At 43.2% G+C, this 133,136-nt stretch overlaps 2 protein-coding genes across 6 annotated transcripts; one reads left to right on the plus strand and one right to left on the minus strand.

Annotated features, from left to right (window-relative positions):
• Window positions 1–13,178: 13,178 nt before the first annotated feature.
• Window positions 13,179–37,507, plus strand: PCMT1 (protein-L-isoaspartate (D-aspartate) O-methyltransferase). 3 transcript variants are annotated; one of them, XM_060240794.1, is made up of 8 exons: window positions 13,179–13,496; window positions 18,493–18,597; window positions 20,354–20,385; window positions 21,959–22,063; window positions 23,307–23,427; window positions 27,132–27,217; window positions 28,936–29,158; window positions 36,712–37,507. In XM_060240794.1, exons 1-7 carry the CDS (start codon window positions 13,241–13,243, stop codon window positions 29,113–29,115), a joined length of 885 nt encoding a protein of 294 aa, XP_060096777.1. In that variant the 5' UTR covers window positions 13,179–13,240; the 3' UTR covers window positions 29,116–29,158; window positions 36,712–37,507. The 3 variants fall into 3 exon arrangements, with proteins under 3 accessions (XP_060096777.1, XP_060096771.1, XP_060096785.1); XM_060240788.1 differs by having other exon boundaries at window positions 28,936–29,105; XM_060240802.1 differs by lacking the exon at window positions 36,712–37,507 and adding an exon at window positions 33,662–33,702 and having other exon boundaries at window positions 28,936–29,105.
• Window positions 37,508–41,813: 4,306 nt separating this feature from the next.
• LRP11 (LDL receptor related protein 11) lies at window positions 41,814–79,094 on the minus strand. Of its 3 annotated transcripts, XM_060240761.1 has the most exons (8): window positions 78,362–79,093; window positions 76,543–76,700; window positions 59,891–60,032; window positions 59,259–59,384; window positions 56,576–56,782; window positions 46,047–46,073; window positions 44,625–44,720; window positions 43,815–43,984 (listed from the first exon to the last, which is right to left on the minus strand). In XM_060240761.1, exons 1-8 carry the CDS (start codon window positions 78,894–78,896, stop codon window positions 43,830–43,832), a joined length of 1,446 nt encoding a protein of 481 aa, XP_060096744.1. In that variant the 5' UTR covers window positions 78,897–79,093; the 3' UTR covers window positions 43,815–43,829. The 3 variants fall into 3 exon arrangements, with proteins under 3 accessions (XP_060096745.1, XP_060096744.1, XP_060096750.1); XM_060240762.1 differs by lacking the exon at window positions 46,047–46,073 and having other exon boundaries at window positions 41,814–43,984; XM_060240767.1 differs by lacking the exons at window positions 46,047–46,073; window positions 56,576–56,782 and having other exon boundaries at window positions 78,362–79,094.
• Window positions 79,095–133,136: the final 54,042 nt, after the last annotated feature.

The raw sequence follows: 133,136 nt of genomic DNA on the forward strand, positions 1-133,136 counted from the left end.
TGAAAGAAGGGAGTCAGTGGTGTAATTATCTTCCAAGCACACCTTCTTACAAACACTAATTGAGCTAGCAGACCAGACAATGGATAGATAGATGGATAGATAAATACCCCCCTTCTCTCCCCTCCCTTCTCTGAGCAGGAAACATATATGTGAAAGTATCAAATAGGAATACTATCTCTAGAGACAGGAAAAGCTGTTTTGACCTAAACATACCTGGGTCAAGTGGGTCTGGAAGAAGCTTTGATAATGTTTCTGAGCCATAGGAAGAGAAACTCTCTTCCTGCTGGATCCTTCAGGGAGGACAGATCTCTCACCTGAGATCTAGAAAAGGTGGCTATTTTGTCCATACATCCGGTCTGCCTAGAGGGCTGAAGGACACTTGATATTGTAAAAGGTAATTGTGATTGTGATCTGCAAAAGTTTTTGGCTGTATCTTTGGACTCTCTAGATTAATCACTAAGGTTTTGCTATCCAGAACATATTGATACAAATATGTTTTGTTGTCTGTTGGAAAAGAAAGTATTGTCCTTAACCCTGGCTAGCTGCATCCACTTTCAGTGTGGCAGCAGTCAGACTGCAAGGCCTTTGCTGGGCTCAACATATTTGCTTTGCTCTAATTTACATTTGGGGAAAGTGAGATTGGATGGAGGGGACAAGAAGATCAGAAGCCTTTTAAAATTGACTTTTCTCCTGTGTGCATTCCAGAGACAACATTGCCAAGGAATGTGCACTCTGTACATGGTTCATGCTTTTTTTTTTTTTTTTGGTGTTACCTAAAATGCTGTGGTACAGGTTCAAAGGGGCAACCAACTTGCTAATAAATTCAGGTGGGGTAGCCATGTTGGTCTGAAGCAGAACAAAGTTGGAGTCCAGTGGCACCTTTAAGACCAACAAAGTTTTATTCTGGGTATAAGCTTTTGTGTGCATGCACACTTCATCAGATACAGGTGAAACAGAATTTAGAGTCAAGATGAATAAGTACTAGGTGATTATAGATGAGATTGGATGTGTGAGAGATCTGTGAATGGCAGTAAATTAGCAAGCAAATACAAGAGTTAACAAGTAGGTGTGGGAATAAGGTTTGAGTCCAGTGGTAACTATGAGTCAAATAAAGTTCCATTGGGTATAAGCAAGAACTGAGAGACTTAGTATGTTCATTCGCTAAGATTAATTGAAACAGATTTCTTCAGTTATTACATATAGGTAAGGGGGTTAAATTGCCAGGAAGAGCTAATTGGAGTAAAAATATCTAAGTAACTGAGCAATGCATACAGCTAAGATTGGAATAATACATTAGGTAAAATGTGAAAATTGCAGTAAATTGGTATACAGATAATAAAGCAATTAACAACAGATGTGAGAACTAAGTTTGAGTCCAGTGGCACCATTTAGAACAACATAGTTTGATTTCTGGGTATGAGTGAGAACTGAGTGATTTAGCATGTGTAGTGAGAGAAGAAGCCAATATCTCTGTTCAGTCCTGGGGTTTCCGTTGTTCTGAGTGTTGTAATAGCTTGCAATTCAGCAATCTCCTATTCCCATCTGTTTCCGAAGTTCCTTTGCAATAAAGAAGCTACTTTGAGGTCCCGCATTGAGTGTCCTGGAAGGCTGAAGTGTTCTTCTCTTCTTACATATATTGGAAGTACTCCTTCAAGCACAGATGGCAGAAAAAGTCTTTCAGATCCCCAGACACAATGGACACAAATCTGACATCAAGAATCACAAGACTGAGAAGCCTGTAGGAGAACACTTGAACCTTCCAGGACACTCAGTGTGGGGACCTCAGAGTAGCTGTTTTATTGCACAGTTGCTTTGAATGCACAGCAACCAGTTTCTCTTCTGTCCTAGCTCAGAGACTCCAGCCATACATTTACCAAATGAAGGTATCTGTGATGCCATAATTTTGTAAATTTCAGTACAATGTTACCCTTATGAATAAGGTAGAAACAAGACACCTGTAAATGACCATCCAGGGAAACTTTTTTAAAAGTTCCCCTAAAGCAGGAGTGGCCAACGGTAGCTCTTCAGATGTTTTTTGCCTACAACTCCCATCAGCCCCAGCCAGCATGGCCAATAGCTGGGACTGATGGGAATTGTAGGCAAAAAACATCTGGAGAGCTACCGTTGGCCACCCCTGCCCTAAAGGCTTTTTGCCTTTTAGCGACAAATTTGTGACCATTAGCTCATGATACACAACATAACTTATTTATAAAGCTCTCTTATCCTTCTGCTCTTGCACTCGCTTTCCCTGCTCTAGGTCTCCGGGCAACTTCTGTGGTAGAGGAGAAGAACTTGCAAGCTTGCCTACTGAGGTCAGAAATGTTCAGATGGCAACATGCTTTATTAGCGAGTACATCACAAAGACAACATGGCGGGGCCGGGTCCCCCGTTATATACATTTCCCGGAACAACCTTCTTCCTGGCCAGGTCCAATCTTGGCCAGTTAAACTTCCTGCAACTGATCGCCATAGGCGGGCTGCATTCATCCCTGCCAGGCATCGCCCACAGGTGCGCTGTGCTGTACTTTCCGGGATGAACCCCAGACACAACATTCCTCCTCCCCCTAGTTCAAGATACATAGTATTTCAAATGAGTGGGTGGCTGCTGTTCTCTGTGCGATCGCCGAGGTTCGATCTGGGGAGTTGGGGCTGCTGCCAGGGGTTCTGTAACCGCTGGTTCCTTGCTTTGGGGCACGGTCGGCAGAGCGTTGTCTCGAGCCTGTGGAACTATCTCCCCTGCCCTGTAAGGCTCCTCCACCAGCAAACCCAGCGAGCTCGGCAGGGTTGCTTCTTGCAGCAGCCCCGTGCTCTCTCCATTCCCCACTCCCCTGGTTCCTCCGGCAGGGTGCGGTGACGAAGTTGGTCTATGTGTCTGCGAAGAAGCTACCCCCCTTCCGACGAGACCTCGTAAGAGCGGGACCCGGTGAGCCGCAGCACCCGAGCTGGTATCCACTCTGGCCCACTCAGTCTGGGGCAAGTAGGCTGAGCAGTGGCTTGTGGTCTGTGGCAATCGTGAAGCGCCTACCATACAGGTATTCGTTGAATTTGTATATGCCCGCCACAATTGCCAGTGCCTCCTTATCTATTTGGGTGTAGTTGTGCTCAGCCTGGTTCAAGGTCTGAGAGTAATAAGCCACAGGGACCTCTCTCCTGTCCGGGAGTTGGTGGCCCAGGACGGCGCCCACTCTGTAAAGGGAAGCATCACAAGCTAAAATCACGGGGAGGAACTCTTCAAAATGGTGGAGTACCTCATTTGAAACCAAGATGTCCTTGACCGTCTGGAAGGCCGCGGCCTACTTTCTTCCCCAAACCCATGGGGCACCCTTGTCTAGGAGTCTATGTAGGGGTTCAGCCAGGGCTGCTTTGTGGGGCAAGAATGAGTGGTAAAAGTTCAGGAGCCCCCCAAAACTTTGCATCTGTGCCTTGCAAGTGGGGGCCGGGGCCTGGACTATCGCCCTGATGTTGTCGGCCATTGGGTGAATTCACGTGGCATCCATCGCAAACCCCAGGAACTCCACCCTTGACACTCCAAGCGAGCACTTCTCCCGCTTCACCTTGAGACCCGCATTCTGGAAACGGAGGAGCACCTTTCAAAAGTGGTGGCAGAACTCATCGGCGTCAGGTGCCGCTGTCAGAACGTCATTGAAAAAGGGTTGTACTCCGGGAATCCCTTTAAGGAGAGACTCCATTAAGCTTTGGAAAATTCCCGGAGCCACATTGACCCCAAATTGTAACTATGGTCTGCGCCTCAGCTGTTTGCTCATCCACCGGAAGTTGTTGGTATGCTTGGGCCAAATCCAGCTTCCCAAAAATCTTAAGAGCCGGCCAGAGAGGCGAGGACATGGCTGACCACTGGCACGGGGTATGGGTGGTCCTGTAGTGCTTTATTTATTGTGCATTTGTAGTTTGCACAGATGTGCACGTCCCCATTCGGCTTGACTGGGGTGACTATGGGGGTTTCCCAAGTGGCATGGAAGACGGGCTCTAGCACCCCCTGGGTCACGAGGTGGTCCAGTTCAGCTTCAATTTTCAGCTTAAGCGCAAACAAAACCCGCCAAGCCTTCAGCCTTAAGGGCCTAACCATGGGGTCCAGCTGCAGCGTGATAGGTGGCCCCTTGTAGGTTCCCAGAGCCCCACTGAATATTTCCAGGAACTCTCGGCACACTTGGTCAAAATTGTGGGCCTGCGTGTGGTCCGCCCAAACAATTTTGATGCCCGGGGGCTTAAACCAGGCCAATCCCAAAAGGGTGGTGAGCCAGCACTTCACCACAAGTATGTCCAGGGCCCCTTTAAAAATTTTTGAACTCCACCCTAACTCTGGCCCACTTCATGATCTGCACTGGATTCTTTTGAAAGTCCTGCAATATGAACTCTGTGGGCTGCAGGGCTGGCTGGTTGTGGGGGCAGAGTTTACTGAGGGTCTCCTCCGAAATTATGGAGATGGAGGATCCCGTGTCCAATTCCATCAGGCAGGGACCCGCCTCGGTCAAGACCTGCACTTTGACCTTGTCGGGAGTGTCCAGGGGCAAGTTCATTACCTGGATGCTGTTTGAGGCTGTTGTGTGTGCGTCTGTCGAGTTGTGGTGTGCGGACTGGGGCCCTCTTGTTGGTTCTGGCCCTGCAAGCTCAGGCGATGTGGCCCACTTTTCCGCAGCTTCTGCAGTCTGCGTTGCAGTAGGGGCAGTCTCGGCGCTTGTGTGGGTCCCCACAGCTGGCGCACTTGGTGCTTGCCTGTGGTCTGTTTGGTGTTTTCAGCCCGCTGCATGACTGGCGGCGAAGCTGGTGTACGCCTTCCTTGTCGGAGCCATCCAAGATGGCAACCTGGTTCGTGGAAGGGCTGGTGTGTGTCTGTTCGAAGGCAGTTGCCTGTCAAAGCTCTTTCGCGAGGTTGATGTTTTTGTCCTCTTATGCTAGCAACTTTCGGTGCATTTTCTCTTCCCTGACGCAAATCGCAAAGCGGTCCAACAGGATCTCTTCCAGGTCCCCCGTGAAATCACATCCCAGCGCTAATCCACGGAGCTCTGCAAGATATTCGGTGGCAGACTCAGCTTGTCCCTGCTGTCTCGTGTAGAATGTGTGCCTGCGTGTGAGAGGGGATGGCTGGGGTGCCATGTGGTTTGTCATTGCCTTGACCAGCTGGTCGTAGGTGGCCCTTGCGAGGGTAGTCAGCGCGATGAGTCACTTCATCAGCTGGATGGTCACCCCGCACGAACTCAGGAGAAGCACCTTCTCTGCCGCTGCCTCCATTTTGTGCAGCTTTATGTAGTAGTTGATATGGTCCACCCATGATTCCCATAAGTCGGGGCGGGTAACGTTGAATGCCGGTAGGGTTTGTCTGGGAGCAGTAGCCATGGCCTCGGAAGCACTAGAGCTCAGAGCACAGGACTTGCGGGCGGCTGGAGGCTGCTCTCTGCTCACCAGTATCCCACCTTCGTCGCCAGTGTAATGTACTGAGGTCAGAGACGTTCAGATGGCAACATGCTTTATTAGCGAGTACATCACAAAGACAACATGGCAGGGCCGGGACCCCCGTTATATACATTTCCTGGAACAACCTTCTTCCTGGTCAGGTCCAATCCTGGCCAGTTAAACTTCCTGCCACTGATCGCCATAGGTGAGCTAGATTCGTCCCTTCTAGGCACTGCCCACAGGCATGCTGTGCTGTACTTTCCGGGATGAACGCCAGACAAAACACCTATTTCCCCCTCCTTTCCCACTTCACACACAATGGAAATAGTCACCTACTTATGGCTCAACACTCAGAGGCTGACTGAGGTCCTGATGCTACACATGCTTACTTGAGAGTAAGCCTGCATTAAGTTTCTCCTCAACTTCTGGGAGCTACACAATATGTGTGAAAGAAAGGCATGTGGTTCCTAAGCCACAATTTGGCCACCCCTAGGTAATGTGTGTTTAGCTTTAACTGGTATTTGAACATTTCTGTGCTGTTGTCCAATGCCTTTCTCTATATTTTGTTTTTGCCTTTTCCCCAACACTTTTAAAAATCTATCCACCCTTTCCTTTGTCTCTTATAATAAACCTTTTTATAAAGACAGTTTTTTTCTTTTACCATTTACCTCTCTGGGATATAGGCTAGAGATGATACAGGCATTACATAGTTGATTACTAGGTATTTTCTAGAGTTTCTGCCCTCTTACTTCAGTAGTATTATCTGCTCTAGTATTGTGCTGGAATAACACCTTCTCAGTTTGTCAGTTTGGATTGGAGATGTCAAACTCATTATTATGAGGACTAGATCTGACATAAATGACACTTTGTCAAGCTGGGCTATGTGTGCCATAAAATGTAATGCCAGGTACTGGAGATATTTTACTACTGACCATGAGTCACACCTCTCCTCAGCACCCAACTACCCACCCTTTGCTCAATATGCACAAGACGTTATGCAAAGCACAGAGAGCTATTACCTAACAATAAAGCTACAACAATCAGAGACACTCATGGCTCTTTAAAGACTAACACATTTCAGAAGTTTTGGATGAACTGGAGCATGAAGGACTGCATTCTGCTGCTGCAAGTGCAGAGGTGGTATCAACCAGTGGGAACCCAATAAGCCCTGCCTTAAAGAAACTGCTACCATCAACAGACTTTGGATAGGGGTGAGGCAGCTGCACGATCCCACACCTTCCTTTGTTGAAGTCCCTGTCAAGAAACTGAGTTCCCAGTTCAGTTTCTTGTTTTCTCTTAAACATTGGTTCAGGCATCATTTTATTTTATAGGCCTGTATTTGAGTTTTAAGATGCAAATGGAAAATATCTGAGCTAGTTGCTTGAAGATTCAGCCAACTGATATGGCATTCGATCAGTGTTTCCCATTTGCAGGGTTGCGACCTGGTACCAGGCCATGAAAGCCTCAATACTGGGTCACCAGGGGTGGGCCGACAGCCCCCTTCCCCCCCTATTTATTTTTGGTGCTGCATGGTGGTGCTCCAGCCCCTGCCACCCACACCGCCACCGACTGTAGCACTCTCTGAGCATCCTGCAGGTGGACGACACTAAGCACTACAGAGACTGCGTGCTGGCCAGAAGCCCTCCCCCGTCCTTCTCTGATGTTCGGAAACATCAGAGAGGGTGGGGAAAGCTCCTGGCCAGTGCACACTCTCAATATCGCTCTCTGATCATCCTCCGTCTGGAGGATGATCAGGGAGCAATACTGAGGCCGCGTGCTGGCCAGGAGCCCTCCCCCCGTTCCTCTGATGTTCAGAAACATCAGAGAGGGTGGGGAAAGCTCCTAACCAGTGCACAGTCTCAGTATCGCTCCCTGAGTGTCCTCTGCTCAGACCACGGGGAAAAAAACAAGCCATTTGGGGGGGGGGAAGGTGCTGAGTTTGGGAAACCCTGTATTAGATGACATCCCAGGTACAGGGAGGGAGGGAACCAGCAACTCTCATAGTCTCCCTTATTCTCCAGGCTAGAATTGTAGTGCCTTGGTAACCATAATTAATAGCATTCCATTCAAGCAGTGTTCATGATTTACACCTGTATAAATGGAAGAGTTACACTGCAGATAACTCTACCATTTCACCCAACTCTGACCCCTTCCTGGGTCATATATCTAGTAACATGGTCACACCAGTAATTGACACCATCAGCTGGAGATCTGATTAGTCTTTTGGGTCCCCACCACATATTTGGCCATAAAAGTTTAGCTTTTCAACCTGTTGTTAGTCTGCTAGCTATCTTGCTCACTGGTTTTTGGATGCTTGAATGCTTGCTTGCTGTGGGCTAGGCATCCTGCCTGCCCAGTGATGACTCTGGATAGTGGGTTTAGATTGTTGAATGTCTTCAGCTTGGAATGGGAATATCTGGAAATTTTGAACCAATATTACGTAGTTAGCCTTCTGAATTTAGCTTTGTTATTTTAATTCCTCTCTGCTAATGTTATTTTTGAAATATTCTTGCATAGTTTTAATAAACTTTTAAAAATCTCTTATGGTTTTGTCCTTCAAGTGGGTTCGATCTAATTCCAGTACCTAGAACTAAGTGCATACCTACCAGGTTAATTGTTTGGAGAAATCACTCTGCAGATGGACTGCTATTAAATAGCGAGTTCAGTCATGAGAAAGAACATAACTCTTTATTAAGAAACATCGAACTGGGGAACTAACAGTTAAAGCAGGCAATATATACAGTTGGGGAAGGAAAGACACACCCCTTTTAGTCGGCAGGAAACTGCCCTATTGGTCTCTGCAGGATCCTTTATTAGCATGTAGATTGATACATGCCTTGTGCCCCGATTGGCCGATTCACACAGAACGGCCAATTGGAACGTAGGCATTTGGATCCTGGAGGGTAGAAGCATGCTTCAGTTATTCAAACAGTATGTAAGCACAGAACAGTGTAAGAGCAAGGCCCTATACATAACACCTACCTTCCAGGGCTGACTTTCTTGTTTAATCCCAGAAGGGTTGGAGGCTTGCTCTTGGCTTCAGGTTGTTTGGGTAGTTAAAAGAGCTGGTGGCAGCTACCAGACTGGTGTGTGTGTAGATTTGTAATTTTGTGTTCTGCTTGCCTTACCAAATATCCCTTGGACTTAGAGTTTTTGACAACCCCAAATTCAGCAACAAACTTGAGCCACAAGCAGTCTTCAAGCACTGCTGCTCTCCAGAGATGCCATCTCCACTGTAATTGCCTTTTATTTCCTGCCAACTCTGTGGCATTATCCAACCACTCAAAATGTTACTCTGTATCCAAAATGTTACACATTCGGCGGCTGCCTTTGCTGTGTGCAAACCCAGAATGCTTTTCTGAATGACTGCTCCTGTTCCTGACCTTTGTCCCCCCACCCCCATCCTGCTTCCATTCAGACTGTTACATAAAGCAGCACTTGCATGCAGGGAGCACAGGAGTTTGCATGTGTTTCAGCTTTGCCTCCTATTTAATCCTCCTTGTGCAAAAGACCAACACAACCACTTTTACCTTTAAAGCGTGTAAATTCTCTGAGATGAGGAGGCATGTGAAGAGGAAACTAAAAGTTAAGGTAAATAGAGTCAAAACCCTTGGGGGAGCTTGAAGGCTATTTAAAACTACAATCCTGAAGCTCAGATAAAATATATACCACAAGTCAGGAAAGGCACAAATAGGTATTTTAAAAAGTCTGCATGGTTAACAAACAAAATAATGGAAGCTGTAAAAAGTAAGGATTCCTTTAAGAAGTGGAAAGCTAGTCTGAGTGAGGTTAATAAAAGGGAACACAGACTAGCAAATCAAAGGCAAGACTGTGATCAGGCAGGCAAAAAAGGGCTATAAGGAGCATATTGCAAAAAACATAAAGACCAACAATAACAATTTCTTCAAATACATTCGAAGCAGGAAACCAGCCAGGGAGGCAGTGGGGCCCTTGGATGACCAAAGGGTAAAAGATTACTGAAGGAGGATAGGGAAATGGCTGAGAAGCTGAAAGCATTTTTTTGCCTCCGTCTTCACTGTGGAAGCTTGGAAGTGTTTCCCCACTCCAAAACTGCTGGTTTTGGGAGGGGTGTTGAAAGACCTGAGTCAGATTGAGGTGATGAGAGAGGAGGTCCTACAACTGATAGACAAATTAAAAACTGATAAGTCACCAGGCCCAGATGGTACACATCCAAGAATTCTGAAAGAACTCAAAGGTGAACTTGTGGATCTCCTGACAAAAATATGTAATCTTTCATTAAAATCTGCCTCCGTTCCTGAGGATTGGAAGGTAGTAAATGTGACCCCCATCATTAAAAAGGGTTCTAGAGGAGATCTGGTAAATTACAGGCCAGTCAATCTGACTTCAATGCCAGGAAAGTTGGTGGAAACCGTTATTGAAGACAATTAGTAGGCACATCGATGAACAAAAGTTATTGTGGAAGACTCAGCATGGGTTCTTTAAGGGAAGATCTTGTCTCACTAACCTGTTAGAGTTCTTTGAGGGGGTGAACCAACATGTGGACACAGGGGACCCAATAGATGCTGTTTACCTTGACTTCCAGAAAGCTTTTGATAAAGTTCCTCATCAAAGGCTCCTTAGTAAGCTCGAGAGTCATGGGGTAAAAGGACAAGTCCTCTTGTGGATCAAAAACTGGCTTAATTAGGAAACAGAGAGTGAGTATAAATGGGCAGTCTTCACAGTGGAGGATGGTAAGCAGTGGGGTGCCGCAGGGCTCAGTATTGGGTCCCATGATCTTTAACTTGTTCATTAATGATTTGGAGTTGGGAGTAAGCAGTGAAGTGGCTAAGTTTGCAGATGACTCTAAATTGTTCAGGGTGGTGAGAACCAGAGGATTGTGAGGCACTCCAAAGGGATCTGTCGAGGCTGGGTGAGTGGACATCAACATGGCAGATGAGGTTCAATGTGGCCAAGTGCAAAGTAATGCACATTGGAGCCAAAAATCATAGCTACAAATACAAGTTGATGGGGTGTGAACTGGCAGAGACTGACCAAGAGAGAGATCTTGGAGTTGTGGTAGATAACTAACTGAAAATGTCGAGATAGTGTGTGATTGCAATAAAAAAGGCCAACGTCATGCTGGGAATTATTAGGAAGGGAACTGAAAACAAATCAGTCAGTATCATAATGCCTCTGTATAAATCGATGGTGTGGCCTCATTTGGAGTACTGTGTACAATTCTGGTCACTGCATCTCAAAAAAGATAACATTGGAAATCTCTGGAGATCAGGGGGAAGACCATGGGGAGGGCCTGTGTTTGGGAAAGGAAGGGACCTCCACAAGGAGTATAATACCTTATATAGGCAGCTGTGACGGTAATGAACGGGTTAACATGAAAACTAAGGACGCATAGAGCCTGCGTCAGATGATCTGAGGATGGGGGCCAGTGTGCTCGGAACTCTCAGAGGTGATTGACAGCTAACGGCTGAGAGTAGTTAGTGTCTGACAGAGTCTGAGGGAGACTGCTGAAGAGAGCAGTTGGTCTGAGAAGGAGCTGAGACAGGAGCTGAGGAGAGTCTTCGAGAGAAGCAAAGCTCACTGTTCACTCTATTTAGACAGCCACGGGGCTGTGTGTGACTAGAGAAGAGTCACAGTAAAAGACCTGAGAGGTCACAGACACAGAGACACTTCTCTTAAGAGCTAAAGAGGTGGTTGAGGGAAAGATGTGGGTCTAGAAGTCTGAAGGGCTGGGAGAAGAGACACCAGTCGACTTAAGAGATTTGGCACATTATACCCAAGAGGCCAACCCAGAATTGTGTTGGAGAGTGAAAGTTGTATGATCTGTGGAACCTGAGAGACCTAAGTGAACTTGATATTATAAAGCCTGAACTACGAAGAAACTGTTAACTGCTTGAGATACAATATAGCCCATGTATATATTTCCCATTCCCCAGTTGAAGACGGTGTGTGTACGTTAATAAATTTCTGTGGTTTACTTTAAAGTTCTCTGGTGCCAGTATATTGGGAAAACTATCAAAGCTGCTGTGGTCCCCTACCTACAAACTGAGTTTATATCCATCTGAAAGCAAAACAACCCCTCCGAAGAGACTAGTAGTGAGAAATCCATATTACACCCACCCCTTGAGTTTCATAGTCGTGAGGTAAAAATTCAAAAGGAAGAACTGAGGTGGAAGAGGGGCTGGGGTAGCCATAAGCCGCATATAGAAGCGATCCAGTGAGACCGCGAGGCGCACTGTTATAGCAGCCTATAATAGGCCCTTCCAGTCCACATTCAGACTGATTTCCCCCCAGTTGCTTACAGGATGGGTAAGAGCCCAGGCTGGATCAAATTTGGTCCCCAGGCTGCATGTTTGACCAGGGCTTTTTTTTCTGGAAAAAGAGGTGCTGAAACTACCAAGAGGGAAGTGAAGAAAGACACTCATGAAGAAAGTCCCCTCATGAACTTTTAAACATTTGTAATAATTTTTTTTCCACTAAGAGGTTCCGGAATTCCATTCTGCTGCATTCCCCCAGAAAAAAAACCCTGTGTATGATCTAGCAGCTGCTTCTTTAGACTTCTCTGAAGATGCCTGCTGTTATCATTTCCCCTCAAGCCTTCCTCAGTCCTTTTTAGTTCTTTCACAATTGCTCATCCTGTCATCACTCTTCTGCTCAGACACAGATAAAGGTTAAAAGTTCAGGCCACAATTCAGTTAGAGTGCTTCTTTATGTTATATTGATTGTGTGTTGACCACAGTATTGGCACATATTTGATAGGGACCTATGTAAAAAGTTCAGAATGATTTCTTTTATTGGCATGCTTAAAGAGAAAGGGTCAAGGACCTTTAAATGTGAATTTAAAAAACACTTTCATTTAGTATGGCATTTGTGCTAGTGCCGATTCTGCAGCAATAATACAATAGTCTGTCTCCAACCACTGGAACCAAGAGAGGCTTGTTTATGCTGCCTTCCAAAAACCAGGAACTTGGACACGTTAGCTCTGACAAAAGTTAAGCAAATAGTGAGGCACTGCTGTAGCCCTGGAAGGTCTTTCTTTTTTAGCTTCAGCTACTTTTGGCAAACCACCCTGTAAAAAGTCTGCCATAAAAACATTGTGATGTGACATCACTCCAGAGTTTGGAAATGACTGGTGCTTGCACAGGGGAATACCTTTTTAAAATAAAAAAAAATGATATAAGTATTGGCTGGAGGTTGGGAAATTCTTGGAGATTTTTGTGGTGACCCTGGGAAGATGCGGTTTGAGGAGGGGATGGACCACAGCCAGGAATAATGGAGATCAGTTGTAAAAACGAGAAATCTCCAGGCCCCACCGGGAAGCTGACAACCCTAAACGTTTTGCCAGTCAGAGAGCAATAGGTGCTTATGTGACATCCCACAACACACACATAATAACTGCATACTAGCAGGCAGGCAGGCAGTAAAAGACAAACCGTGTGTGGGGAGGAATAGTTAACATTTCCCACATAAGGGGGGGGGGGCGTACTTTTCATTCCGTGTATCTTAACCCTCTTAGACGCCAGTAAGCTAGTCTGCTTGGCGCTGAACTTTTCAGCGTTTAAAGGAATTGTCCAAGGCGCCTTAAGCACGACCCTCAGGATCCCGCTCCGCTTGAAGCGCCTTTCACGTGGTCCCGTGTCCCGGTTATATATAGACGGGCGCAGGGATGGGTCACGTGGCTCTACTTAAAGGCACCGCAGCAGGCTGCTTTCGCCTCTCCCAGCCCCCCTCCCCCGGCCTCTCAGCCCCCTTCCTTGTATCACCAAGGAGTTACCCCCCCAGCACTGTCCCCTTTATTTCGTGGAGTGCGCCTGCGCACAGCGGCCGCGGTTGCCCAGCGGCGGCGGTTCAGAATGTCGAGCGCGCCAGGGGGTGGCCGAGCAGTTCCTCCCTCCGGCGGACGCGCGTCGGCGGCAGCAGCAGCAGCTGCTGCGGGAGGGGAGGAGGCGGCGCCTGTGTCGGCGCTGGAGGTTGTGTCCTTCCTGGGGAAACTACTGTGCGCAGTCGCGGCGCTGAAGGCGGCTCTTTACCTGCTCCGCAGAGTCTGTCTAGCGATGGCCTGGAAGTCAGGAGGCGCCAGTCACTCCGAGCTCATCCACAATCTCCGCAGTGAGTGTGTGTGTGAGGGAGGGAGCGCCAGGCCGGGCCAAGGGGGGGGGGGAGGAAGGAGGCGGAAGGAGGGACCAGGGCGCGCACAGCCCATTCATGTGCTCCACACGCACACACGAGAGTACCCCGGCCCGCCAGGCGCTGGGGAGGGACCGTTGCTCGCCGACTCTTGGCCGGCGTCGCGCGCTGGGCAGAAGCCAACTGTCACCGGGCAGGGAGGGGACGGGGGTGTGCCTCTGCGCGGGAGCGGGGAAGGAGTCTGCCCGGCGGCGAACAGGGCGGGTCCCTTCGTCGTTGCTGGAGGAGGTGCGGCGGCGGCAGCAGCGGCAGCAGGCCCGCCGATGAGCCCGGCCGCGGCCTGTGTGCGGAGCAGCTGCCGGCCGTGGGCCGCCTCTTGGAGCGCGCGGAAGGGGAGTCGCTGGTCTCCTTCGGCGTTCCTCCGAGACCGGACTCGGAGGTCGGAAGCTTCCTCGCCGCGCCTAGTCCCCGTGGGGCAGGCAGTCGTCCACACGCAGGTGGCCTGGGGAGAGTGCAGCGGCTGCTTGTAGCCCTCTCTCGGGGCGGCGGGGCCCGTGGCCTTTGTTGGCCCGGAGAGGCCCGCGGCCAGACCCTTTGTTTGCGTGAAGAGGCTCCCGATCGCGCCAGGTGTGTTCTAGAGAGGGCGGCGGGAGGCCCGTTGCCGTGTTTGCACTTTTGCGTACGGACGTGGGTGGGTGTGTCCGGGTTCTAAGCAGCTGCTCGAGCATCTTCTGCGGGGCATGAATGGAGCGCGGGGGGCGGAAAGATGCCTTGCGTTTGGATGAATAGTCTGTGAGAGCTACTGGTTGGCTTCCCTTTGCCGGTAAGACAGTGGCTTTAGCACCCTGTTTGGCTTCTTTGCGGAGCTGGTGAAACGGTGATCGAAATACAGAGGTTGTATTTTAAGAGGAGAGGGAGGACGTTGTTGTGACACAGAGCGGGTAGGTTTTGTATTGCATTCTAACCCCCCATCTCGGATCTCCACCCCCCACCCCCAGCTGTGCATCGATCGTGTGTGGCCCATTGGACACACTCTGGTTAGGTGCCCCAACTCCGTTTTGGATTGCAGCTTTAATGTGGTTGTGGTGCAGTTTTAGTACGTAGTGGAGGAGGCTCGCTAGGCTGTTCAGAGGAAATAACCTGGGTTTGAGAGTTGAATGTGTCTCTGGTAGGGGTAATGGTCTGTTGTACCATTATAGGTTAAGTACAGTACTTGCTTATGTGTTGTGGAAGACTGCTGTGTTTGTACAGGCCTTTGGAGATACTTTAAACGTTTCTGTAGCTCAAACTTGGGCTCTTAAATGAGCTTGTAGCGTTTGGGAGCGAAAGGTGGTTTTTGGTGGTATCATAAAGTGTTCTTGAAGGCAGGGAGTTCTGTATGACATAGATATAGTGTATGTCATGTTTCTTGACTTTTTTAAAATTCAGACTTATATGTTGTTTTCTAACTCTTTAAGGATTTGGAGGGAAGAGGAGATGCTGGAAATGTAAACAGGATGGATTTAATGAAATCTTTGCCTATTTCAGGTCTTCTAGTAAGATAGCAGTACCCTGCCCTAAATGGCCTAAGCTAGCACAATCTACTTAGATCTTGGTAGCTAAGCAAGGTTATCTCTGGTTGTTACTTGAATTGGAGACAACGGAAATCCAGGGTTGCTATGCAGTTGCAGAGGCAGGCAATGGCAAAGTACCTCTAAACATCTCTTGCTTTGAGAACCGTACAGGTTTGCCGTAAGTTGGCTATGGCTTGATGGCACTTTTCACCACCAGTCAGATAGCACTGTACAGTGTTTGTGGACTATGGTGTGGTATGTCTTGAATTTTGGTACTTCATATTATTAATTAATGGATATGAATCTTAGTTTAAAAACTAGAAATTGTTACATAACTCCTAGTGATACTTTGCTGGCTTGAGTAAAAGGCTCAACATGTGGAGTATATTTCTCAAGGCCTACCATGTACTAAATGAAGATAAGCATCCAGAAATGGAGATAAACATCCAGAAATGTGAATTCTCTTGATTTATTGATGGCATATATCTTTGAAGTCATTAGAGAAGTCTTGAGATGGCCTGTGGATATGCAGAGGATCATTTTGCAAACTCGTTCAAGGAAATAGGTTTCAAACCATCCCAAATTTTACATCTAAAAAAAATATGGTTGCAGATAATGATTTATATTCTTTAAGTATTCAGGTTGTTAGAAACCTGCTGTACTAACTCTTACAACTACTAGTATGTGCATTTTTTAAAAAAGTGCACAATTACAGTAACATAAAGAATTTTTTAGTGCTTTATGCTCATTCATTCGGTGATACGTTGTTTAGAGGCTCTCATTTTTCACTTTTCTTGGTTTGGCAAATTTTCTAACAATTACGGTAGGTGTTCCATTGTTGTTTAGTTAAGGTTTGCTGAATTCTGTTAATTTGAAATGCCCATAGTCAGCCTTTTCACAACTATGCTGTTAGCCAGGCAGCAAGTGTAATTTTTAAATAGCAGCTTGTAATCATGTTCAGGTAAGTATAAAATAAATGGATTGCAGAATAAACTTTTAATAGATTGAAATTTCATCCTTCAAAATAAATATAGTGTTATGCTGGCCCCAGCCAGCGATTAAGTATCATTTTAGGAAATATACAATTTAATTTCAAAATTAATTTTAATTTATTGCCTTCCCCAGTCATCTACACTTCCCCCCAGCAAGCTGGGTACGCATTTTACCTGAAGGATGGAAGGCTGAGTCAACCTGGAGCCGGCTACCTGAACCAGCTTCCGCTGGGATCGAACTCAGGTCATGAGCAGAGGGCTCCAACTACAGTACTGCCAGGGTCATGAAGGACTCTGTATGGATAGCCAGTACTTTAAATTGAGCCCAGTAATTGATAGGCATTGGGCAGCCAGTGTAGTGAATGTAGAATGGGGGAAGGATTGCATAGTCCATCTAGTTCCCAGTAATAGCAAAGGGCTTGAAGCTCTTTGTATGGATAGCCAGTACTTTAAATTGAGCCCACTTATTGAAAGGCATTGGGCAGCCAGTGGAGTGACTGTAGAATGGGAGACGTATGCATGGTCCTTCTAGCTTCCAGTAATAGCCAAGTTGCAACATTCTTGCATTGAAAACCCTACAAGTGTCATCATTAGTCAGCTGCAATTTCACAGTACTTCCTACAATACAAAATTAAACATTGCCCTTTCTCAGGTCTGTAATGTTCCTTACTGCATGTGGACACTGACAACCAAATAAGTACATGCTCTGTGTTAAAGGGACAAATCTAGGCTATATTTGGTGTTTCACTGGTGGAAGTCTCAGAACTTAAAGCAGAATTTTAAGAAATCTGCCCCCAAAAAGAGTCAATCTGGAAACAGAGCTTATCATAAGCTAGTGCCAGCTGATGACTGTATTCAAAGGAGGTGGAAATAGTAGGCAGAAAGGTAAGCAAGGTGGGATGCATAGATAAAGATACTGGGAGGCAAGGAAGAAGGCAGCCAAGTCTTAGATAAGCAAGTTCGGAATTGGCCAATTTAAAGACCTAGGCGTCCTGCCTGACTTGGAAGCATACTAACTAGGCCAGGTCAGGAAGAATGGCTGTATTGCTGTGACTTTAAGAATGTGAGAAGCGTCCTGACCTGGATAACTCAGGCAAGCTCGGTCTCATTAGATCTCGGAAGCTAAGCAGCATAGACTCTGACAAGTACTTGGATGGGAGACCACCTTGAAATGCAGGAGGCAGGGGCAGGCTTTATTCAGCTACCTCTCTGAGTATCCTCCATGCCCCCAATAAAGGTCAGTCACCAGAGGTCACCATGACTTCCAGGTGCACACACATGCACATATAAAATAAAAAAAATACCCTGCTGCAAAAAAAAAGGAGGTGAGAGGGTCATCATTAGTCAGCTGCAACTTCACAGTACTTCCCACAATATAAAATTAAACATTGCATTATGGCTGGGAGTGGAAATAGCCATTCATAATGAAGCTTTAAAGGACAGTACTACTCTTTCCTCTTCTGTGCCGCAGTCTCAGCTGCCTGTGAGGGTCACAGGCACAGAGACAAGAGGTCTCATTTGATCCTGACAGTGGGTTTTTTTAATTAGATCTAAGTAATTTGAATTTTTAATTAGATCTAAGTAATTTGAATTTGTTGACACTCATGTCCAATTAATAAATGACTCTAGAAATTATAGCAGTAGTTGCAGCAGGCTATATGGTGTATACTATTGTTTTATGGCCTAGGACCTGCCTACCTTAGGGACCGTCTCTCCCCATATGTTCCCCAGAGAGTATTGAGATCGGGTTCTCAAAATCTCCTTACAATCCCCGAGCCAAAGGAGGCCTGTCTGAAGTCAACTAGGGATAGGGCTTTTTTGATCACCGCCCTTTGCTGGTGGAACCAGCTGCTGGAAGAGGTGAGGGCCCTGCGGAACCTTGGGCAGTTCCGCAGGGCCTGTAAGACAGTCCTCTTTTGGTTGGCATACAACTGACCGGCATCTGAATATTTTAAGGAAGACTGTGGGATAGCACACTGATGAATTGCATTTATTTTATTGTGTAAATTATTAATGTATTTTAATTCTTAATTTTATTGTTAGAATTTTTATGTTGTGAGCCGCCCTGAGCCCGCTTCGGTGGGGTAGAGCGGGATATAAATCGAATGAAATAAAATAAATAAAATAATATGGTCTTATCATATTGTTATATAGTTTTAATTTGTAAGTTTCTATGTTGTTCTCTGCCCTGAGCCTGCTTGCTGGAATTAAAGCCACCCTTTAAATAAAATAATATTTTCTAACAGCATGGTTATGCATTTTTCTAAAAATGCTTTTCTTCTGATACAAAATTTAAGATACATTCTTCAGATCAAAGCTTAAAATTTAGGATTATATTGAATACATCACTTTGTTGTGTAGTAATTTGTAAATTCCAAAGAATGGTTCTGCACTAGAACAATGTTTTACATTTTGACTGTTTCCGCCCCCCAGAAAATGGAATAATCAAGTCAGATAAAGTATTTGAAGTAATGCTTGCCACCGATCGTTGCCATTATGCAAAATGCAACCCCTATATGGACTCTCCTCAATCAATAGGTATGAGAGTATTTATCTGAAGAATTTTATTTATGTTCATGGCGTTATGAATTAACATGTATGTAAAAGTTTTATCTTGCTGAAGATTTGGAGTAGGATCATTATAGTGTTGTAAGCCTCCTGGCAGCCCCCTTATATTCTCCACATCTTCCTCTCCTTCCCACTTACCAAGCAACCTTGTTTTTTAGCTGCTTCCCACTTTCAGTTACATTTATTATTTAACTCATTTAAACTCCAGCTTTCTCCATAATGGGAACTCAGAGCATTTTGCATCATTCTCTTTTCTGCCATTTTATCCTCACAGCAACTCTGTGAGGTAGAGTAGACTGACAGAAGATGACTAGCCCAAGGTCACCCAGCAAGTTTCAGTGGCAGAGTGGGAATTTGAACCTGGGTCTTCCCACATTTTAATCACTACATTGCACTAGCTCTCAGCTTTCCCTTCTTCCCTCCCCCAGCAGCCTCTTCAGGGAAAATGTCTGGCCTAGTTGTTAAAGTCATTCAGAAGGAAGTCACTCAGGTGAGTTGTGCAACTTGGCTAGGAAGTAGCCACCACCCAAGTTGTGTTGAGGCTGCCACTGAGCCTAGGCAAGTTGTATGGCATCTAGTTATCCAGTAGCCACTGCAATCATGCAGTTGTCCAAACTGCATAGCAGGTTGTCCATTAGTTGCTGCTGGGCCTGGCCTCCCTCCAGGAGGAAGGGGAGAAGGGGTGGACTTGGAGGCCAGAATAACCCTGGAAAGAGCTTTCCTTTTTATTGATAGTGAAATTCCTTTAATGCTATCCTAGGATATCAGGTGATTCTCAGTGCTCGAAATCTTCTCTCCCTTTACTTCTGCCTATTAGTCTTTGAGACCCAGTTTTGCCCTTAGATTTCTAGGTGGCATCTGTGGTTCAAGTTGCTTAATCTGCCATCTGTATTGTATACCTAATGACAGCTCTTGCTCTAGGAGTGGTACAGCCACTATCATGCATGCCCCTGTAATGGTCATGCATGCCCTTTGCCATTTACATGGAGCTGCACTTTGTTCAGCTAGTGCAAAATTTGGTGCCCCATATTACATAGGTATGCTTTCAAATAGGTGTTTAAGTCTGTTTCCAGATAATTGTACTAGTGGTTTGTCAGCTTCTGGATATGATTCTTCTGCTTATCTGTATATCCTTAAATGTTCAGAGATGTATGGGCTGAAGAGTGCATCTCCTCATCTGTTCACAGTTTGGTGTAGTGGACTCTTATCTGGGAGAACCGGGTTTGATTCCCTACTCCTCCACTTGCACCTGCTGGAATGGTGTTAGGTTAGCCATAGCTCTTGTAGGAGTTGTTCTTGAAAGGATAAATTCTGGGAGAGCTCTCTTAGCCCCACCCACCTCACAGGTCTGTTGTGGGGGAAGGAGATAAAGGAGATTGTAAACCGCTCTGAGACTCTGATTCAGAGAGAAGGGCAGGGTATAAATCTGCAGTCTTCTCCTCCTCCTTTCTTCTCCTTCTCCTTCCTTCTTTCTTCTTCCTTCCTTCTTCTGAAATTTGTAGGGCAAACCCCCCAAACAAGTTACATAATTCTTCCTTAAATCAGTGAAGGCATGAGTTGAGTCCTTTTTTCTGAAGCCCCAGCTCAGACTATGAGTGATCATCTGGAAAATATTTATTTAAACATAATGCTATAGAAATTATATGCTGGTTATATATATGCTATAGTGAAATTGCAAATATTTTAGTATTTGGTAACTCTGATGTGTGTGTGTTTTGCCTTATAGGATTCCAAGCAACAATCAGTGCTCCACATATGGTAAGTCTTAAGCTTGGCTACTAAATGCCAGCTGTCTTTGGCAACTATTTGTATACTTCATTTAGCATTTTTTTTACTTTGGGGGCGTAAATTTCCACAGTACAAGTCTTAGAATTTTCGGAGACTTAAGTAAACTCTGCATTTCATCATTGTAAGGGAACATACAGCCCCCAGGGTAATCTTGATAGCATTTTAATTTTAATACGCAATACAGAAACCTGCCATATTGAAGAGATAGGATGCTTTCGCACTCTGCATCTGCTGTTGAGACTTTTTATTCAGTGTTCATTTTAGAGAATCCAGCATTTGTTGTAAGCCATTGTATTAGTGTGTCCTCACATTCCAACCCCTGGTTTATCAATTTTTTTTAAATAAAAAAGCTTCAAGTGCAATTGCAGCAAAGTATTCAGGTCCTAAAATTGGAAGGCATTTTACAGGCCATCTGTCCCAGCCCCTGTTCAATGCTAGAAATTGAAACCCTTCTGATAGGTGGGCTGTCTGTGTTTGAAGACCTCCAGAGAGTGAGAGGCACCCCCTCAATAATTGGTTCCAGTGTCATACTGCTCTTACCATTAGGAATTTTTTTCCTGGATTCTCACTTGAAATCTGTCCTCCTGTAACCTAAAACAATTACAAATGGTCCTACCTTGGAAGAGCAGAGAAAAATCTTTTCCCTCTTCCATGTGGCAGCTCCTTCAATGTTTGAAGAGTGTTATCATGTCATTGTAGTGTGAACTTAAACTGTTTTCTTACTTTGCTTGGAGGCATGGTTTTTTTGACATAGTAAGAGAAAGTGTAGAATCACTTTCCTGTTACCTGCTGTTTTCACTGTCTTTTCTTTCGTAGATGAAAGTGACTAGATATGGGGATAGCTATATCAATTTCACCAATACTTATTTTCTTTATTGAATTAAAGTATTGCTGTTCATCAGCAGTGATGACTCACATATTACTTCATTGAACCTGAAAAACGTAGGTGGAGCAAAAAAAAGAGTTGGGGCAAGAGACTGGGGGAAGTATGACATGGGATACATATGAGGAGGCAAAAACTGTTATCCTGTTAAGTGCAGGAAGGAGAAAAAAAGTAAAATAAAGGTTCTGTTCAGTTAAAAAAGAGCCTGCTGGATGACAGCTGAATGAAGAGACATCTTTGCAGGGCAGCTGCCTCCTGTTCTTTACAAAGCTCTCTGTTGCTGTACAGTAGCAAGTTGTGCCATAGGTTTCACCCATGGAGAATCTTGATATTCTCAACAAGGGAAATGAAGGTCCCTGAACTCAAATTTGGAAAATAAGTAAATAGGTCAGGTAGAACCTTTTTTACAGCCCAAATTATTTTCTAATTTTATCTTTTCCATTTTGGAAATGTAAACCTTTACTGAAATTATTTGATTTTGCTCAAGCATTTCTCTCTGGTTTGAACTATGTGTTGACATCTTCTTGGAGAAGACCATATATTGAACAAAACATGTATACCATGTACACTGCCTTAAGCCCCTGCCTTAGTTGGGGAAGGTAGTCTAAAATAGAATAATAAATATATAAAATATGTGCCTTTCTTTCTCTCTTTGGATAGCATGCATATGCTTTAGAACTCCTGTATGAGCAGTTACATGAAGGTGCCAAAGCCCTTGATGTAGGCTCAGGAAGTGGAATTCTTACTGCCTGCTTTGCACGGATGGTGAGATAATTAGTTTTTACTACTTGTGGGGAATTTTATGAACTCATTGGGCTGTTGATTTCTGCTTGTACAGTCCTCTACTTTCATGTTTGATTGTCAAACTTAAATTGGATACATTCATATCTTTAATTTGTGCTACTTAGGGAGGCTAGCCAAAGCTAGTAAGTCTATCTAATAAAGATGAATTTCTTTGTTTATGCTGCTAGTTTTCTTTATGAAGGAAAATAAATGTATTTGGATGAAAATATATTTTTAACTTTAAAAAGCATTTCTCTTGGCCAAAAAGCCCCTACCTTTTAATAAGAATAAACTTTAACCTTACTTATATTGAGTCTGACCATTGGTTCATCTAGCCCAGTGCTGTTTGTCCTGGGCACTGGTTGTTCAGGTTCTGAGGAGGAGCCTTTCTTAACCTTGCAGCCTGAGACCATTTAAGAGGGGTAATAGGAATTGAATTTGGGGTGTTCTGCATGCAAAATATGTGCTCCTATGAGCTCTCTCCCATTTCTTTTTGTGACTGTTTCCTCATCAGACTTTTTGTAAGAATTAGCCATATGTCATGGATAAGAGCACTAGCTATTGATGTTTCCCTGTATGTTTCTTGAATATAATAAGTCTGTTATGTTAATAGTATTCTTTAACAAACATTTCTGTAAGAGAGATGTGTTAGTGTACAATGATACTTCTAAATCATATCAGATGAAATTTTGGAAGGACTCATGTATTCCAGAATTAACAGCCCAATCCAGACATACGTGGTGGCCGGCCGAATGGGCGTGGGCAGATTTACAACCCTGCTTAACTCCCAAGATATGATGAGGTTGGGCTTGCCTGGTCTATCCATGTCAGGGCCAAATAAATACAATTTTTGATGTCACAGGCCAATTGTAGTCTGTAAAGGGGGAGGCAGAAGAAAGAAGCAGATCACACAAGGCCTTCTTACACTATGTTTGGAGAGCATTGGATTTTTTTAATGATTTGTAAATTGTGTGCTACATATCCTTTGTATCAGTCAAATTTATAATAAAGTTACATACACACATGCATACCCCCTCCACCCCGAGAGCTGGTTGTTAAAATTTTACCAGCATCCCACTGGGTATAGTAGTCACACTGGTTACATATGAGCAACAGGCTAACAGGTCCCCTGCATTACGTTAGGTCTCCTTGTAATTATTTCCTTTATAACTTGCTGGAAAAGTAGGGTTTGGTAATTCAGTACATGAATCGATTTTTGTTGCAGGTTGGTCCCAAAGGACAAGTTGTAGGAATTGATCATATCAAAGAATTAGTGGATGACTCAATAAATAATGTCAGAAAAGATGATCCTTCATTACAATCTTCAGGAAGAGTGAAACTGGTTGGTGAGTACTAGAGTATATTGCGAAGTATAGAATTATAGTTGCTTGATGCAGACTTCTAATTATTTTGTGATATGAACAGCTCGAAGCCATAGTACTAAATGTCCAGTGTACAAATTCCAGAGGGGTAACTAAGTTCATATATTGTAGCAAAAATAATAAAGAGTTAAGTGGCACCTTAAAAGGCTGAGAAAATCAGCTGTGGTATAATGGTTAGAGTGTTAGTCTAGGATCTGGGAGACCCAGGTTCAGATCGCAAGAAAGGCTGGCAAAGGGCAACCAACAGACTACAAAGCTACTGTGAGCAGTTCTGGGGGAGATAGGGGTGGGGGCATCCCCAAATTGAAAGGGAGTTCTGCCTGATTGATAGGGGGCATTGCCTGTGCTGTCCCAATGCTGGTTATAGTCCTGCAGAGAGGTTGTAAAAATAAAATAGAGGCGGCAAGAATAATGTCTTCTCCCCACTGGGGAGAAAGCAGGATATAAGTATTAAAATAAAATAAAAAACTGATGTGAACTTTTGTGAGCCAGAGTCCACTTTGTCAGATGCACAAGTATTGCATATGTGCCAGGTGAACAGAGCAATTCATGGTTCATGAAAGTTTATAGTACAATTTATTGATCTGAGGACTGAAAATAGTTTACAACATTCTCCCTTTTTCTGTTTTATTCTTACAACAACCCTGTGAAATAGATTACGATAAGAGTATGCAGGGCTTTTATTGTCGAAAAAGTCCAGTAGAAACTCATTTGTATAATATAATTTAATTTTTCGATTTATACCCCGCCCTATCCTGCAAGCAGGCTCTGGACAGCTTACAACATTAAAAAACCTTACAAAACATTAAACAAACTACGTCCAAACTAAATAATATCATAATTTCAGAATTAACAAAAACCATGATCCACATCATTGGCAAGAAGTCATAAACCATATATAGGCTGGTAGTGTTTAGCATAACATAAGCACCTAGATGGTAAGGTGCTGAGGGGAGCGATGACTTCAAGGTACACCTGTTGGATCAATTAAAAGCCTGGCGGAAGAGCTCCATCTTACAGGCCCTGCGAAACTTACATAAGTCCCACAGGGTCCGGATCTCCAGCAGGAACTCATTCCACCAGGTAGGGGCCTGGACTGAAAAGGCCCTGGCCCTTGTTGAAGCCAGTTGGGCATCCTTAGGACCAGGAATCAAAAGAAGATGTTGTGCAGCTGACCTCAGAACCCAGGGAGGCTCATAAAGGGAGAGGCGGTCCCAAAGATATGCAGGCCCCAGGCTGTAAAGGGCCTTAAAGGTAAGGACCAACACCTTGAAATGGATCCGATACTCAAAGGGTAGCCAGTGCAGTTTGTGCAGCACCAGATGCATCCGCATCTATAAAGGCCTCGATGCCAATAACCAGGCTGCTGCATTCTGCACCCGCTGGAGTTTCCAGAGCAGAATTAAGGGTAGCCCCACATAGAGAGAGTTACAGTAGTCCAATCTAGAGGTGACCATTGCATGAATCACTGTGGTTAGATCACGGGGTAAGGTAGGGGACCAACTGTCGGGCCCACCTCAAATGAAAAAAGGCAGCCCTTGCTGTGGCAGCAACCTGGGCCTCCATAGATAAAGAGGTATCCAGGAATACCCCAAAGCTCTTCACCTCTGTCGATGGCACTAATTGATTACCATTGAAGGGCGAGAGCCTGATCCCTTTTATATTATATATATTTATAATTTTTATATTTATATTAGGCCACACCCCCTGACACAAAGCCAGACAGAACTGCGTTCTTGTGCATGCCTGTTCAAAAAAAGCCCTGAAAGAATGCAAATATCCCAAGTTGCACTCTAAGCTTCCAAGGATAGAGTGGATATTCAAATTTGGATCTTCCACATCCCAGCCCAGCTCTTATGCTGCAAAACTGTGCTGGTGCTCACCTATTAGTTTTTAAGATGCCACAAGAGGTTTTGTTATTTTCTTCATTTTACAGAAGAACTTACCTTTTATCTTAACTGCATTACATTGTAACTTTCAATTAAATTTGCTCAGCTTTGCAACCTTGTGTTCTGGTTTTACAGTTTATTTTCCTAATAAAGAGTTATTGAATTTGGTGGAAGGATGCTGGCAGGAATAATATAATCCTCCCACATTCAGCCTTAGCCTTATTCACCTGTACAGGTCCTTCCTCATTATAGTATCTGAATGGCAAAACTGTTCTGTATACAGTCTGTTGCATGACTCTGGCAAGTAGAGGGACACAGAAATTTAGGGGCTGTCCTCATGTATGGCTGTAGAACACTCATATATCAATCTTACATATGAACATATGAAGCTGCCTTCTACTGAATCAGACTCTCGGTCCATCAAAGTCAGTGCTGTCTATTCAGACTGGCAGTGGCTCTCCAGGGTCTCAAGCGGAGGTTTTTCATGCCTAATTGCCTGGACCCTTTTTAGTTGGAGATGCCGGGGATTGAACCTGGGACCTCCTGCTTACCAAGCAGATGCTCTACCACTGAGCCAACTGGGGTAGCTGGCTTATATTTGTACTAGTCAAAATTGATAGTATAGAAAGAAGCTCAGAAATTTTTGCTAGTGAAGTAGAAACAGTCTACCTTTTTAGTTCTCCGCTTCCCCCCTTCTTAGTGAATTGACTTCATTTCTGTTGTGGTGGCATAAGTCATAGTTAGCATTGCAGTAGTTAAAGGTAAAGGTAGTCTCCTGTGCAAGCACAGTAGTTTTCGACTCTGGGGTGACATCAAATCATGACGTTTTCCTGGCAGACTTTTATGGGATGGTTTGCCATTGCATTCCCCAGTCATGTACATTTTTCCCCCAGCAAACCGAGTACTCATTTTACCAACCTCGGAAGGATGGAAGGCTGAGTCAACCTTGAGCCGGCTACTTAAACCCAGCTTCCGCCGGAATCGAACTCAGGTTGTAAGCAGAGAGCTTACACTGCAGTACTGCAGCTTTGCCACTGCGCCACGGGGCTGTTACTGTAGGAGTTAAGTAGATCCAAAAGACTGTACTGTGACTTATTTAGGCTTTATTTAGGTTAATGGGACTTGTGCCCACATAAGTGTTTGAGAATCTATTGTTAGTTGCCTTGCAATAACTAGTTCTTCGAATGCAGGAGTTATAGTGTTTCCTGAAATACACAAATTCTTGGAGTATAGATTACATTGCATATTCATTTATATGATGCTAATGCCCTCTGTGATACAGAGAGTATGTATTGCAATGTCTAAAATTCCATTGTGACTTCAGACTGGCTGTGAAGATGCTGGACCCTTGTCAGTTGTGTATGATGAAAGCAAGTGTAACTTATGTGATACTGAACTATTGTAGAATGTCTTATCATTTTTAATATTCCAAAAATATTGTGATAGTAGCATCCCAATCTTTGCAAGTGTTCACTATTGCATATTGGGTGAGGCTATACTGGAGGTACCTTTCCTTTCTAAAACAACACCAATACATCTAATTTAGAGACACATTTCTGGTTGTATGCATTGATCATCCATTTCTTTGAATCCAGGTTACTCATTCTGGGTATTGGCCTTGGTGAGGATTCTGTTGCAATGTAGTAGAATAGTTGTGTCATTTCTAACAATGTGCAAAATAAATTTAGAATTTCAGCTATGAATTCAGTCTTTAGTTAAACTGCCAATAATATTTTTAAGAAGTTGATCCCTGTCAGTTAATTTTTTTTTTTCTTTCAGTGGGAGATGGAAGAATGGGATATCCAGAAGAAGCTCCATATGATGCTATTCATGTAGGGGCTGCTGCACCAGTTGTACCCCAAGCAGTAAGTGACTTTTATTTGTATGCAATGCATTTTTAAATGAAATATGTTTTTCATAGCCGCCCTGAGCCTGCTTCGGCAGGGAGGGTGGGATATAAATCCAAGGAATGAATAAATAAATAATGGCTGGCAGGGTAGCCTAATTCTTACACAAACAGTGGGTTCTGTAACTGGATTTATATTAACTGAATTTTATTTAATCCATTTGAAGTACTTGATTTGGTATAGCAGACATTCGTGCCAGTTTGAGCTCATGTTTCCAAGGACTGTAGGAACTGGAATATAGAGTGGTGTGTTTTTGTTAGTTATCCCTGGCTGAGAGTTAATGTGGATGATCAGAAGGAATCCTATTTTGTCGGTTGAGACAATACTGTACTTCAGTGGTAAGCTGAAAAAACTATAAGAACACAAGAGAAGCTGTGTTGGATCAAGCCAATGGCCCATCCAGTCCAACACTGTGTCACACAGTGGCAAAAAAACCCCAGGTGCTATCAGGAGGTCCATCAGTGGGGCCAGGACACTAGAAGTCCTCCCACTGTTGTCATCCCCCCCAAGCACCAAGAATACAGAGCATCACTGACCCAGACAGGGAGTTCTATCAAAATACCTTGGCTAATAGCCACTGATGGACCTCTGCTTCATATGTTTATCCAATCCCCTCTTGACGCTGTCTATGCTTGTAGCTGCCACCACCTCCTGCAGCAGTGAATTCTATGTGTGAAGAAGTATAATTATTAAACTGTCACTGAAGCTGTCCTTTTTCTCCCTCACACTGTTATCTTGAGGTTGAGAACAGGAACAAAACATGCTGTAATATAAATTTGCTATGTAGAAAAACAGTCTGCAGATTTATCTGTTGCAGTCAATGTTCCCTCTAAGCCGAGTTAGCATGAGCTAGCTCACAGATTTTTAGCCTTCAGCTCACACATTTTTGTTTTCGCTTAGGAAAGAAGACCCCAGAGCACAATAATTTATGCAATAGCTCACAACTTTAATACCAGTAACTCACAAGATTTTTGCTCACAAGACTGCAGTTTAGAGGGTTGCAGTCTTGGTTGCAGTCTTTTATAATGGGCTGCATACAAGCTCCCATGAATGGAGCTGACAGAAGGAGATTGCCCCCGTCTTTTCTCATCATTTCTTTGTGCCCTCCAGCTACTGCTAAAGTAACCCTCAGAAAGAGTATAGTGTGTGGCACAGTAAGGAGAAATTAGGAGAAACCCATACCTCACATACTAAAATGTAAGTTGAGAAAGAACAGAACACAAGAGCAAGATAGGGGAGGGGCATGTGTTTGACTTATTCCCTTTTTTTAGTGGCAGCTCCCAATGCCATGTAGCATATGATTTTCAAGAGTCCCTAACCTCAGTAGCAGCTGTGTAGAGGTGAGAGGAACAAGGGGCATCTCAGGGAGTAAGAAGTAAATAACTACATCTCTGCAGCCACATTATCTGTGAGTACACAAGTTTATTTCCACATGAGGATCTCCCTTGATGGATCAGAGCTTTTTTGTTTCTTATGTTGTGTGGTTAAAAATGACTGAAAGCCTTCTGATTTAAGTCTTTGCTCATTGCTGAATACTTGAACACTGGTATTTAGTATTATTCGGTTTGTCTCATTGTTTATTATGACCAACAATAAAATATTGCCAAAATGATCTTAAACAAGCATCTAATGAAAATACATGTACTGAAAAATTAACCATTTTTTTTAAATTATAGCTTATAGATCAGTTGAAGCCTGGTGGAAGGCTAATATTACCTGTTGGGCCTGCTGGAGGAAACCAGATGCTGGAACAGTATGATAAGCTAGAAGATGGCAGTGTCAAAATGAAGCCTCTGATGGGAGTGATATATGTGCCTTTAACAGATAAGGAGAAGCAGTGGTCAAGGTGGAAGTGATTTTCTGTTCAACTTCTTCCACACATAGATACAAGGTGAAAGGGTCTTAATTGTTAAGAGGGCAGCTTTTTAAGGCTGCATTTGCTATTGCTGCTTTCTGCTTTGCTGTACCACCAAAAGCAACCTGTTACATTGTTACATCACCATGAGGAAGTTCTCAAGCATTTTGCATTAAATGCTTAAAAATGCATGGATTGCACTTTATTTCATTATTTATGACTTCTTGAAGTTTTGTAGTAGTATTTAAAAATATTGCCTCCATTTAGAGGCTGTGGTGTTCTCTAGTTTTAAATCTCTTTATCACTGTTTTGTTGGTTAGGTTTTGGTAGATGAAATACTATAGAAGAGGACCTCTTTTTACCTCACTATTACTTTGATCAAAGTAATGCAGCACTGATAGTAGTTTGGGCAGTAGGAAGTAAAGAAACCATTATGGGATGCAACATAATTACTAGGAAAGTGACAAAAGCCAAATGCTTGTTTTCATTTTTCAAACGATTCTGCCTTTGTTCCGTGAATTGTTTTCAAGATGACACTTCCCCTAGTTCAATAATCCACCAGTTCTCAGATATTCTGAATAATTTACCTTGAGAGAAATCAAAGTTTGCAGCATGTTGGTGATTTATAGCTGAAAGCAAGCTGAGTGGTCAGCTGTAAAAGTATACAGATCATTAGCAAGCAGATCTGTTAAGCCACCTGTCCCGCTTTGCTGTTTGAATAAAAGTGTGTACTGACTTCATTGATGAGAGTGCACGTGTTCAATGTACTCTTCAAATGCCATTTCACTTTGACATGTTATAAAATTGTGTTCAACTTGAATTTATAAGAGTTAAAATTGTAGAAACATTTGTGCAAAAGTAAACGGATTAATTTTGTTTGACAGCTTTGTGCTGAAGCCCCATTGTATTCTGGGAGTGCTATTGAACTGCCATATAGAATGCAAACATCTTATCAATGAATTAGTTCCTACCAAAGTTGGTACAAAAAGCTTGCTTCTGTTCACAGGCCTACACTCTACTGGCTAATTTGCTATGTAATTACCTAATAAAAATACCTAATCCTCAGTGTGGCCTCATCTGTGGATACTTAAATCCAGAGACAGGGGTTGTGGACAGACCAGACAGGTCTTTCCACAAACCTGAGAAAAGCTCCAGGTTTACAGAAAAATCTGAAATCCCTCCTAAATAATAGCAGAGCCTATATCTTTAAGAAAGGAGATCTCAGTTGTCATCATGGGAGTTGCTCAGCAACTGCAACAGTATTGCCATCCTTCAAGCATTGATTCCCATTGATAAAAAACAGGAGGAAGGGGTAGTGACCTTTTCAGGGCTGTTTTGGCCTTTGAAGGCAGACTTATTAGGGCAGAGCCTCCCATCAACCACTGGGCTACTTGCTACCACCTGACTTGCATGTCATCCAGGCCCAGTGGCTTGCTACTGTTCAACATTAGCCACCATATGAAAGCCAGTGTGTTACAGTGGTTATAGATTTACAAACTAGGATATAGGAGACACAGCATCAAATTCCCACCCTACCATGATGCTTACTAGTCATTCTATAAGCCTAACCTATATCACAGGGTGGTTGTGAGAATAAAAAGGAGAAGAAAAATGAGGCTTTGAATCCACATTGTGAAGAAAGGTAGGGTATAGAAGAAACAATAGAGCTGAAGATGGGTTGCAGATAAAAGGTTGGTTTGTGGATGTGGTGGAAAAAAGGATGCAGGGAAAGGTTAAAGTTATGGGGTCTATCAGGAGTAGGAAAAGAGTAAATAGTGTGGGGGAGGGTTTGCAGGGGAAAGTGAGGTACCCCCAAAAAATCTTTGTAGGTTCTCCAGTGCACAATTGGGCCTGCCCCAGTCCAGCAGCTGGAATCACACAAAATTTTCTCCAAGAGAGACTGCCAGGAGAAAGAAAAGGAAGGCTTGAGGACAGGGGACATATAATGGTAAGTCAGTTGGTGGGTGGGTGGGAAGGAAAGAAGGAAGGAAGCAGGAAAAAGTGAGAGGCTTTGGGGACTTTCAGAAAAGGGAAAGATACAATGATGGGGGAGGGGGAAAAGATTGCTGCAGGTGTCAACATAGCTCTATTTGTGGATACTTAAATCCAGAGATAGGAGCCATGAATAGACAATATAAATATTTCTACAAACCTGAGAAAACCGCTAGATTTCAGATAAATCTGAAATCCATTTTTAAAAAATCCCTACATGGGTATGTTAATCCCTCCCCCAAATAATAATTGTAGTACCTGTGTTTTAAGAAAGGGAAAGTTGCAAGCCAGTGTGGTGTAGTGGATAGAGTGTCCAACTAAGATCTGGAAGCTCCAGGTTTAAATCCCTACTTTGCCATGGAAGCTTGCCAGGTGTGACTTTCAGGCTGTCACTGTCTTTCAACCTAATTTATCTCACAAAGTTGTTCTGAGGATAAAATGAAAGAGATGATAATGATGTAAACTGCTTTGGGTGCCTATTCTGAAGAAAAGTGGTGTATAAATGGAAAAAACTAAAGCTGGGGGCAGAAAGGATGGTGGCTCAGTTGAAGGCAAAAAAGAAACAGGTAAAGGGGAGAGAATATGGGGCTGCTGCTGGGGGCGGGGAGGAGAAACTAGTGTTAAGCAAGAGGATACAGCAGAAAATGAAATCCCCCCCCCCCCATGAGTCCTTAAGGTTCCCCACTCATACTTTACTCATATCTTATTGTCATATGCTTGCCTTTACTTTAAAAGTTGAACACAGCTGCGCACCTGGACCTAACTAGTCATGTCAGTTACCTGTGATAATTTGATTTATTTATTTAATTCCATATGTATCCTGTCCTACCCTGCAAGCACAGCCTCATTGCCACCATAATGGTTACAGTAGGGATATAGATACATAACTGCTATATTCAGGGGTGTTGAACTTACATGTTTGGAAGGCCAGATCTGACATAAATGGGACACTGTGAGCCAGGCCATGTGTGTCATAAAATGTAATGCCAGGTAGCAGAGATATAGACTTTATAAAGGGCACAGGCAAACACAATTAGAAGATATTTTTAACTTGAAATACAAATATGCTTAAAAACTCTTGCAGTATTTTTTAAAAATGGAAAGGTGGAGTAATTGTGGGATTTGACAATGCCATTTTAAAAATAAAACCTCGAGCAAAAATAAAAGGATCACAGCAGAAATTAAAAATATAAAATGCTCTCAAGCCTGGGAAAACATGAAGTGGCTGTGCAATTCAAGCTTCTCTCCCCCCCCCCCCCCCGTCTACTCAGATTGTCAGTGGCTCTCTGGTGTAATATCCCCCTTTGGCTTTGGATTCCCAGGTTAGAGTACTCACCAGGCACCAGTTCTCAGGTCCATTTAGCAAAGACAAACTGGCTCAAAGCATCAACCTTTTATTTCCAAAAAGACCACTCCAGCAAGCAACAGCTTCAACTGGCCATATGTTGGAAAGTGAACATGCTTAAAACTTTTGCAGTATTTTGTCTAAAATGGAAGGGGTAGGGGAATAGTGGGATTTGGCAATGCAATTAAAAAATAAAAGATCAAGAAAAAGCACAAGGATCACAGCAGAAACTAAAAATATAAAATGCTCTCAGCCTGGAAAAATATGAAATGACTGGGCATTGCAAGTCCCCCCCTCCCAGGTCTACTCAGAGTGGCAATAGGTCTCCAGTGTAATATCCCTCTTTGACTGTGGGTTCCCAGGTTAGAGTACTCACTAGGCACCAGTTCTCAGGTCCATTTAGCAGAGACAAGCTGGCTCAAAGCATCAACCCTTTATTTGCAAGGACACAGCTCCCCAGGAAGCATGAGGAATGCTGGGAAGTGAAACTGAGCTCCACTCCATTGAAACACGCTGCATCACAGACAAAGTTGCAAGGAAAATGCAGAATGGATTTTCCATTAAGGTCTCTGTGCCCAGAGATCTTAATGGAAAATCAATTCCACATTTTCTTTGCAGCTTTGCTTCCTGCTACAGCTAGCAAATACAAGACAGAGAACATCAGCAGCCTCGGAGTTTCAAAGGGTGAGGACAGGAGGAAAGAAGATTTGAGAATTCTATGTGTGGACTACAGTGCTGCTGTGTATCTGTGCAGAGTAATGTGGAGGAAGCTAAATGTAGCTGTATCCTAATGGCTGGTTTGGGATAGGAGCTGGCATCTTGGGGACATCCTTACCAAGTATTGTAGGGCAAGTATGAATGAGAATAATAGCAAAAAGGAGGAAGAGTTGATGGAAGGAAAGAGGTGGTACTCCTGGTGGTTATTTATGAGGCTGCTTTGGTAATTTTTTCTCTATTCTCATTAAAGGCAAAATAATTGCATTTATTAAACTTGCACAATCAGGGAATGTAGTGTAATATAGTAGAGGTCTTGTTTCCTTAAAAGTCTAAGTCTTAAGCTAATTTTTTGTGTTTTCATTGGAATGATAATTTGGTATTGTGGAATTTAAAGCAGTCTTACTGAAAGACTTCAAACAGCAGGTCAGTCTAAAAATGGTTAATAATGACTCCTGCTGAAGATGGCTATATTATGCAACTTCTGTGAATATAGATACTGATGAAACAATGTAGAATGATCAGAAATCTGGAAGAATTATGAACATGTCACCTAACACTACCAGTGACAGCAAACTAACTGCTGTTGTAGAGAAGAATATTTAATAGCTCTAATAAAAGCATGTAATATCGATCTCAGTAGTTTTTATGCTTATGTTTCTGTTAATTTTCTGTGGTCCTTTTCATGTTTGTAGGGATCAAGCCATGTCTCCAGATACATATACAGGGACATCTTGTCATGAGAGGTTGGATGTGGGCCAATTTACATGACTGCTTTCCCTTAACACATTATGGTTTTTACACTATATGATAGAGATAGACAGTGGTTGACATCACAGAATGATTGCAAAAATCAGTTCATGTAAGCATCAGTAATCAAAAGTCTACTATCAGAATTAGCTCACAAACTAAAATGTAACTATATTTACCATAATGTATGTAAAACTTTATGTAAAAGTGTTATGAAGCTAGCACAAACCTACTAATGAGGAAACAAAATCATATTATTTAAATGTTTCCTGGTTTCTGTAAAATACTGGTTGTGCAAAGCAGTGCTTTTAAAATGTGTTATAAAAGAAACAGCAAAAAGTTTTCTGAGCAACCCCCATTTTTCTCTGTTTTTCTTTGTAGCAGCTCTCTTCTTTGGTGCGCAGATCCCCCAGTTTGTGACAGCTACCCAAACAGAGGCTGGATGGCCATCTGATAGCAATGCGTATCCTGTGAATTTGGGAGTGGGGGGCAGTATTTGTGAATTTCCTGCCAGAGCCAGTTTGGTTAAGTTGGTTAAGTGTGTGGACTCTTTATCTGGGAGAACCGGGTTTGATTCCCCACTCCTCCACTTGGATCTGCTGGAATGGCCTTGGGTCAGCCATAGCTCTCTCAGGAGTTGTCCTTGAAAGGGCAGCTGCTGGGAGAGCCCTCTCAGCCCCACCCACCTCACAGGATGTCTGTTGTGGGGGAAGAAGATATAGGAGATTGTAAGCTGCTCTGAGTCTGCTTCAGAGAGAAGGGCAGGGTATAAATCTGCAATTCTTCTTTATGATCTCCATGGCAGTTCTCTATTGCAGTGACAGAACAGACACCTCTACCAAACACATTATAGAGCATGTGTTTGGTTGGGGTGTCTGTTCAGTCATTAGTTGCTTGCGGGGGGGGGGGGGGGATGATGCTTAGTTCACTGCACATAAGCCATGTAATAAAACAATGAATATTTCTATAGTATGCTGGGAGTAGTTTGCAAAGCATCTTGCCTTGTTTTGTGCCATGTTTGCCTGTATATCATAAAGTTGCAAGGCGTAGGACCAGAACCAACAGGTTGAAATTAAATCAAAAGAGTTTCCAGCTCAACTTCAGGAAGAACTTCTTGACAGTTTGAGCAGTCCTCCGTGGAACAGGCTTCCTCAGGAGGTGGTGGAGGTTTTTAAACAGAGGCTGGATGGCCATCTGACAGCAATGAAGATCCTGTGAATTTAGGGGGTGGTGGTGGTATTTGTGAATTCCCTGCATTGTGCAGGTGGTTGGACTAGATGACCCTGGAGGTCCCTTTCAACTTTGTGATTCTATGATTCTATATACTGTCAATCATTGTTGTCTTAGCACTTATTATAATTGCACTTAGAATTCTGACCCTTGCTGCAGGTTGCCTGAATTTTGCAGTAGGAGGTCAAAATTCTAACTGCAACATTCCTGAATGGAGGTCCTACTATAAACAGTGCATTGTTCTTTTATCAAATCACTGCAGGTGTTTCTGGTTTTGCATATTGGCAGTGTTGTCAGCAGACTAACCAATTCCTAAAACATCATGTATTAGTAATATCAACATCTTAGAAGTGTGTTTGCATAGGATTTGGGAAGTGGGAGAATCTGATGTGTTTCTGTTGATTCCCGCAAACCATAAAACTTTGAAGCAGATAAAAAATAGGAATCTAGGTGATAAGTAGGTACTCACTGAAAGCACAGTTCCTGCATAATACCTTCTTGGGTGGTGTTTCTCCCCATTTCAGCTTTTCACTGAATTTCAGATGCAGAAAGCTATTGGGGTCTGACTGTTTTGCATCTGTTTGTACTATGACTAACCACAAATGCTAGGCAAAACATAATATGAATTCTGTGACTAATTGCTCTGGCTAAAGAAGTCGCTATGAGCATCCAGTATAATAATCTTTGACTTTGGTTTAAACATACTAACACACAGTTCTGAGCTATCTGTGAATAAAGCTGAGACAATCAGCAAAACTAGCAGGTATTTTATAATTTGCCCAGTGCTTCTATTGGGCCTGCTGCTTTGGAGTCTTTGCCTCATTCTCTAAGAGCAGAAGCATTGAATGCCAGGCACCCTTTCAAATTAGTGGTTAAGATGAATTATATTGCTCAAACTTGCTCCACAAGTTTGATTTAACAGTGATTTGAAGTCCTCAGTTTTTTAGTTCACCTCTTCACCTTTTTAATTGACCTAAATGTGTAAATCACCTTGATTAGCCCCTCCCCCTAGAAAAAGACAATAAACAGCTCTGGGACTGGTAGCCACTTGACACTTCCTTGTACACTGCTTTTTCACTCAAAATTGTTTCCTCCTCCTGTTGCTTTCTCCTGCTTAAGAGTCTGTACATTCAGTGTCTTGTTCAGCCTGCAGATGTTTACATGAACAAAACAAATGGGGGGGAAAACTGAGATCTAGCCTGCCACTAGACATAAAATCTAATGTTGAAATTGGCTTTTGCAATTTGCATTGTTTTGTAGAGGTACCAAGAACTGGGCCATAATTGCAGATGATCTACACAAAGCACTCTCTTCTTCAAAGAAAGCCATGTAATTTTTAAGTCAACTTTTTGACTGATATGTCATTGAAACAAAGTGAGATAGCTAATGTAGGGGTAGGAGCTCCTGTTTCATAAAACCTGTTCTGCTTTGATGGTTGTAATTCTTATTGTCTTAAATGAACATTCTGAACAGACTGTTGAAATTTTGTTGTGCATCTGAAGATGAGTTCAGCTTTAAGCAGTGGACTGGAAGACTGGGCTTTATAATTCTGTTTTCTTTTTGCAGGGATGGATTGTAAAAGCTACGTCACCTGACCCAAACATAGTGTTAACAGTGGACTGCTCATCTCCAATTCTTAAAAAAGCTTTTTCAAAACCAACAGCATAGCATCTTGTTTTGGACTTTGTTACACTGTTATCAGCATGGAAAAGTGTGTTGTTCTTTAATTTTATTTTTAGTGGTTTAATGCAAGTTTGGTAAACAACTGATGGAAAATTTAAATTTGGGTAATGTTCCTTTTCAACATGTCCTTTTTTTCACCTGTTTAAAGAAACGAAGGATGCCTGCAAATAGATCTGCAATTGGTTACCTTAGTATTTTTGATTGGGAAGCATTTTTGAACACTTGTTTCAGCTCCAGTGTTCCTCCATCCAACTGCTTATCTGCACTTTCTGACACTACATGTGCGCACTCAAAGATTCTTTGTGTTCAGCTGTCTCTTAGATGCTACTAAAGTGAGATGAACTTCCTCTTCAAAGCTTTCAGCGTGGTGTCATAGACTAGCATGTAGTATACACAATCAGCTGCTTTTCCCTTTAAATACCAGACATGTATATAGACTTCAGGGCAACAAGTGATAGTTCTTGATGTATAGTTTGCTGTTCAGGATGGACATAACTGACATAGTTTTCCCCTTCCTTAATTTTTAGACTAATTTAGAGATTCATAGCCCAGTATTGTTTTCTAGCTGACTTGCTGAACTGATGTATCAATTTAATATAACAAATACTGTGTAAGCTATGTCCTAATCTTTGAACAGATTATGCAGTGCTGCTTCGCCAAATAAAATTAAAAACAAAAAGGAGTTCCAAGTGTTGCTTCACTGGGGAAATATCTGGGTAGCTGAGCATTGTCACAGAGTTATACAGATAATTATTTTTCAGAGAAGTGGAAGTACTACCCACAATGTATAGGAAACAGTTTTCTTCTGTTGTGTTTCTATAATGTCTTAGGGAGCGCCTGCTTAAATCCAAAAACATCTGCTGAATGAGAACTATTTGTTTTATAGGGTCTGTGATATCATTTGTTTATAAACACTATCCCCTCCCCCAGTGGCTTTACAGCTCCTGTAACCATTTCTCAAGGGCTTTATTCATTATAATTTAGAAAAAGTGTACCACAACTCCTACCATAGGAACAAGAAAATACATGTAGTCTTAAAAACACACACACAAATAATGTGCGGCTATGCCTCTATCACAACAATAATCTACCATTTTGACTTAGAATTTATTTGTCAAACCATGTCCCTCAAATGCATTTAAGCATTTATCATATTGCTGTTGTGCCACACTTTTCCAAGTGTGAAAAATTGTCAGTTCATGTGACTTTTATCATTCTAAACCTGTTTGAAAGTATCAGAATATACTCTAAATTAAAATAGAAATGCCATTAGTTCAGATAAAAACTGCTCTTAATAGCATTTGCGTGGTGTTTTAAAATATTCAGAGTACTTAATAGTTTTTGTTATACTTTACAAAATGCAATGTACATAAACGAGTGAGGATATGAGCATGAGAGAGGGCTGCTCCAGGAGCTTTTAACTACTTCCCAAGACCTACCCTGGCAATTTTTAAAAACTGGTTATTTAATTTCTAACCCATCCTTTCTCAGTGACTTGTAGAAAGTAATTATGACCCCCTCCCCAAGAGTTCTTTTATGTGTCTCCTAGCAAGTAAAAGTTTTCCAACAGGGAGTTGCACCTTTAAATTTACAAATAGTAAAACCAACCTTGTGTGTCTGCCAGTCCAGCTGATAGGAGTCTTTTAATGAGCCTATGCCATTGTGTAGAAATACTTCTTGACTTCAAGGTTGCTCCTTTTTGTCTAGAATTAACTAGTGAGTTGGATTCAACTGATAAAACTGGTCTAGACAAGATAATTTTAGAACCATCTCTTTTTATTTCAATTTTAAAGCTTGAACTGCATCCATTTGGGCTTTTGCCTTAATATTGTTCCTCTTCTACAGAAGGTGCCCCTATGCTTCTTTATTGGCAGACTCTTCTGATATTGCATCTTTAAGACCAACAAAGTTTTATTCAAAATGTAAACTTTTGTGTGCTCCAAGCACACTTCATCAGATGAGCTTACATTCTGAATAAAATTTTGTTGGTCTTAAAGGTGCGGTTTGACTCCTGCTTTGTGCTACTGCTTCAGACCAACACGGCTGTCCACTTGAATCTATCTTATGTTATTCCAGGAAATACTTCTCCAGCTGTTAATTCTGAAATAACTAATGACACATGATTTAGCCCCTATAAAGCAGGATGAAAATATCGCTATTGCAAATGATGTTCCAGTGGACTTATTCCTCTTAATAGCAAAAACTGAATTTTATCTATAGAGACCTTAAAATGCTACACTCTTAAGATGGAGGCATGGCTGAGAAGTATACTAAGAAGTTCCTCAGAGAAGATTTAAAAAGTGCAAGTTAAATGTTTTAAAAGCCTTAATGAAAACCTTAAAATCACAGCTTCACCTATTGCAGCCATCACAGTCCAACTGGAACCAAAAGTCCTCATAAACCCCTCTCCTTTTAAAATTAATAAATGCCTTGCTCTTCCTTGCCACAAGGAGGCAATTCAAACAGAATTGTTATGCTGTTTTTGGAAGGCACATTAAAAACCATTTAGGGTGGGGCTCATATTTTAAAGTAGGGGTCACCAGACACTTTTGGAATTATGAGAAAGGATGATGAATTCCACCAGAAATTGACAGCCATGGTGGAAGCATGGACAATAAGAAGAAGAAGATATTGGATTTATATCCCGCCCTCCACTCCGAAGAGTCTCAGAGCGGCTCACAATGTCCTTTACCTTCCTCCCCCACAACAGACACCCTGTGAGGTGGGTGGGGCTGGAGAGGGCTCTCACAGCAGCTGCCCTTTCAAGGACAACCTCTGCCAGAGCTATGGCTGACCCAAGGCCATGCTAGCAGGTGCAAGTGGAGGAGTGGGGAATCAAACCGGGTTCTCCCAGATAAGAGTCCGCACACTTCACCACTACACCAAACTGGCTCTCCATGCTGGCTCTACACCAAACTGGCTCTCCATGCTGGCTCTACACCAAACTGGCTCTCCATGCTGGCTCTACACCAAACTGGCTCTCCATGCTGGCTGGGGCTGATGGGAGTTGTAGGCAAAAAAAAATCTGAAGAGCTATTGTTGGCCACCCCTGGTGTAGAACACTATCTTTGCCTGAAACTGCAGGTAGAGAAAGGGCATAGCTTTAGTGATGGGAGCTACTGAAGTAAGAAGAGTGAGATGGGACAGCTGTGGGAATAAGTAGTGCTCACTCCACACTCATAATCTCCTCCACCTCTTGGGCAAAGACAGCAGAAAGGAAGGGGAATCATTTTACAGGCACTAACAAGGATGGCTTTATTATGCATGCATAGTAAAAATAATGTGATGTAAAGCAAAGCAAAAGTCTATTTGCGATATTGCTGATTGCACTATCACAATATCTGAAGAAGTATGCATGCACACAAAAATTTTCTGGTCTTAAAGGTGCCGCTGGCTATTTGTTCTATACTACTACTGGTTACTTGCCCAGCTCTCACAGAATATAAAAGTAATTTGTGAAGGTTGAATCTGTAGTGAAAATCTTCCCCCTTCTGCAACTAGGGTTGCCAGCTTCGACTCAAGAAATATCTGGGGACTTTGGGGGTGAAGCCAGGAGCAAGGATGTGATAAGCATGACTGAACTCTGAATGGAGTTCTGGTAATCACATTTAAAAGGTCTGCACACCTTTTAAAAGTCTTCTGTCGATCTGGAAATAATGATGCATAGGAGCACCTTCTTTGGGGGCTCATATAATTGGACCACCTGGTCCAAACTTTTTGAAACTTGGGGGGGGGGGTGCTTTGACGAGAGGCATTGGATGCTATGCTGAAAATCTGGTGCATCTACCTAAAAAAAAGCCCTCCCCCAGAGACCCACAGATCAATTCTCCATTATTCCCTATGGGAATCAGTCTCCATAGGGTATAATGGAGTGCCCAGCAGACATTTCTCTCCCCCCCCCCTTTCTGATAACTCTGAAGTGAGGGGAGGACCTCCAAACTGGGGGATCCCCTGCCCCCAACTGGAGATTGGCAACCCTAAACGAACAATATGCAAGGAAATACATTTTAAAGCTTGAACTGCATCCATTTGCGCTTTTGCCTGAATATTGTTCCTCTTCTACAGTGAGTTCTGTGTTATTTTTGAAGGCTGCATTGCACTTTGGGGATGAAAGAAAAGACAACAGTTAAAAGCAGCACGTAGCTGTAAGTGTACACTGTGAATTGTCACAATCACTTTATTGCAGTCATCACTATAATAAAACCCTAACGCTACAAAGTTGTAAGCAGTAGATATGTAATTTTCAGATTGCACAAAGACCTAATTTTCACTGACACAGTACAGTTCAGTCTGGATAGCAGCACTTCAGATGAAATATGGGGGAATCACATAAATTACTGTTTCTCTATTAAAAATGCACACAGATAGCTAAATGTTAGGAAGAAGTGTTCTAGCCTAGCCTTCTCCCAGTCTTACTTTTTTACATGAAGGATTTTGAGGGGTTGGGAGTATTCTAAGACCAGTGCCGGATTAAACCCCGTGGAGGCTCCCAGGCAGTCAAAATCTTAGGCGCCTCCTTGCAAATTATCTCAGAGTTGGAGCGGCGGCCCTGCTGCCCATGACCCCCGCTGCATCCTGCAGGTACCTTCTCAAAAGCCCCTTTGACAAAGCTGCAGGGGAGAGGGAAAGCGAGGCAAACTTGGTGACAACGTCAACAGCAGCTGCAGCAGGCAAGTCGGGCAAAGAGTGGGTCAGGTACAGGCTGGGAGGGCTGCAAGCGGGGGAAACTCGGGAGGAGAGCCAGCCCAGGTCCCCTAAAGGCATGGGGGCCCATAGGCAAGGGCCTACTTTGCCTAATTGTTAATCTGACCCTGTCTAAAACCTTCAATCTTAAGTGAAATTGCTCACACCAAGTTTACCATCTCAGTGAGCAAAACTCCATGTATTGACTGATTTTGCAACAGTGCTGAGCCCAGTTTCTTTTTATTTTCTCATGATCACTATGTAGATTGTTAGTTTTACTGAAAGTAAACACTGCGAGTTACTAAGAATAAAATAAGTTTATTATCTCTTATTTTACATAATCAGACAGGGACATAAGTAATTTAGGTTGTCCATGATAGGATTCTGATAAGAAAGACATATCAAAAATTGCATGCCTGTGCTGCATTGATTGGGTGCAGGTTTGTAACTTATGCACAGTTGGATGAAGAGGAGAGTTCACATACTATAAGACATACAGTACACTACTTTATAGTATAACACATCTTACGGTTCAGTTGTACATTGAATTTTAATTGGTGCCACTATGAAGCTCAAGAAGTTTGCAAGATCAAGTGAAGGTCAGGCTAGCAAGAACCATTGGAACTTTGTGGAAATAGGCAGTGTTGTATCAACGTTTCATGAAAAGCCAATGGCCAGAAGCACAGTTAGCAGGGATTTGTCAAAATCAATCTTGCACCTTGATTGAGACTGACACTTTAATGGGGCAAACCCAGGTTTACATATAGTGATTTGTCTGTGTTGACTAAGAATTGCCTCCAAATATGTAGGCAGGGAATATTAGAAATTGCCTGAGGCAGTCAAGTTTTTTTTCTCTCGCTCTCTTTCACACTGCTGATGTGCCATAAATGACTTGTGTAGACTGTTGAACTAGGGAAAAATATTGGAAACCAGGAACTTTTGTTGACATTTACAAGAAGGGTAAATTCATTCCCTAATGCCAGCGAACCTCCAACATCTGCTACAGCTGTGTTATGAAAAATATAGGGGTGGGAGAAGAATAAGTTTGCCAATTAATATGGAGAACAATGTCCTGTTCCTTTAAGAGGCTTAATATGTGGAAATGGGCAGCTGAAACTTTTCATGGCATGGAGGTGAATAACATTGCCTTGTAAATAAAACCCCAGTAAGCTTCTGTTAAAGGGGCGGGATAGTTTCTTCTCCAGGGAGCTGACAACCCTAACCTTAGGTGGGAGCACATCTGGCACAAGCACTAGGGTAGGTCCAAAGTAGTCTGCTACTTGCAACACACTGTCTAGAGCAGCATGATGGAATTGTCACTTTTGTTAAAGTGAGAAAGATGTTTTTAATACATGAGACATGATGAGCCAAAGATGTAAAATTGTGGCAACAAAGTTCTCCACTGTCTTGACCTGAGATAACAGCACAGGTTTTCCTCAGACTGTCCAGTAGCAGTATCTACACAGCTTTACAGTCCGGCAGAGGCTGTCAGCACTGAGAAGCACATGACAGGCCTTGTAACACAATTACACAACTGTGTCCCATCCCTAGCTCACTATAACTATGGATCACTTTCGGGTGTACAGTGTAGGGCAGGGTGACAAAGGAACTCCAAACCTAAATTTTCTGCTATCTCTCTGAGTTGCAACTAATTTCTACAAAGGAAAACATGTTTATAATTGAACCTGTTCTGATTCGGAAATGGTGGTGATTTTTTTTTAAATTACGCAATACTGATCTACATTTCTTATGAGCTAAATTGATCATTTCTCACATAATTGACCCTGTAAGAAAATAACCCAGAAATGGGTGTTTAGGATCTGATGTGACCCTTGCACCACTGCAAAATGTCCTGACCTGTGGCATCACACTGGCATCATGTGAGAATTCAGGCCATCATAATGTTTCAGCCATGCACTGCAGTGATAAACACTGTAACCAGAAGTGCTGCAGTGTTGCTATCTCATGCCATAGGACAGGTCTGAGAGCAATAGATTTAAAATAAGTCCTTTACTCACCGCAAAGCCAGCTCCATCAGTGCTATGCTGCACACCTGAAATATGGCAGTAAAGTGTTTCTCTGGGATTGCAACTGACACAGAGCACAGCATGATAGGCTTGCCTCCTTCTTGAAGCATAGGATACTCTTCCAGCTGTGGCAGAGGAAGCCATACTGTACACATCTACTATACCATAGTTCTTAAAATAACTGTTCTGAAGGTGGTAGCTTTTAAACATTAGGTGTTTGTTTTTTTAATGCAAGAGGCACACTGTTTGGGGAAAGCTTGAGGAAGGAAAGGAAGCAACCTGAATCCTACTTTAGAGATACATGCCATTTATGAGGTAATCTGATTCCTCAGACATAATGGGTCGAGCTTTCTTCAGTTTCTGTCTCACTAAGTGCAATCGGCAAGCTACCATGAGCAGCAGCAAAGCAGTGATGGCCAACCCTAAAGCCAGTGGGAGAACAGCACCTAGAAAAAGAGGTCAATAGTGTCAATAGTGGGACTTCTCAAGAAAGCAAAGCTAACCATTTTCAAACAATGGGCTATCCCGTCCTCTCCAATATGAAATCTTGCCTCCATGCTATACAGTGAATAGCAGCAGGTTAACAGAGAAGGATTCTTGCTTTGTGGAAACTGGTTCCATATCTTGTTGGATGCCTTCCTGGTAAGAAGGCCAGTTTCCACATTACAAAGTCCACAGGGTGGACAGGCATGTTTTGGGAAGAATTTAGGCCCCAGAGAGGTCTGATTTGGATTGGGACCTCAGTGCACAGACAGACAGGACTTAAGCCTCCATCCAGTGCCATTTTCCCAACTTGAAATGGACCTGGGAGAACCAAACAAGGCAGATTTTTAAAATGCACATGCAAGATTTAAGTCATTTTTGTATCGTTTGTTATAATTCTTACAAACAATTAAAAAATCTGAACTTAAGCTACTTCACTCATCTTCCATCATCTCTAGTAGTTAGACACCAGGATTAAAGTAGTAGGGAGGTGGGCTTTGTTTTTTCAATGTCCTGCTTTGAGTTTTTTAAAAATTAAGTGCTGTCTCATTCATAAACCCAGCTCACTGAAAAAGAAAGTGGTTAAAAACACAACACAATTACCTGTTTCTGGAACTGGGTGGCTCTTTTCAGTCTGAGCGCCCTTTAGTACCACAATGTCATTTTCATTCTTTGTATCTTTCCCTGAGGTTCTAGAGACTGGAAAAAAATCAAACATATTATCTTAGCTCATTAACGTCAAAATAATTTGCACTATAGCAAATCTGTTAATTTTCTACCTAATGAAAGCACACATTAGATTCAGAGCTGGTTGCTTTAAAAAAAAACTAGTCTGGAAGCTCACTGTATTTTAGAAAGGGGTGGTGGTGAAAGAAATATTGGAATTAGATTTGTTTACTTTACTGATCTAACTGTGACATATCACAACAAAATTAGACAACCGCAAAGCAAAACCAGAGTTAATTAACAAAATCTGAGAATGCTAAGATGTAAAGAACAAAACCGACAAAACAAGACAATGATCCCGCAGCCACCTGGAACGAAGCAAGACAGTACCTGTACATTCCTAAGCCCATTTACACAGACAAACTTCTCAAAAGCAAAATATGTTTGTGTGTCTTGCATATGATTTCTAAGCTAAAAGGTAATTTCAATGCAACACCAGCCTAAGATATCAACAAAGGAAAGTGTTTTCTAACACAGCTTTTAATGCAATGGTTGGTACCCTTGTAGAGAACACTTATGTTTACTGGCAGACATTTTGGCTGCAAGAAACAGCTTGCCATGGCTGTGGGCGTCGACAACTGTTACTGCTGTAGTGTTTGCTGGATAATTTGTTGAGCCAACAAAATGCTGTAAACAAACTGTTACAATGCAGTACACATCCTAGACAGATCTTAGTGTAAAACTATCACTATTGGTAGCTAAAATTAAGGGTATGTGTGTTCCCATTTAGATGGCATGATTATAGGAAAAGCTCCTTTTTCAGATGTTGTAAGGAAACACTTTATGTGGAGACATTCCTATCAGAAACAACATAATTATATCTCTGTAGATGGGTTAATTTGGGTAAATTTCCAATTAGAAGCACCCAGATATCTCTTTGACATATATGGAGTGAATATATACAGCAAAATGTTTACTGCTGAGTTACCTCAGAAACCACTTCATTTCAAGAATTGTGTATTGTCTTGGATGTTGCATGAATGACAGCACAACTATAACATACATCTATAAGCATAAAATAATGTATGTGCTCCCAGAGAGCTCTATAAAATTGATATAACATTGCTATAAAATCAGCACGAATAATGAACAACAAAAGTACTGCTTCACAAGCAGTCTGTGTTAAGTTCTCAGCCTCTGTATTCATAACTGGATACTCAAAAGAAAACAAGGTATTAGAGGCTGCTTTAAGGCTAAAACTACAGGGTTTATTTGACACATGACTTCCACCAAAAATGATTTCCCCATGTCAAGCCGCCTTTCTCTTTTGCCCCCTCCCCATCATAGGTAATTACTTACCTTGCTCCCACTTCACCTCATTGTCCACTGGCAGCAAGAACACAAAATGGTATGATGTCAGGACATGGGGTAAGTTGTGTAACTAGGGAACTGGCTCACAAACTAAAGTTTGAATGAATTTTGGTTGGTTCATGCTTCGTGCAGTCACCTGGCATGAACTTTCCATGAACTTTCAAGCTGTTTATGGAGGTCTGTGCCTGTTCCTGAGCAGAGACATTTCCAGACTAAACTGTCTCTGTTCAATCAAAATGTTCAAAGCAACAACTTGAAGGACATGTAGAGGAATATCCATGCCTTGATCATTTTGACAGGTACCGGTTCATTGAACATCCCCCAGATGCTACTCTACATGCCCTCCAAGTTTAGTGTCTCCAGCTTGCACAGGATCCATTCTATACATTCCTGAATCTCCTGAACCTTCACCTGTCAAAATGACCATAGCAGTCATTATGATAGGTGCAGGTTCAGGAGTGTATAGAATGGATTCTGTGTACATTAGAGGCACCAAACTCACAGGTAACCTCCAGCTGACTCTCCTCTACCTGCCCTCCAAGTTTGGTGAAGATTGGATTTATGGGGCCCAATTTACAACCACCCTACAGAAAGTGTCCCCAGGTTCACAAACAGGACACACCACAAACCGAATTTCATGCTCATCCCTATGTGTAACAAGATTGACAGAGATGGGGAACTTGACATGCATGCAGTTTGGGCAACAGCCCTGCACTGAGCAAATCGTAATTCTACCTTCAAACAGGTGCACAAATGGGTTCCATCACAACATTTTCCTACTTTTTCACAAAAATCTTATGACCGTAAACCCAGTTGCTGGCTTGGGCAGTGATCACTGAAGATCAGTCCATTCTTCATGGAAGAAGGCGTTATAAATGTGTCTTGGTGATTGTAGATATCCTCTCTGTGGAAAAAGATGTCCAGACTTTTCCAGTAGTGACACTATGTGTAGTGCATCAACCCCCAAACTTAGCTACTAAATAACTCAGACTTGGTAACATCATCCCTGAATGTCAGAGTCAAGAGGTTCCACACTTGGTACACAAGTATTGGATGTGACTCAAACATAAGTTAAGTACATTGGAGGCTTTATTCCTAGGCTATTTTCCTCCCCCGCTCCGCTCCTCAGTAATTCCTCACAATGCCCTGGTTTCATGATGTAATTGTAGTGGAACTAAACCTTAGTAGATCAAACTTTTTTTGCTAAAAATCTCAGGTGGCCCATATCCTCGGGTCAGGCAGGCCGTATTTAGCTTGTGGGCCACATATATGATACTCATGCTTTAAGAAGATGAGTATCTGTGAAAAGAAAGCAAGTGAGGTGCTAGAAGGACAGAGAACAGATAGACTCTGCTGGAATTGGCAGAAGCACCTTGGCAGGTACAGAATGTCTTTCTTTGGAAACTTAATATGGCAACCAATTTGCTGCCTGTAGATGGGCCTTTGTTCCTCCACCTGTGCTCTTCTAGCCAAAAATGTTGTGAGTCTCCAGCGCTGTTGCCTCCAAATGGAACCAAACTGGATACATGTCAGTGTCTGTAACTTCTCACCAGTCGATAATTTATTTAATTTATACCCCACCTTTCACCCCAATGAGGTCCCAAAGTGGCTTGCACATTATTCTCTTCTCCATTTGATTGTCATAAAAACCCTGTTAGGCTGAAGGGTGTGTGATTGGCCCAAGCTTGCCCAGCAAGCTTCCATGGTAGTGTTGGGATTTGAACCTGGGTTTCCTAGATCTTAGTCTGACACTCTAGCCAATACACCTGCCTGTCTCATTTCCCTCTCCTCTCAGACTAGAGAGTTTCCAGGTTTATCTCTGGATGTGACTGGGTCCTGACAAGCCAAAATATACTGGGAATCCCTCCCTGCAAAGACAGAGGGCTTTTCCTTGCCTTTTAAACCAGGCATCACATGTACATTAATCCTCCTTATGGCTCCCTCCAAGTCCACGATTTGTCAATACATCTGCAAGAATCCATTGACCAAGCCCGTTAATATCCTGTTCTTTTCCCCCAAAGTGGAGGGAAGAGGGAAAAAACTAACCCATCAGACACATGTTATTTATAACCCACTTCTCTTGTGGAGAGTCAAGGCAGAGTACCCAGAGTAAATTAATGTAATCAATAGGATGAGATGTCCATCAAACAATGTAGTAGGACTGAGATTGCAGAAATCTGAACAAAGCCCCTCTCTTTGTGTCAGTTGCCCATCCATCTGAGCAGAAGCTCTTGGGTGGATTTTTGAGAGGCAAACTACATAATGGACTTCTTTTCAGTCCCTGACCTTACCTCTATTTTCATGTTATATAAAGAGTCCAATCAAATTGAGAATTGAAGTGAGATAATGGCTGCCCTATATTTTGTTGTCAATGTTCCTATTAATACATTTTCTCATGATCTGACTTCTTCATTTTAACACATGCTGCTTAGAATGATTAACATAGCAACAGGTTGAAATGAAATTGGCTTTTCAACCATTTTACAGTGTTAATTGTAATTGTTTTAGCTCACTTGTATAAAGAGAATGCAGCTGCTGGGCTTGTGCTTTGAAGGGGGGATTGCCCAGGAGGATTGTCTACCTTTATGGAATTCCATTGACTTCAACACTTTGAAGTGTGTAACCTTTCTAATGTGGTGTAACTTTGCTAATGGCTGCATATACTAGGGCTGTAGCTTTGGAGAAAATTAAAAAAAAATAACTTCCCCCCTTACAAAATTTTCTCAATAGACGTTCAGCCTTATCAGCCACTAGCCCACTAGCTGCCAAGTTCCTGCCAGTGGCAGGGGATCCCCTGGTTTGGCAGGCCCCAATGTGCCAGCAGGGAGGGGGCTGCCAGGGGGATCCCTACCCTCCAGAGTCCTGTTGCTGCAATGTGTGTGCAGTGCCCAGAAGTGACATATTGTGCTAGGCAATTTGTGGGAAACTATATGGAATTTATGGAAACTAGAGTCCCCCCCCCCAAAAAAAAATTGCTAGAGTGTCCCCACATGAAACCATAGAGTTTTCTGTGAATTCCTAGAGTGTCCCCATGCACTGTGCTCAATACGTCACTTCTGGGTGACGTCATTGCTCTGCATGCATGAGAAGAAAAGACTTGGCAACCCTACTTTAAGGGGGGAAAGGACAGCTACTATATAGTGCCGCTTTACATTATCAGAGCTTTAGCAGTGTGTGTACATGTGAGCGGCACATGTGTGAAAAGGGCAAGTGAGAGTTAAGCCCCTCCCCTGTGTCATGAATCCAATCCAATGACCACTTATCCAACCATTGTTTAAGGTACTTGAGGAGAAGGACACTCTGGCCTCTGTCACTAACCAAAATAAGGAATTTGTATCCTCTTTCCTTCACTTCTTCCAGAGGGGGAAGGTCACACTCATGTGATACTCCCATGAGATGGAAGGCTAAGGACTGCAGGAGTTTAAGCACTTTCACCCAAGTAAGAATGCTAGCTAGAGAAGATTAGCCTGCCCTCATGGATACACGTGCTAATTGTCCTCTTCCTCAAAAACTGGTAGGAAAATTGCCAGTGGGGACAGAATTATAAATATTCTGCAATCTCATAAGCACAACAATCTGCCTTATACTGAATCAGGCCCTTGGTCCATTGAGGTCGGTATTGTCTACTTAGACTGGCAGCAGCTCTCCGGGGTCTTGGGCTGAGGTCTTTCACATCACCTACTGCTGGGGATTGAACCTGGGACCTTCTACATGGCAAACAGTTGCTCTATCACTGAGTTACACGCTCCTCCCCTAGCTGTTTTAGTTGTCTGCTTCTAGCCTGAGAACTGTTATGCAATGTTTATGCTCTTGTTTTTATGGCTTGTATTACTACTGATAATTTTTAGTTGCTGATTTTATGATGTTATTGTTTTTTATTTTGTGAGTCATCAAGCAGCTCTCTAGAGAAGAGGCATATATATTTTCACAATTTTCTAAAATCACTTCCAGTGCCTTGTATTTTTAGTTTGTCAGGCTCTCCGGAAAAGATAACAAGCAAAAAATTTAATAAATTAAATGTGTGGAGCAATACATCCAATCTGATTGCAGATTGCCTGTGTCATTTGACCCACTATTGTTTATGCAGTTACCAAACCTGTAAGGTTATTTTTCTCAACAATTACCGTATTTTTCGGACCATAAGATGCACTTTCCCCCCCAAAAAAAGTGGGGGGGGAAGTGTGTGCTTCTTATGGAGCAAAGGTACCTTCCTCCTAGGGTGGCCATAATGTCTGAAGGCCAGACAGGGACACCTTTGGGGGGGAGAAGGGTTGGGAAACAGGAAGTGACGTCACTTCCGGTGATGGTACTTCCGGTGATGTCATGCCACCGCTGGAAACAGGAAGTGACATCACTTCCTGTGACATCATTTCCCCCGCGCCACCTGCCGGAAACAGGAAGTGACATCACTTCCTGTGACATAATTTCCCCGCGCCACCTGCCGGAAGCAGGAAGTGACATCACTTCCTGTGACATCATTTCCCCCAAATGACATCATTTCCCCCAAATGCCACTGCCGGAAACAGGAAGTGACTTCACAGCACTTCCTGTGACGTCCCCAAAAATCCCCCAAATATCACCGCCGGAAACACCAAGATTATTTATAGAGAGGAAAAGGGGGAAATAAAGTTAAATAAAACTCTTTTTTTACTTTTTTCAAAGTGAGAAGACTAGAGAGAACGGGTTCCACGCTGAGAAGCCAGTCAGATTCCAGTGAGACTGTGCTGCATAATGCAGCCTATTTATTTTGTCCTGTTTGCTCTGTTGGCTCTATCTGCGCCACCTTCATCACTTTCGGGGTGTGGATCCCCCAGTGGGGTGGTCTCCCGACTCCCTCCGCCGGCTGTTTCTGATAGCCCTGCGCCCCCTCTTTCATTTGATATGTGTCCCGTGCGGGTGCCACCCTCCCGCCGGGAGATGCCGCAAAATGAGCCCCCTTGAGGCTTATGGCGGCAGGGCTCAGGGGAAGCGAGCTAGACTGCTGTTCTTTTGAGGGGTTATAGAGTGTTTCGAGCCCGTCCCTGTGGCATCGGTCCCATCGTTGTGGGGCCCAGGGGGCCGGCGCAGTGGCACGCTGAAGCAGCCTGTCGGTCACTTCTGGGTTCCTGTCCTGCATCTCGACCTGTGTTATTAGTGACCTGTGTTATTAGTGAAAGAGGGGGCGCAGGGCTATCGGAAACAGCCGGCGGAGGGAGTTGGGAGACCACCCCACTGGGGGATCCACACCCCGAAAGTGATGAAGGTGGCGCAGATAGAGCCAACAGAGCAAACAGGACAAAATAAATAGGCTGCATTATGCAGCACAGTTGAGAAAGTGCCTTATCCCATATACTGATGAAGTAAATACAGGATCTGAGAACAAAATTGCACCAGAAGACACAAACACAAAGCTCCCTTACACTGAATCAGTGCTTGGGTCCACCAAAGTCAGTATTGTCTAGTCCAGTCACAAACACAAAGCTCCCTTACACTGAATCAGTGCTTGGGTCCACCAAAGTCAGTATTGTCTAGTCCAGTCACAAACACAAAGCTCCCTTACACTGAATCAGTGCTTGGGTCCACCAAAGTGAGTATTGTCTACTCCAGTCACAAACACAAAGCTCCCTTACACTGAATCAGTGCTTGGGTCCACCAAAGTCAGTATTGTCTACTCCAGGGGTGGCCAGAGGGAGGGGGGAAGGAAGGAAGGAAGGAAGGAAGGAAGGAAGGAAGGAAGGAAGGAAGGAAGGAAGGAAGGAAGGAAGGAAGGAAGGAAGGAAGGAAGGAAGGAAGGAAGGAAGGAAGGAAGGAGGGAAGGAAGAAAGGAAGGAAGGAAGGAGGGAAGGAGGAAGGAGGGAGGGAAGGAAGGGAGGAGGAAGGGAAGGAGGGAAGGAAGAAGGGAAGGAAGGGAGGAGGGAGGGAGGGAAGGAAGGAAAAAAGGAAGAAAGGAAGGAGGGAGGGAGGGAGGGGAGGAAGGGAGGAGGGAGGGAGGGAAGGAAGGAGGGAGGGAGGGAGGGAGGAAGGAAGAAAGGAAGGAAGGAGGGAGGGAGGGAGGGAAGGAAGGGAGGAGGGAGGGAGGGAAGGAGGGAAGGAAGAAAAGAAGGAAGGAGGGAGGGAGGGAGGGAAGGGAGGAAGAAAGGAAGGAAGGAGGGAGGAAGGAAGAAGGGAGGGAGGGAAGGAAGGGAGAAGGGAGGGAAGGAAGGAGGGAGGGAGGAAGGAAGGAAGGCCGGCCGCCCCCTCCCGCCAGCCGCCCCCCCGCTTTCGGCCCCCTCCCTCCCTGCTTACCTTCCTCCAGGGCGGGTGCCGGCCTCTCCTCCGGGCGGCTGGTGTTGCTGGCGGGGCTGGCGGCGGCTGCGGAGGCCGGGGAGGCGGCGGAGAGGCCGGCGCTGGTCTCTAGAGGGCCTCCAGGGACCAGCGCCGGCCTCTCCGCGGCCTCCGCTCGTCTCTGGAGGCCCTCCAGGGACCAGCGCCGGCCTCTCCGCGGCCTCCACTCGTCTCTGGAGGCCCTCCAGGGACCAGCGCCGGCCTCTCCGCGGCCTCCGCTCGTCTCTGGAGGCCCTCCAGGGACCAGCGCCGGCCTCTCCGCGGCCTCCCCGGCTTCCGCCACCGTCGCCGGGCCCCACGCGCGGGCGGGGAAGGCGGCGAGTGAGGGAGCCAGCGTCCCTGCACATGCGCACACCGCCGCTGGCTCCCTCACTCGCCGCCTTCCCCGCCCGCGCGGCCCGCCGGCTCCCCGCTGGCTATACCGGGACTTCTAATGGTCCTGGTATAGCCAGCCCGGGAGCCGGGAATTGGGGGCCAGAACCGGGACTTTCCCGGGAGACCGGGACGGTCTGGCCACCCTAGGGGGGGTGCGATCCACTGCCTCCACCTCTGATGCCGGTGCTTCCCCCGCACCTGCCTGCTTGGCTCCAGCTTCTTCCAGCAAGCGCTGGGATCGCTCCACACTGCCCCCACCGCAAACTCAGTGCTTCGCGAGCGCCGGCTGCGGAGGGGGCATCGTGCTTCCTCCCTGCCTGTCTGCCTGGCTCCAGCTCTGACGCTTACAGCAAGCGCCAGGATCGCTGCCTCCACCCTCCGATCCCGGCGCTTGCTTTAGGCATCAGAGCTGGAGCCAGGCAGACAGGCATGGAGGAAGCACCCGCCCCCTCCGCAAACCCAGTGCTTCGTGAGCGCCGGCTGTGGAGGGGGTGGCGTGCTTTCTCCGTGCCTGTCTGCTTGGCTCCAGCTCTGATGCTTAAAGCAAGCGCCGGGATTGGAGGGTGGAGGGAGCGATCCTGGCGCTTGCTGTAAGCGTCAGAGCCGGAGCCAGGCAGACAGGCATGGAGGAAGCACGCTGCCCCCTCCGCAGCCGGCGCTCGCGAAGTGCTGGGTTTGCGGTGGGGGCAGCGTGGAGCGATTCCAGCGCTTGCTGGAAGAAGCTGGAGCCAGGCAGGCAGGTGCGGGGGAAGCGCCGGGATTGGAGGCGGAGGCAGCGGATCGCCCCCCAGGAGGAAGGTGCGTCCTATGGTCCGGAGTGCCTTATGGACCGAAAAATACGGTAATTAAAAGTTGTTTACATGATTTATCCAAGGCACCCTAATTATTAGTAAAGCTGGAAAATTGAACTTTTATTATTAGCAAAGTTGGAAAATGGATGGTGCAAAGTTGTTTTCTGTTACCTCAGAAGGCCGGACAAGAACAAACAGGTTGAAATTAAATCTGAAGAGTTTCTGGCTAAACATTAGGAAGAACTTCCGGACAGTTAGAATGGTTCCTCAGGGAATAGGCTTCCTTGGGAGGTGGTGGGCTCTTCTTCTTTGGAGGTTTTTGAATAGATGGCCATCTGACAGCAATGCTGATTCTGTGAACTTAGGCAGACCATGAGAGGGAGGCCAGGAAGGATTGCATCAGTGCTTAGTTCTAGTGGCCCTTTCTCACAAGCCCAGGGAACTGCTTAGGCTTGCCAATCCCCAGGTCCCAGTGGGGGTTCTTTCACTTTCCCAGATGCCTTCCCACCCCCAGTCAGCTGGCCTGCAGGCGGGGGGAGCCCCGCCCCCAGAGGACTATGTGCCTTTGCACCTCCAGAGGCTTCAGTCTCCAGTTGAAAGGCTTCCTCTTGGGATGGTGTGTCTGTGTTGCTGTGAAGAAGCTGTCAGCAATTCATGAGTAGAGAGGCCAATTCCCTGCTTCAGAGTTGCCAGAAACGGGGGCGGGGGGGGGAGGGAGAAGGTCTGCTGAGCACTTTATTATTCCCTATGTGATTGATTCTCATAGGGTAAAATGGGGAATTGATCTGGAGGTTTCGGGGGCTCTGGGGGAGCTGTTTTCTGAGGTAGAGGCACCAAATTTTCAGTATATCTAGTGCCTCGCCCCAAAGTACCCCCCAAGTTTCAAAACAATTGGACCAGGGGGTCCAATTCTATGAGCCCCAAAAGAAGGTGCCCCTATCCTTCATTATTTCCTATGGAAGGAAGACATTTAAAAGGTGTGCTGCCCCTTTCAATGTGATGGCCAGAACTCTCTTGGAGTTCAACTATGCTTGTCACACCCTTGTTCCTGGCTCTGCCCCCAATGTCTCCTGGCTCCACCCCCAAAGTCTCCTGGCTCCATCTCCAAAGTTCCCAGATATTTATTGAATTGGACTTGGCAACCCTAGAACTGCTGCTCGATACTTTGGAGTCAGGAAGCAACTTTCTCCAGGCCAGTTTTGTCAGGAATCCTGGAGGGGTTTTTTTTTTTGCCATCTTCTGGGCATGGAGTAGGGGTCACTTGGGGTGTGGGGGGAAGTGCTTGTGAATATTCTGCACTGTGCAGGGGGTTGGACTAGATGACCCTGGAAGTCCCTTCCAACTCTATGATTCTATGAAAATATCAGATGTGAAGTATTCATCATAGTAGGCAGCACCTCAGCAAGGAGTAAGCCTTATGACCCCTATCATGGAATGGACTTTTCCCAGTTACACATTCATATCTGAACCAGCTTCAAATCAGACCAGTGTAGATTTACAATCGCAGCCTGAAACTCTTAAGTCTCAAATTGCAATAAACCACATCTTTGACAAATGTCACGGAATAGAAGAATGTAGGAACTCCACATATTCTAATAACCTTTAGAGAAATTCTACAAACAAAGTCACATGTTCCTAATTGCCATTGCCATTCTCCTCCTCTCATAATGGGGCGGATTGTTATAGCTGCTCTGAGGATTCTATGGTAATATAGTATCCTAACAGTTTCATTTCCAGATTATTGCCATGAGCTTGTACATCAAAATACCAGCTAGGGAAGTGTGCTTTATAAGGGCAGCAAAGAAACAAAAATTCTCCCCAAGAAGTATGAAACAAATAGTCTATTATACACCACTATACAAAGTACAAAATCCCTAAGGATAAATGTTGTATAGTGTTGTATAATAAACTACTTGTTTCATACTTTGGAAGAGTTTTTGTTTCTTTTCTGGTTGTCTAACCTCCCTGCCCTGTGTTCTGATAATTACAAGGGCCAGCAGAGGGGGTGCCGAGCATTGTTCTTTCTCTTCTAAGCAGAACACACAGGAACACAGTCCCAGCTGACTTGGTGTCAGTGGGTGTGGCTTAATATGCAAATGAGTTCCTGCTGGGATTTTTCTATAAGAAAAGCCCTGGTTCTTTAATTGTAACAGGGAAAATAAACAACAAACACAGTGTTAAATTCCCTTCAAAACATGGCTGCTGGGGTGAGGGGACAAAATTCCCAAGGCCCAAATCAGCAGGAGGGCCCATTAAGCTCATGAAAAGATGGCGGCCTCTCAAATTATACCAACTAAGATGGAGGCCTCTCAAATTATTCCAACTAAGGAACACTTTCTACATAGACACTGGGAGTACCTGATGTAGAATTCTACAAGGTTTAATCACCCAGAAGTAGGATTACCCCACAAGAGCTCCAAAATAAGGAACATATGTTGAAACTTGAAGAAAACGTTTTGTTGTCAGATCAGAACATTACCAATACTTTCTAAGAATATTTCATCCTGGTTATATATTTAATTAAAGTTGCTTTTGGCCATTATATTGCTTCTCTTCTGTAACTATGTCTGAAATAACAGTATTCCACTGTCTATCAGGCCTACTGAGATATCATCAGTTCCAACTCTGTTCACACTATGGCCTGATTAGTTGTCTTCCACCTGAAATGGAATAATTTTATTGTTTTATTGTTTTAATTGCTTAAATGTATTTCTAATTTTATTGCTTATTGTTATTGCTTAAGTTTGTTGTAATCCGCCCTGAGCCCGCTTGTGGGATGGGGCAGAAATTAACATAAACAAACAAACAAATAAGGAACAGGTCCTTGAAGAAAAACCCAGGTAATCAGCCTACTTAGATGTGCAAAGTATGCTTTTGGATGCTGGCAGCTTAGCAGAAAATGCTACAACAATTTAAAAATGGTATTGTAAAGCTGCAGTGGCTTAATGGCAATGCCGCAGGCAGATATTTCTATGTCGAGATTTATAATCCAGGTACTGAGTCTGAGGACAATGGATTATTCAAGGCTTCCCCCATGGGTAGTCTTACCTGGCAAAACCCCAGCTGCTTTTGTTCCCTTTGTTCCCTGAGAAGGTGATTGGTTGGTCTGGCCTGCATCAGATATGTGATGGCTTACAGGAGTTTTCTGGGTGATTTCTATTGAGAGTTCCTTATCAGCATCTTTAATTAGTCCCATGGCATGTTGCTGGCTAAAGCTCATTGCTGTGTGAGTTATCGACTTCTGTCCAGAATTCACTAAATAGTTAGAAATTGAAACAAACACAAGATATAATTACTAAAGAAAAAAATCAGGATTTTAACTAACAATAGGAAACCATACATGCTCTAGTCTAACAAGAAAAAACTGCTTCTTAAGCTCTCCCTTTCTATCTGCACAAATGATGCTGTGGAGTGAAGAGTGGGGGCACTCTGCTTTCAGTACCTGGGAAGAAATTCCATATTCTGCATTGTATACACAAAGCAACAGTCAGCAGCACAGTCTTCCCAGACTGCACTGAACAGTGGCATACATGTGGCAACCCTCCTCCAAACAGGAAATTAGCAGTGTCAGGGCTGGTGTAGCAACAAAAGTCTCCATTTGTCAACCTATCTGCATGCTACACTTTTTATTGGTTGGGATAATAATCCTGTCAAAAGTGCCTGTCACTAAAAATACACGCCTGCCATTGTTTTGTATTTGTCCTCAGAAACACACAACTGCTATGAAGTCCCTGAGGTTGTACGAAGCGACTTTTTCATACTGATGGTAGTAACTCCTCATTGGATATTAGCTACAAAAAAGGGGGAGAGAAGAAAAAAGATTATTCAGAGCATGGTAGAATACAGTCTTTTTGATGACGCCCAACTACAGTATTGGATAGTAGTGATGTTCTCTCTTTTCTTCTTTTTGGATCTAAGGAAGCAATGTATCTGCATGTGGAGAGTGCCTTTGGGCTGTAATCTCAGTGACAAAGAGATTTTTTAAAAAAAATCATACTGGGCTTCTGGCTTCAATGCTTTGATATGCTAACAGATGGCTTGGCTGGGTTCTGCCCTTCTAACCCCCTTAATTCTAAGCTTTTAAGCTCCATTACTAGAACATATGAGAGAATTTCAAAAGAAAATCAGCTTGTATTTCAAATATTACAGCAAAGATTTTGACTTGTGGATTGTAAAAAGTTATAGTTGGTTTTAAAAGAAATAGATGTCCCACAATATCTGAGTCTTTAGATGTGCAACCTGTGCTCTGGATAAGAGGCTGCTGTTAGGACAGAATATGGAGAAACAAGATGATTTTCAACTGGCAAAGATGTCAAACAAAGATGTATTTTCTCTCCCTACCACCTCAATCTATTTGCAGAAAATATCATAAGGAAAGCTGGATTAGTTTTAGATGAAGGTGGAGTGAAAACTGGTGGAAAAAATATTAACAATTTGAGATATGCAGATGACATCACATTACTGGCAGAAAATAGTGAAGACTGCTTGAGACAACTACTGATGTTGGTTAAAGCAGAAAGTGCCAAAGCAGGATTATAGCTGAACATCAAGAAGACAAAAGTAATGACTATTGGGGAATTACAGAACTTTAAGGCTGACAAAGACAAAAATGAAATCGTGCAAGGTTTTCTATTCCTTGGCTCCATCATCAACCAAAGGGAGATCACAACCAAGAAATCAAGAGACTGAGACTGGAAAAGGCACCCATGAAAGAACTAGAAAAGATTCTTAAGCATAGGGATGAGCAGGGCTTTTTGTGAGCAGGAATGCACAGGAACACAGTTCCAGCTGGCTTGGTGTCAGGGGGTGTGGCCTAATATGTAAATGAGTTCCTGCTGAGCTTGTTTTACAAAAAAGCCCTGTGTGAAACAATGGTGCTGCCAGGGTGTGTGGCCTAAGATGCAAATGAGTTCCTGCTGGGCTCCCCCCCCCCAAAGCCCTGGTAACTGGAAACCAAGATCAAAATGTCAGGAAAAATTGAAGGCAGCAGGAAAGAGGAAGATCCAGCATGAGACAGATTGCCTTAACAAAGCAAGCCACATTTCTAAGTTTGCAAAACCTGAGCAAAGCTATTGATGACAGGATATTTTGGAGGTCATTAATTCAGAGGGTCACCATAAGTTAGAGGCAACTTGACAGTACTTCACACACACAAGCCCACTGATGAACCCAAATATAAGGTAAGGTTTTGAACAATAGAATGCATTAACGCCATACTTTAATTTCAACTGTTGCTCAATATATTTTGATTTCTTTTGTAATCAGCATCTTTTATATGCTAAGTGAAAACTAAATTCTTATTTATTCAACCTGTCTGGTTATATGGCTTTTTGTGCCCCAAAAATCATCCCATTGATCTGAACAGATAATTAAGAAGAGATTTAAAAACCTTTTCCTGGATATATAACTTCCAGCATAGGTTTGATTGAAAGCTAAGCGGCAAAAGAGGGGTATCTGAGCAATTTTACACACACACACAGAAAGAGATGGGGGAGGGGGTGTTTAGTTATTTGCAGTACAATCCCAAAGAAAGTTCCACCTGTTTAAGTCCACTGAAATCAGATCTTTTGGAGGATGTTTCTCTGTTTTGGACAGCACTGTGGGAGAGCTAAATCTACAAGTCTGACTTTCCTCCGGAAGAACAACAGCTGGGTAGAGAGGAATGAGGTTTGGAAAGGCTAATGTATGTAAAGCATCATGTTAACACAAACCAAATGTGCTCTTCACTCACGTTTCTGACAAAAAACTTCATCAGAACCATCAGGACACTGCTCCTCTCCATCGCAGGCATATGTGATATCGATGCAGCAGCCATCATCACAGAGGAACTGGTAGCGGGAACAAACCCCCACACAACCTACAACAGGCCAGTTTAAAAGAAAACTGAAGCACTAAACTGACATTTAGAATTAACTCATGCATTTTAAAGCATTTTTATCCAGTCTTCCTTAAAAAATTCAAGGCAGTTCACAGCCAGCCATAATGAGACATGATACAATATCACAAAACATTGGAAGCTATTCAGATTATACCCTCTTTCTATCTTGTCATGAGTGACATAGCCTCTTCCTAGTCCATCATTATTTTTGCTGTAATAATATTGCAAAATTGATGAATGAGTCATATCTCTTTTAAAAAGAAGCAAAATCTGTACAAGTAAAAATAAAACTTTGTACTCTGTGTAAAAAAAGAAGCAAATTCAGCCACATTACATGGCAGAAACTCTGCTTATGCTCCATTTTGTGGGTTTATTATCAACATATACGGTCCCAATTTTAACCACAATCATAGACAGTCTTATCTCCATCTACCCTTCAGAGTGATTTACAGATATCACACTGTTGAAAATCTATTATTTCTCACCTAATGCAGAAGGCACCATTGGAATCACTGTCACCGAGACATTATCTGAGCTCCTCTGGCCCACAGTGTCAGTCACAGTCAGCTGCAAAATGTAGATTCCTTCTTGCAAATGAAAGAGCTTCACAGTTCCTGGTTGAGGTTCCTGATTCAAGTAAACCAGAATTCATTGTTCAAGTTCAACTCTAAGACACTGAAATGCCAGCCAAAACTTGTAATGGAACAATATGTTTTTGTGAAGATAATTGTTTTTCTGTTGCTTAACTGCTTCCTGACCCAATTCAACTTATTATTTCCATTTACACCTAATAGAGCAAAATGCATAATTCTAGTGATCCATCTTATTAGCTGGCAGGAATGTATTTGCAGGGATGAGCTAAACATTCATGATTTGCTGGGCAGAGCAATGCCCCTTGCATGAACCCCAAAGATTACTGAGTGGCTGAGAAGCAAATGGTAAGACAGCAGCTCGACAGGCAAGAGAACTGAAAAGCCAGAAACAGACAGTAGGGGTAGGGGTGGAAGCCTAATAAACAGCAACACATTTGGCCAGTGTTCTCCTGCTGGCAGGACTGCTGTGGCAAGCAGGCAACACAGCCACAGAAGAGAAATATTTCAGAAATGCCATGAGATCCTAAAACACTGCATACTCTGTTGGACCACAGTCACACTGTTAAAAAACAATCTCAGTATCTTGGAGAGATGATACACCCTTTCAGCATGCAACAGCATTTATCTAAAAGGTTTTATGCTGTTCTTCTTGACCATCAAGGTGGCTTGCAAGAATTCATAAAACTGAAAACTGTAATAACTCCACAGTGGCTGGTACCAAAATACTTCAGAATTTTCTTGGAGCAAAGACAAGGCCTGGCCTCCCCACAATATAACATTACAATCAAGAGAGCAAGCTACAGTAGAAAACAGAATAAAAAATCAATTATCAATAATATAACCAATTGTAATGGGCAGTTTAAAGCAGCAAGTTAAACTTGGCATCAGGAACAGGTAACAGAAAACCTCCAAGTCAATCAGGTCATCCTGCTCCAAGCAAGCCAGCCCCAAAACTTTTGGGGGAAAGTTTTGTTAGATATATAATGGAGATGGCATGTACATTCAACAGGAGTCCAGTGGCACCAGTGGCATTTATTCTGGAAAAAAAATTGTGCGTCAGAACTTGTTTCCTCAGATGCATCATCTGTTAAGAGATAGCACCTGGTGAACACATCCAGGGAGGGAATTCTGCCTGCTACTGGCTCCTTTAAACTTATTGCTTCTGGATGGAGAGAGCAGATCAGTAGCAGCCAAGTTTAAAAAAAAAAAACCAGTGAAGTCTCATATACATAGTAATCACTGATTTTAAAAAAAACTTTTGCAAGTGACGGTAACTTTCCTGTCTCCTTCACATTTGTCTATGTTTTTGTTTGATTTATTTATTTAAAATATTTATTCTCAGTCTTATCAGAGCAAACTCTAGGCAGCTAACAAAACTACAAAAGCTGCAAGGACAAAGCACTGTAAGTATTGAGAACGTTAAAGCACACAGTTAAAAAGGATGCAGTGATATGAAGGTTAAATTGTTATTTTAAGTGTAAGACATTGCTGTGGTATTAAAATATTTCAAACATTCATTTTGAACATTTTCTGCATGTATTAGGATGTGACAGTTTATTTCTCTAATCAGTACTGAAGGGTACAATGAAATTATGTACCCTCAATTTAAAAAAAAAAATCACACAAGATGTCCTCCATGTAATCAAATGCTCACTGAAACAGTCTAACTCACAAGCATCAGTCCTCCCAAATTTTGTTTCTTCACTAACCAGGTAGAATATGTGAACCAGGCCCCATTCTTCTTTTGCTGCCTGGCTTGTTTGTTTATCTGCTAATGACTGCAAACTAAGGGTTTGCACCTCCACCTTCAGATAACTAAATTCCCATGGTGTACTGTTAATATCTGCTTCTGCTCCTCAAGCCTAGACCTCTGTAATTGCTGCATAAGTCCCATGTGGCTTTTCTCTTAGAGTAGAGGAGGAAGACAGAATGGCACCAAACTTTCTGCAGCAAGTTTTATGAAGTAGAGTGAATTTCTATGCCCGCATTATACTAAGGGTCAAAGAAGAGACAAAGACTCCAGATTAGTTGCTTCATTTTGGTGCTTCTTCAAATCAACGACAAGTATCTATTAATATTATAATCATTTACAATGTCAATTCCTCACACATCATTCACAGTATCATCATGCTACCATCAACATAAACAGAATTAAAATTTGAACACACCTGCTACCAAAGCAATCCATTATTCCAATTGGAAGCCACAGTCCAATAGACCTTTTTTTTTCTTTTATGAGATACATTGTTGAAGCTCTAATTAAAGAGGACATTAAAGAATATTTAAACCAATAAGTAACAATTTTGGGGGGAAGTAGGTCTGTGTTATTTTGAATACTATTGACATTGTAAGTGATTATAATATTAATAGATATTATAGACCTTGATTTGAAAAAGACCATATGAAATGAAGCAACTAATCTGGAGTCTTCATCTCTTCTTTGTCTTGAACAATCATTGGGACTTAAGAGTGTGATTCTTTGGACCATTTGAAGGCTCACACAATTTAATTGTGGTAGTTTAAGTTATAAATTGCCTTTTTAGAATCAGCCCTATGTCTTTGATGGAGTATTGTTGATTGTAATGTTCAGGGCTTTTTTGGTAGAAAAAGCCCAGCAGGAACTTATTTGCATATTAGCCCACACCTGTTGATGTCACTATTGTTTCACATAGGGCTTTTTGTGGAAGAAGCCCAGCAGGAATTCATTTACATATTAGGCCATACACCCCTGACACCAAGCCAGCTGGAACTGCATTCCTGTGCGTTCCTGCTCAAGATAATCTTTGATATTATATTGAATGGTTGTGTTAGGAGAAATCCTTTGCAAGTATTTGTCAGATCAGAAGAAAAATAATATACTTCAGTTTTTATGAAAAATTAGTCTTTATAAGGTTACAGAGTTTTCTGGTATGGTTTAACTACTTGGCTGTATTACATTATACCATGATTCCGCTTGCAAATGTGTTATAAAAAAGACAAGTAAGAGTCCACAGAATTTTTTCTATAAAGCTCAGGTGAGATTCTCTGAACACAATTTTATGCTGAAAGTTTACTTTTCCATGTAAACATTTTATATTTTAATATTGTTACTGTTTTATTAGTTTTACTGATTTTCACTTTTTTAAAAAAGTAACAATACATTTTAATCTTCCGTAGTGAGTTCATAGAATTATAGAGATGGAAGGGATCTCCAGGGTCATTTAGTCCAACCCCCTGCACAATGCAGAAAACTCACAAATACCTCCCCCTAAATTCACAGGATCTTCATTACTGTCAGATGGCCATCTAGCCTCTGTTTAAAAACCTCCAGGCAAGGAGAGCCCACCCACCTCCTGAGGAAGCCTGTTCCACTGAGGAACCACTCTAATGGTCAGGAAGTTCTTCCTAATGTTGAGCTGGAAACTTTTTTGATTTAATTTCAACCCATTGGTTCTGGTCCAACCTTCCGGGGCCACAGAAAACAATTCCACACGATCCTCTATATGACAGCCCTTAAAGTACTTGAAGATGGTGATCATATCACCTCTCAGCCACCTCCTCTCCAAGCTAAACATGCCCAGCTCCTTCAACAGTTCTCCTTCAACAGTTGGTCTCCAGACCCCTCACTATCTTCATTGCCCTCCTTTGGACTCATTCCAGCTTGTCTATATCCTTCTTAAAATGTGGTGCCCAAAACTGAACACAATACTCCAGGTGAGGTCTCACCAGAGCAGAGTAAAGCGATATCATCACATCACGTGATCTGGACACTATAATTCTGTTGATACAGCCCAAAATGGCATTTTTCCTACCTAAATGCAGAACTTTACATTTATCCCTGTTAAAATTCATTTTATTAGTTTTAGCTCAGTTTTCCAGCCTGTTGAGATCATCCTGTATCCTGTTTCTGTCTTCTACTGTATTTGAAACTCTTCCCAATTTAGTATCATCTACAAATTTAATAAGCATTCCCCTTCTGAGCCCCATGGTGCAGAGTGGTAAAACTGCATTACTGCAGTTGGAGCCCTCTGCCCATGACCTGAATTCGATTCCAGCGGAAGCTGGTTCAGGTAGCCGGCTCAAGGTTGACTTAGCCTTCCATCCTTCCAAGGTCAGTAAAATGAGTACCCAGTTTGCTTGGGGGAAAGTGTAATGACTGGGGAAGGCACTGGAAACCACCCCATAAAAAAGTCTGCTGTGAAAACGTTGTGAAAGCAGCATTACCCCAGAGTTGGAAATGACTGGTGCTTGCACAGGGGACCTTTCCTTTCCTCTATTCCTTTATCCAAATAATTTATAAAGATGTTGAACAAAACAGGTCCCAGGACAGATCCCTGACGCGCTCCACTTGTCACCCCTCTCCGATAGGATGAGGAACCATTCACAAGCACTCTTGGGGTGCGATCTGTCAACCAGTTACAGATACACCTAATAGTAACAGGGCCCAAATCACATTTTACCAACTTGTTAACAAGGATAGTATGTGGAATCTTATCAAAAGCCTTACTGAAATCAAGATAAATAATGTCTACAGCATTCCCCTGATCCAGCAAGGTAGTCACTTTCTCAGAAAAAGAGATCAGGTTAGTCAGACATGACTTGTTCTTGAGAAACCCATGCTGGCTCTTAGTAATCACACCCATCCTTTCTAAGTGTTCCAGGACTGACTGTTTGATGATTTGTTCTAAAAATTTTCCAGGTATAGATGTTAAGCTGGTAGGTTGGTAGTTACCCGGATCCTTCTTTTCCCGTTCTTGAAGATGGGGACAACATTCGCCCGTCTCCAATCTTCTGACACCTTTCCCAGGCTCATAGTCATGGGGGGGAGGGCCCCTCCACCCAACCCCTCCTTTTACCTGTATGGCCCCTCCTGGCAGCCCCACTCTCCCCACCACTTTCGTGGCCCCCACTCTCTCTGCTGCTATTGCTCTGGTGGCTCCCGATCTCCCCACCACTCTGTCGGCCCCTGCCCCCCTCAGCGGTGCCTCCCCCTCCCTTCCTTCCACCCACCCGGTGAGGTGCCGGCACCTGGAGCTGATAGGTGGGAAACGCTGCGCTGAGGCCGTAGCATCGGGAGGAAGTGGGAGGGAAGTGGAGGGGAAGCAGTGGATCCACCAGCCTCAGCACTGCCTTTCCCTCTGATCAGCTGATTGCCTTGAAAGAGCCCCAGGAGCCGGCGCTTCACCAGGTGGGTTAGTGGGAGGGAGGAAGGGGGAGGTGCCGTGGAGGGGGACGGGGCTGCCAGAGCAGCAGGGAGATTGGGCGCCATCAGAGGTTGGCCCCGTCTACCTGAAATTTTATTCCATGGTCACCCCACCTGAAATTTTATTCCATGCCCCCCCCACCTGAAATTTTCTGACTACGGGTCTGACCTCTCCCGTTCTCCAAGAATTCTCAAAAATAATACCCAGAGGCTCAGAAATTACATCTGCAAGCTCTTTTAGAACCCTTGGATGCAGTTCATCTGGCCCTGAAGACTTAGTTTCATTTAAAGAAACTGGGTGCTTATGTACTATCCCTATGCTGATCCTAGGTTGGAACTCCATACCCTCATCATACGTTCTGTTTATGCCATGTTGAGCATCATTTCCCTCAAAAAGAGAAAACTGAGGAAAAGTAAGAATTTAGCAGTTCCGCCTTCTCTTCATTATCTGTTACAATTTCATTTTCCTGCCCTCGCAATAGGCCTACCATGTCCTTGCTCTTTTTCTTAGTCTGAACATAAGAAAAGAACCTTTTTTTGTTGGGAACCTTTTGGCTACAAGGTAGCATAGAAATAACTTACATATAAATAACAGTGTGGTCCTAAGAACACTTTCTTGGGAGTAGGCCCCAGTGTATAGCTTTCAATGAACAGGCTTCTGTTTAGCATTGCACTATAGAAGGGAACGATCTTGGAAGGATTTTCCCTTCTCTTTTTCCTGCTGATGTTGTAAGTAGGTTGCAGAACTATTTTGTTTGTTCAGCTGTTGGATTAAACTGGACAACAAATTTCCAGAGTAACAAAACACCACTTACTACAGAGTTCAGTTGCTTTATGGAAATGCAAAGCAAAGCTGTTCTTTGGTCAAATTTCACCTGGCCTCAATAAGCATGCCCTTTTCTTTCCACAGAGTTGCAGGGGCAGTCTGATATGGCACACTTTGCCATCTTTTGAAATAAGTTGACTCGTTAAGTATGGCAGCTGATCTTATTCAAACATACAGTTTTATTAACAACAGAAAGTCAGTAACTGCTTAATACACAGCAGGTAAGCCAGTAATATTACTGTGGCTCAATATAATCAGTAATTAACTGAGTTCCAGTGAGTAAAATTGGCTGAAGCAGACAAAACAACAGGAACAATCTGTAGCTTTGTGGCTGGCTTCATGACTTCCCCTTTTTATGAAGCACACTATAGTCTATGACAGTTTAATATAATGACACACACTGGGCTTTTTTTGTTATGCAAACAAGCTCTGGAAGTCCTCTCAAGCTTAACTTCATGTCCTGTGCAGCTCAGCAACTGCAGACCAGGAAGTCTTCAATAAACCATAGGTGGACATTGGATTAAACAAACAGAACACTTATATATATGACAGTGTTGACTCTCAAAAGCTTATTCCCCTAAAATCTTGCTTGTCTCCAAGGTGCTACTGGACTTTAATCTAGCTTTTCTACTGCAGACCAACACAGGTACCCTCCCCCAACAATTATAGTTTGTTCTTTTGTTCACAGATTAGGATTCCAAACCAAGATTGTCAATTTGGAATCCTAATTTGCAGGCAAGCAAAAACAAACTTGTTTATTGTTTCATCCAATGTAAACGAAACAACAAATTTTGGTTTGTTGAGAATGTAGAAGTCTTCAATTAAGCAGCATTGGAAGGGGAAAAGCAAGCATGTGAGTCCAGCCATCTTCTGTGCTTCATTCCCATAACTATAAACCATTATTTGATTTTGCATCTGAATGCAGACATGATGTATAAGAATAAAAACTGTGAGGATGGAATACTCCACTCATCAAAGAAGACATCTCACAGAGGTCTGAGAGGAGAAGAACAGAGCAGAGCAGCTCTGATAGCTGAGACAGCTGGAGAAGTTGCTCTCTAAGGACCAGGAACCCAGATCCCTGATTTCCTTGTTCTCCCAATAAGATAAGTTGACCCTCCAGAAGGGGAGCCACTTAAACAAACAGCATTTAAAGAGGACTGTATATTTTAAAAAATATTATATATCATGAAGATAGAATGCCAGCAGGGGGTTGGGGGCTTTCCAGTGTTTTGCACTGAGTGTCACATGTACGACTATCTGCCCAAAGGACAGAAGTCTTGGGTGTGTGCTCGATGCAAGGAGCTCCTGGTCCTCAGGGAACGAGTTCGTACCCTTGAGGCTGAGGTGACTGCCCTGGAGAAGCAGAGACGGTCAGTTAGGCACTTGGGGAAGACTCTCGGGGGCGTATTACATGAGCCCCGCACTGAACGTAGCAGCCCCATTGCTGCCAGAGAGCGTGAGGGTTGAGAGAGAACAGGGCACCGTGCTGAGGATAAGGGGAATGCGCCCTCAGAAGGGACCTCTTCTTCGGTTGGTGAGAGGGAATCCTTTCGCGCCAAGGAACCATCCCTGGGCAGGGGGAGAGGGGGGTTTTTGGTAGTTGGTGATTTGATCCTTAGGCAAGTAGATAGCTGGGTGGTGAAACCACGTACTGACCGTATGGTGACTTGCCTGCCTGGTGCGAAGGTAGTGGACATTATGCTTGTAGTAGATAGGCTGATAGACAGTGCTGGGGAGAAGCCAGTGGTCGTGGTGCATGCTGGCACCAACGATGTAGGGAAATGCAGTCGTGAGGTCCTGGAGGATAAATTTAGGCTGCTAGGCGGGAGACTTAAGGCCAGGACCTCCAAGGTAGCCTTCTCAGAAGTGCTACCTGTTCCATGTGCAGGGCCAGAGAGACAGGCACAAATTAGAAGTCTCAATGTGTGGATGAGACGATGGTGTAAGGAAGAAGGGTTTAAGTTTGTTAGGCACTGGGATGCTTTCTGGAACAAGCGGGAGCTGTACAAAAGAGACGGTCTCCACTTGTCCCCGGATGGAACCAGGCTGCTGGCGCTTAAAATCAAAAAGGTGGCAGAGCAGTTTTTAAACTAAACCTTGGGGGAAAGCCGACAGGAGATGAAATGTCTCCGGTTCGGGAGGATTCGTCTCAAAGAGATGAAGGGTTAGCTGTTACTTTTCTACCGGGTAACGGATCAGAGTTGTCCACTGAGATGGTGACAAACAGTATGGACTGTCTGCAAGAGTCTCGAGGCGGCAGGAGGAAGGCGGCGGGCCTAGCTTGCCTGGGAAATTATAGATGTTTGTATGCAAATGCTAGAAGTGTTCAAAGTAAAATTGGTGGGTTGGAATGTTTAGTGTTGGGAGAAAACATAGACATTGTGGGAATTTCAGAAACTTGGTGGAATGAGGAGAATCAGTGGGACACGGTGATTCCTGGATATAAGTTATATCGGAAGGATAGGGAGGGAAGGGTTGGAGGTGGGGTGGCTCTGTATGTCAGAGAGGATATACGGTCCAGTAAGACTGACGTCAGAGAATTAGATTCACTTTAGAAATGCTTTGGGTTGAAATAGAGGGCCCAAAAGGAAATTTAACTATCGGAGTTTGTTATCGCCCACCAAATCAAAGGACGATTATAATATGATGGAAGGCTTAAAGATAGTGGTTAAACGTAAAAACTGTGCCGTAATAGGTGATTTTAACTACGTGCAGATTGATTGGGTCAATATGTGTTCTGGTCGTGAGAAAGAGATTGAGTTTCTTGATGCTCTCAATGACTGTGCTATGGAGCAGATGGTCTCAGAACCTACCAGGGGTGGGGCGATCCTGGATTTGGTCCTAAGTAATGCCCAAGACTTGGTGAGAGATGTAAAAGTGATTGCGCCACTTGGGAGCAGTGACCATAATGTTATTGATTTCACCGTTTGTATAAATAAGAAGTTGCCCCAAAAGACTGCCACAACCATGTTTAACTTTAAAAGGGGTAAATTCTCTGAGATGAGGAGGCATGTGAGGAGGAAACTGAAAGGAAAGGTAAATACGGTCAAAACCCTTGGGGAAGCCTGGAAACTATTTAAAACTACAATCCTAGAAGCTCAGATAAAATACATACCACAAGTTAGAAAAGGCACAAACAGGCATAAGAAAAGGCTTGCATGGTTAACAAACAAAGTAATGGAAGTTGTAAAAGGTAAGAAGGACTCCTTTAAGCGGTGGAAAACCAGTCCAAGTGAGATTAGTAAAAGGGAACATAGGCTGTGTCAAATCAAATGCAAGACTGTAATCAGGCAGGCAAAAAGGGACTATGAGGAGCATATTGCAAAAAACATAAAGACCAACAATAAAAATTTCTTCAAATATATTAGAAGCAGGAAACCAGCCAGAGAGGCAGTGGGGCCCTTGGATGACCATGGGGTAAAAGGATTACTGAAGGAGGATAGGGAAATGGCTGAGAAGCTGAATGCATTTTTTGCCTCCGTCTTCACTGTGGAAGACAAGAACTTTTTGCCCGCCCCAGAACCACTAATTTTGGAAGGGGTGTTGAAAGACCTGAGTCAGATTGAGGTGACAAAAGAGGAGGTCCTACAACTGATAGACAAATTAAAAACTAACAAGTCACAGGGGCCGGATGGCATACATCCGAGAGTTCTGAAAGAACTCAAAGTTGAACTTGTGGATCTTCTAACAAAAATCTGTAATCTTTCATTGAAATCTGCCTCCATTCCTGAGGACTGGAAGGTAGCAAATGTCACCCCCATCTTTAAAAAGGGCTCCAGAGGAGAGCTGGGAAACTACAGGCCAGTCAGTCTGACTTCAATACCGGGAAAGTTGGTAGAAACCATTATCAAGGACAGAATGAGTAGGCACATTGATGGACACGGGTTATTGAGGAAGACTCAGCATGGGTTCTGTAAGGGAAGATCTTGCCTCACTAACCTGTTACATTTCTTTGAGGGGGTGAACAAACCTGTAGACAAAGGAGACCCAATAGATGTTGTTTACTTGACTTCCAGAAAGCTTTTGATAAAGTTCCTCATCAAAGGCTCCTTAGAAAGCTTGAGAGTCATGGAGTAAAAGGACTGGTCCTCTTGTGGATCAAAAACTGGCTGAGTAATAGGAAGCAGAGAGTGAGTATAAATGGACAGTCTTTGCAGTGGAGGACGGTAAGCACTGGGGTGCCGCAGGGCTCGGTACTTGGTCCCATGCTCTTTAACTTGTTCATAAATGATTTAGAGTTGGGAGTGAGCAGTGAAGTGGCCAAGTTTGCGGGTGACACTAAATTATTCAGGGTGGTGAGAACCAGAGAGGATTGTGAGGAACTCCAAAGGATCTGTTGAGGCTGGGTGAGTGGGTGTCAACGTGGCAGATGCGGCTCAATGTGGCCAAGTGCAAAGTAATGCACATTGGGGCCAAGAATCCCAGCTACAAATACAAGTTGATGGGGTGTGAACTGGCAGAGACTGACCAAGAGAGAGATCTTGGGGTCGTGGTAGATAACTCACTGAAAATGTCAAGACAGTGTGCGTTTGCAATAAAAAAGGCCAACGCCATGCTGGGAATTATTAGGAAGGGAATTGAAAATAAATCAGCCAGTATCATAATGCCCCTGTATAAATCGATGGTGCGGTCTCATTTGGAGTACTGTGTGCAGTTCTGGTCGCCGCACCTCAAAAAGGATATTATAGCATTGGAAAAAGTGCAGAAAAGGGCAACTAGAATGATTAAAGGGCTGGAACACTTTCCCTATGAAGAAAGGTTGAAATGCTTGGGATTCTTTAGCTTGGAGAAACGTCGACTGCGGGGTGACATGATAGAGGTTTACAAGATAATGCATGGGATGGAGAAAGTAGAGAAAGAAGTCCTTTTCTCCCTTTCTCACAATACAAGAACTCGTGGGCATTCGATGAAATTGCTGAGCAGACAGGTTAAAACAGATAAAAGGAAGTACTTCTTCACCCAAAGGGTGATTAACATGTGGAATTCACTGCCACAGGACATGGTGGCGGCCACAAGCATAGCCACCTTCAAGAGGAGTTTAGATAAAAATATGGAGCAGAGGTCCATCAGTGGCTATTAGCCACAGTGTGTGTGTGCATGCATATATATATATATATATATATATATATATATATAAATTTTTTGCCACTGTGTGACACAGAGTGTTGGACTGGATGGGCCATTGGCCTGATCTAACATGGCTTCTCTTATGTTCTTAAGAAAAAAAAAGGGATGCCCAATGTTAGGTTTCTGTGCACAGCCATTCAAAGTTTCTTTAATATACACCATCATCTAACAAACTGACTTTTCTTTAACTCATTATTATTACAAGAAAAAGAATCACTAATTTCAAAAGGAAATGGTCTATTTCAGATATGGGACTAATTTTCCCATTTTACATATAGTAACAATTTTAAAGAAGAATGCTGCATGCATCAGTATAGTTTTACCATATTAAAGGGAAGATCCTGGAAATTTCTACAGATGAGACAAGTGCTTTAAACATAAGGCATGTAGGCAAGTGCATGAAAATATACACAATGGCATTATTCTAGCACCACAGACAAAAGCCCAACCAAGTATGTTTGATTAGGAGTTCTCAGTGCAGGGCACCAGCACTCCATGCTGCAATGTAAGCAGCTGATTAAAATCCAGAAGGCTTTAACAGCATTGTGCATTGTAACAATGCAGTGAGGAGAAGCTGATACTTGGCAAAGAATCCTCCCTGCCCCCATGCTTGCATATAATATTTGGGTATAAGTCCATTTATGTATATGGAAGTATACATTGAATAGTGAATCCCCCCCCATAAATTGAGCAAATTACTAGCTTTTGGGAACTTATTTCTCTAAGAATATATATTATTAGAAAACACTGGGCGTTTTCGCACTTACCTTTTACTGGCGCGACCACCCTCCTCACGCCGGCGGATCTGCATGGATTTTGCACCAGAAGCGCCGGCGCAGCCAAAAGAGCCGGCAACTTCCGTCGTGGAGCCAGCTCAAACGTTTTCCTGCTTCTTGGCGGTTTCCGTTTGAGCTGGCTCCGCAACGGAAGTTGCCGGCTCTTTTGGCTGCGCCGGCGCTTCTGGTGCGAAATCCATGCAGATCCGCCGGCGTGAGGAGGGTGGTCGCGCCAGTAAAAGGTAAGTGCGAAAACGCCCACTATGTGGCTCTGGGTCAGAAGGTGTTAGCTTGGTCAGAAGGTGAAGGAGCTGGGCGCACAGGTTGTATTCTCATCAGTGCTTCCTGTTGAAGGTCGTGGCTTAGGACGAGAAAGAAGAATACTTCAAATAAAGGAATGGCTACGTCGATGGTGTCATCAGGAAAGATTCGGATTTCTGGACCATGGCTTACGCTTTCGAGATAGTGGTCTTCTATCGGGAGATGGTTTGCACCTTACAGGCGGTAGGAAAAAGGGTGTTTGGTAACAGCCTTGCTAACCTATTAAGGAGGGCTTTAAACTAAATTGTATGGGGGAAGCGAGACAATAATTCAAAGCCTCATATGATGCCAGAAACTGGGGATAAGAACACTAAAGATTTGCAGAGAGTGGCGGATATGCTAGGTAATGTTAACTTGCAGGTTTGTACGGAAACTAAACCCTCAGGATGCATAAAATGTGGATTCCGATGTCTCTACACTAATGCACAGAGTATGGGAAACAAACAGAAGGAACTGGAAGTCCTAATACAGGAAGGAGACTATGACATAATAGGCCTTACTGAAACTTGGTGGGATGAATATTAGGATTCAGGGGTACAACTTATTTTAAAGGGACAGGCAAATGAGAATGGGCGGAGGTGTAGCAGTATATGTGAAGGAGGTATACCCTTGTGAGGAAATATGTGAATCTGAGAATAGCAGCTCAGTTGAAAGTCTCTGGGTAAAAATAAAAAGAGTAAGAAATAACAGTGATATTATTGTGGGGGTCTGTTATAGACCACCAAGCCAGGCAGAGGACTTGGATGAGATACTCCTACAAAAGACTGCAAAGTTCTCCAAGAGAAGGGATACAGTGATCATGGGAGATTTCATTTACCCGGACATCTGTTGGAAGTCCAACTCTGCTAAAAATGAAAAGTCAAATAGATTCCTGACTTGTCTTGCTGACAGCTTCCTTTTCCAGAAAGTAAAGAAGGAAACAAGGGGATCTGCTATCTTGGATTTGATTCTCACCAACAAGGAAGAATTGATTGAAGATGTGGAAAGAGTGGACACGCTGGGCAGTAGTGACCATGTGATTTTGGAATTTACAATCTTAGGGAAGGGAAAAGCTATACGTAGTCAGACTTATAGGTTGGACTTCAGAAAGGCAAACTTCGATAAACTTAGAACCATGCTGGGTAAAATCCCATGGTCAGAAATAGTTAGGAGGAAGGGGGTTCAGGACGGGTGGGAGTTTCTTAAAAGCTAAATACTGAAAGAGCAATCACAGATGATTCCTATGAGAAGAAAAAATGGAAACAGCCTAAAGAAGCCGAGGTGGCTTCATAAACAGCTCTCTAAAGACGTGAGGAATAAAAAAGACTCCTTTAGGAATTGGAAGGAGGGCCTTATAACCAAGGATGAATTTAAACAAATCACCAGTGCTTGTAGAGAAAAAGTTAGGAAAGCTAAAGCTCAGTATGAGCTTAGGCTGGCCAAAGATGCTAAAAACAACAAAAAAAGGGTTCTTTTCTTATGTTCAGAAAAAGAGCAAGGACATGGTAAGTCCATTGCAAGGGCAAGAAAGTGAAATTGTAACAGGTAATGAAGAGAAGGCGGAACTGCTCAATTCCTACTCTTCCTCAGTCTTCTCTTCTGAGGGGAACGGTGCTCAACATGGCAAAAACAGATCATATCAGGAGAGTATGATAAGGAGAGTATGAAGTTCCAACCTAGGATCAGCATAGGGGTAGTACATAAACACTTAGTTTCTTTAAATAAAACTAAGTCCTTAGGGCCAGATGAATTGCATCCAAGGGTTCTAAAAGAGCTTTCGGATGTAATTTCTGAGCCTCTAGCTATTATTTTTGAGAATTCTTGGAGAACAGGAGAGGTGCCGGAAGACTGGGGGTGGGTGAATATTGACCCCATCTTCAAGAAGGGAAAAAAAGATGATCCGGGTAACTACCGAGCAGTCAGCTTGACATCTATACCTGGATGATTTGTTTTAGAACAAATAATCAAACAGTCAATCCTGGAACATTTAGAAAGGATGACATTTAGAAAGGATGGCTGTGATTACTAAGAGCCAGCATGGGTTTCTCAAGAACAAGTCATGTCCGACTAACCTGATCTTTTTTTTTTTTTTTGAGAAAGCGACTACCTTGCTGGATCTTGATTTCAGTAAGGCTTTTGATAAGGTTCCACATACTATCCTTGTTGACGAGTTGATAAAATGTGGTTTGGATCCTGTTACCATTAGGTGGATCTGTAGCTGGTCGCACCCAAAGAGTGCTTGTGAATGGTTCCTCATCCTCTTGGAGAAGAGTGACAAGTGGAGTGCCTCAAGGATCTGTCCTGGGACCTATTTTGTTCAACATCTTTATACATGATTTGGATGAAGGAATAAAGGGAATGCTTATTAAATTTGCAGATGATATGAAATTGGGAGGGGTTGCAAACACAGAAGAAGACAGAAACAGGAAATAGGATGATCTTGACAGACTGGAAAACTGGACTAAAATCAATAAAATGAATTTTAACAGGGATACATGTAAAGTTCTGCATTTAGGTAGGAAAATTCCAGTGCATGGCTATAGGATGGGGGAGACTTGTCTTAGCAGTAGTATGTGCGAAAAGGATCTAGGGGTCTTAGTGGATCATGCACTGAACATGAGTCAACAGTGATGCGGTGGCTAAAAAGGCAAATGCAATTTTGGGCTGTATCAACAGAAGTATAGTGTCCACATCTGGGCACCACATTTTAAGAAGGATATAGACAAGCTGGAACTGTTCCAGAGGAGGGTGATGAAGATGGTGAGGGGTCTGGAGACTGAGTCCTATCAGGAAAGGTTGAAGGAGCTGGGGATGTTTAGCCTGGAGAGGAGGCAGCTGAGAGGTGATATGATCACCATCTTCAAGTACTTCAAGCTGGGGATGTTTAGCCTGGAGAGGAGGCAGCTGAGAGGTGATATGATCACCATCTTCAAGTACTTGAAGGGCTGTCATATAGAGGATGGTGTGGAATTGTTTTTTGTGGCTCCGGAAGGTAGGACCAGAACCTATGGGTTGAAATTAAATCAAAAGAGTTTCTGGCTCAACATTAGGAAGAACTTCCTGACCGTTAGAGTGGTTCCTCAGTGGAACAGGCTTCCTCGAGCGGTGGTGGGCTCTCCTTCCTTGGAGGTTTTTAAACAGAGGCTAGATGGCCATCTGGCAGCAATGAAGATCCTGTGAATGTAGGGGGAGGTATTTGTGAGTTTCCTGCATTGTGCAGGGGGTTGGACTAGATGACTCTAGAGGTCCCTTCCAACTCTATGATTTTATATATATCATTTTGTAGAAAAATAGGTGGTGGAGCTCATCCAGGGATTGTTATGCAGCTGCACATACTATTCAATGGACAAGGAGGTGGAATACTCAGAAAGGTTCAGGAGCTGTGCTCTTGTGAGCTCCAACTGAATCCGAGGCCTGTATACACACACACACATACACTGCATAATTTTCATTAGGCACATAGCAAAATAAATTCCTCTAATTGTTTCTTTCTAACTTAAAAGGGTGCAGTGATTTTAATAGAATATATGTAAAAGTTAAGCCACTATATATAAAACACCTGTGTGTAAATGTGTGTGTGTGTGTATACACCCCTCCACCACATACATATATGTAAATGTTAAACCCTTGGATTAAGCCACTAACCCACAAATCTTTCCTCTCTTTAAGAAGTGTTTGTTTTTCTAACTGTTATGGTATTTTTTTTTAAAAATGAATACTTTTCAGGAAGATCAGTTTTAAGAATTCAGTATGAATCAGTTTCAAACATTCCTGCTACACAAGTTAAACAGAGAAGTGTGAGAATAATTAAACCATAGAATCATAGAGTTGGAAGGGATCTCCAGGGTCATCTAGTCTACCCCGCTGCACAATGCAGGAGATTTACAAATACCTCCCCCTCCACCCCAGTGACACCTCCATGCCCAGAAGATGTCAAAAAAAGAAAAACCCTCCAAGATCCCTGGTAAAACTGGCCTGGAGAAAAATCATTGCCTGAAGCCAAAGTGGTGAGAGTAGCACTTTGCTCCTAGAACTTTTAACTTTAATTATGATACATAATACTCCTTAACTACAAAACAGTAGTTATAATGCATTATAATTTAGTTCAGTATATTATGAATTTGTGTGTGTATGTGCATTGCAGTATTATATGTAATGCGTTATAAATTATTCTATAATACTCCCAGTCTTTTCAGATTTCAAGAAGTGAATATCAGATCAGTGACTTATTGTTTACTTTTCCACTGTTTGCACTATGAAAACTTAGTATATCTATTTCTACAATACCAGTACCCATATAGGTAGACTTGAAGTGCAAACCTTTATTTACCTTCATAGCAACTGAAGGGGCACCTTGCAGCAAAGTCCACTCATACTGTATGATTCCGTGGTCATCAAAACTTTCTCGGCCATCCAGAATCACCCAGTCAACAGGCAACTGAAGCACAATGTCCTTCCCTGCCTTGCTTACAGGAGGATCATCATTTTCTAAATAAAGTAAGATTATTTCATTATTGAAACAAAACAGAGTATATATTTATTCAAAGCAAAGAGCTTTTGTTTCTTGATACACTTTTATGGCTTTCCTCATGCTTCTGAAATTAAGAAAGTCAACTCCCCAATAACAAAATAGTTCAACAATCCCTTGTAATGGGTGTATCAACCTGGTGAAGGAATATCAAAGAGAGACATATGTAATACCTTTAGCATTGTTCTGGTAGTGTGCTGCTTTACAGAAACAGCATGGTAACCAAATGAATCAATATATCCTTCAAAAATATTGGAAGGGATGCTGTAGCCTGGAACTTATTTTCATATTACATCTGTACTGCAGATGATTACTGTCCCTCTCCTAGAACTAGAAATGTTGGCATGGGTAGTCACTGAGACAGATTCCAGAATTACACGCTCAGTGGCATCATATCATTATGTGGAGCTCTTTTTGAAAGACGGTGTGATGCATGTATCTAAACTCACTATCATATGATCAAAATGGATTTTCTGAAATGGCTGAGCTCTTACATGACATATTATGCTACTGCTCATACATATTAGCCTTGTGTTTGTATGAAGTCTGCAGATTTTCAGGTCAGGGCTTGAAAATATAATTGTGGTGAAATCTGATCAGTTTCTCTACTGATATTTTTTATATGGTATGTTTGGTATGCCACTTAAAATCTTTTTCAAAGTTGGCTGAGCAAACATTTGCTCCTCCATTCTAAAATCCTGGGCTCCACCCATAAAATTTTCAATTAAACAGCCTTAAGTAGCAAAACTCCAAAACAGTCCTGCAGAATGGCTGCCAGAATAAATAAAATCTGGATAAATGAACTAGCGGCATAACTCAGTATACAGAAGCTTCCTTGTGTGTTCATAGCCTATTATTCTGACTACAGGTGCATTTCCAGACTGCAAAGAAAAATAATCAGTCTGAACAACAGCATCCAGAGTGCAGCTTTTCAAGTAATAAGACTGTTAATTGTCAGTAAATAAAGTTGTTGCCTTGCAAAAGAAAGAAACTTATTCATAGCCTACCTCCTGCACTGCAATTTATACAGCTCCCAGACTTGCAGTCCCCACTGGACTAGTGTTCAAAGTACAGGTAGCCTGAAGCTTATCCGTAGGGGTTAGAGGTATATTAGTGGTGGAAAGTGACATCAAGTCACAGCTGATTTATGGCGGCCCTGCAGGGTTTTCAAAGCAAGAGGTGGTGGTTTGCCGTTGCCTTCCTCTGTGTAGCAACCTGTGGACTTTCTACCATCCAAGTACAAACCAGGACAAACACAGCTTAGTTTCTGAGTTCTGAAGAGATTGCCTAGCCTGGACAATCCAGGTCAGGGCAAATGCACTTTTTCTACCTTCCTTCAAAAGTGCATGCAAATGCGCTTTGTCAACAAAAGCATCTATGTGGAGGGCAAGTAGGAACGAAGGTGTGAACCAGGCTAAGGCTACCTAGGCCAACAGTGCCTAAAACATCAGGTACTACTAAACACACTTAGACAGACCTTTGTCAATGTCAGGAATGTAAAGCAAGACAGGAGATCTTCGGTGCACCTGCAAAGCGCCCTCCCCTCTCCCGAATGACCGTCACTTCCAGCCGCTTTTAAGCCCTTAAGCAGAGCAGTGGCTCGACGGCAGTGCCTTCTTACCGAGGCCTGGAGGGTTGCTGCTGGGTTCCAGAGAGTAGCTGTGGTAGCCGCGCTGCGGGGAGAAGAGGCAGACGGAGCGGCCGCGGTACGTGCAGTTGAAGAGATAGCAGCGGAGCGAGGACGGCTGCTGCTGTTGCAAGACGGCCAGGGTGCAGCGCGGTTCGGCGCAGCAGGAGTCCAGGCACTGCCGCAGGCCTGCCACAGAGCCCGGCGAGCCCAGAAAGGTAGCGCCGGCCGCGATGGAGTCCTTGGTGCGGATGATGGAGTCGGGCCTGGTCGAGAAGAAGCTCCCGCCGCTGCCCGCAAGGTCGCCTGTCCCGCGGCAGCGTCCTGCCGCCTCCGCCCGCTCGTTGCCGCGCTCGCCGCCCAGAGGATCCTGCTCCTGTTGCAGCTGCCGGCGGAACTCCTCCAGCAGCGACTCCACGCCTGAGCCCGCCGGCGACCTGATCTCGGCAGACGGCGATCCCGGCAGTAGCAGCAGCACCGCCACCGCCAGCAGCTGTACAGGGAGCCCGGCGGGTGCCTGCTCAGTCATGGCGCCAGGCCCAGGCCGGGGAGGGAGCGAGAGGAGGACGGCGGCGGCGAGGACGGCGGACGGAAGGCACTGCCGCCGCTACAAGCGCCGTCCCAGGAGAGGCGGTGGAGGGCGCGCCATGGCTCCTCCCGCGCCAGCTGGGGCGCAGCAGGGACAAACCGACTTCAATCAGCACCACCGGGCGCCGGACAGCTCCAAGTCTCCGGCCGCACCCACCCGCTTCCGCTTTCCCCGGCCACAGCCCACGCGCGGAAGGGGGCGAGGTCTCAAAGAGGCCCCGCCCACTCGCCTGAATTGCAAACTCCCACGGCTGCGCTGGTTTTTGTTGCTGAAGTTGCCTTTGTTCCACTGGCGTCCGTCGTTATCTGAGCGTGCTCATCAGACGGGTCCGGAGAATAGCTGAACGCCGATTGTTGTATTCTGGACAGGCAAGTAGTTTAGGTCGAGAATGGCTGTTGGCCGGAGCAAATAAAGCGCAGAGAATAATTAAACATATGCTTGGTCAGCGGAGTCGAAACACAGGAACTCTTGAGCCATGAGGGGAAGGGGCTTTTCTGCCACCTGGAAAAAACAACAACACCTGATTTCTTCCTAGATGAGTTTGTGCTTTTCTGCTATTAGTAGAAACAGTACATTTATTATAGATTTATTAAATATTAATTAGATTGAACAAGCCCATAAATAAACAATAAAATGATGTGACTGAGTCAGAGTACACAAACTGCCGAAGGCAAGCCACGAAGGGCCTCTATCATAACATACTGACATTGTTTCAGCCTTTCTTGTAGGATCACGCACAAAACTCCTGTCTTTTCTGTCATTCTGGTCCCTTTATGTAGCCTGAGCACCCCTCCAGTTTGGTGTAGTGGTTAAGTGTATGGACTCTTATCTGGGAGAACAGGGTTTGATTCCCCACTCCTCCACTTGCAGCTGCTGGAATGGCCTTGGGTCAGCCATAGCTTTCACAGGAATTGTCCTTGAAAGGGCAGCTTCTGGGAGAACTCTCTCAGCCCCACCTGCCTTACAGGGTGTCTGTTGTGGGGGGAGGGAGATAAAGGAGATTGTGAGCTGCTTTGATACTCTGAGATTTAGAGTGTAGGGTGGGGTATAAATTCAGTATCATCATCATCTTCTTCTTCTGCACTGACTCTTATCTGGGAAAAATGGGTTTGATCCCCCCCTTCTTCACTTGAAGCTGCTGGAATGGCCTTGGGTCAGCCATAGCTCTCACAAGAGTTGTCCTTAAAAAGGCAGCTTCTGGGAGAGAGCTTCTCTCAGCCCCACCTACCTCACAGTGTGTCTGTTGTGGGGGAGGAAAGTAAAGGAGATTATAACCCATTCTGAGACTTTGATTTAGAGAGAAGGACGGGGTATAAATCAACAGTCTTCTTTTCCCCCTTTGATCTGTCAAGCCCTTTCTTCCTTCAAGCTCCTTCTTGTGACTGAAGTGTTTATTGTATTGGATTATATATTTAAAATAATTCATATGGCAAAATTTGAAACACATATCCCCTTGTATTATTTTTGAAGCCATCTTCTTTGGGGAAAGAAATGGACAGCTACTTAGGCCAAAAACTTTATTCCTTCCTCTTACTTATATCCCACTGTAATGGACTCAAGCAGTTAGCCAGGAAGCTGGTAACAGCTTCACCATTTGGCTGGGCTGCAGCCATGGTTATGAGAATGTATCAAATTGCAAAGAGGCTTGCAGGGGGAAAATGCCTCAGAGTTGAGTTGAGCTTTAGTACTGGAACAGTTCAGTTCAGTCTCAGTGCTGGAGGAGTTCAGTCTTGGTACTAAAGCTGTTCAGTTGTGAGAGACCATGGGCTGAGTTCCTTCAGAGACAGAATTGAGTTAAAGTGTCTGTCTGTGAGAGTGTTATTGGGAAGAAGGGTCAAACCAGGCACCTTCTGTGAGGAAAAACTCTCTGAGGAGATCTGTCAGCACATCAAGGCAGACTCCTGGTCCAATTTAGAACACTCAAACACACTGAAAGAAGGACTAGATTCTTGTGGCTAGGAAGGAATTCCAAGAATCAGACTAGGATTCCAGCTGAGTGGGACACACAGGATTGAGGGGCTGATAATAGCACACAAAAGGTGTGAGTCCTGTATGCTAGTGAGTGAGTCTGTGAGGGAATATTTATCTGGCACAAGTCAGAAGTCCTCAGTGTGTATGGCAAAGAGTGTGTGACCATTTATTATTTTTGTGATTTAAGAAGCCCAAGCTTAGGGGATAATTCTATCTCTGCATAGTGTTCCTAGTGCCAAGTAAGCACTACCTTCCTGTTCAAGGATCTTAGAGATTTTATTAAGCCTGCCAGTGTTTTATATTTTTAAACTATCGCAGCCTGCCAGTCTCTGGTATTTAGAGATTGATTATTTTGTTAAATGTCTGCCTGCCAACTGATTTGTTTTCAATCAAACTAATTAATATTATTTTCACTCTTTTCCTTGCCTTTTAGTATTTCAATAAACATATATTTTGGGTTTTGATTTTGAAAACGTTTGGTGTCTAGTTTATTTTTTGACAGTTTACTTTGGTGTGCCTAAGGTACTGTGTGAATGTGATAGAAAAGAAATTTAAAGTGGTCACCCTCTTAAGCTGACCCTGACAGGTTCCTCACACCCACCTTCTTGAATAGAGATTAGAGTGGCATGATCCCATTATTTTCCTCACCTGAACCATATGAGACAGAAAAGGCAGAGAAAAAGGATTTATGCAGTTCATTTTTTTATCCCACCCCTACTCCAAGGAGGACAGCATACCCTGGTTCTCTGCTTCTCCATTTTATCTTCACAGGCTAGGCTGACAGAGGAGGTCTGATGCAAAGTCACCCAGTCAGTTTCATGGCAAGTGGTCATTTAAACTTGGGTTTCTTCACCTAGTCATGCATGCTAATCATGCAGCACCCTACAAAACAGTGACCTTTATGGGCCAAGCAGGGATCTGAATCATGTATTGCAAACCCAAGTTCAACAGCTCTCTGTCCCTGGTGTTCACATTACAGCAATCTTTGTTCCCAGAATCCATACTGAAATAATTCATATCTATTGTCTGCTTTCTCTTTGAGCTTAAAGCAACCTTGCAAGAATCTGATTAGCAAAATATGTGTTCTCTTGGGATCCATCAGCATTCTCGATGACTTGAGTAATCATTGATCTGACTGCTGTCTTTCCTCTTCCCATCCATGATTATTTATTTATTTATTTATTTATATATATTAAGATTTATACCCCGCCCTTCTCACCTAAGTGTCTCAGGGCGGCTTACAACATGATAATTCAACAACTTCAGCTTAAAACATTTAAAAATACAATCAAACCATAAATTAATAAAGACAAGATAAAATAAGATAAAATAGAACCGGCGGCCTATAAATACATTTTGTTCCATCCATGATGTTTCCATTGTCAGTTGATGTCATAGGCCTGCCGGAAGAGGACTGTCTTACAGGCCCTGCGGAATTGCCCTAGATCCCGCAGGGCCCGCACCTCTTCCGGCAGCTGGTTCCACCAATAAGGTGCCGTTGTTGAGAAGGCCCGGTCCCTGGTGGATTTTAGGCGGGCCTCCTTTGGCCCGGGGACTACCAACAGGTTTTGTGAACCTGAGCGTAGTACTCTCTGGGGAACGTGTGGGGAGAGACGGTCCCTAAGGTAGGCAGGTCCTAGGCCATATAGGGCTTTAAAGGTAATGACCAACACCTTGTACCGGACTCGGAATATTACTGGCAGCCAGTGCAGACCCTGGAGCCCCGGCCGAATGTGCTCCCATCTTGGGAGCCCTAATAACAGCCGGGCAGCAGCGTTCTGCACCAACTGCAGTTTCCGGGTCCGGCACAAGGGTAGCCCCATGTAGAGGGCATTACAGTAGTCCAGCCTCGAGGTGACCGTAGCATGAATCACTGTTGCCAGGTCGTCACGTTCCAGGAAGGGGGCCAACTGCCTCGCCCGCCTAAGATGAAAAAAAGCGGATTTGGCAGTGGCTGCTATCTGAGCCTCCATCGTCAGTGAAGGCTCCAACAGCACCCCCAGGCTCTTGACCCTGCCCGACGCTGTTAACGGAGCGCCGTCAAAAACTGGCAGGGGGATTTCCCTTCCCGGGCCGCAGCGACCTAAGCAAAGGACCTCTGTCTTCGCCGGGTTCAGCTTCAGCCGCTCAGCCTAAGCCACCTAGCCACTGCCTGTAACGCCCGGTCCAGATTTTCTGGGGCGCAGGCGGGCCGGCCGTCCATAAGCAGATAGAGCTGGGTGTCATCAGCATATTGATGGCAACCCAGCCCATACCCTCGGGCTGATTAAGTTGCATATCCTTGCTTGTTAAATTTTAAATATATACAGAGAAAATATCATTGTGAGGTTTCAAATGATTAGAAAATTATATTAGAAAAATAAGCAAGCTTTACTTGCAAAGGGAGTCATCACTGCAGTTGGCTGATAAGCCTTATGTATACACAGTGAAACAAAACTTAGTCTCAGCTGAGCTCAGGGAGAAAGAAACTTTGTTTTTTCACCTAGGGTAGGTGAAGTGTGGTGCAATAGTTAGAGTGTCAGATGAGGACCTGGAAGACTCAGGTTCAAATGACCACTTTGCTATGAAGTTCACTGGGTGACCTTAGGCCAGTCATTCTCTTTTGTTCTAACTTACATCACAGGGTCGTTGTGAGTATAAAATGGAGGAAGTAATATTGATACAGACCGCCTTGATCTCCTTGGTCAACTGGATAAGACTATGAAACAGAACTAATAATCTATGAAGTACTGGTAACCTCCTGAGTTTGTTTTAGTTTACATTTCAATTGAAGATATTATTAATAATAAGCATTTAGATAACCTGCCAGGAGTGTTCAAAATTCACTATATAAATTCAGCAGTCCTTATAATACCAGTAGTTCTATTTTTCAGACGGGAGACAGCGATTTAAGAGATTATAAGTGTGCCGAATCCACTCATAGTAGAGGTCTGATTTGATTTTCTGGATTTTAGCTGCTACTGTAAGCCATTATAACCTGATTTCAAAAGAGAGATTAGGAAGTTGTTAAAAAGGAAGAATTAAGATGGTCAAACCCCTCCAAGATGTAACACTATACTAACCGAGGACCAGAAAGAATGCCTCAAATCAGGAATGGTATTGCCAACTCTAAAAAAAGATGCCTGCATACTTAATAACTAATTTCAAAAAAGTCAGGGGCCACAGGTAGTAGTGAAACAAATCTAATTTGACAACAAAGCAAGCAAAAAGAGAATCTGAGGAGTAGATGGCCAAAAACATTAAAACAAACAATAGGCATTTCTTCAAATATACCGGGAGCAAGAAACCAGTTATGTTTTTCAAAAAACGGTTTTATTAGTTTCAGAAAGAAAGACAAGATAGGGATAGGGGATTGGGAGATAAAAGACACCATACATTCAGTTGTTATTTTATCTAGAAATTCTTTCTAAACTTATAATTCTACATTAACTTTTTATCATAGCTTATCCTCTATTATTTTATCGCAACTGCACCTATTCCATTTTACATTTTATAATATGTTCTTTTTGTTAAATTTTACTCAATTTGAGAATTCAATAAAAACCAATTTTATACTATAAAGTACAGGAAAAAAGAAAAATAAGTTTACATCAGAGAATCTTAAAAGTCTTGATTATCTAGCCAGGCATACAATTTGTTCCAATATTTTCTTGCTTCTTCTTTAGATTTCCCAGTTAACAGCTGAGATAAAAAGTCCAGCTCTGCTGTTTCCAAAACCTTTTCCACTACGTCTATTTTTGTGGGAATCTCCTGAGACTTCCATCTTTGCGCCAGAAGAATCCTAGCTGCTGTGTTAAAATGTGCCAACAAATTTTTCATCTCTTTGGAATAGTCCTCTGGAAATATGTTCAATAAAAATAGTTCTGGTTTGAAATGAATCTGTGTCTTTGTAATCCTCTGCACAATTTCATGAATCATTTTCCAATAATCTTTCACAGTCTCACATGTCCATCATGTATGGAAAAAGGAGCCAGTCTGTTTGGTACATTTCCAACATTTGTTAGACATATTAGTATAGATTTTACACAGTTTCTGTGGTGTCAGATACCATCTGTAAAAAATCTTGTATAAATTTTCTTTAAAAGTCACTGACCTAGTTAACTTCACGTTCAGTTTCCAAAGTCTCTCCCAATCTTCTAATGCAATATTATATCCAAAGTTTTTTGCCCATTGGATCATACAATCCTTTATAACTTCATCTTGTGTCTTCATTTGAAGTAGAAATGCATATAATTTGGAAATTAGCTTTTCTTGTGGGCCCAACAAAATTTTATCAAATACATATTGTTCTGTATTAAAACTCATCATCTTGTCTTTGGCATATCTCGATTCGACTTGCATTCTCAACCACCAGTTCATTTTAATATACATATTTTCCAGTTCTTTAGTTTTCAATTGATTGTCTTTTCCCAACAAATCATCATACTTGTAATTCTGGTTTATTTTTAAAAGGTTTGGGTGAGTAAATGCTTCAACTGGTGAGACCCATCTTGGAATTTTTTGATAAATTCTTGTCTTCAACCATGACCAAGTATGATACAAAGATTTTCTAAACCAATGATTTTTAAAATACAAATGTCCTTCAAGTCTTTGGTACCACAAATATGCATGCCATCCCATAGTCAAATCATGTCTTTCTAATAACTATTGTCTCCTGTCATTCAAGAGTATCCAGTTTCTCACCCATAACAGTGCAGATACTTTATAATATAACTGCCAGTCTGGTAGACCCAAGCCTGCTCTTAATTTGGAATCCTGCAGTGCTTTGAGTTTAATCCTAGATTTTTTGCCTAGGATTTGGCAATCATCCTGTTTAGTTCTTGAAAAAATCCACTATTTAACAATATTGGAATAGTATGAAATAGGAACAGTAATCTTGGTAAAATGTTCTTCTTTAGTAGAGCTATTCTTCCCAGTAAAGATAATTTTAAGTCATACAATTTTCCCAAGTCTTTTTTGATTTCTTTAAGTAGGTTGTCATAGTTGTCTGCTTTTAAGCTGCTACATTTATTTGAAATAATAATGCCTAAATATTTAATTTTTTTCATGTAAAAATCCTGATTTCTGCTGGAAAGATTGAATTTGTTCCATTGTCATATTTTTTGCCAAAAAACTTGTTTTATGGTAATTAATCTTTAATCCTGCATATTGGCCAAATTGATTAATCTTATTTATAAGACAGTCAATTGAATCCATTAGTTGTTCTAATATAAAGACTAAATCATCTGCAAAAGCTCTAAGTTTATATTGTTCATTTTTTATAACAGCTCCCTTTACATTTGAATCTTTCCTTATTTGGTTGTTCAGTATTTCTAGAGATAAAATGAAAAGTAGAGGTGACAGTGGACAGCCTTGTCTTATACCTTTTTGAATTTTTATAATATCTGTTAGTTCGCCATTCACTGTCACCCTTGCATTTTGTGAAGAATATATTGCTTTTACTGCTCTCAAAAAATTTTCACCACACTCCATACCTTTCAATTGTTGTAACATAAAATGCCAGGAAACACTGTCAAAAGCTTTCTCGGCATCCAAGCAAATTGGTGCCAATTGTTTCTCTGTATGTCTCTCATAATATTCCAAAATGTTACAAACTGTTCTTACATTGTCTTTTAAATATCTTTTAGGGAGAAATCCTGCTTGATCATAATGTATTATAGATTGTAAGACTTTCTTCAAACATTGTGCCAATATTGCAGCAAAAATTTTATAATCCACATTTAAAAGCGAGATTGGACGATAATTCTTAATATCTTTCAGATCATTGTTTTCTTTTGGAATCAAGGATATTGTAGCTTCTTGCCATGATACTGGTATTTGACCTTCTTGAATCTTTTCTATGAGATTTTTAAATGGTAAAAGTAGAGAGTCTTCATAAGCTTTATAAAATTCTGCAGGTAGACCATCTGGACCCAGAGCTTTGCCTTTCTTTTGAGATGTCATTGCCTCTCCAATTTCTCTTATTGTTATTGGCTCATTTAAAAAATTTTGTTGTTCCTCTGTAAATTTGTTAAGATTATTTTGTTTGATGTATTCTTCTAATTCTATTTTCTGAACTTGCTTCTCTTCATATAATTTTTTATAAAACTGTTCCACAATTTGAGATATTTTTTGTTTTTGACTTTTCTCTTCATCATTCTCATCTTTCAATGACGTAATTATTCTTTTGGCCTTCTCTTTTCTAATCTTATAAGTTTACCACCTTCCCGGTTTGTTAGCATATTCGAAAAAATTTTGTCTAGCTTATCTCAGTTTAATCTCCATTTCTTCCATAAGGACTAGATTCAATTTATGTTGCATTTCTTTCACTTTCTTTTGAAATTCATCTTTTGTTGGTAGTTTTTTAAGATTCCTCTTCACTTCTCCGGCCTGTGCTATTAGGTTTTTAAAATTTTCAGATCTCTCTTTTCTTTTCTTGCTACTATATCTAATTGCAAGACCTCTATAATAAGCCTTAGCAGTGTCCCAAACTACCTGCATTTTCACTTCTTGTGTTATATTTTGTTTGAAGAAGTACTCCATTTCAACCTTGGATTCTTTAAGAAATTTTTCATCTTTCAAAATAGAAATGTTTAAATTCCATACTTTTCTCTTCCATGGACCTTTTAACTTTATCATTACAAGACTATGATCTGAAATAACTCTTGTTTGAATTTCTGTGTCAACTAAATCTTTAATCAGGCTTGCTGAAAGCCAACACATGTCAATTCTTGACCAGGTTTGGTGTCTGGCTGAATAATAGGTATAGTCTTTAGAGTTAGGGTACCTTGTTCTCCATATGTCTACCAGATCCATTTCTTCTGCTAATTTCCAAAAACTTACTGGCAACTGAGAACCTTAACATTTCACCTGTTTGGACATTTTTTTATCCAACTGTCTATCTGAAACTGCATTAAAGTTTAAACAATATTCTGTATAATCCAAGTTTACTAGTTTGGAATGCAAATTTTGGAAAAATTTCTCTTGGTTATCATTTGGAGCATAGACATTTGCCAGTAACATTTTTTTTATTATCCACAGTAATTTCTACTTCCATCTTCAGAAGCAAATTTCAATTTTGGATTAAATTTATCTTTGATATATGTTTCCACTCTCCTTTTCTTCTTGTTGTTTTCTGTTGCTGCAAATTTTTTGTTTTTCAAGAAATGTTGCTCTTTCATTAAAATGTGTTTCTTGCAAACAAATTATATCCATTTCCAATTTTGCCAAATATCTAAATGTCTTCCTCCTTTTTTGCAGGAGAATTAAGTCCATTTACATTGAGACTATTGAGGCCATTATAGATTTACATTATCCTTATCTCTTTTAGCTTTTTTGGGGTATTGCCTTGTATGGTATCTCTGTGGCTCATTTGGATTTTCTTCCCCAGAAACTTTACCCTCTTCTTCATCTTTCTTTTCCTTGCCTTCTTTTCCATTAATTCTTTCCAAAAAATGTTGTACTTTAAAAATGGAGTTAATCCTGTCTCCTGATATGTAAAAGTAGGCCCTGTAGCATTAACCACATATAGGGTATTTCTCTTCTAAAAAAAATCTGTTAACGCTTGATTCCTCTTTTGCCTCACTGGTCATGGAACCTCTCTCAAAATTTTCACCATATTTCCAGCATCATTGGTCTCTCTTGTTTTAGAATTTCATCTTTAATCCTCTTCCTTGTGAATTTCAAATGTACTTCGCTGGGCAATTTATTTTGCCTTGTGTAGCTCAAGAGTACCCGTCTAACTTGATCAAATTCCTCTTCCATTCTCTCAGGAGTCACCTGTAATATTTCAGCCAAAGCCTCAATTAAAATTTTCTGTAGATCTTCATTTTTTTCCTCTGATATGTTTTGGAACCTCAGCATATAAGCAGCTCTGTCTACTTTCAGTTGTAAAAGTCTAGAGTCTTGTATACTCTGAACTTTTCCCATGTATTCTGCCTTCTGAGTATTCTCTGTTACTCAGTCATGGAGGAATCTTTGGAATAAATGAATTATTTAAGAAAAGTGGGGACATGTCAGGGAACCTGAAGAGATTCTTTACATCTGTTTTCACTGTGGGAAATGTGGGATACTTATTTGCTCTGGAGCCACTCTTTTTGGGAAGGTGTCTGTAAAATACAGTCAAATTGAGGTGATGAGAAATGAAGTTCTAAGACTACTGGACAAAATGATGATGATGAATAAGTATGCCTCTCTGGTAATTCCTACTCATGTAGGTTTCAAGAGAGAAGAAAGCTAGAACTAGCTTTTTAAGTACTGTTTTCTTCCATCCTTCTAAAATTTGTAATAGCCAGCCAAGAGGTCCTTAGTAACTGAAGTAAAATACCTAACAACTGTCAATCCCCATTATTTAGCTTGACCATAGCAGGCTGGGTAGTGGCCCACGGCCCTGACCAGTCTCCATTATTTACAACTTAGGAGACATGTAGGCACTACCATCTGGCAGCAGAATGTTTATGATACCGAAAGGGCCTGCTGTGTATCAAGGATGTACTCCCCAATTTCACAGGCTCACTTATCTTTTCACAGTATAGTGTGAGAATGCTTTTATAGTAGGAAAGATACTCTGAGATGCTTTAACCTCTGAGATATAGATCCAGCACATTCTGATATTTCATTCTGATATTTCCTATCACTACCTATATACCAGCTATGACAATCTGATTTGTATTAATAGAATAAGTAGCAATGCATGTAAGTAGAATAGTGAAGAATATAGGAGGCTAGGTGAGGTAGAATGCTTAGGCAAATAGTTCCTTTCAAAAGTATCTTTCTTTCTTTAGAAGCTTGCCCTGGCTGGGTGGGGTGGGGCGGGGCGGGGGGGACTGAAACTGCATTCCACATTTGGCATAAGAGCGCTGTAGTCCCTTAACAACACCATAAAGATGATATCTTTCCTGGGAGACAGGGCAATTTAGAAATACAGAAACATGGGAAAACATCCTTACAAGACATTGATGTGGGCATCAATCTACATTGCAATAGAGAAGAACCTGATTTAACACTAAACTGTCATCAAATGGTTCAGAGATCAGAAGGAGGAAAACAGGAAAGCAGGATACTTTATTGCCCCTTCTAGGGTATCAGAGCATCTCTCCTGGATGGGTAAACAAGATCTGATTTCACCAAGCCCACCACAAATTAAGATCTGCTAATGGAAAGGTGCCAAACCATGAGGCCTTATTTTGTATCCAATAATGTCTGTTTGAATGTTTGATATATTCATGCATCACAACTGGTACAAAACTTTCTGCAATCCTTTGTCTCACGGGAGAGCTGGGATGTCCTGAGGTCCTTTTGTGTCTTGTGGGCTCAGATCTCTCCCTACCAGTTCTGGTAAATTATATTCTTATATTATATAAAGCTTTTTCAGTTATTTCTCTCTTTCCAGGATCTCTCCGTGTGTTCCTTAAATTGGGCTGGGAAACACAATGGTCCACAGGTTTCTGTGGAACACCTCTGAACCCAAGATTCAAATGAAGCGCCTTCAGTAATGTTTTATGATACTCTATATAGCAAGCATGTAACCTTTTGTATCTCAGTAATTCCACTGACTCTATTAAGTGGAGCACCTTTGAATTCCTGAATAAATAAGTTTATTTGAAAGCAACAAAGGATTTCATTATTGGGAATATCGGGGCTTGACAAGAACCAGTAAATCATTTCACCTACCTGAAGGATCACCTCTCCTTGTATAAACTTGTGTGGCAGCTTCATTCCTATAGTCAGTTTCAGCTCCCCTGGCCATGGTGCTCTTGGCTACATGCAAGATCCTTCTTAGTGGTGACTCTTGTGTTATAGAAGAGTCTCCTGCACCAATTAAAGAAGACTTGCCAACTTCCTGTATTATGGAGAGGCTACAAATCTATGCTGTTTAGGAGAGATTTGTGCCCCCTTGGAGGTTTTTTTGGGTGGTGGTAGGAAGTGGTGGGATAGAGAAACACATTTTCTAACGCCACGGTGATGGTATTTTTGAAATTTTCAGATTTTCTCCCTGTGTTTATTGGTGTAATATTGGTATATTATTGTTTTTAATTAATGTTGCTTAATTTGGGTCCTGCTTTGGTGTCAGAAAAGGAAAGCTATAAATATTGTAATAAAGGAATTAAATAAAAATTAAAATAACACATTTAGAATAAGCCATATTGCAGTACATATTACATATTAACACATTATAGAAAAGCCAAATGCCTTACTGAATAGGAAAAGTTTATTTATTTATTTAGAACATTATTTGGAAACCCATCTTTCACCCTAACCAACTGGGATCAAAGCCAGAGAACAAGACATAAAACATGAATAAAATATATACAGGTTCTTCCTGAAAATCAGTAACCATCTAAAAAAGCTGCACACACCTGTGGGACTTATTACAATTTTGCAGGGCCTGCAAAATGGAGCTGTTTTGCCAGGGTAAGGTTGCCAATCCCCAGGTGGAACAAGCAATGAAAGTTAAACTACTGTGATATGTTGGTTAACAAAGTTTAATAAAACCATTCAAAAACTTTCATATATTTTAATACTTCATATTGTAACAGAGGTCCAATTCTCACATTCCCATATTTCAAAAAAAGTCCTATGAGCACCTGGATGTAGGCTCATTTTGTCAATAGACTTCCTCAGGAGTAATCCTTTCTATATTTCTTCCAGGGTTCACAGCCTCTAGTACCAACCAAATGTTAATGTTCTTCCGCAACATCTTCTCTCTCATTCTGGAATAAACCGAGATAATAACAAGAGATACCACAAAGCTGAATGGAAATAAAAAATTCTTAGATTTTTATATTTTTGTAAAAAAACTTACCCCTCAATGACACTATATATATATATAGGAGCTTGAGCCAGTCCAAACATATTCATTTAATCGGATGCACAAGCCTTCTGGAGTTTGCTGGCCTATAGCTCTCTACAATATATTAAAGGCAAGCTGTTCTTTAGATGGCCAGTGCTCTTATATTCTTTATAATAAATTGTACATTCCTAATTTTAATTTCAAGCAAGCCATTCGTTTGACAGCAAATTTAGCTCAAAGGCATTTAAGTGTATGATTTTAATCAGTTTGGACTGGCTCAAGCTCCTATATAATATATATATATATATATATATATATATATATATATATATATATATATACACACTTAAATGTCATTGAGGGGACACTTAATCCCCAGGTGGCAAGGCCGAGGAAGTCTATTGACGAAATGAGTCTACATCCAGGTGCTCATAGGACTTTTTTTTTTAAAAATATGGGGATGTTAGAATTGGACCTCTGTTACAATATGAAGTTTTTTAATATATGAAGGTTAAATAAAACCATTTAAAATTTATGAAGGTTTTAAAATGGTTTTATTAAATGTTGTTAGCCAACGTATCACAGTAGTTGTTTAACTTTCATTGCTTGTCTCATTAACTGTGATTCCTTTTTTGTTCATACAATCCCCAGGTGGGGGCAGGGGATTCCCTGGTTTGGAGCCCCCCCCCCCAACCGTTTCAGGGTTATCAGAAAGTGGGGGCAGGGAGGGAAATCTGCTGGGCACTCCATTATATAATGGAGAATTGATCCATTGTGCGGACTCTTATCTGGGGGAACCGGATTTGATTCCCCACTCCTCCACTTGCAGCTGCTGGAATGGCCTTGGGTCAGCCATAGCTCTTGTAGGAGTTATCCTTGAAAGGGCAACTGCTGTGAGAGCCCTCTCAGCCCCACCTACTTCACAGGGTGTCTGTTGTGGAGGGAGATAGAGTTGCCAATCCCCAGGTGGCAAGGCCTCCAATCTGGGGCCATCTAAAGAACAGCTTGCTTTTAGTAAAATATTGTAGAGAGCTGTAGGCCAGCAAACTCCAGAAGGCTTGTGCATCTGGTTAAAAGATTAAGTTTGGACTTAGGGTTGCCAAGTCCAATTAAAGAAAAATCTGGGGACTTTGGGGGCGGAGCCAGGAGACTTTGGGGGTGGAGCCAGGAGACACTGGGGGTGGAGCCAGGAACAAGGGTGTGACAAGCATAATTGAACTCCAAGGGAGTTCTGGCCATCACATTTAAAGGGGCAGCACACCTTTTCAAATGCCTTTCTTCCATAGGAAATAATTAAGGATAGGGGCACCATCTTTTGGGGCTCATAGAATTGGACCCTCTGGTCCAATCGTTTTGAAACTTGGGGGGGTATTTTGGGGAGAGGCACTAGATGCTATACTAAAAATCTGGTGCCTCTACCTCAAAAAATAGCCCCCCAGGGCCCCCAATACCCACGGATCAATTCCCTATTATTCCCTATGGGAATCATTCTCCATAGGGAATAATAGAGTGCCCAGTAGACATTTCCCTCCCCCCCCCACACACTTTCTAAAGGGAGGGAGGGCCTCCATACCAAGGAATCTCCCTCCCTCTCTCACACACACACACACACAAATACTTACTTGGTCTTCTTCCGGAGAACTGTGCCTGCTGAGAAAACGAAAGCAAAGAAGGGAGGGGCCGTTCTCCGAAGCCCTTCCTGTTTCCTCCTTCCTGCCCAGCCTTAAAGGGACAGGGATTTTACAAACTGCTCAGGAGCTCTACAACAGGAGCTCTATAGGTATGTTCTACCCCCCTCCACCCCCCCCCCGCTTCTCAATTTTTGAAGACCGGGAGATTAAGCTGGGAACCCAGAAGTCTCCCGCTAAAGCGGGGGGATTGGGAACCCTATTTGGACTGGCTCAAGCTCCTAATACAAATATATGCATTTAAGTGTCATTTAGTGGTAAGATTTTTACAACAATACAAAAACTTAAGAAATTTCTATTTCCACTCAGCTTTGTGGTATATCTTGCTGTTATTATTCCAGAATGAGAGAACTTAAGGTAGAAGATGTTGTAGAAGAACACATGGGGTTGGTACTAGAGGCTGGTAACCCTGGAAGAAACATAGGAAGGCTTACTCCTGAGGAAGTCCATTAACGAAATGAGCCTACATCTGGGTGCTCATAGGACTTTTTTTGTAGTATAGGAATGTGAGAATTGGACCTCTGTTACAATATGATGTATAAAAAGATAATATGAAGTTTTTAAATGATTTTATTAAACATTGCTAGCCAGCATATCACAGTAGTTATTTCTTTCGTTGCTTGTCCCAGTAGGGAACTGGTAATCCTTCCATGTGGTAGGCCCCTTGAAGCTGGGACTCAGACCTGGGAGCTAACCAGGTGCAGGGGAGGAAAGGGGGGGGGGAGAGGGAGGGAGGGAGGAAGGAAGGAAGGAAGGGAGGGGGGAGAGAGAGAGAGAGCAGCTAGGGTGTTGTTAAATCCCTTCCTATATCCAATCTGAGGCCTGTTGAGGCCCCCACACAGAGGCTCTGGAGAGTGTGGAAGAGTTGGTTTTTATACTCTGCTTTTCTCACTCTAAGGACTCTCAAAGGGGCTTACAATCCCCTTCTCTCCCCACAACAGACACCTTGTGCAGTAGGTGGGGCTAAGAGGTCTGTGACTGGCCCAAGATCACCTGGCAGGCTTCATGTGGAGGAGTGGGAAATCAAACCCAGTTCTCCAGATTAGAGCCTGCCTTTCTCTCTCACCTCCAGGTTTTCACCCCCATTCAATTCTGATGGCATGACAAAGTTCATGCTTAGCAGTCAACGGTGCAATCATGGGTGGGGGGAGAGTGCTCACACAGCAGACCAGCTGCTATACCACTGTATCTGAAAGATATGCTGGCAAATCCCAGAGCTATGCTGGCATAATGTTGTGTTGTGTTGCTGTCGTGCTATGTTAGGGCACACAACTGAAATAAGATGAAATTTCTGTACTCGTGGCCCCAGTTTTTAATTAGAATCAGCATAGATGCTGAATATTCTGGCTCACTCCCACAAAACATGGACTCTAAATATTTGAAACCACTGGTGTGTTATCATTACTTGCTGCAGCATCTCACTTCAATTTTGTGCTTGTCTGATAAAGAATTTTCAAGCAGGATACAATACTGGATTCCTGTCAGACACTGTTCTCACATCCCACAATATATACTGTTCTCTGTTATGTGCTCTGTTGTGCTATGATTTTGTAATGTACACGCATGCATCACATTTTACTACGTGTTCTATTGTTTAAAATTTATATCCCTACATTTTGCATATTCTGTCTTTTAAATATATGTCGTTCTTTATAATGGTGTATCCAGTGTGGCGCTCTTTAGCATTTTGGACCTTGGTGTTCTTACACAGTGGGTTCCTACTGCATTCTTTTCTACACCTTGTTTGAATGGCTATGGCATGCAAGGGGGGTGTCCTGACAAATGGTTTCACCTGGATCATCATGAGCACTGTGCTGTTTGTCACTGCAAATAAATGAATTATCTCCTGGCACTGAGCAAAAACCTCCACTGGGCATTTTAAAAGTTTTGTTCCCTCTGGGCAGAGACCAGGCTGAAGAGGAGGAAGTCAGTCAATTACTTTTCAGCATCACCCCAGCAATTTATTTATTTATTTAATTTATATCCCGCCCTCTCCACCAAAGGCAGGCTCAGGGCAGCTCAAAAACCAAGGGTCGACACAAACATTACTGTGACTGGTAAAACCAACAATAAAACATAAAAACAATTGGTTAAAACATTTTGCAGGTGCTACTATAATAGTTTCAGGGAGCGATTGAATTCTAGTAGTTACTGTACTCAGAGGTCTCAGGGTTGCCGTAGCATGGTAGGATAGATCATTGGTGGTGTTCTTATGGGCCAGTCCTGTTGCTGCAGTTGTTACCATCATGTGAATGCCTGGTGGAAGAGTGCCATTTTGTAGGCCCTGCGGAACTGTAAAAACTCTCACAGGGCCCTAACCTCCTCTAGCAACTCATTTCACCAGCTAGGGGCAGCAACGGAAAAGGCCCTGGTTCTCGTTGTTTTGAGCCTCGTTTCTCTGATGCTGGGGACTGTCTACAGATTTTGAGACCCTGACTGAAGTGCTCACTGGGGCACGTGCAGAGAAAGGTGGTCCCTAAGGTATTCAGGACCCTGGCCAATCTCTTAATAAATGCTAAATAGGTCCAGCTAGAGACAATGGAATGGCTGAATTCTCTCCCCTCCCACCACCTCCTTCCTTCAAGCAGGGAACAGAGATTTTAGGAAGAATGAAATGCTAGGGGAACACCTAGAAGGAAATGGTTAGAATTTTCAAGAAACACTTATTTGACCTGGCATGATCTGGTCAGTGGGTGGAGTAAGAGAAATGATAAAACCTACTTGCAGGAAAAAGGCAGTCTTTTTTCCCTTGGGTGCTGCATCTATGAGCACACATAGTCCTCTCCTCTTGCAAGGCAACTGTTGACCATGTGCTTGCTTCAAGAGCTGAAGCAAGCTTCAAGGTAATTGTAACTTCGTAGGGACTTGTACGAGTAACTACCTACGCTAAAGGGGACTGTCCTATTTCAACATCTGATAAGGCATGTATAGAAAAAGGGACAGATGATTTGTGTTCTTCCCATTTGTTTTGTATTCCTTGCTCAGTTTGGTGCTGTGTTAAAAGAATGGAAGAAAAGCCCCTCTGGGTGTGGAGAAACACCTAGGTGGGCAGGGCAGAAAAGGGCCTGCAGGCCAAAGCAGGCATGTTCCACCACAGTCATCATTACATATTTCTGTCTTTGGTGCCAGTGCACTTAGTGGGGGTGATTCAACAGTGAGGGCAGCCAGGAAAATGAGTCTTCCTGAGCAATATGAGAGGGCTGCAGTGACAATCTGGCCACTCTGCCATGAGGCTGCCATCCCACTCGTTCCAGCCCAGCTCCAGCCCAGCCATCATCTGGAAAGTCCACTCACCTTATGTTTGGTGTAGTGGTTAAGTTTAGAGCCAGTTTTGTGTAGTGGTTAAGCGCACAGACTCTTATCTGGGAGAACTGGGTTTGATTCCCCACTCCTCCTCATGCACCTGCTGCTGTGATCCTGGGTCAGCCACAAGTTCTCACAGAGTTGTTCTGCTCGAGAGCAGTTCTGGGAGAGCTCTCTTAGCCTCACTTTCCTCAAGGGGTATCTGTTGTGGGGAGGGGAGGGGAAGGGGAAGGAGATTGTAAGCCACTCTGAGACTGTTTCAGGTAGTAAAGGGCGGGGTATAAATCCAATCTCTTTTTCTTACGGGAATGCTGTGGTGGGAGGCTCAACCCATGTCCCCATGTCTTCTCAAAGCAGCTTGCAAAGGCACAGGGGGTTGTACTGAATAGCTTGCTACTAGTTCCCTGCGCTATTCAATAAAGTCTGGAGTGATTTACAGCTCTCTCCCTATCTGTTTGCTGTTGGCAGAGAATACTTGCTTTCTGCTGCCTCCACTCACTTCACTCACAGCATGTGATTGTCTGCCCCCTTCTGTGATTTCCCTATAGTGCTTCCCAAAATGATCTCTTCCACACATCTAAGGGAGTGAGCTCTGACTCAGGGAAGCTCATGCTGGGATTTTTCACTATGGTTCCATTAGACCACTGCTTTGTTTTGCTGCAAAATGTAACACAGGTCCCGAACTGCCTTAAAGTCTAATGACATGTAGTTCACCATGAAATGTTATGCATTGCAAATCACCTCTTCAACAGACTGACACTCTTCAACAGACTCTGCAGCCCTCTCTCCTTCCCCCTCATGCACTCTGCTGGACACTGCATGCAGCTTGCGTGGGGAGCAGGTGGGGGCAATTCAAGGGGATATGTGCCTGCTGCAGTGAGGGGGCCAGGTCTTTGAGTCTCACATTCCCCCACAGCACTGCTGGCATCTGATCCAGCCAAGCAGGCTGGCAGTGCAGGCTCATCGGGGGATCAGGGTGGATGGGGTGCAAGGGTGTGGCAAAGGGGTATCAGACAAAATAATAGGTGCCTAGGCAGCCTATCAGCTGGGCTGTCCTGTCCCCCCTTTTGCAGCTTGCACGGGCAAAATGCCAGCTTTAAAACTTTTGCCAGCTTCTGGCCAGAAGCCCTGGCCTTGCTATCCCAGAGCCCTTCCCTTAAGCCATGCCTCTCTTTGCAAGAGGGTTGCCATCCTTCAGGTGCGCTCTGCAGTTCTCTTGTAATTACAACCTATTTCCAGTCTACAGAAAAAAGAAACTGCAGCTCTACAGCTTTACATTGCTGCTGAGCTTCCTCTCATCCCCAAACTCCCCCCCCCCAAAAAAAATCTCCAGGAATTTTCCAGGCCAAAGTTGGCAACCCTACTTTGCAATGTTATCTGCCTGGCCCCATATGACTGGTGGTGACCTCTAGGGATAGACACGAACTGGCTCATGAACTAAAGTTTTGGCCAGTTAGTGATTAATGAGCTGAACTTTGTGGCTTGGTTCATGGTTTGTGAACTGTCACAAACTTTTAGCTGCCAAATGAACTGATTCAGTTTGTGAGTTTCATGAAACAATAGAATGGTTCTGCAGCATGCTAGAGATACCAAACTCACAGGGGAGCTTTGGTTGACTCTCCTCTACCTACCCTCCAGGTTTGGTGAGGATTGGATTTATGGGGGCCACTAAAGAAGGTGTCCCAAGGAAAGTGCTTGCTGAGGAAATGACAAGCACAGGTTCAGGAGTATACAGAATGGACCATATATATACAGAGTTGACCTCCAGAAGGGGAGCCACATAAACAAACAGGATTTAAAAGGGGACTGTATATTTTAAAAAAAAAAGGTATAATGAAGGTAGAATGCCAGAAGGGGGGTGGGGGCCTTCCAGTGTTTTGCACTGAGTGTCACATGTATGACTATCTCCCCACAGGACAGAAGTCTTGGGTGTGTGCTCGATGCAAGGAGCTCCTGGTCCTCAGGGAATGAGTTCGTACCCTTGAGGCTGAGGTGACTGAAGCAGAGAGAGTCAGTTAGGCACTCGGGGAAGACTCTTGGGGATGTATTAGATGAGCCCCACTCTGAACGTGGCAGCCCCATTGCTGCCAGGGAGCATGAGGGTCGCGAGGGAACAGGGCACCGGGCTGAGGATAAGGGGAATGCGCCCTCAGAAGGGACCTCTTCTTCAGTTGGTGAGCGGGTATCCTTTTGAGCCAAGGAACCATCCCTGGGCAGGGAGAGAGGGGGGGGGGTCTTGGTAGTTGGTGATTCAATCCTTAGGCAAGTAGACAGCTGGGTGGCAAAACCACGTACTGACCGTGTGGTGACTTGCCTGCCTGGTGCGAAGGTAGCAGACATTATGCGTGTAGTAGATAGGCTGATAGACAGTGCTGGGGAGAAGCCAGTGGTCGTGGTGCATGCTGGCACCAACGATGTAGGGAAATGCAGTCGTGAGGTCCTGGAGGATAAATTTAGGCTGCTAGGCGGGAGACTTAAGGCCAGGACCTCCAAGGTAGCTTTCTCAGAAGTGCTACCTGTTCCACGTGCAGGGCAGGAGAGACAGGCACAAATTAGAAGTCTCAATGTGTGGATGAGATGATGGTGTAGGGAGGAAGGGTTTAAGTTTGTTAGGCAATGGGATGCTTTCTGGAACAAGCGGGAGCTATACAAAAGAGACTGTCTCCACTTGTCCCCTGATGGAACCAGGCTGCTGGCGCTTAAAATCAAAAAGGTGGCAGAGCAGTTTTTAAACTAAATCTTGGGGGAAAGCCGACAGGAGATGAAATGTCTCTGGTTTGGGAGGACTCATCTCATAGAGATGAAGGGTTAGCTGTTACTTTTCTACCGGGTAATAGATCAGAGTTGTCCACTGAGATGGTGACAAACAGTATGGACTGTCTGCCAAAGTCTCGAGGTGGCAGGAGGAAGGTTGCGGGCGTAGCTTGCCTGGGCAATTATAGATGTTTGTATGCAAATGCTAAAAGTGTTCAAAGTAAAATTGGTGAGTTGGAATGTTTAGTGTTGGGAGAAAACATAGACATTGTGGGAATTTCAGAAACTTGGTGGAATGAGGAGAATTAGTGGGACACGGTGATTCCTGGATATAAGTTATATCGGAAGAATAAGGAGGGAAGGGTTGGAGGTGGGGTGGCTCTGTATGTCAGAGAGGGTATACGGTCCAGTAAGACTGAGGTCAGAGAATTAGATTCCCTTCTAGAAATGCTTTGGGTTGAAATAGAGGGCCCAAAAGGAAATCTAACTATGGGAGTTTGTTATCACCCACCAAATTTAATTTTAATTACATGCTATTAAACTGCAAGCAGGGAATATTCTATAAAGAGTAATTTTAGGCTTCGTTCAGAAGGTGGCAGCAGTTTACTGCTCATTGCTAGACTTAATATCAAATTGATAGTGATGTCTATCAAATTTTCCCATATTAATTAATTGCTGAGTAATGTAGTAGAATGGCAGACATGTGGCTTACACATTTTATTGATTATTAATTTAGTGGAAATATGAATTATTAGAGGACAATTATAATACGATGGAAGGATTAAAGATAGTGGCTAAACGTAAAAACTGTGTCATAATAGGTGATTTTAACTACCTGCAGATTGATTGGGTCAATATGTGTTCTGGTCGAGAGAAAGAGATTGAGTTTCTTGATGCTCTCAGTGACTGTGCTATGGAGCAGATGGTCTCAGAATCTACCAGGGGTGGGGCGATCCTGGATTTGGTCCTTGGTGAGAGATGTAAAAGTGATTGCACCACTTGGGAGCAGTGACCATAACGTTATTGATTTCACCATTTGTATAAATAGAGAGTTGCCCCAAAAGACCAGCACAACCACGTTTAACTTTAAAAGGGGTAAATCCTCTGAGATGAGGAAGCATGTGAAGAGGAAACTGAAAGGAAAGGTAAATACAGTCAAAACCCTTGGGGAAGCTTGGAGGCTATTTAAAACTACAATCCTAGAAGCTCAGATAAAATATATACCACAAGTTATGAAAGGCACAAATAGGTATAAGAAAAGGCCTTCATGGTTAACAAACAAAGTAATGGATGCTGTAAAAGGTAAGAAGGACTCCTTTAAGCGGTGGAAAGCTAGTCCAAGTGAGATTAATAAAAGGGAACACAGGCAGTGGCAAATCAAATGCAAGACTGTAATCAGGCAGGCAAAAAGGGACTATGAGGAGCATATTGCAAAAAACATAAAGACCAACGATAAAAATTTCTTCAAATATATTAGAAGCAGGAAACCAGCCAGGGAGGCAGTGGGGCCCTTGGATGACCAAGGGGTAAAAGGATTACTGAAGGAGGATAGGGAAATGGCTGAGAAGCTGAATGCATTTTTTGCCTCCGTCTTCACTGTGGAAGACGAGAACCACTAATTTTGGAAGGGGTGTTGAAAGACCTGAGTCAGATTGAGGTAACAAGAGAGAAGGTCCTACAACTGATAGACAAATTAAAAACTAATAAGTCACCAGGTCCGGATGGCATACATCCAAGAGTTGAACTTGTGGATCTCCTGACAAAAATATGTAATCTTTCATTGAAATCTGCCTACATTTCTGAGGACTGGAAGGTAGCAAATGTCACCCCCATCTTTAAAAAGGGTTCCAGAGGAGATCCGGGAAATTACAGGCCAGTCAGTCTGACTTCAATACCGGGAAAGTTGGTAGAAACCATTATCAAGGACAGAATGAGTAGGCACATTGATGAACACAGGTTATTGAGGAAGACTCAGCATGGGTTCTGTAAGGGAAGATCTTGCCTCACTAACCTGTCGCATTTCTTTGAGGGGTGAACAAACCTGTGGACAAAGGAGACCCAATAGATGTTGTTTACCTTGACTTCCAGAAAGCTTTTGATAAAGTTCCTCATCAAAGGCTTCCTAGAAAGCTCAAGAGTCATGGAGTAAAAGGACAGGTCCTCTTGTGGATCAAAAACTGGCTAATTAATAGGAAGCAGAGAGTGAATATAAATGGGCAGTCTTCGTAGTGGAAAACGGTAAGCAGTGGGGTGCCTCAGGGCTCAGTACTAGGTCCCATATTCTTTAATTTGTTCATAAATGATTTGGAGTTGGGAGTGAGCAGTGAAGTGGCCAAGTTTGCAGATGACACTCAATTGTTCAGGGTGGTGAGAACCAGAGAGGATTGTGAGGCACTCCAAAGGGATCTGTTGAGGCTAGGTGAGTGGGTGTCAACGTGGCAGATGAGGTACAATGTGGCCAAGTGCAAAGTAATGCACATTGGGGCCAAGAATCCCAGCTACAAATACAAGTTGATGGGGTGTGAACTGGCAGAGACTGACCAAGAGAGAGATCTTGGGGTCGTGGTAGATAACTCACTGAAAATGTCAAGACAGTGTGCGATTGCAATAAAAAAGGCTATACTGGGAATTCTTAGGAAGGGAATTGAAAACAAATCAGCCAGTATCATAATGCCCCTGTATAAATCGATGGTGTGGTCTCACTTGGAATACTGTGTGCAATTCTGGTCACCGCACCTCAAAAAGGATATTATAGCATTGGAAAAAGTGCAGAAAAGGGCAACTAGAATGATTAAAGGTTTGGAACACTTTCCCTATGAAGAAAGGTTAAAAACGCTTGGGGCTCTTTAGCTTGGAGAAACGTCGACTGTGGGGTGACATGATAGAAGTTTACAAGATAATGCATAGGATGGAAAAAGTAGAGAAAGAAGTACTTTTTTCCCTTTCTCACAATATAAGAACTTTTGTGCATTCAATGAAATTGCTGAGCAGTCAGGTTAAAACAGATAAAAGGAAGTACTTCTTCACCCAAAGGGTGATTAACATGTGGAATTCACTGCCACCGGAGGTGGTGGCGGTTACAAGCATAGACAGCTTCAAGAGGGGGGTTAGATAAAAATATGGAGCAGAGGTCCATCAGTGGCTATTAGCCACAGTGTGTGTGTATATATATATATATGTGTGTGTGTGTGTGTATAATTTTTTTGGCCACTGTGTGATACAGAGTGTTGGACTGGATGGGCATTGGCCTGATCCAACATGGCTTCTCTTATGTTCATGTAAAAATGCGAGACATCAGATTTATAGGGGACCTCCCCGTGATGCTCTTCTACGTACCTTCCAAGGTTGGTGAGGATTGGATTTAGGGAGAACAAGCTGCCCCCCCCCCCCCCCCCGCTGCAAGATTACTCCTGGAAAGTGCTTTTGGGGGAAATATCAGGCACAGGTTCAAAAGCACAAGCTACACGCATCAAACACACAGGGAACTTATTGGGGTTTCTAAAGCAGAAGAATTCTGCCCCCCCCCCCCCAATTGCTTTGAAATTGCTTTAAAATTTAGTAAACATTTTGTCGGAAATATATCCATTCACAAACTGGTGCAAACTGCTTGAAAGTTCATGGAAAATTCATGCAAGTTGACTTGGCACAAATTTCAGTTCATGAACTACTAACCAGCCAAAACTTTAATTCATGAGCCAGTTCGTGCCCATCCCTAGTGACAACATGGGGTGCCTGATGCTGCAATGGGGTGCTTAATGCCTCATGTCATTCCCTCCTTTGCATATGTTTGTTTTGGCCAAGGGAATAGAGTTCTAGGCTTGGGTGTGGGGGCTGTGAGTTTGAGTTTGGCATTCTTCTGCCCTCCCTGGTTTTTCTTTTTTTCCGGGAAATAGGGTACATGACTTGGAGGAGACATGGTTGTATTTGGGCAGCACTTTGCTGCCATTCAGATCTTTGCCAGGGAGGCTGATGGATGTGCTGTCTACTGAGTGGATACCCTTCCTCTGTTGGCTGTGGGGGGACATTCAGATAATGTGCCTTTGTTAGGGTTGTGCTGTCACTAGGTTTTTCCTCTCTGTCCTCCAGCATTCTGTGGGGGGATACTGGCAATGAGGAGTGGTGGCCAGATAAGCTGGCAGTGATTTTCTGCACCTGTGTGTGTGTCACTCAGAGGTACACATCAGGCACAACTGCCTGATTGGTTGGTGTTGTTGGGGTTGCTATGGTCTCTCATGTGCTTGCTATGTGGTTTCTGCCTTGTGGACAGGCAGGTGAGGAATATCCTTAGGAATCTGAATAGTGGTACAGCTGTTATGGTGGCAAATACAGACTACTACCACCACAGCAGCCCTTGGGCTGACCATGTTTCCCCAGAGCAGCTCTGAGTAGGAAGCTCACTGGGTCACCACCAAGCAGTGTAAGGGCCCAGGACTGTTGTCAAGCGAAACAGCTTCTCTATTAGAACTTGGCATTTAATAATACATAATCAAATTAACCATTTAAATCCTTAAGGAAAAGGCTTTGTTACCCAGATTTAATTTTAATTACATGCTATTAAACTGCAAGCAGGGAATATTCTATAAAGAGTAATTTTAGGCTTCGTTCAGAAGGTGGCAGCAGTTTACTGCTCATTGCTAGACTTAATATCAAATTAATAGTGATGTCTGTCTAATTTTCCCATATTAATTAATTGCTGAGTGATGTAGTAGAATGGCAGACATGTGGCTTAGACATTTTATTGATTATTAATTTAGTGGAAATATGAATTATTAATCCAGTTGTATTGAAAGAGCTTGATTTGGGACTGAAAATGGAGGGCAAGAAAACTTTTGATGTGTTTTCAGTGTAGAAATTCTCAGATATCACAACATGGACACAATCCATTAGGCTTCACCACTTTCTATAAATGTTATGGTACTTTAACTTCTGTTACCCTCTGCAGCAAATGTTTTATCTATTTAAAAAAAATTGTAGAGCCCTTTTAATTTTCAGATATTTTCTGTAATGTTACTATTTCTTTAATTAGACTGATCTTCTGTGTTGCCACTAAGTCACAGGGTAAGATCGGGGTATGTGTTCTGCCCAATTGTTTTTCACATGGTTTGTTGTTGATATTTACCTGAAGAAGGTACACAGCCTTCTTTATGTTGATACTAATGTTGATATTCATTATTGATATTTACATGAAGAAGGTATATAGTTCCATAGCCTGTGATCCACTAACATCTATGCTCGACTTCTTGATTTCATTAGGCACAAGTATGGTGTGATGAATTGATCATAACACAAGTCTCATATTCCTCAGACTGTCCAATATTCTGCCCACCCACCATCACTATTTGACCTTTTATTAGTTCTCACTTGGGTCCAGTTTTGGTGTTGGGAGAAAGATGGACTATGAACATTTTAATAAATACAAAACAAACATTTGCTTCTTAAATGAATGTGTGCCATCATGCATGTGCACTCATTCTCCTCTACACTTTGCTAAATTCACTTTGAAGTGGAAACCAAGGGTTGCATCCAGACTGAATTGATAGTTTCTTCTAGTTTCCCCTTCTCACTGCAGACCCCTCCTCATATCATTTATCAGGGTCTCCCTGTCTCTCGGAAGCATCATTTTGTGGAGATCAGTGAGCAAGAAAACCCAGTTCTAATGGTGGAAAATTTAGTCCTGATCCAACTCTGGTTGCTGTACAATCCTGAAACCTGACTATTTCACAACCCTTTTTCTAGGATTCCATTTTGCTTTTTAATTTTTTTCTTTTTGGCCTTGGAGTACTGAGTCAAATTGATTGGTGTAAAGTATGGGAGCAATTGTGCAAATTCAGCATGTATCATACAATTTCTGAGAATAGTGAGGAACAAAAGTAAAATTAAATAAAATGTGACAGGGTACTGCGGAGATGATCTTATTTAATTGATCATTCATCTATATATTATTCTGAAGGCATGTAACAAGACCCTGAGAATTTGTGCCTTTGTTGTAAAGAAACAAAAGGGTGATTTGAAGAAGAGAAGCAGTGAAATGTGCTTAACCATTCTTGTCCTGTATTTTTCTCCCAAACATATCTATGCAAGGTTAAATGTATTGGGTTAAATACATATATTTAAAAAATCAATTTCCTTGGAAGCACAGAAGCTTTACGCAGCATTCCCCAATCCTCCACATTAACTGGTTAAGGAGAAAATGATGTTCAGACAAATTACAAAGATGATATGGCTCCAATGGTTACAAGAGAAAGAAATGTTACTCTCAAAATCTTATATGACATATCCATGTAGGTACATTTAACTAGTGGACAATTTAACTTCAGAAATAGGTTAACTTCCAGAATAGGTTAGCTCTAAGCCCAGGTAAGAGAGAGAAGAAGAAAGATCCTATATAAGATGAAACAGAAGACAACAGCCAAAGAGCTCAGCATCTAACAGAAGGGAAAGCAGGGCCAACAGCCGAGTGTACCGGAGTGAAACAATTCTCCTCTTAACCCCCCCCCCCCCCAATTCTCTTGCATGCACTGTTACAACAATCAATAAAATGTACATCTGAGGTGGTGAAGGGACAGTGGCTTGGTTGCATGTGCACAGTTTAGGAACTGCTTTAAAGGTTTGCTGGCAAGAGACTTCTAGAAAGTGTTGCATCCAGCCAGGGCTTTTTCTACCGAAACTCATTTGCATATTAGGCCACACCCCCTGACATCACCATTGTTTTGTACAGGGCTTTTTCTTTTAAAAAGCCTAACAGGAACTCAATTACATATCAGGCCACACCCCCTGACACCAAGCCAGCCGGAACTGTGTTCCTGCTCAAAAAAAGCCCTGCATCCAACCACAAACCACTTGACAGGCAGGCTTGCTGCTGAGTGTTTTAATTACCAGATACATACATTTTTAAGGCTCCCCCATAGGTTCCCGTCTCCCCTTTACCGCCTCAGAGATTTGTCCTCTTCAGCCTGGCAACTTTTGTGGTCCGTGATAGGGGCGGGATAGTGATGAGTTGGGGGACCTCATTTTCTCTCTCCCGCGGGTCGACTTTTTTCAGGTGGGGGGCCCCTCCATTTTCCTTTCTCCCGTCTGGGCTTTCTCTTCCCAAGAGTTGTGTTCCTCCTTAAATTGCTCTCCTGCCTGGCGCAGTCCCGCCTTTCCTTCAAGCGCCCCCTCCCCTTTTCTGGTCTCTCTACAGAAAGAATTAATAAGTCCCGTGACGGAGCAGGGGACTTTGCTGCTCTCTAGGCATGAAGCACACCTGTAAGAGCTGTAGGCTTTCTAGAAGGGCTGAAAAAATACAGGTCACAGGGAACTGAGATAAAATGTAATATCTGTTCAGGTCTAGCTAGTTTTCCCTTGTTTCATTCATTTACTAAAATAAAATGATCAAAGAGCTATGCATCCTGGTTTAGCTGTTTCATAGGCAGCAGGTTTTGGATGAAAAGCAGCACATAAATGAATGACCTGCCACTTCTCCATTATAACTTGCCACCTCCTTTCCCGGCAAGAGAGCAAGCACCGAGTCAATAGCTGTGAGCAGCCTCCATTGCCACTAAGAATTCCTTTGCATTTCCAGTGGCAATCAGAGCAGAACCATTAATTCCGCAGTGATGAAGCAACCCAAATTTCTGGAAGAAGTCTTTTTCCATGTGTGCCATTACCTGCATGGAGATGAGGTGGGTGGTGACCAGTGATAAAGTTGTCTCTGTCCCTTCAGAAGTCTGTCAGGCACTGAATTTCTTTAGTTTTGGCTGCCAGTTGGTTTATGTCATTAGAGATTATTGCTGATTTTATTGTAAGATTATTTTTAGACTGCTGTTTAAAATATGATTACATGAACTCTTTTTGATAGTGATTCTTGGTCTTATTGTAACTGAAAATGTTTTAAATTCTATTTTAATAGTATATTGGAGGCCACTTTGAGAACCTTGCATGCTGTCAATTGTGGAGGATAAATTCTTTTAAAATAAATAAAAAACAAAAAAGGTCAGTTATTGAGGTTACTTTCCAGGCAGTTAAGGTTGCTACTACTAATTATCCCTACTGTAGGCCCCAGTACTGTAGATGCTGTTCCAAGAGGTTCCCTGGAGCCCAAAGGCAATGGTTTTTGCAGGGAGGCATGCAGAGAGCTGCAACAGAAAGAGGCAGAAGAGTTACATTCAGCAGAAGTTCTGCTCCTGATACTTTGGATCCAACCCATGATCCTTGCTGATCCTATCACAAGAGCGAGGGAGATTCCGCTCTTGCAAAAGAAATAATTTAGCAATCTTTATTCCAAGTGATGTACCCTTTTACAAATTTTAAAGCATATTTCCATCCATTGCCACTGCCCCCTGGCCTCTCTATTCTGACCCATGTACTTCTGGAGCTTTCTAGGTTGCTGGGTTGAAGTTCTAAAAAGTGGTAGTTCTCACAAAACACCTATGGTCCATGCATTCTTCATTAAGTGTCAAAACTATATATAGCTGAAAAATTATAGATTTGCAAGAGAAAGGGATTTCTCCTCCCTGAGCTTCTGCCCTAGGCAGGGTCCTCCATAGTTTACTCCTACATATCAACTGATATAATTCAATGCAAGTATAGAAAAGATAGTATGTCATATAAGAAAGCACAGAACAGTGCGGGCAAATTTTAACTGTACAAGCAAGTCTGGCAATGCACCACTGAACTTTGTGATCTACATAGCATCACCCACTAGCCAGCTTTTGCTATGCCCTGATAGGTAGAAAACATCTGGGTCAAGTCAGGAATGGCATCTGCATCAAGGTGTCCCCTGGGATCTTGAGAACTGTTGCTGTTCACTTCTTGGCAAAGACTGTTAGGAATAGCTGGGGAAGGTTCAGCCTAAAGTAGGGCTAGCAAGCCAAAGAAGGGACACTCTTCTGCTTTATGTAGGATACTGTTTAGGGGGAGATCTGGGTTCAAATCCCCAATTGTCGTGAAATTTGCTGGGCATCCTTGGGCAGACATTCTCTTTCAGCTAAATCTACTGCACAGGGTTGGGAGGATGAGAACCATGTATGCTTCTCTACCCTTCTTGGAGGAGGGGCAGGATATATAACAGCTGAGCCAACTTCTCTATTGCACATGAAGAAGGAAAGCAAGGAGCAATATGATAAATGACTGCTCTTCCTGCTGCCTTCTGCTTTGGACATCACTGTTATCAGCCGTGCTGCAATTCAGTACAACCTTGAGAGAAACTTGGCAGCCTTAGACTCAAGTGCTTCACTTACGCCAAGTACATACCCACCTCTTTGTGATTATGAAAATGCCAGTCCCCATTTAGGCAGTGTCTTTGTAAACCATATTAAACTGTTGCAGGTGCACATGATTCCTTTATATAAAATATTGTCAGAGTTAAATGTCCTTTTACCTCTTTGGATTACCTCTATAGCTTCCTTTGGCCTTGAGTACAAATTGAATTTGCACTCAAGTTTCATATCCGTCTTCATAGACTGGATTAAATCAGAGGGGAAGGTGCAGGAGAGACTTTGAGTTGCTGCTTTGGGGTGGTTGTGCTCTTTTAGTAGTGGTGTTTAAAAGAAATTCATAATGGGGTGTGTGTGTGTGAAGGAGGGGGGGGGAGAGGTTGGCTGGCCAGCTATAGAGACTGCCCAGAGACTGCATAATTGACTGCAGAGCATTAGGTAGGCACCACGTGATACATAAGATGAGTGCACTGAAGAATCGGTGCCAGGAGAAATCCTTCAAATTTTGCTTAAAAAGCAAACAGCAAGCAGGGAAAAATTACTTGAAGGCTTTATCTTTTAATCTGTCGGTTGCTTTAGGCAGAAATAGAATCCCATTATGACAAGGAAATGCAGTCAAAGAATAGTAGGCACCTGCAGAAAAGGTGAATGTTGACATTGCAAAGCAAATGCTAGCATAAGAGGAAGGAACAAATAGGTAATAACTGATCCACAGCAAAAAAAAATCCTCCAACGAAAATCTTGATGAAGTGGGATACAATGCAAGAGAGCCACTTTGAAACCAAGTGCACATTCTGGTCAATATAGATTTTACATGTGAGCTACATAAGAAGAAAAAGTACAATTCCCATTGTAAATCAGAGGAGAGAATTCCACTTGGTGCAATAGATCAGGACTTGGAAGATCTGCGATCAAAGCAGTGGAGGTCATTGGGTGACCTTGGGTCAGCTATGTAGACTCAGTCTTACCTGGCAGGGTTGTCATGATGATAAAATTGATTATACCCACTACAATAAGCTTGTTGGAGCAAAGGTGGCACATGCCAAGAAGCTAAGCATTCTGTACTTGCACTTTATTTCTGCTCTAAAATGTTCATTCTCAACAATGCAGGTGTCAGATGCAACTGCAACTGGGTTGCTACGAGATGGCATTTTATAAAATCCTGCATGGATACTGCAATATGCCTGGACTCCCCCACTCTAAAGGTAAAATCTCTTTGATGTTATTAGAAAGGAATGTCAAACTGACAGCCTTAAAATGAGGAAACAATTTTTCATATGGAAAACTGTCCAGCATGATTTATAAAGCAGCCAAGGATGCTTTAGGCTTACAAAACACAAAGAATCTGTCTCTAGGCGTGGGTGGGGGAATAGTTCAGTTCAATCTCAATTACATGCAGCAGGGAGTACTGGCTAGGGGTCTGATGAAGATCAATAGTGTGAAGGATATCAGAAAATGCATGGCATAGCTCAGCTGCTACAGCCAAAATGGCTAGCAAATCAGACATCACTGTTAGGTCTAACAACGTAGAGGTGTCCCCCCCTCCTCCATCACAGAGAGCAACACCTGACTCTCAGTCATCACCTCATCCAGTTCATTAGCAAAATATATATGGTTTTTATAACAAACGTATTTGAGAGTATTTATTTACTGCGAGGGCTCTCCCAAGAAGGCCTAAACCTACTTTAAACCTTTTTCCAGTATATTATGTATGTACATTAAAGCAGATGTGAGGGGGGAAGTTGCTGGGAAAGGAAGCAGCTCCTCTCTTCTAGGAAATAACAGCAGGGAGGACAAAAGTGACAATCTTTTTGGATCAGACAGTTTCCAGAATGCAATATGAAAATCTGGGTTCACAAAGAACTCCAGAGTTGGATTTTGAAGGGAAAATTTGTTGTTAAATTAGTAAACTGCTTTAATCCAGTGCTTCCCAAGCATTGAGTTTGCCATAAGTGGATTTTAATGATCCTTTCAGCACAACCCTAAACATGCTTACTCATAAATCCCACTGAATTTCATGGCCTTATTCCCTAGTCAGGATATTTAGGATTGTAGCCTAACAGTGCAATCCTATGCATAGTTACTGCAGTCCTGGCCTATTGATTTCAGTGGACTTGTTTATGGTGGCATTGTAACAGTGCAACTCTATGCAGGGTTACACTAACCCCCATTTAAATAATTGGGCTTAACATTAGGCTTAACATTATAGATGTAAAATTGCTTAGCATCACACTATTAATAGCCTAGAACCTTGGGGGAGGAACACAGAGCAGTAGAAACAAGGCTGAGATTTGAATTCAATCGGAGATAGAGAAAACAGGAGGAAACTGTGAATTGGCTGAAGGTGGAGAACCTTAGGGTGTAGTTGCTCCTTTTGATGCAGGATCTACTCTGCTGTTTGTTGGATGAATCCCTTTAATTAACCAGATCTTGCGAAGCTTCCATAAGCCTCCAGTAGTTTCTGTAAAGAAACTAAAACTCATCTAGTGCTGCCACACTACAGTACACCACTCAGGAAAGTGGGGGCACACATAAGAATCTGAAATGGAGATGTGTGTTTCCACATCTGTTGGGGGCCATGGCCAGTTAGAGTTCCCCAGTCTTTCCACTTTATACTTATGCTATTTACTGTTACAAACACCAAAGAAGATGTGACACACATGCTGTGTGAATTGTGACTTTGGCAAGTCTTGTTTACAACAGGACTGTTGAAATTTTAAGTTTCCAAAGTCCCTCTAGGAACCAACCTTTGAAAATATTTTTAAAAAGAAGTTGGAAAATGGAATTTTGATTCTATTTCTGAAAATAAACTTGACCACTTGGGTGCAGTAAGTAAATGCAACAACAATAATAAATCCTCTGAGCACTCTTGGCACCTCCATCACTGAGCATCTTAGAGAATTTTGAAAGAACAAATGTTATTATCCTATGATTTTATGATCCCCACTTGCAGTTCCAGTGGGATTTGTCCATAGTAATCCACTTTAAAAACAAAATCTTCATTTTCTATTTCCAGACTTGGTTACATGGCAGATTTTGCACAAGCATGTGTGTGATGGAAAGCAATGGGTTAAGCATAAGCTGAAGACGCACAGGGCTGCATCAGGTGACCTGAGGGTGGGGGCAAAGTGCTCTGAGCTCTCAGGGAGGGAAAAAAAGTTAGTTTAGTGAGAGAAACTGCTGAGGCAGGAGTTCAGTCAGTTGGAGTCTGACAGAGTGGAGGCCTGTCAGAGAAGTCTGTCAGTGGGGACCTGACAGAGACTGAGAGGGTCAGTTAGTGCCGGCCAGAAGGGCTGAGAGGGCAGCTGATCCTGTGAAGAAGCTGGAGACGGAGACGGGGAAGTCTTCCAGAGACTGCCAGCTGGACAAAACCAGCCAAGAGGGCTGTGTGTGTGTGAGTCAGTTAAGACCAGAATGGTCACAGACACCGGGAAACTACTCTAAAGATCTAGTGAGGAGGTTGAGGGAGTGGATGTGGGTCTGAGACACCAAGAAGGGCTGAGAGGAGAGACTCCAGTCGAGGGGTGAGACTAGACACATCAATCCCAAGAGGCCAGACCTTGGCTAGAGGTGGAGAGTGAGTTAAAGGGAACGGTGAACTGTGTAACTGTGAGAGATCCAAGAAAGTAAAAGTGACTGTAAGCTTGAAACAACTGAACAAAGAATAAGCCTGTGTAAATATCTCCCATATCCCCAGTTAAGACTTTTTGTTACAATAAATCTGTGGTTTAAGTTAAAGTTCTCGTGTGCCTATATATTTTGTGGGAAGAATAAACAAAGCTGCTGGGGTCCCATCAACAGAACAAGTAAAAATACCCCGAAGAGACGAAAATATAGAGATCCAGTGAGGCCGTGAGGTGGGGGCTGCTATAATGTGCTTTTGAGCTAACATACCACAAGCTAATTAAGGTGTGCTTATAGGCTTGCAGGACCTTTTGCCTTTGAATGTTAGATCTATGTGTGCCCCATCACAAACTGTTTTTGAAAACATCCTAATATGAAAAAGCAAGTTGCCCAAACCCATGGAAAATGAATTAAAAATACACACACATCTAAAACCCTTCTGGAAATGTGGAGTTAGATGTTTCTCTGGACTGTGAGAAGAAAACGTTGCTAAATAAAGGGAGTTTCGGTCATTTGCAATTATGCTCTTGTGACTCTGAGTGTATGAGAATGGACTATAATTACAGCACATCTCCAAAAGTTATATCATTCAGACTAATTTGGAAGGAAAGGAATTTCTCTAGGTTATCTCCTGAAAACATGCCCACATTTCCCCTTGAAAAAAGATCCAGTGGTCTTACTCTCGCTAAACAGTTGCATTATTCCAATTTCATCAGCAATGAAAATGATGTCACTGAAGCAAATAAAATGAAATGTTTTCCTCTTCTGGTTTAGGAAATTTGGTGTTTGCCATCATTCAACTGAAGTCATCTTTGTTCTGCATTGATCTGATGCCATATATGCTTAAATTGACCAGATTGCAATTATACTCTTGGACATATCCAGGAATGCTAAAGCAGGGGCCAGCTTCACTTTTTCAGCCTATCCTGTCATGGCCCAAGTCCAGCCTGTGCTCATTTTCCCTACTGGCTGATGGAGATAGTAGTATATAATTTTTCTAAATAAATAAAGACACCATCATTTTTCTTGGATTTCTTCTGTTCTATTTTCTATGACAGGTTTAATTACTTTCTATATTTTTAAGTCTGTTTCAACCCTTTTGAAATCAACAGCACTGAACTGTGGCAGTGGGTGGGCATAGCAGTGCACTGTCTTGCAATGTTTGTGTAAATGCATCCTCAGTTATTCTTTTCCAACTATTTAAACCACAATATTTGGTCACTGGGATGCAAACACACCCAAGGAAGCACGTCTTTTAGGTTTGGAATGCAGCTGCATGCAGTAGTGGCACAATGTAGGTGCTGTACTGGCTTATCTTGTAGTATCACTTGATGAGCAATATTATCATAGAATCATAGAGTTGGAAGGGGCCATACAGGCCATCTAGTCCAACCCCCTGCTCAATGCAGGATCAGCCTTCAGCATCCCTGACAAGTGTTTGTCCAGCTGCTGCTTAAAGATTGCCAGTGAGGGGGAGTTTAGTACCTCCCCAGATAGATGATTCCACTGTTGAACAACTCTTACTGTAAAAAAGTTCTTCCTAATATCCAGCTGGTACCTCCCCACTCTTAATTTAAACCTATTATTACAAGTCCTCTCCTCTGCTGCCAACAGGAACAGCTCCCTGCCCTCTTCTAAGTGACAGCCCTTCAAATACTTATAGGGAACAATGCAGTTCCTCCTCAACCTCCTCTTCTCCAGACTGAACATTCCCAGCCTTTCCTCATAGGGCTTGGTCTCCAGGCCCCTGATTGTTCTTATTGCTGTTCTCTGCACCTGTTCCATTTTGTCCACATCGTTCTTGTAGTAAGGCCTCCAGAATTGCATACATGCTTACCCTATCTTGCTTATAGTTTTGTACATTTAAAATTATTTCTTTTATTTATAATTATTTTTGAACACTAGCATATTTATGGAAAATGGAAATAAAATCCTTGGCAGGGCTACTCACCTCCCACCATTTTGTGAAACCTAGCTTCTTTGAATTTTAAAAAGTTACTTCAAACATTGTCAGTATAGTGCTACAGCAATTCAGCAATGTGCTTTATTGCATTTTCACAGCAATCTTGCAACACTGTGATTAAGCAAAATGCACACTGCTTTCAGGATGGTTTTAGCTAAAATATACAAGGAGAGCTAGCCATCCCCCCACCTCGGCTTTGTTGTTCGACTGCATTTCGGTCTGGGTCTTCCTGATCATTTCAGATTCTTTATTTACAAAAGCAAACAAAAACCCCAATCTGTTCTTACTTATACAGAAAGATAACCAAGTTTAACAACACAAGTGTAAGCTCCTCCTTATCAGGCTTTGGAAACATGTGTTTCTCTCTTTCTCCCACTTTAAAGTGTCAAGCAAACAGTTTGCAGGTATAGTTTTACCCTGAAGCATGGTTTTTCCTCACATTCCATGTCAGCTACTGTACTATTGGTATGGAACCTGGACCAGTGGCAGCAGATCACAAAACAAATTAATCTAAGGATGCTGTTTCCTTTTGTCTATAATATCAGTACAAATGCTGCAGTGCCTCAAAGGTCCCATCCGGTCGCTGGAGACAGATGAAGGGGGCTTTTTGGGTTGTTTTTTTTGTTTTTTGTTTTTTTAAAAGAGAGTTTCAAGCAATATGACAGCACTGGGACAATTGCCACTGTACAGACATTGATTTGATCCCACGGTCATGTCTAGGCAGGCAGGTTTTGCAGGTCTTGAAAGGTTTACAATAGTCTTCCATTCTGCAAAGCCACTTTCTTAGAGGCAGGAATGAGATGAAAGCAATGCCTCTCTCACGCCACCTTCAACAGCCTAGTGCCCCCCCCCCCCCAGTTCTCATCTGTCTCCAGCCCTGGCTTCAGGCCTCTGGAGGGAAGCCTGCCAACTAGACATTCCCATGGCAATCATCCTTCTGAGGAAGCCCTGGCAACTGGCTGGAGACTAAATGAATACTCTAGTATGCAATTTTCAGATTGGGCCTTCTATAAATACTCCAAGACTTTAACTTGACTTTACTAATTATTACAGCTCTCAGTAGGTGGGGATAAAGCATGATTCTTGTATGGGCTATTGGTACAGAACAGCTTTCAAAATGGAATTATAAGCAGACAACCTCATAGGAACGGAAGGAGCTTGAGATGACTGTCTCATTACACAGGTAGAATCTATGAACAGTTTGTTGACATTAAGCAAATGGCCTCGCTCCCTCGAGCGAAAAGCCAGAGATAAGAGTGTGCAAGAATTGCATGAGTTACTTAGTAGAAGTTGTAAATCACTTTTATCACATGCAAAAATGAGAGAGGGCTTTTATCTTTTTTTTATTGAAAAAGCCCAACAGGAACTCCTTTATGTATTAGGCCACACCTCTTGGGGAAGGCTGGCATAGCTATATGTGGTACCATCCTCCTATCAAAACTGGTCGGTTTTTTAGACATGAAATAAGAAGATCTTTGTATAAGACTTGGGAAGAAATTAAAGTACATTATACCTACACTCCAAGGTGGTTATCTCCAATAGAAGCTCTGACCCATCCAAACTTGTATGATTGGGACATCTTACAAGATTATACTTACCTGTTAAACGACTAGAATGAGCTGATTGAAGAGGAGCTTCCTAAGTTAAGTTGGTGGCTCCAGTGCCAACTTAAGTCAAGATTTCGTAAAGATAAGGAAAAGGGCTTTACGAGCACACCAATTGATCTTGATCTTATCTTAGAGTCCAAACAGAAGATAATTTCTAAAGTATATGACTGGTTACTTCAAATTAAGATGCAGGACGAGGTTGTGAAAGAAGCATGGATCCGTTGGCTGAAGGACTTTGGTTACAATATAGATTTGGAAGAATGGGAAAAACTATGGAAGCAAAATATAAAACTGATGAAACCAGCAGAATTGAAAGAAAACCTATATAAAATGGTTTATAGATGGTACCTTACACCAGATAGGTTGGCAAAAATCTATCCCACATATTCCAATAAATGTTGGAAATGCTTAGAAGCTAAAGGCTCCCTGTTTCATATATGGTGGAAATGTAAAGATGCTAAAAAATATTGGTCACAAGTTAATATCTGGATCCAAAAAATTTTAAAAATGCAAATTAACCACGTCCCGGAATTGTATTTGTTAAATATTTGTAGACAGAACTTGCCCCTTCCTAAACTGAAACTGTTATTGTATATAGTTACCACTGCTAGAATTTTGTGTGCCAAATATTGGAAAAATGGGGAAATTCCCAATAGAGATGAATTTATTAACAAGTTGTTGGCAGCCGCAGAATCTGACTTAATGTCCACAAGATTAAGAAATGGCAATGTGCAAAAATGTCAAGAGGAATGGGACCCTATCTATAAATGGGTTAAAAGTAGAGGTGTCGGACTGGAGTAATCATGGGGTTTTTTCCTTTTGCTTTCTTGATACCCAACTCTCTCCATCTCCCAGTGTGTATGGTTGGGTAGATGTTAGTCGTTAGTTGTTAATTATTGTTTGTATCTATCTTGTTTGTGGTTTGTGAGAGATGGTTGTTTATGTATATTATGTTTATTTTCTTTTCTATTGTCTTTTGTTTCTTTTTTTCCCCCAACTTGTATCTTTTCTTTATCAATAAAAATCTTTAAATTTAAGAACGTATTAGGCCACACCTCCTGATGTCACTATTGTTTCACACAGGATTTTTTTTGTAGAAAAAACCCAGCAGGGACTCATTTGCATATTAGACCACACCCCCTGATGCCAAGGCATTCAGAACTGTGTTCCTGTGCATTCCTGCTCAAAAAAAGCCCTGCCTTAATTACTGGAAAATATTGGTGTCTTCAGTTTACATATGAGTAGAAACTGTATTTGCATTTTAATGCTAGGTGGAATCAGATTCTGTGCTAATGACATAGCAAGTAGGAGACCTGCAAGGACTTGATTGCATTTGCCTCCCCCACCATTTCTTCTTTTCCTTCCCTGTAGTCTCTTCCGTTTTCCTGCTATCTTCTCTCCTCATCCAGTAGCCACCCTACCTTTAGATGCTGTCTTCAGTTTTCCCTCCTTCCCTTCCCCGGCAGCCTCTTCCTGGGAAAAATCTGTGTGGTTTTGGTAATTGGGCTGAGCCAGGCTAGGATTGCCTGCTGTAGCTGGCCACTCAGTGGGACAACAAGAGGGGCAGGACAATATTTTTGGCATTCATTGGAACAATTCTGAAGAGCACCTGTGTTTTCCCCCTGCCAGCCGGTCAAGTATTGGCAAGGAACAGGTGGTCTGAGGGGTGCCAGCCATGAGATTGGGTAAGACTCAGTTTTGCAATGGGGAACTCACAATGACCTGTCAGGGACATCCCTCGAACCCCCTCCCCATACTATTGACGCTTTCTTTCCTCTTGGCAACCCCCATAACCTCACTTTTCTCTGCTTCCTCTACTCCTTCCCACCTACTCAAGCACACCAGCCAGCCAGCCTGCAAGGAGCAGAGGCACTGCTGGCTAAGAAAACTGCCACCACTGCTGCTTCTGCCTACTGCCAACTCATGTGCTGCCTGGGCCTTTGGACAGTGGTGTGCCTCACTTTGCCTCTGCTGCAGCCAGCACTGTCATGATGAGCCCCATGGGTACCACTTGCTTCACTGCCCAGTAGCACCTCTCTCCTCAATGGCTCCCCAGGCCCCAAACTTTCTTTTCCTCCTCGCTGGATCCAACTTGCTCCAGGGTGGCTGCTGCTGGGGGGCACTGGGAGGGGTTCCACATCTGACACTGCCCTGCTGGGAAGGGCTGGGCAGCTTCTGTGGCTCCCTCTTTTGCTGGGCACACATGTGCCCCACTGGCTGGGTGAGGTAGGCCTGTAGAAGCTGCCCCTGCCACCAGATGGCACTCTAGACGGCTGCCTACCTCACTGACTCAGTCGCACCTGCCCTGCCTGAAACTCTAACTACTGCACCACTCTGGCTTTTGTGAGGTTGTTGCTGTTGAACTGTACCAAGCAGCCCAGCCTGGATGAGTCATGCATGCTGGGTGGTAACAGTTCACACAGTGGGTGCTGGCGGGCCTAGCCCCAATTAATCTCTCTTAATTGCTAAGGTACATAGATATATTGGGGTGTTCTATTTTGTACATTTTTAGTTGTTGCTACATCATAAAATTTGCTGCTTCAGCCTATAAAGTGAAACTAAATGAGACACAAGGAGATGCACAATGGGTTCTCTTTGTAGACACCAGCTGGAAATCCCTGCATTCTGTTAATTTATGATGCTTATAAACTGTCTTACTTTTATATTGCATTATGTATTGTTACTTTGATGTTTTTACATTCTGTTCTGTAATCTGTCCTGAGCCCACTTGCGGGGGGCAGGAAGCGGAATATAAATTTAAATAAATAAATGGTGCTACACAGAAAATAAGCAATAATTATTGTTGAAAACTGATTGGTGCTTTTCCATTTGAAGTGGCTAGGGAAGAATGTCATGATTGGTGGAGGAGGTGGGCATTTGCAATTGCTGCAAAATAAGCATTTGTTGCATGTACTCTTTTGGTGTTGAGATGCTGCTGAGTGTCATGAGCCCTGAGGAGGGGGAGCTGGAAGGGTTAACAGAACAGGAAGAACCAACAGCTGGGCCGTCAATCACACCCTCCACATTCCAGGCACCCAAGCCGGCTGTTGACAAGCAGTCTCCTCCAAGCTCTCCCCCTCCCATCTCAAGAATGTGCGCACGTCTTCGACAGACACTGACAGAAAACAGAGGCACCGCATGCCAATGCTTCAGATCTCTTAGCCCTGATTACTAGAGGAACTATGGCCACCCAGGAAGCAGGCTGATTGATGTGCCCATATAACTCACGCCTGGGACTTGGCAACCTCATGGAAGCAACAAGTCGATTCCCTGGCTTGCATCCACACGCCTTCCTGATTCCAGTTCCTGACCGGTTTGAATTCCTTGGCACCCTGACCCTTTGGCTTTGGACACTGACTTCTTCTGGTTTGTGATTTTGCTGTGGTGGCTCGGCTCCTGACTGACTCCTTGAACTTTGACTTCAGACCGGCTTTAGACTCCCTCCTGCCTGCTCCCTGAGACGTGACAGATTACACACTCACTCCACAAGATGGATGAGGAGGCAAGCAGATGAATGAGGAGGCAAGCAGACGCTCTGGGCAGCTAGCAGCCTTCCTTACACAGGTGCAGCACCTCACCCAAATGGTGGCTCATCTGCAACAGCAGCAGCAGCAGTCACTGTCGCTACCCCACCCAAATGCCTGGTGCTTCCCCCAGAGAAGTTCGCTGGGAAGGTGAAGGAGTTTCCTGCATTCCTGGCTCAGTGCAAATTGTATATTGAATTACGTGCCAGAGACTTCCCCAATGACAAGATCAAGGTATGCTTCATTGTCAGCCTCTTAAAGGGGCAGGCAGCTAAATGAGCTACCCCCTTGCTTATAGCCCCATCACCCCTGCTGATTGACAACAGGGCTTCCTGGATTATATGGCGGTAGCTTTTGCTAACCACCAGCAAGCAGCCATCGCCAAACAGAAGATCCGGACCCTGAAGAGATTCGGTTTCCCAGTACTCCACTGAGTTCAAGCATCTGGCTGAAGACCTGGCCTGGAACGAGGCTGCCCTCATGGACCAGTATACGAAGGGGCTGGCTGATGAAGTCCTTGATGAGCTGGCACGAGTAGACTAACCGGCCACGCTGCAAGGCCTAATCATGCCTGGAAAACCGCTGCCAAGCGTGCAGCAGCATCTGTCCCTCTCAGCTGCCTCACCACCCAGTGACAGTGCCAACCCTGATGCACACAAGTCCCAGGACTGATGACCCCAAGCCCATGCAACTCGGGGCTGCACGGCCAAGGCTCACCCCTGAGGAAAAAGATGGTGCCGCTCACAGAATCTCTGCCTGTACTGTGGAGGGGCAGGGCACTTCTCCTCTGGCTGTCCCGCCAAGTGCACCCAGCCCGCCAGTAAAAGACCAGTCCCAAATCTGAGTGGACCCCCCCTTGACTTGGGGCACCTAGCCGGGTCCCCTGAACCCTACATTGCCGACCAGGGCCCGTTCCTCGTACCAGTCACACTTGGCTTGCCAGATGGGCTCTCACTGTTCATCTATGCTGTGGTCGACTCCGGGGCCACCCGCTGCTTCATCGACATGGCCTTTGTGAAGTAAAACCAGATCCCAATGCAGGACAAAGACACCCCAACCCTGGTCGAAGCCATCGACAGGCACCTCCTCCGCTCCGGTCTCGTGACCCAGGAGACCCGCCCAGTCACACTCTAGATCCAACACCATCACGAGCAAGTACAATTTGATGTTGCTCGCATGCCCCGCTTTCCCCTCATTCTGGAACCTTTCTGGCTTGTGAAGCACAACCCCCTTGTGGACTGGGCACAGGGAAAGCTGAGCTTCAAGGACCTTTGTCCTCACCAGGCCCATTCAGCCACCCTGGCCGCCACTGCCCTGGCTGCTGGTACTCTACTTCCCCCGGCCTACACAGACTTTACCGACGTCTTTGAAAAAAAGGGGGCCAACCAGCTCCCCCTGCACTGGCCTTATGACTGCACCATCGATTTGGTACCAGGGGCACCCCTGCCCATGGGGCAGCTCTACCCCATGTCCGAACCGGAGCTAGCAGCCCTGTGGGACTTCCTCATCAAAAACCTGGAATGGGGTTTCATCCGGACATCCACGTCCCCGCTGTCCACCCCTGTTCTCTTCGTCAAGAAGAAAGGCGGTGAGCTCTGGCCCTGGACTTTATCACTGAGCTCCCCAGGTCCAAGTGACACAGTTGCATCCTGGTAATGGTGGACCTCTTCACCAAGATGGCTCACTTTGTTCCGTGTCCCAAGCTGCCCACAGCTCTTAAAACAGCCCAGCTTTACCTCCAGCACGTCTTTTGCCCGCACCGGCTCCCAGCACACTTGATCTCAGACCAAGGCCCCCAGTTTACCTCCCGATTCTAGGAAGTCCTGCACTCCAGCTTAGGCACCCAGATGCATTTGTCCTCAGCGTACCATCCCCAAATGGATGGGCAGACCAAATGCACCAACGCCACGCTGTAACAACACCTGTGTCACTACACCAGCTACCAGCAGGATGACTGGACCACCTTGCTACCCCTGGCTGAGTTTGCCTATAACAATGCCGTGCACGTGTCCACGCAACAGACCACTTTTGCGGCTACCTATGGGTACCACTCTCACTTCTTCCCCGCAGTCCTGCCCCCCACAGCAGTCCCTGCTGCTGATGCGCACCTGCAGGAACTCTGGGCTCTCCAGGACTTGCTCTGAGAGCAACTCCAATAGGCTAAAGAGGCCTACAAGACAGCCTCCAACCGAAAGTTTCAGGTGCGGCCACCACTGAAGCCCGGGGACCACGTCTGGCTCTCCACTCAGTTCCTGTGTCAGCCTGGCTGGTCTCGCAAGCTGGATCCTTGCTTCGCAGGGCCTTACCTGATCACGGACCAAATCAATCCCATTGCTTTCTGGCTACAGCTTCCGACCACTCTCCGCATCCACCCGGTCTTCCACTGGTCCCTCCTTGTTCCTGCTACATCACCAGATCCCATACGACCGCTGCCTCCAGCGCTGCCTCCACCCATCCTGGTTGATGACGAGGAAGAATACGAGGTCCACCAGCTCCTGGACTCCTGAATCCACTATGGGGATCTCCAGTCCCTCGTGGACAGGGAAGGCTATGGCCTTGAGGTCCGTTCCTGGGAACCTGCGGACATCCTGCATGCCCCCAACCTCGTGCAACAGTTCCACACAGCCTACCCTGACCGGCCTGGTCCATCTGCAGAGGGGGGTCTTGTGGGAGGGGATATTGTCATGAGCCCTGAGGAGGGGGAGCTGGAAGGGTTAACAGACCAGGAAGAACCAACAGTTGGGCCGTCAAAAACACCCTCCACACTCCAGGCACCCACGCCGGCTGTTGACAAGCAGTTTCCTCCAATCTCCCATCTCAAGAATGCGCACACGTCTTCGACAGACACTGACAGAAAACAGAGGCGCTGCACGCCAGTGCTTCAGATCTCCTAGCCCTGATTACTAGGGGAACTACGGCCACCCAGGAAGCAGGCTGATTGATGTGCCCATCTAACTCACGCCTGAGACTTGGCAACCTCATGGAAGCAACAAGTCGATTCCCTGGCTTGCATCCACGCTCCTTCCTGATTCCAGTTCCTGACCGGTTTGAATTCCTTAGGCTTTGGACACTGACTTCTCCTTCTGGTTTGCAATTTTGCTGTGGTGACTTGGATCCTGACTGACTCCTTGAACTTTGACTTCGGACTGGCTTTAGACTCCCTCCTTCCTGCACCCTGAGATGTGACACTGAGGAAATTGGTATTTACAGGGCTTTTTTGGTGGAAAAAGCCCAGCAGGAACTCATTTGCGTATTAGGCCACACCCCATGACACCAAGTCAGCCGGAACTGTGTTCCTGTGCATTCCTGCTCAAAAAAAGCCCTGGATTTTTTACTTTGTGCTGGTAGGAGCAGCAAATGTGACAGAAGACAAGGTTGCCTGCCTTATTCTTGTTTTATACTCTCACTAAGTATATGTGGTGTAATAGGAAAAAAAGTGTGACTTTATGCACCTTATGAAAGGAGAACTAGTTGCAGAATTTGTTAAACTAGAATTATTGCTACTGTTTTTCATTTACCTGTATCTAAGACCAAGAACAGTTTCTGTAGCAGCCTACATTTCCCAAATTCTTATATATATTTTTTTCAGACTTTCTCTGCCTTTACACACCATCTTGCTCTGTTCCATTGCCTGCATCTTCAGGCAAAAGGAAGTCTTCTGATAGGCTGCTTTTGTTGCTGGGTGCTAAATCTTCCAGATTTTTCAGCTGCTAGCAGAATCTGCCAAACACAAACAAATGGGGGTGGAATCCTGTATAACAAGGGTATGTCGCTGAAGAGAGGCATCTGGTTTCCTTTGGTAGTAATTGCATTCTAGGTAATAAGTCTCTCCAGTACATTTTTAGACATACTGAAACTGCCTGATGGCTTAATTTTTAATAATCTCAGAGGTTAAAAGCAAAACTATAAAAGGAAGAGGTAACGCTGAAAGGAAACAATGCCTGCCTTGGCTTCCTATCTCCTTCCAGAGGTGTACAGGGACTTGCTCAGCAAAGAAAATATTGATAAAAAATATTCTACTTGTTTTCTAGATCAGGGTGATAGTCTTGATGTTCTGGTATCCACATACTTGTAGGACCGCCTCCCCTGATATGCTCTGTCACAACAGCTTTGTTCTGTTACATGTGTTCCTTCATTAAAAAGGCATATCATCCAACCAGAGAGGCTCATGAGCTACTGTTCACGTAACTATACCTTCTCTGCCAGTGAGATACCATGTTCCAGACAAGAATGTACATGTCATCAAATGACTTGATCATGCCTGCACTAATCAGCTGAGTTCATATTAACCTGCCCAAGAATGCTGACATAAAACTGTCATGGATTCAGCTGCACAGAATCCATTGCAGAAGCTGGAGTGTGTTCTTTTAATGTTTTGGATCCATGCACAAAACAGGATTGAAAATCTCCAGTGATGGAGTCCCTGATGCTGCAGACTGCCAGGCCACAGCCCTGAGAACCCTGGACAACCGTGAAAGAGGATGCATCCATGACTTCTTGGACAACCGTGAAAGAGGATGCATCCATGACTTCTTGGACAACCGTGAAAGAGGATGCATCCATGACTTCTTTCTTCCCACTTCTAGTCTCACTGCCCTCTCCTCCATCCCCACCTATGTGGCAAAATTAGATTACCTGCATGCTCCAGCACAGTGACATTGCCAGTGCAATCCTAAAAGCATTTTCCTGGGAGCCTCTGAATAGACCTGAGTAGAATTCTGAGTAGACCTGCTTAGGATTGCTCCCTAAAAGACCTATGGCAGGCTGCAAGGGAATTTAAATAGCCAACAAAGGAATTAATGAACCAAAATAATCTGTAGTGCTCCTGCTCTGGATCCCGAGGTGGCAGACATGTTGCCAATTGCTGGGCATTTTATAGTTCAACTTGTCTGCACAGCATGGGCCCCAGAATAAAAAGGCACAATGGAGCAGAGTGTAGACAATGTTGGGCAAGGGACACATTTCCTGGGAGATGGGCACTTTGCCTGCAGTGGTAAGTGGGCTAGAGTTGTTCGCCATTGCCTCCTTAATGCACCATATTGTCTTGCTCTGGAGGAGGAGCAAAGGGATAACCAAGGATCTGATTCTATGGAAAGGCAAGGGAAAATGGCATAGAGGACACCTACAACCACTAACTTATGGTGAGAAAGGGTGAGAAAATGGTCAGTTCTGATCAGAGCACAAAGCTTTATGAGAGCTACACAGCAAAAGAAAGAACAGGTTGCTTAGTGCAGGAATTCTGTGATTCAGTGTGGGCAATGTACATGTAAAACACTTCATGGCTACAATATATCTAGCTTGTGTGAATGAGACATTACAGATCTAACAACACAAACACAATATTTTCCAGTCATGTAAGCTGATGTATTCCACTGCTGATTAACATCAAGCATTGAGCAACTAATGCATGTCACATCAGTTTTGCTTATTTTAATTAAAACTAATTCACACATGCATATTTGATGACAGGAATATCAAGCGAGTACTGGCACATGTGAATGAGTCATCACAGATATAACACCACGCAGAGAACATGCTGGTATCAAATGTTGAGCATGCATGAGACAAGTTCTAACAGGGTTTGTGTTGAGCTTAAGTTGGGGTTCTGAAGACTGGAAAAGGGTTTATGTGCTGAGCTTTTATTGTCATAAGATTTTGCATGTATACATCAGAAGGATGAAGCCCAGAACATAGCTGACCATGAGCCCTAGACTTTAATCCACTTAAATCCCCCATTATGTACAAGAAGCACATTTACAACAAATTATTCCATCGCATTCAATTTATTTCAAAAATGTTGTGTTGGAGAAGTTTGGCGCATGAAGGAATGGCATACTGTGATGCATGAGGAGAGGTGAGGAGTGTTACTGTGAAGTTTTCTGTCCACTGAAAATCTTTCTGGCCCCCCTTGTCTGACATTACGTATCAGGGTCCACCTATACCCTGCCTACTGCAACCATGAAAAAACTCCCAAGTTTCTTGTGATGACACCATCTGTATCCCTGCACGTAACCAAATATACTCTGTTTCATTTATAATGATGTGGAAATCTTTTTACAGGGAGAAGGTGAGAAATCAATAATGCAAAAAGGCTTTTAAAAACAGCACAGCAGCGATGGACAATTAGAATATGAAAGGCCGTGCTCATATTGATTTTTGGTGTGTCCTTGAGTCTTACTGTCTTTACAGAGAAGTGAGTTAACCCTTTGATTTAATGAGCAAGTGGAAAATTTCAGCTCTGATGCCTGCACCAACAATTATTACAGAATGCTTTCCAGAATGCTGGTGGGTGCTAAGTGCAATGACAGCAAACAGGGATCCTGAACAAGGCAGGTCAAAGCCTGAAGGAAAGGAAGCTAGGAGTGAGGGTGCCCTTTCATTTGGCACTACTGTTGTCTGTCTCAAGGTGCTACTCTAGTGATATTTGGCTCTTTCATCTTCCTCTCCCCATTACATTGAGAAAAAGCTGCTATTTTTTTCAGTAAATCCACTTGTGTCCCATAGAATGAGTCATTTATTAGCCCTGATGGCTAAACAGAACATCCATGTTCAGAGCAGTGTACCTCTGAATACTTGATGCTGGGGGTGGTGGTGGTGGTAATAACTGGCAGGGCTGGCCAGAGGGTCTGTAGTGGCATAGGACCTAGGAAAACTATGGCATCCTCCAGATTTGGAGCAAAAGCACTTCTGCAGCCCTCGGGCCCAGCAGCAGACCCAAATAACATCTACTCCTCCCAAGAGCCTCATGTTAGCTGTCCCCTGCTAGGGTCCACATAGCAAAGCTGCCAGTCTGGTTTTGTTGATCACTGCAAAACATTCTTCACATCAAGGAGAGACCCAGTGCTCCCCATAGTCCACCAAGCAGCCAGTGTCCCCACTCATGGAACTAAGAACACTTTCCTTGGAGTAAGTCCCATTGAAAAGGCCACAGTGGAATGTTGAGAACACCTTCTCCGATGCAATAAAAATGGGGGGGGGATCTCTGTCTTTCATTGCTCTAAACCATTAGGGAGTCCCTGCAGATCTTCATCACTGCTGTAGACCCCACATGGAAAAACTCATTGGCTGCCTCTGGCAACTTGAGCAGCCTGGAAGATGACCATGAGGATACCCTGACTTCTTGGCTCCCCGCCCCCTGCCCAAATTTTTAATACTTTACACAAGGCAGAGTCAGTTTTGCTGGTGTGTGTGGGATGTCTCTTGCTGTCAGCCTCCTTGCAATAATATAGAGACAGCTGCTTGCTTCATGATCAGACCAGGCCAGAATGTGGTATTTGATAGGGATGTGCATAATTAGAACTGTTCTATTTTTTTTTAAGAATTTCATTAAATCCATTCTCAAAAGCATCAGTTTTAACTATACAGTTTGGTTGCAGCAGACTGGGGACTGGAGAGGGGCATGCTCAGTGGTAGAAAACCTGCTTGGCATGCTAGAGCTTCTGCTTAGTCAAGCTTATAAATGCATATGGCTATTAATTTTAAGAAAATCAGTATTTTCAACTGAGCAGAAGTTGAAGGGTTGCATTGCAGACTTAACCCAACATGGGTCAAAAGGCTCCTTAATGCCCTCTTTTCAAGCATAAACAAACAACAGAGGTTTTGAGAGAGTCTTGTATTTATGTACCTAATTGACCCACTCTATTATTTCCCAGTGTTTTGGTTGGTGTTTTGAAATAAAATTAATTAGTGGAAAAGGTCTTAACCTGGCACCAAAAGGACACCAGATTTGATACCAGGTAGAAGAGTACATTTCTTAGGCACAATGAATAAGGCTCAGTTGCTGTGCCCAGTTGCTGTCAAGACCGGCCGTGGGCCAGTCTCTCCATGGGATGATGACTAAGAAAAGGAGGACCCTTCCTACAATCCTCATCACACCTATGCCACAAAGCAGTGTTCCCTGTAAGCTGAATTAGTGTGAGCTAGCTCACAGTTTTTTAGCCTCCTGCTTGCACATTTTTGTCTTAGCTCTGGAAAAATTGCTCCTGAGCAAATTATGCAGAAGCTCAAAACTTCAATGCTAGTAGCTCACAAAGTGGAATTTTTGCTAACAAGACTCCACAACTTAGAGTATTTCCAGGATGTTTAGAGGGAGACATTTGGGAGGAAAGCATAACACTTTAAGTCTGGGCAGGACCAGAGCTCCTACTCTGGTGACTGAAAGTGTGGAGGTATAAAAGTTTCCAATTGGGATCCCACCAGTGCTGGTTCCATGTAGTGTAACATCTGTAGGTATACCTGCCTGGATTCTACCTGTCCAGGCCCTACCCTGCTTCCTTGTTTTTTATTCCTGTGTTTGTGGACAACTCAGTCTGTTACCCTTCTACCTGTGTGGGCCAGATGAAGAATGGGGCAGAGTGGTTATCCACCTCACCGCTGAAGGTAGGGGTACATGGAGCACAGTTTTCATTGAAAATTCTTCAGAATAGTTTGTCTACTATTGTTGTGGAACTCCTACAGAATTCCAGCCTTACACAGAACATAGTCTAGAAATAACTGCATTAGCATTTTACGTTCAGCTTTATTCTTCAGATATGTCTTTTGAGCACTATCACAGTTTCATTAACCTGTTTAATTAAGATATGTCTTAATAGGATCAGCTTGCTTGATTCCATTTTAAAAATACATGTTAGTGGAGGAAGATCTGTTTACCATTAGATTAATTGTGACAGTCAACAGTTCGTCTATATGAGGTCAAAGTTCAATCTCTAGTTAGAGAGAACTTGAGTACAATAGAGGGGAAAGACCTGTACTTGAGACTCTAGACAATGTCCATCATAGTGGGTATGTGGAAAACACACATAAAAAGACCAAGATCATGACCACCAAGAAGAATAGAAACATCAAAATAGCAGTTGACAATAAAGAGATTGACTCTGTGGAAGAATTCACTTTCTTAGGATCACTGATCAACCAAAGTGGTGAATGAAGTCCAGAAATAAAATATCAAATCATGCTGGGTCACACAGAATGATAAGCATGAATCAAATATGGAAGAGCAAGAACATCAGCCTAGCAACCAAATGCAGATTAGTCTGTGCTATTGTGTTCCCCACAGCAACTTATGGCTGTGAAAGTAGAACTATGAAGAAACAAAACAGTAGGAAAATTGACTCATTTGAGCTGTGGTGCTGGAGAAGGCTCCTGCGCATTCCTTGGAAAGCAAAGGTGACAAACAAGCAAGTACTGTAGTGCAGAAGACCAGACATGCCTTTGGAAGGAAAAATCACAAAACTGCGACTGACTTATTTTGGCCATGTTAAATGGAAGAACTCACTAGAAAAAGCAATTATGCTTGGATTAGTCAGCAGCAAAAGAAAACCAGTCTGCAAAAGGCAGCTAACGTTGACACCGCCTGGGCATGGAACAACTCAAAGATACAGTACAAGATTGGAAAATGTTGGAGAGAGCTGGCCCATAGAATTGCTAAGAACTGAAGATGACTGAATGATTAACAACAACAAGGTAACTTCATATGTTCACTTTGCTTTTTCCCTTGCCTGCCCATTGGCACTCCTGCTGGTGTCATCTTTCATTGGCTGCTCTTTCCCTTTTAAATTATGAATTATTCATAAATGTAGTATCTCTGTTTACTGTCACTGAGTGTTAGATCCTGACTGAATACAGAAAGAGGAAATCACACTTGCCCACTCTTGTTTCAAGGTCCCGCCAGTGTTAAACTACTGTTGCTGCACACCTGTCAAAATATGGGGTTTGTCCAATACAGTTACACAAAAAGCGTCTTCCAAGTGAGTTAAAAAAAAACCCAGAGTCTTAAGGTGATTGAAATGGAATATTTATTTTTAATTTTAATGTATTTTTTCCAAAAGGCCAAAGTAACAAAACCAAACAATACAGCTTGCACATTTAAACAGTGAACTCGGATGTTTATATAATGAAATCATTTAAAAAGTCCTGTCACAGATTCATCCACAGAAAGTCAGCTAAAGTGGAAAAGTTTTGCACCCTTCTCAAAAATTCTTTAAGATGAAGATTCCCACCTTTCTATAAAGGAGGCATTCCAGAATCTACAGACTAGAGTGCTAAAGGTAAAGCCCCTATTAATTCTGAAGCAGCATCAGAACATCCAAGTGCAATTACTGAGTGTACCTGATATAGAGAGAAAGGTTTCTGGACCCCAGACCATGTAGTGCCTTCAAAATTAAAACCAGCACCATTAATTGGACTCAGAATAATGCTGGTAACCAGTGTCCCAACCTTGTCAGTCAAGGCATTCCACTAGATGGGAGCTATGACACAGCATGCTTGGGTAAAAAGAAACTACTATTTTCTGAAAGAATCTGTATTTAGGATTGTCATATTATGATTATTCAACTAAAATTGTGTTGGTTGCTAAAGAAATAGTGGACAAGGGTTGATGTTTTTATCAGGCATATATAGATTTTATTTTTTTATATAAAAATTTCATTGAGGTGTAGTAGCCAGTTCTTGAGAGATTAAAGACACAGGGTGAGGAGTCAATAAGTGCTAAAATACCCCAGACAATTGATCCAGATGTGAACAAGCTGATGCAATGATAATAAAAAACTAAGATGCCATCAAAGCTATTAGCATGTGTTTTTTTTTAAATAGCAGGAATGCACAGGAATGCAGTTCTGGCTGGCTTGGCATCAGGGGTGTGGCTTATATGCAAATTTCACTTGTGTGAAACAATGGTGGAATCAGGGGTGTGGTCTAATATGCAAAAGAGTTCCTGCTGGCCTTTTCCTACAAAAAAGCCCTATTAGTACCATGTTATAGGCCTTCAAATGAGCTCCATAGCATGTTCTGTCAGATTCACTTTGAGTTTTTTGCCAATAACATCTCTGTACCTCTTCAGGACATTGAATTCCTTGGTGGATTCCCTTGGGGGAAGGAAAGGGCATCAGGGAGCAGGTTTGTTGATAGTTTACAGGACCTCTGTATTCCAAGCTCCCACTGCAGAGTCAATAGAGCTGCATTTTGGGATTCTAAAATCCCCCAGCATTCCTGAATCTAACTGGATCCAAATATCTGCAGATGGACAATTTTAACTGTCCTCCATGCTGCAAAGGAGGTTGGTTTAACATCAATATATATGCCTTAAGCAGATAGTGGCCAAACCATGGCAAAAGCTCAACTATGACCGAGGATGTGATCCCTATCATGGACCTAAAGAACAATAACAACCCACTTAAGGCTTCCATGAACTGGGGGCAATACATTTATATTGAGGTTGTGATGCTGGATGTGTATGTGCTGTTTTCCTGATCTCAGTTGCCCCTCTGGGGCTGCTTCTTATCCTGTAGAGAAAGGCATATAAAAAGCAGGTCTGGAAGAACGTTTAGCACTGTGTGGAGGCAGAAACTTTCCTCCTGGCACCAGAACCTTAATCCAACGTTCCACTTCCTCTGCTTTAAAAACGACAGATCTCCCTGATCACCATCATCCGCAGTTACCACCACCTCTGTCTCACAGAGATTCAGGTATAATCTGTTTGGCCTCATTAAACCGCAGTTCCTAAATATCAGTTCAGGACAGACATAACAGCTCCTACTCTCATAAAGAAAGAGCTGGCTTACTGTCATCACTATATTGCTTCATTGTATTTATAATCTGCCTTTTTCACTGAGACACAAAGCGGATTACACAATATAAATCAACAAAGCACAGTATAGGCTGATACAACCCTGATCTGGATGGCCAATCAAATGAGGAGACATCTAACAAACAATGTAATAGGATTACCACATATGAATAAGTGTAGCATATTAGACATTATACAGAATGTTGATATAATGAAATACATTGATGGCATCTAGCCTTTGCCTTCTCCCATAACAACCTACCTGCCCACTCTGGTCATTATCAGAGGTCCTGCTTTGGGTTGCCCTCCCCCCACCACCTGAAGGTAGATAACTGGCAACTCAAGAAAGCACCTTCTTGATCATGACTCATGATGCTAAATCTTCTAAATTCCTTCCCCTGGGAGATTCATCTGTCTCCCAGTGAATACTTTTTTGTTTTGATTGTTTTGCCCCCAATAACTGCTATTGCCTCTCTTCCTGGTTTTTTGTTTCATGGTTTTTGTTTGTTAGATGTCTCCTCATATGTTTTAATTGAATTATTGTATATATACTCTGTTTTAAATGTTCTTTTTATGTTTTGATGTTGAGGACTCTTGGGGTGGAAAGGCAGCATAGAAATGTTTTAAATAAATACTTCACAGCTCTAGTTGATGACACTGAGCAACTTCCTACAGGTATTCAGCAACACTGTGGATAACATCAATTGCTCTGGAAACCATTAATTCCCATGATGTTGAGACAGAATTTCCAAGAATTACTTGTGCATCATTCAAGAAGGAAAGCCACTGGCAAGCCCTCACTAGCAAACTTAATAGTTGCTATAAGTGATGGAAGAATGTCAAAAGTTGCTGAGAAGCTGATCCATATCAACAGAGAGGTACTTGCCTGTTAATCTTTAGGGCTACTAAAGCTCTCCATCCCATAGCTAGGCTGAAAGCCAGGCTGAGAAGGCTCAGAACAAAGGTATCATCTAGAAGAGCCTGGATTTGTTTAGCTACTACATGCTCAGTCACCTTAAAGGGAAGTTGGATGTCTGTCAACAGTTGGTCAACCTCTATTCAGACTTTTAAAGAGTGGGGTAAACTTTAGCATCCTTCAGCACTTGATGGAGCTTAACTCTTCCTCAAATAAGCAGTTATAGTATTGGCCAGGAACTCATTAAGATCACATCTGGTTTTGACCTTACTAATCTTTTTTCATATTCATATACCTAAGGAATGCAGATTTCCTGCCCCTCCTAGCACCTTTTCTAAGTGCTATTTATACTCACATCTCTCCCCATTCTGAAGGGAGATGTAACAACATGAGAAGTAAGACTATTCAAATATTAAAAGCCCACATAACCTTACTCACAAAAGTTGGTCTTTTAACACTTCCAAAAGATAATTTGGTAAGTCTTCAAGGGTACACTATTCACACGTTCTTGCTGGGATATTCTCAGGGTGCTAGCTCTGGGTTGGGAAATACCTGGAGATTTTGCTGGAGGAATCTGAGTAGGGCAGGGTTTGGAGAGGGAAGGGGCTTCAATAAAGTATAATGCCACAGAGTCCACCTTCCAAAGCAGCCATTTTCTCCAGGTGAACTGATCTCTGTCACCTGGAGATCAGTTGTAAATCCAGGATATCTCCAGCCACTACCCAGAGATCGGCAACCCTATCTCAACTGGGCATCTCCAGTTAATTTTAGAGATTACTGTGTGGACCTAAGCAATTTGTGGTACTGTTCCACTGGTGGAGGCGGTGGGAACCGGGTTTTTTTCCAGAGTCCCCACGGCGGTGGCTGTTCCCGGGAAGCTTGGGTCACCGTGGCAGCAGCGGTGGTAAAAGTTCAGCAGCAAGTTCAGTTTCAAAAACAGTATCTTGAATGATGCTTTGAAGCCAATAGGAAATCAGTGGTGTCATGGCATACTTCAGTGACACTGAGTTTCTGAGACTATCCCACGAGATTCAAGGATGATGAGGAGTCTGAATCTAGATATTTCTTTCAAGTTTTAACCAACAGTTCCATCCGCCAGACTACAGTGAATATCATCATCATGCCTATAGTACTTCAAGGCACTTTGTATGAGTATTATCTCCTTATTTTTAAGTGGAAACAAAGAAACATGGCACTCAGAATCACCAGATTTATTCCTGCGCCTGCAGCAAACTCTTGCACCAGTGTGTTCGTCCGAGGAATTACACTACAGCCTACGCTAAAGGAACTGGAAACGTG

This window comes from Heteronotia binoei, chromosome 1, assembly GCF_032191835.1.
Source record: "Heteronotia binoei isolate CCM8104 ecotype False Entrance Well chromosome 1, APGP_CSIRO_Hbin_v1, whole genome shotgun sequence".
Classification (NCBI taxonomy): domain Eukaryota; kingdom Metazoa; phylum Chordata; class Lepidosauria; order Squamata; family Gekkonidae; genus Heteronotia; species Heteronotia binoei.

Bases quoted from the DNA above. Each gene is read 5' to 3' on its own strand.
- LRP11 (XM_060240761.1), bottom strand. From the start codon at position 78,896: ATGACTGAGCAGGCACCCGCCGGGCTCCCTGTACAGCTGCTGGCGGTG. The intron at 59,385-59,890 runs GTGAGAAATAAT...GGCCTGTTGTAG, and splicing joins AATGGTGCCTTCTGCATTAG to GTTGTGTGGGGGTTTGTTCC. The intron at 43,985-44,624 runs GTAATTGTGTTG...CTCTTTTTCTAG, and splicing joins CCACCCAGTTCCAGAAACAG to GTGCTGTTCTCCCACTGGCT.
- PCMT1 (XM_060240788.1), top strand. From the start codon at position 13,241: ATGTCGAGCGCGCCAGGGGGTGGCCGAGCAGTTCCTCCCTCCGGCGGA. The intron at 20,386-21,958 runs GTAAGTCTTAAG...CTCTTTGGATAG, and splicing joins CAATCAGTGCTCCACATATG to CATGCATATGCTTTAGAACT. The intron at 22,064-23,306 runs GTGAGATAATTA...TTTTTGTTGCAG, and splicing joins CTGCCTGCTTTGCACGGATG to GTTGGTCCCAAAGGACAAGT.